The following is a 135,539-nucleotide window of genomic DNA, read 5'->3' as shown; positions in this document are numbered from 1 at the left end:
TGTATGTGCCCTCTACTATGACACTGGGCATCGGCCTTGGCAGACGACGTTGATTGCATGTTATCGTCTATGTCATGACTAGTGGCAGCAGCTTCAGCACTAGGAGGAAGTGGTTCTTGATCTTTCCCTATTTTATTTTTATCGGAGAAAGTTTCGTCCTCCATTTATGTTATATTGATATATACGTGCGGCTAAGGCGCACACAAACACAGAAAATAATTTTTTATTTTTGTTGGAGACTAGTGCACTTTGTGGGTTACACCACCCTTTAAGAAATGAGCCAGCCGGCCCTTTACTTATGGGACACAGGCGCACGCTTGGCGCTGCTCCTTTGTTGATGCACGTGCAGCTACAGCCCACACAATTCACAAACACAGAAAATATTTTTTTATTTTGTTTGGAGTGCCCTTTGGGGGTCACAGCACCCTTTAACAGACAAGCCAGCCGGCCCTTTATTTATGGGACACAGGCGCACGCTTGGCGCTGCTTCTTTGTTGATGCACGTGCAGCTACAGTGCACACAATTCACAAACACAGAAATTTTTTTTTAATTTTGTTTGGAGTGCCCTTTGGGGGTTACAGCACCCTTTAGCGGTCAATCCAGCCGGCCCTTTATTTATGGGACACAAGCGCACGCTTGGCACTACTTTGTTGATGCATGTGCGGCTACTGCGCACACAATTCACAAACACAAAAAAATATATATTTTTATTTTGTTTGGAGTGCCCTTTGGGGGTTACAGCACCCTTTAACGGACAAGCCAGCCGGCCTTTTACTTACGGGACACAGGCGCACGCTTGGCGCTGCTCCTTTGTTGATGCACGTGCAGCCACAGTGCACACAATTCACAAACACAGAAAAAATATATATTTTTTTTGCACTTGGGGGGAGCACCCCTGATGGACAGAGCACCCCCTGGACAACGCTACAGCACCCCTTTAGGACTGGGACACTGCACAGGACTTTGGAGTGGACACAGCCCCTATGGACAACTGACTGCACAACACAGTCCAGCCAGCCCCTATGGACTTTAAAGCAGTGGACACAGCCCCTATGGACAACAGCAGCACAGCGCAGCACAGCACAGCACAACACTACACTGCACTGCACTACACTACACAGCCCAGCCAGCCCTAACTCCCACCCTCCCTCTTCACTGTCCACAGCCGAGTGAGAAAATGGCGCTGACGCGGGTACCTTATATAGGATCCAAAACCCGCGAGACCCAGAAGGCGGGATGATGACGTTTTGCCTCGATTTCAGATCCGAGTCAGGCGGGAAAAGTCGAGCCTTACTCGGATCGGCCTTGGATCGGGGGGGCTCAGGGGGGTTCGGATTTCAGAAATCCGAACCCGCTCACCCCTAGTATATTTACTGGCAGAGTTTGGCTAACATGCTGTGTACACAGCAGATGTGCTTATAGGGGGTTGAGTCCACACAGCAGATTGGCTTAACCAGGGAGTTGGTTTGTTAACTAAATAGAAACAGGTAGTGAATGACACAGGGTTAATTAGTAGATACATTTTGCAATAAAATTTTGCAATAAATAGAGGTTTCAACATAATCATGGCCAAGATTATGGACCTACCCAGTGGCAAACGCAGGATTTTGAAAGGGGGGTTTCTAATACTTGGGTACAAAACCAACGGCAAAAAATCTCACCAGATACAGGCAGCATTAGTTCTCGGGTACTCAATAATCCAAGCTTGTTAATCCATTACTGTGACGAAATATGTAATAATTGCATCTGAAACGTTGCACAGTAATGGATTAACAAGCTTGGATTATTGGGTACCTGAGTACTAGTGCTGCCTGTATCTGATTGTGTGTTCAAGACTGTGCGGTCTGCTTAGTTTTTAGGATCTGCACCCCGGCTGTTGAACTTTTGTATTTGGAGTGCTGGTCTACTTGTCTATATTTATGTGGAGCTTTTCAGCTCCTCCAAGAAATAAAAAGGCGGCACTGCAACATACACAGGGATATATACACGCATACAGACACACACTTACACAGACACACACACACACACTAATAAAGCCTACACACCGACACACTGACAAAGCCTACACACACATTGACACAGACACACACACTGCACTGGCAAAGCCCATACACACTGACAAAGCCTATATACACACACACTGACAAAGCCTATATACACACACGCTAACAGACACACAAACTGCAGTGACAAAGCCTATACACACAGACACACACACTCACTGACAAAGCCTACACACACACTGACAAAGCCTACACACACATTGACACAGACACACACACTGCACTGGAAAAGCCCATACACACACACACACACACACACTGACAAAGCCTATATACACACACACTGACAGACACACAAACTGCAGTGACAAAGTCTATACACACAGACACACACACACTCACTGGCAAAACCTAGACACACACTGACAAAGACACACACACTTCACTTAATTGTCTATATGCACAGACTGACACACACACTGATAAAGCCTAGACACACACTGACAAACCCTATACACACACACAGACTGACAAACCCTAGACACACACACACATACACACTGACACAGACACACACACTGCCAATGCTAGACACACATACACAGACAAAGCCTATACACACACAGACTGACAAATCCTAGACACACTGATGCACACACACTGACAAAGCCTATACACACAGACTGACAAACCCTAGACACACATACACACTGACAAAGCAGACACATACTCACTGAAATACACACTGACACAAGCGCTGGCATGGCTAATTACAGATCACCTCTCCACCCCCACCGGCTCCCCCCACATGTAATACATTAAACCTACCTGTGGTGCGGGTCTGGGAGAGAACGCCTGTCACTGACTCACCCAGCAGGCTCCAGTCTCTCAGCCTTCCACAATGCCAGGGCACCATGGGAACTGCCCGGGAGGAGCCACGCTACAGCTGCAGCTCCCCCTACAGCCAGCTCAGCCAGAATCAGTAAAAAAATAAATAAATAAATTTAAGTTGCGCTGCGATGGAGTGGCGTGCAGGGGGGGTTTCTAGATGCTCGGAAACCCCCCCTGCGTGCACGTATGCTACCCACCACTTCACGGTAACCTCTTAGGGTAGGTCCCTAACATACTAAGTTTCAAATCCAGAGTGCAGGGCACCCCCAAACCAGCCTAGCTGAGCCACCCCAGGGCATCACTCTACCGCAATGACGATGGTCTTTTCGTCCTTCCCGAGGCACATCGATGGTATTCCGATTTATCAATTGAGGCCTCAAAAACAATCAGTTTTGAATTGCAAAAATGCTTGTAAGGTGTTTAGCAAATAGCCTTTTTTTAGTAGCAAAAAAACGTACGCAGGTGAACTACTCAGCTGCTAATTTCTGGGTTAGACAATCAATTAGCTTACAAATGTATTTTAAATTTGCGTGTTTTTAAAAAAAAAAAAAAATATTTTTTTAGGGCAACAATATTATACGCATGTTTGTTTTTTTTCATCATTTTTTAGGGGCCAAGAAAACAATCGTCCTTTTGTTTTTTGCTAAGTGTTAATTAAAACTCATAAATAGTTTTTAACCCTTGGTTTTTTGATTCAAAAATAATGTTTAGATTTCCGTTGTATTGTTTGTAATTTTGTTTGCGGGATTACCTTTTAACCAGTTTTTGAATAAATTAACAATAGAATTGTGCAGATTTTCAACAGTATTTTATTTTTTGTTGTTGTTTTTTTTGATAATTTTTTTGGAAATAATAAAAACTTGATAATGTAAAAACAAATAACAAATTATTTTAGAAACACACAAACAAAATAAGTGGCATTTGAAATCCACAAACAAACAAAATTATAAAACATTTCACAAGAAAGGAGAGGGAGGTTTTGGGCATTAAGGGTAATATGGGGCAAACACAGTGAAGGATTGTGGGAAAATTACCCAGTGCTGTCATCGCCGTTTGGCCGGGGTAGGGAGGAAGCCTGAACGGGTCCGGGATGTCCTTCTGCTGGCCTGGCTAGAGGCAGATGTTGTGGCCTCTGGACTAGGCACATTTGGAGGGATGGCTGTTGTTGTGCCAGAGGTGGAGGGCCCTGATGTTCCGGCAGGAAGGGAGGACTGCTCCAATATGTGCTGGCGAACGAGCTGCTCCAGGGCATTTGCTATTCGCACGTGGGCCCCAGTATTTTCCGCCAGGGCCTTAGCAATGGTCACGTTGGACGCAGAACTTTGCTCCAGGGCATCTGCCACCCGTAGCAGACTAGCGTCCAGCCTCTGCAGAATCTCGATCTGCTGATTCGTTTTAATATTGAGATCAGTGAGGAGGCCCACTGCCTGCAAGGGGGAATGCCCTGGACTGTCTTCCACAGGGTCCCCAGCTGGATCTACTGCTTCCTCCCCTGCAGAGCCAGCAGAAATTCTGCGGCCAAAGCTCCCCTCTGGAGCAGACTCATCCGCCTGTGTCTCTGTGAGAAAAAAGAGAAAAGAGTAACATTATAATCTAGATATTGTCCCAAACACATTTCTGAGTTAACATTACAACATTTACCTGGGGCAACATGAGGAGCCGCAAAGTCTGGCATGTCGGTATCCATGTTTGACACGCCAAACACCTCCTCATCCAGCACACACCCCTGGGCCATCTCCTCCAAATCTGTGAGCTCCAGTGACACAGGGGTGGGACCACCACCTGTCCCCCCTGCATGCCTAGCCCTATCAGCCAGTTTTTGATGATATTTGAAGTCGCTCCATCTGTGGGATAAAAAGTTGGCATTATTCCTGCAGTATTTGGACCTGTAAACACTTTTTACTAAAATGTAGTTTTTACGTACCGGCGTTTGACCTCTCGGGTTGTACGTTCAAAATCACCCACCCTATTGACACCACTGGCTATGTCATCCCACATTTTCCATTTCTGGCTTGCACCATATTCCTTGCTGCCTGTGGCAGGTTGACATTGCACATTTGCACCAAAACCTCCATCTCCTTTCTTGTGAATTGTGGCTGCCTTTTTTTTTTGTTTAGTTGGCCTACTAGGCCCAGCAGCCTCTTCCATGGCATCCTCAACACCTTTTTTTAAAATGGGATTAAAATTTTTAATGTAAAATGTTCCCAAAATTATTGTTAAACATAATCCTTTAGCCCAAAAAAGAGAAATACTTACCTGGCGCCTCTTGGCCAGTGCTTTGCTGCTCTGTAGTCATTTTGGACTTTCAGGTCTCACTACTGCAGACCGATTTGGCTTTTCAGTGACGTTTTTATACATGTGTCAGCATTATTCGGCCGCATCATTGACTGTGCGCTCCTATTGTCCGTCCTTAATTTGAGCTGGAAAATAAAGACTATTTATGGCTTGGTGTGACTCGAGTCAATGTGGCATGTTGATTGTTGGAGGTTTTGCATTGGAGTGGATTGTTGGCTTATTGAGTAGAAGGAGGACTTTTGTTGTGCGATATTTTGGTTATTTTGTAACTTCTTTCTTTTCCGTTCGCTTTTTTTTAATTGTTTGGCTACTTTTATTTGAATTTTTTAGTAAGTATTTTAAAAAACCACCGTAAAAAATAATAGTAAATAGTTTAAAAATGTTTGTAATTTTTTTTTGTTTGTTTTACAGTTATTTTGGCATTGCCCCAGTGACGTTTTTGAACTTTGGGATATTTGTCTGTTTTTGGTAAGTGTTTTTGGTCTCATGAATTTACAAATTCGATGTGTTGTCTTAGCATATGTTTCGCTAAGTAATGTTGTTTATTTTCTGGGAACCATCATGTCTTACCACTAAATGTAGCGTACTATTTTGCGAACTAATGTTTGAGTGGTTTTAACTGTAAAAGTAGCTTACTATTTTGCGAACTAATGTGTCTTGATTTAACTGTAAAAGTAGCGTACTATTTTGCAAACTAATGTGTCTTGATTTAACTGTAAAAGTAGCGTACTATTTTGCAAACTAATGTGTCTTGATTTAACTGTAAAAGTAGCGTACTATTTTGCGAACTAATGTGTCTTGATTTAACTGTAAAATGTATGTACTATTTTGCAAACTAATGTGTCTTGATTTAACTGTAAAAGTAGCGTACTATTTTGCGAACTAATGTGTCTTGATTTAACTGTAAAAGTAGCGTACTATTTTGCAAACTAATGTGTCTTGATTTAACTGTAAAAGTAGCGTACTATTTTGCAAACTAATGTGTCTTGATTTAACTGTAAAAGTAGTGTACTATTTTGCAAACTAATGTGTCTTGATTTAACTGTAAAAGTAGCGTACTATTTTGCAAACTAATGTGTCTTGATTTAACTGTAAAAGTAGCGTACTATTTTGCAAACTAATGTTTTTAGAAATTTTCAGTGTAAAATCATGTCTTACCACTAAATGTAGCATACTTTTTTCTGAACTAATGTGTGCTCCCTTCTCTATTTTTTCACCAAAATAATTTGTTTCCAATCATATTTTATTTAATTAATCTTAAACATATTTTCTACTTTTGAAATGTAGGTTGTTCTGCACATGACAAGTCCCAGGCCTGTAAGCATCTTTGGATTTCTTAGAAAAGATAAGTATATTTTTCTTTACACATTTGTCTAAAACAATAACTACCTGGCTTACCATTTCAGGTTGATGTTGGTCGTATTATATTGGCCATGGTTCCAGAACCCGACCAACCTCAACTTCGTCGCAGGCATAGGCCTCGTAGGTGTGCAAGGCCCCAGATATATAGAACACGTGTCACCCTTTTTGGAATGCCAGATGATGAGGTGTTAAGGCGATACCGTCTGCCGCCACAAATCATCATAGACACTCTCTCATTAATAGAGAGTGATCTTGAACGGCAAATTGATAGTCCTACAGCAATACCACTTACTCAATTAATGTCGGTGTTACATTTTTGTGCCTCAGGATCCTTTCAAACCACTGTGGGAATAGTTGCGGGAATATCCCAATCCTCCTTTTCAAGGATCCTGAGGGCAGTGATGGAGGCCCTTTTTAAACACCTCCATCATTTTATTAAAATGCCATTGGATATGGGTACCCTTAATGTGGCGAAGGCGAATTTTTACCAAATAGCTGACTTCCCACATATCATAGGGGTTGTGGATGGCACTCACATACCACTTCAGCCTCCAGCAAGGCTGTAGGCTATTTTTAGGAACCGAAAGCACTTTCATTCACTGAATGTAATGGTGGTATGTGATGCCTCCCTCCAGATCCTGTCCCTGAATGCCAAATTCCCCGGCAGTGCACATGATGGAGGAGGGGTGATTTGTGAGGAAGTTGAGGGTGAGGAAAAGAGAGGGGGGGTGGAGGGGAGGGTGTGGAAAAGAGAGGGGGGGTGGAGGGGAGGGTGAAGTTGGAGGGATGGGAATGTGAGGAGAGGGAGGGGCCTCACGGTCTGCCAGGTCTGGGGTGGAGGGGGAATTTGGGGAAGAGTGGGGAGAGGATGTTTGGGTGGGAGTGGGGGATAGGGGACGAGCCCGACATGGGTGACGTTGGAGACGTCGTAGTCTGTGCTCAGCCCCTAAATGATGTCGAAAAATTTATATTATTACATAATTAATATTTTTATTCCAAAATTTACACACCAAAAAAACCCCCCCCAAAAAACAGGGCTATACGGTAAACATGTACACGCAGGTATGTCCAAAATAAAGAAACAGGGCTATACGGGAAACATGAACACGCAGGTATGTCCAAAATAAAGAAACAGGGCTATACGGGAAACATGCACATGCAGGTATGTCCAAAATAAAGAAACAGGGCTATACAGGAAACATGCACACGCAGGTATGTCCAAAATAAAGAAACAGGGCTATACAGGAAACATGAACACGCAGGTATGTCCAAAATAAAGAAACAGGGCTATACGGGAAACATGCACACGCAGGTATGTCCAAAATAAAGAAACAGGGCTATACGGGAAACATGCAAACGCAGGTATGTCCAAAATAAAGAAACAGGGCTATACGGGAAGCATGCACACACAGGTATGCTTACATTTTAAATATAATTAAAAAAACACTTTCCTCGATTTGCTGACGCAAATTGGCCAACAGGTGTGGGGATCTGCGCCCCAGATCGGACCACCTCCTCTCCAGTTGGCCGATATTCCTGCGGTAGCCAATCCTACGCAGGCGGCGCCGCACTTCCGCGTAGGCCAGCCGCTTGCGGAGGTTAGTGATGGGGTGCGGCTGGTGTGCGATTCTCCGGTCCATCACATCAGTGAGGACCAGGAGCTCACGTCTATAAAATGCTGCTGCTCTCATGATGGCAATGATTTTTTTTACACAAAACAGTTTTAATAAAGGGCCTAGAAAAATTTTGATTGGCTAATGTACTTTGTAAATTAACAAAAAGCATTCTATTGGTTATTGTATGAGTCATGTGACCTACACCCTCACAAATATGTGAGTTATGATAGGCTTGATGCAGTGACATGCGTAAGCTAATTTAAATATTAATAAAAAAGATTAAAAATCGGGTTAGAAAAAAAATGCAAAACAAGAGTAGCATTCAAACAAACTTTTAATTTTGAAAAACCATCCCCTTGGTCCAACCGTACGTATTCTGCGGAAGCAATGACACACACTAACAATAATAAAGTTTATTGACATTGAAAAAAAAAAAAGGATTGCAAACATGTGAATAACAATTAAGCTAATTAATATAGTGATTGCTATTAATCGATTCAAGTATGTTTCCTGAATGAAATAGCAGGCAATCGAAAACTGACAGGGCCACTTCCGGATTTGACTTGTGCGAGCGTTCCCTGCAACCAAAGAGGAGACGGACGGACGCTATTTCGAACGTTCGCTAGCTAGAGGAGGGGTTGGGAGACTATGGGGCGGAAGATTAGCTGTGAGCAAACATACGAGTGTGCGCTTGAAATTACATTTTTTCGCTCGTACGCCGATCGAGCGAACGGCCACTTCTGAATCAGGCCCTCGGTGACATGTCTATTTGTATGGTGTCATGAAAATTCTTTGGATGGTGAGATGGAGCTATGGTAGAGGTGTCACTAATGTTGGGCAATTCTTTTAGATCTGACCAGATGTCAAAATGTTGGGTTGATTTATCTGCATCACCACTGGGTCTTTTGGGAAAGCTGAATTTTTTCTGGCTGCTGCTGAAGAAACTGACTGAAGAGACGTCGTAGTGACATATCACTTGAGCTGCCAACTTGCTCACCAGGAGCTTTTTACATCTTTTAAGATCATGGTCAGTTGGAAAGAAAGACACAGCATCTGACTTAAACCTAGGAACAAGCACGGTTGCTAAATTTTAGTGATCCGATTTCAAGATATTGGCCACCCATGGATCCTGGTGAAGCGAATAAAGGACTTGATCTACTAGTCCGGCATACTTTGCAGATTACCCTTGTTTAATCTCCTCCTTCAATTTCTCCAGCTGATTTTCCAGAAGCCTAATTAGGGGAAACACCTTACTCAAGCTAGCAGTGTCAGCACTCACTTCACAGAGAGTACTCTCCACTGTGCTGGGCTAAGGTACATTCCCCCTCCTCTCCCAATGTCATGGCTTGTTGTATAGCTATGGATGGCTTTTTGCTGTTTCTCCATCTGCTGAAACATATAAAGGGTGGCTCCACCTTGTTACCACCACTTGCTTCAGTTGATGGCAGGGCAAATTAAACTGTTCTAGCAGGTGCTGCAATCTCCTGCATGCTGTTGCTTAATGCCGAAAATGTCCCTAAATTTTTCCAGCCACAGACAGCATCTCCTGCACACCCCTGTCATTTTAAAAAAAAACCTGCACCACTAAGTTGATCATGTGAGCAAAACAGGGGATGTGTTGAAATTCACCCAGCTGTAATGCTTTCACAATATTTGTGGTGTTATCAGAACTTATAAATCCTGAGGAGAGTCCAAGTGGGGTAAGCCATGTTTCTATGACATCTCTGATACACAGAATAGCCTGATTCTGAATGAGCTGGCGTTGTTTTTTACATACTGATTCTGCTGCTGCTGAAGGAGATTTACCCACCCAGTGGTCTGTCACAGCCATGTAATCTTTAGCTTGCCCACTACCGCTTGTCCACATATTTATGGTTAAGTGGACAGTGGGTACAATGGCATTTTGTAGGCCAATACTTAGGGTTTTTTATACATCCTGGTACAGCCCAGGAATGGCTTTTTGGGTAAAATTAAACCGAGATGGAATTTGGTACCAGGGACACAGGACCTCAATTAACTGTGTAAAACCCACTGCATTAATTGCGGATATTGGATGCAGATCTAATACTAGCATAGCCATCATGGCGTCAGTGACCCGCTGTACGACTGGGTGAGAGCTGTTATACTTTCTTACCCTTGCAAAGGATTGTTTAACAGTCAATTATTTTGTTAAACTGCTACTAGTAGTCTTCTTGGTCCACTTCTGGGATGAAGATTCACCTCCAGCAGCAGCAGTAGACCTAGTGCTTAAGGATTCTTCTGAGGAGTCCTTGAAAGGGGAGGAGTCACCTAGCAATAAAAAATTGGATGCGGGACTACCAATGATCATTACTGAGAATATTGAGGTTGAAAGTGTTGGCAGTCGAGAATGCAGGTGCTGGGATCTAGTAGAGAGAAGGGAGACAGCTGATGCTGGACTGTGTGTTGTTATTTTTTTAGCACTGTCTAATGTTATCAAATACTTGTCATGAGCTTCCTGCAGAGGACATATTCCTGGATGATTAACGTCCCTACCTCTACTTACTGTGGTCCACAACGGCTACAGATGGCTTGACAAATGTCAAGATTTTGGTAAAAATTATTTTCCACACATAAGAGGTGGATTTTTTGGCCCTATGACCAGGCATGACAATGGTCTTCTTATCACGGCCAAGAGCTGCTTCCACTGGTGCCTGACTTACACAAACAACATCCTCATCCTCAATATCCTCATTCGTGCCAGCGTCAGCTACACAAATATCCCCCTCATCCTCTTGCAATTCCACGGTGACATCCTCAGTGTCTATGTCATCAGTAATACTTATGCTGCTCATCCCCACAAATACAGGGAGGGAGCAAAAACGATGGAAGATGGCTTCTCTGAAAGGTCAGGCTCATACATAGCACTTGTGGACACACTTAAGCATACACAGTCAGATTTGTCAGATGAATGATTTGAACGATTTTTGACTACATTAAAATGAATGGAATCGTCCAAGCCTGACTGCAAACACATCAGATGTCAGATATCGTTATCTGACCATCAGGAACGTGCATCGTTCAAATCATTCATCTGACAGATCTGACAGATGTCAGATTTTCCTTCAGATATGAACGACTGAACGATTTTTTAAATCGTTATCGTTCAGATCTGAAGAAAAATCTGACCGTGTGTATGCACCATTAGACTCTCCTCAGGAATTTGTGACATTTGTGTTTCTGATTGCACAATTTGATATACTGCCTTAGCGGTTTCCATTTTTTTTTATACTTCTTCTGAAATTTGAGTTAAAAAGTCTTTCATTGTCATAAGAGGTAGAAAATACCTCACTGACAGTTGCAGAACAACCACTCAGAAATAAAGGCCAAGGCCTGAGCCTTTCCTTGCCACTGCGTGTGGTGAATGGTATATTATCAATTTTCTGTTTTTCTGCACTAACCTTTATAGGTGTTTTTGTCTTTACCCCTTTACTCCAGATAGTTGACGTATATGGAGGGCACTTAGGGGTCTATTCATCATCACTTAATTTCTACAAAAGCAAGTGCAAAATTAACATTCTCACTTGCTGTTGTAGAAATTAAGTGTCCAGGTCATTCATCGAAAATGTAATGCAGGAGATATCACATTATATCTCCTGCTTACCTTTCACTTCCGATGTGGTCCGCTGTCCCCATACACTAGTATGGGGACAGAATTCATCAAACTCCAAAAATACAATATTGTCTGAGCTTTACTGCGGGAGCATTCACCATCTTCAGATGGTGTTTGCCCCCGCATGCAGCACGCACCCATCTCCTTCCATATGGGAAGGAGTCCCGGGTTGCGAAGAGGGATCCTCTCGGATCCCTCCGCCCCTGTCCTGCTCCTTCTGCCAGACGTCGGGGCTTTGTGCGCATGCGTGAACTCAGTTTCACTGCTCCGAAAGGAGCTGTGAAGCCGCTTAATGGAGACAGATGATTTTCGGATCAGCTGTCTCTGCACTGGAGCAATGACGAATGCTCCAGCGCTCTCGGCAAGTTAGTATGTTAATTATCGGGGTCCAATAATTAACATAATGAATAGACCCCGTAGGGTCTCAGCAATGTTACTAAAACACAGGCAATGCCAGTACTGTAATGGCCAACATTTCAGAGATAGAAACTCTTTTATTAAGACATGAATACATAGAACTGACAAAACTTATAAATAATACCTGAGTGAGCACCTCTGGACAGGGCTGGATTTAGACCCTATGGGGCCCTAGGCAAAATACCAGTTTGGGGCCCTCCTCCTTGAAATAATCCATAGCACTATACCTTGGCATGTGTGCAGTGCAATCACGGTGCATACGCAGTCTACCGATAATCGCTCTGCCCATAATTATCACAAAGGGAAACAGAGAGTCCAGATTGGGAAGTTAAAAGTCCAAGGAGTCTGGATTGTGGGTCAGGGGTCTCAAGTCGTTTTGCTGAGCAATGAACGCTCAGCTTCCTCAGGAATCTGGACCCTCAGTTTCCCTTTGCGATTTTCACTGCAGCATTGGATTATTCCTTGTGGATTGCGCTTCAGCCCTCTTCTTGGATTTGCTGGATGCCAAAGGACTTCCGTAAAAGCTACCAAGTTTTTATTGCTGCTAAATACTTTCTATTTTGGGACATATATTGGAGTTCTCTCCTCTAACAATTACTATAGGAGCGGATTCAAGTGGAGTCTACCATCTATTTTATTGATTTGTCTACATTAGTATGTATTTTTTAGTATAAAAACTACTTTTGCATGAAATTGCAGATTGCAAATTTTAGATAATTTAATAAAACTTCTGTAGATTAATTTTAAAACCGTCCATCATTTTTAATACTTTTTTTCTAGCACTGGGGATACACTTTTTGCTTTAGCTTTTATAATGGTGGGCTGCTAATTCACATGCAGGTGGACTGGGGGGATAACAGGGGAGTGGAGGATTTTACTCGGGGGGGGGGAGCCCTGCAGCCCTTAGGTAAAATCCACCGCTGGTAACCAGGGGCACTAAGTGGGGGGAGCGGATACTGATTACCCGGGCCCGGCTATGTCAGGGGGCCCGGACCACAGCACACCAATAACCGCATGCTTTTTTTTTTCAACCTTTTTATTTAAAAAAGGGTCATCTTTATTAAAACCTGTGCCGGCGGCGGTAGTTCGGGTGGGGGGATGTCTTGGCCACCGGATGGTACAGTATGTAACTCCCAGCAGCTGCGGAGCTATTGCCATGGTTCCCGAGCCTGTTGGAGAGTGAAAGCCTCGCGAGATGATGACGTCATCATCTCGCGAGGCTCTCACTCTTTACCAGGACAGTCTGGGAGAGACCACGCAAAAAGGAAGGCTGGGCTGGGTGATCCTGGGCTCTGTGTGTGACTGAGGGAAGAGCCTAGGAGCACGCAGATGAGTGTGACAGTGCTGCGGTTTGTATCATTTTAATTTATATATATACTGTATAATAACTGCATCCATCCTTGTGTATTATATACATGGGTCATATTTATCTACATATATATTGATAGTTATATCTAAATTTTGTATGTGTGTCTTATATATATATGATATGTGAATGCACGCCCCCAAGTGTGATGAATTGGGGCATGTCACAAGGACGCTTGTATAGACTCCCTGCTCGCAACCTCAGCGCCCTGCCTGCGAGATCTTGCCCTGTCTCCCAATCCAATAGACAGTGGAAATGTCATGTACTATGTATGGCCGGGGGGGGCCCCAGGAACTTGTTGTACCGGGGCCCAGAATTTCTCTTGGCAGCCCTGCTGGTAACCTCCAAGTAATGTACACTTTCATAGCTACATTCATATGTGAATTTGATAGGGGATTCCTGGCCATTGATCAGAAATCAGTTGTATGAAGTCTTCTTTTGTCCACAACAGAAAAATGTAATCTATGTACCCCACTATATGTTGTGCCACTGCAGGGTTAGAGAAGAAAAAATCCCTTTCTACTGAAAACATATAGATGTTTGCAAAACTGGGTGCCATGCATGAGTCCATTGCACAACCTGAGCACTGTATATAAACTTTGCCATCAAACAGAAAGTAATTTCATGTTAGAGTGAGTCGCAACAAAATGAATGAAAAAAAAAAAAGTGACACCAGGACCTTTGTAGTTGGAACTTTCCATTACAAATATGCGCTCTGCCTTAATCCCTTGCTACTGTGGGATACTTGTATACAAGCTAGCAACATCAATAGTGCACATTAAATATTTTGATTAATTGTTTAATGAATCTAGTTCCCGGTTCTATAGCGGCCTATAAAAAGTCTCTACTCACCAAGACAGTGATCCCTGTTCATTGGAGATCTCTTTCCCCACCTACCATTCACGAATGGTTTGATAGATTAGATCTCTATATGGCCATGGAGGAACTCATATTGGGGATGGAGAGAAATGAAGAGTTTCGTGCTGTCCATGGTTAGATTTTAAGTTCTCTGCGACCTTTGCCACGATGAACAAATAATTATGGTAATTATGAGACACCCTCACTCATATTGTTCTAAATATATTTCACTATTCGGATAGTTATTTTGGTTTTTATTTTTCACTAAGCTGTTTGTTGCCAGTATTTCTACTTTATGGGGCAATTGGTGCTATATTCCCCCCCCCCACCCCCGCTCTTTCCTCTCCCTTCTTTCCTTCCTTTGTGTTGTCTAATGCTTTGATTTTCATATTCTGTTCAGTTATTTCTCATTGTACTGCTATATTCATATATCTTTGTATGTATATGACATTCTTTTATTGTATGGTTTCTGGTGATCTGTACTGTGCTCCCTTTATGAGGGTATCTACTCCGTTCACCGGATTACTTATTCTGTGTTCATATTTTGTACCAAATAAATATATATTGGAAAAAAATATATATATTTTGATGAAAGTGGTTATGGGGCCTATTCATCAACACTAAAATAATGGTTTTAAAGGACATTTTCTTTAATTACCGTTATTTTAGTATTCATGAACACACTTAACCAGGAGATATCAGTAATATTTCCTGTGTTAAGTACGCCAGTGTTAATTTCCACACTCCTCATACATTAGTATGGGGATGTAGAAATTAGGCTATTCATCAAATTCCGAATATTATGTATTTTCGGAATTTAATGGTGTTACTATACGCCACTCTCAGGTAGCGTATAGCGGGTTACACTTACCTGCTGTTAGCTGGGCAGGTCCTCCGCCGGCTCTCTCCATTACTCTGGTCGCTTCTCAAACTCCGGCTGCTGCTCTGACTGACACTGTTCTCCCGGCAGAACACAGTAAAGTGTAGAAAAAAAACCAAACATTTATTTATTTTCTAAACTTTACATGGTCTGCCGGGAGAACACAGTGTCAGAGCAGCAGTCGGAGGCGGCTGCAGCGGACAGGTAGGTGGTGTAATGGCCAGGCAGTGGAGGATGGAGGGGACACAATTACCGCAGCTGTAGGCAGTGCTGCGCATGCGCTGTTTTTACGGATGTAGGGAAAAATATCTATTTTCCGAAAATCTGTCATCGCAAAAATGACAGCTTTTCGGAATGGATGCTTATGAAGAGGAGGAATGATGAATTCCTCCGGTAATTAGGTAGAACTCCATGCGAGTTCTAAACCTAATTACCTCCATCAAGTATTTAGCAATGATGAATAGGCCCCTACGTCTTTTAGAAAAGTGGTTTCCGTTTGGATGGCTGCAGAAAATAATCCGAAACAGCGAAACCACACCCATTGGATACAATGAGTTACACCTCCTCTTACCTTCTGATAGTCGGCAACATTTTCAACTAGTTTTCAGGGACAATTTGCTGTCAGAATGGTGCATCTAAACTCAGTACTAAAATACAGCCTCTGAGGTCCATGAAGTGTTATAATGCCAATCAGGGCATGTTACCTGTGTTGGATCCAGAGTCAGCTTCATGCATTCAAGCTACGTTTATATATATAGTACTCTGCAAAAGTTTTAGGCAGGTGTGGAAAAAATGCTGCAAAGTAAGAATGCTATTTAAAATAGAAGTGTTAATGACATTGGCTGTATGTTTGGGGTCGTTGTCCTGCTGCAGAATAAATTTGGAGACAATCAGACGCCTCCCTGATGGTATTGTATGATGGATAAGTACCTGTCTGTATTTTTCAACATTGAGGACACCATTAATCCTGACCAAGGGCCTGATTCAGAGCCGGACGCAATTAGCGCTCGCTCGTCCTGAAAATAGGGGTGGCTATTCAAATGAACCGTTCGCTGTTTGCGGTCTGTTCACGGCTCTAGGTCTGAACGAGCGAACAAAACTTGCGGTCGTTTTTTGGGAAACTACGCTCCCTGGTCGCTCGCATCCTACGTCATGACCGCTATTTATTAGATTAATCGAGTACATCGACCAGGGTATGAACTGCTCGCTATTCTTGTGGTTGGTTTTTGCTACCACAATTTTGCGAGCAGTTCTGGCTTAAAAAAAACCCAGTGACGTGGTCAATGACGCTGCTGTATTAATTATGCACACCCATAAAACGCTCGTTTTGACCTTTAAGCACGCCTGCGTTCTGATCTCCACTCCCCGTTTTCAAGCACCTTCCCCTGTTACCACCCACATACGCCTCATCCTGTCACTCAAATTAGCAGGCATTCGCTATTTTGCGAGCACATGAATTTCGGCCGCACTGACTGGTTCGCGCATGCGTATAACGATCCGTACGCATGCGCAGTTGGGCAAACATCGCTCGGAGCGAACGAGCTGCCGCTTACGAGTGGCTCTGAATCAGGCCCCAAATCTCCAACTCCATTTGCTGAAATGCAGCCCCAAACTTGCAAGAAACTACCACCATGCTTCACTCTCCAGCCCTCTGGCGAACAAACTGTCTTCTGTTATAGCCAAAAGAGAGCTACAAATGATCTGTATCCTTTGTATGAAGCAATATGTATACATAAGGCTGAAATAGTCACAGAATGCAAAATAGAAAAATGTTTACTGTGTCTCCTATATCTGTTTTTGATCCCTCCTGCTTTCATCTCAAAGTTTCAAAATAACAGAGTAGTTGTAGTTTGCTAACAGTATATGGTGAGATAATTCACCTGGATTCCTCTGTCATGTTCACTGGTCCTTTGAAGTCACCCGATCCACTGTGTTGCAGTGTCAGTGGGAGAGGGGAGGTGAGTGATAAATCACACTGATCAAACTTGTTATTAATGTTAAAATCAAGCTTTATTGCTGACACTTGCATAACAACTTTAGAATGGCGTGACTTTCAACAGTACTATCAGCTACAATGGGGGCGATTCAATTCAACGCAATGTTGTATAGCCCCGGGAAGGAGTTCCTTGAGCTATTTAATTGAACGCGCTGTTAAGTCCAACTACAGGATTTCTGCTCGCACCCTCCTGAGGTGCAAGCAGAAATCCGACTTAAGTTCCGGCCGTGATACTGTTTTTCAGCTTAGAGCGGCGCCAACAGCATCGCTGCCGGCACTATAGCCGGAGTATGCCAGATAAGCTTAGTCGTGGTTTTCGGAATTCTCAGATTTAAGTGGTTCTAGTCTGGCTTAACAGCGCAATTATTTGCATAGCTCTGGGAAGACATTGGCCTCATCCTTCCTGGAAAATGGGTGCAACACGCCCCTGTTTTCAGGAACTCAGGCCGCCCCCACCCCGCCCCCAAACGCTTCTGCCTGTCATTCAGGCAGAGGCTTGGGGGAACTCTATGCGGTCTCGCAGGACCCATTCTGCACATGCACAGAATGGGTGCTGCGTAAGCGCAAATTAGAAAACATCAGAGATGTGCGTTAACCATTGGGTTAGAATACATATCTGAATCAGGCCCAGTGTGTACATAGCACACAGTGCTGTCAATCATAAATCTGACAGATCAGAATCAGACTTTATTTCGCCAAGTTTAAAACATATACATGGAATTTGAATCCGGAACCACTGACCAGGCACTCATTTCAATTTACACACCAATGACAAATCACAATACATACCCAAAATAGATAAACTTAAAAAGGGAGTTATAATACAATAAAAAATACACATAGAACCACCTAAATAAGCAATTATTAATCAATGATTTAACTGCATAATTGCCTGCAGGAAAAAACTATTTGCATGTCTTGAGGTCCTAACCGGGCAAGATCTATAATGTCTACAGGACGTAAGCAATTAGAACAGATCATGGCCATGATGGGCCACATCCTCCACAATATTTTTGGACCGTTTCCCAACCTCGCTAAATAGAGGTCAAGGATCGAAGGCAGGGCCACACCAATAATCTTTTCTGCAAATCTGGCTACCTTCTGTAAACTGGCCCTATCACGTGCACTAGCTGCACCATACCACACGATAATCGATGAACACAGAATAGACTTGATTATCGTGAAGTAAAAGAGCAGCATCAGTTCTCTCGGAACATCAAACTTCCTTAATTGTCTAAGGAAATATAGCTTTTGATGAGTCCTTTTGACAATGGCACTAGTATTCTTCTCCCACTTCAAATCTCGGGAGATTGTAGTACCCAAGGATTCGAATGAGTCCACCGCCGATACAGCAACATCGGCCAGGATCAAAGGAGAAGCAATAGGAGGCTGTTTCCTAAAATCGATGATCATCTCTACTGTCTTAATAGGATTTAATTTTAGGTTATTCCTGCCACAACATTTTGCAAGCCGATCCACCTCTCTCCTATAGGCGGACTCATCCTCCCCTTAATCAGACCTATAACTGAGAGTCCCCAGAAATACAGTCATTCGTATACAAGGAAAACAACAAAGGGGAAAGGACACAGCCCCGGGGAGCCCCAATACTAGTCTTCCATGTACTTGAAGTAAACTTCCCCACTTCAACATACTGGTTCCTGCCCACTAAGAAGTCAACAATCCAACGACATATGGATGCAAAAAGCCCCAAATTAGCCTCTTTAGAGGACAGAGGCCCTCATTCAGAGGCGGTCGGAGGATGCAAGCGGTCGCTCAGAGACTGGGCGGCTGCTTGCATCCTGACCGGCCGTCTCTGTTTCGGTCGTTAGGCTGTGGGTTTACACCCACAGCTCTAATGACCGCTAGGGTGATGGTCGCGATGGTCATAGACCATCGCGACCATCGGGGCTTATGACGAGACCCTAGGGTAGGGTCTCACTTGTCGTAAGCCCCGGAGAGCTTCTGGCTCTGTCAGAGCCGGAAGCTCTCCACTGACATCACTAGTGATGTCAGTGGGGCCTCCCCCAAACGGCAGGCATTCCCATGGGAATGCCTCCATTTGGGCTGGCACCCCCCCGGCCCGCCTTCCAAACGGGGCGAGCTATCAATCAACATCGACAGCTCGCCCCCTTTGGAAAGAGACCCGCTACGACCGGCGCTGTCGGTCGTAGCGGGTCTCACGCATGCGCACGAAGGAGCCGGCTCCCTCATGCGCATGCGCACTGGACAAACATCGAGGCGGCCAGGCGGTCGTAGACCATACGGCCGCCTCTGAATAAAGCCCAGAATCTCAGGGATAATGGTGTTGAAAGCGGAACTAAAATCCACAAACAGCACCCTAACATAGGTGCCTGGTAGATCAAGATGCTGTAAGATATAATGCAGTCCCATATTCACAGCATCTTCAACTGACCTGTTCACTCTATAGGCAAACTGCATGGGGTCCTGCAGGGAACCAATCGACCTCTTCAAGTAGTTCAGCACCAGGGTTTTCATCACTACAGATGTTAAAGCAATCGGTCTATAGTCATGTAAACCCATTATGGAGGACTTCTTTGGGATCGGCACAATTTTTAAATTTTTAAAACAGGATGGAACTACACACTCCCCTAGGGACCTGTTAAAAATACCAGTAAAGACATTGGCCAGTTGGCTAGCACAGGTTTTTAAGACAGAGGGAGACACTCTGTCCAGGCCAGGAACCTTCCTGGACCTTAACCTATTAAACAATCTGGCCACCTCGTCCTCACTGACCTGCAGCCCTGGTAAACTACTCCCAGGACAAGGCGAGAGAGGGAAAAGAGGATCCGCAGAACTGAGGGACAGGTCTATACCTGAGTTCAGAGCAAGACCTGACCTTTCAAACCGACATTAAAAAACATTCAGGTCCTCGACCAAATTTTGACCTGTGACAGTGTGAGAAGACGCTGACTTACAGTTGGTAATAGCCTGCATACCCCTCCACACTGACGCAGAGTCATTGGCCGAGACTTCCCTTGTCAGCTTACCTGAAAAGCCTTTTTTCGCAGCTCTGATTTCTCTGGCTAAGTTCCTTGCCTGATTATACCATGCCCTATCAACACTTTTATATGCCTCCTTCTTGGCACGGCGAAGCTGTCGGCTAAAGACAGAAGGGGGATGGGGCTTGGATTGCACCCCCAAATTTTAAATATGAGGTGTTACCATTCTGAGACTTGTTGTACAATGCATGGGACAGAGAATGCAGGTGCACATTGAGGGCCTGATTCAGACCCGCTCGCAAGCGGGTCGATGGCCAGACAGTGAGCACGCGCGAGCCCCGGAGCGAGCGAGAAATCACTCGCTCCTGCCCTCTCATCCAAAAGGGACGGCTGTCGATGTTGATCGACAGCTCGCCCCATTTCAGAGGCGGGCAGGGGTGGGTGGCTGGCCAAATGGAGGCTTCCCGAAGGAACGCCTGCCGTTTGGGGGCGGCCCCACTGACATCACCAGTGATGTCAGTGGTGAGCTTCCGGTTCTATTTAGAGCCGGAAGCTCACTGGGGCTTGCGGGAACGAGACCCTACCACAAGGGTCTCGTCGCAAGCCCCGATGGTCGCGATGTTCTTGACCATCACCTGGCCGCTCGCATAAGCTCTGGGTGGTCACCCACAGCTATGCGAGCGGCCAGGAGGCCGAAACCAAAAAAAATGCCCTGATTCAGAGCGAGCGCTCTGAAAGAGCATCCGGCTCTGAATTAGGGCCCGAGTATTAAGAACAATGATAATCAAAATACTCCTGATAAAGTCTACAATTAACATGGAGTATAAGTGAGGTTCTTAGTATATGTTTGGCCAAAGATGTTTGCCCATCCACTCCGTCAATGTGTACCCCATAAGATGGGTCCTTAACATCCCTAATACGAACACATTATATCAATTTATCCAGGACTTACCTATAATATTGCCCATTCTAATATGTAGATAGTAATGTAGGAACCTTTGCGGATTAAAAACACCTAGGGCCAAATCTAATAGGGTGAGAGTTTAGAAAATTTGAAAGTTCTCTCACTTTTTAAACTCTGCCATTGTAATGGGAAACGGTCCAAGAACAAGACAACAGAGCAAACTCGCATGTTTTTCAGTCTCAAACAGCTCTTACAATTTAAAATCTCATTCAGATATTTTCCCATTTTGAAGATAAAACTCGACCAATGTGAGAGTTTACTGCTAAACTCTCACATTTTCTAAACTCTCACCCAATTACATTGGCCCATAATGTCTGACTGAAGGGGTGCAAACACCAAGCAGAAGATAAGTTAAAGACATCAGGAATGCTGCACGAGCAGATATTGTGCAGCAAATACAGAGTGTAGAGACATCGTCTGTCAAATTGCATGTAAAAAATGTCGCCTCAACGATCTTTAGGGAAATTTATCATTCTTATAAGAACGAGGATAGTGTAGTGTGTATACAGGAAATCGAGTGTTCTCTGGATCATTTCAGCTGTTAAAAAAATAATAATGATGGCTTGTTCCTCTGATCTGTCAGGTGTGTACCTAGCATAAGTATGCACTTTTATGCCTAACATAAATTTGCTGCAAATGCTTTTGTTTTACAGCTTCATGCTTCCAACTACACTAAAATGCCAGAAGTCACAGGACTGAAGTCTAGTATCACGTAGGACCCCCTTTAGCCCAGCAAATTGCAGCAACTTGATGTGGCATTGATTCCACAAGTGGACCTCTGGGGAGATGTTAACCCATGCCATCTGGATAGCTTCACACAGCTCCTTGATATTATAGGTGCAGGATCTTGGGTGCAAATGGACCTCTCCACCACGTCCTATAAATGCTCAATTGGGTTCATGTCAGGCAAATGTGGTGACCACACCATTCGTCAGGACTCCAGAATTCTGGACAATTTGGGGCCGATGACATGGTGCATTATCCTGCTGGAATTTTCCATCATTGTGGGGGTACATGAGGGGCTACAAATGGTTATCAAGCAATGCACAGTAGCCATTACCCGTCAATGATGTGTTCAGATGGACCAGCCAACCCAACCCATGCTACGTGAACACACCCACACCATTATGGAACAACCACCAGCCTGCCTCATGGGGTCTGTGCCACATCCAAACCCTACCATCAGCTCGATACAACCGGAATCATGACTCATCGGTCCATGCCACATGTTGCCAGTCCTCCAGGGTCCAATTAGCGTGTCTGGTGTTGGTAGTGTTAGCAGCGGCACTCTGGTTGGACTTATTCTCTCATATCCCATGGAAGCTAAAGAATGCTGCACTGACCTACTGTATATGCATCTGGTACCTCCTGATGAATGTAAATGTGATTTGAATCAGTGTCGCTTGTCTGATACCATGGACAATTCTGGCCAAATACCGTTGGTCATGATCATTAAACACCCGTGGTCGGCCACTATCCTGTCCACTGTGAGTGGTAATGCCTTGAGGTACTGTATTCCCAGTACACACGGGTGACACCGTAAATCAAGTAATGTTGAATTTGTGCATAGCTTTGGAAATGGAATGTTCCATCCGTCAGGTACCCACTATCATGCCCCTTTCAAACTCTGATAATTCATGTCTCCTTGCCATGGGCATCTTAGCCGGTGTCCAAACTGACTCACGAGATGTCAGATAACAACTGATTCAGGTCTGGGCATTTCCAAGATGTCACAGTATGGTGACACCACCTACTATTACATTTACATACTGCTGTCCTATGACTTTTGGCACTTCAGTGTATATGCAGTTGTTTATGCACGAGTCTTTTCCTGAGAATGTTGCTGGTGCAAATGTATACAAGTGTAAATGAGGACCAAGGTTTAAACACATGGTTTCTCTTTTAGGGGTCTATTCATCATCACTTAATTTCTACAAAAGCAGGTGAAAATGCACATTATCACCCTCAATTGTAGAAATTAGGTATTCGGCCATTCAAGAAGGTAAAGCAGGAGATATCTTACCTTTCTCTCACGGAATGGCCCACTGTCCCCATACACTAGTATGGGGCCAGAATTCATCAAGCTCAGAAAATACAATATTTTCGGAGCTTGACTGCAGGAGCATTTGCCAACTGCTCCCGTACTCGCTGCTCACCTGGTTCCTTCCCTATGTCCCGAGTTGCGAAGAGGGATCCTTTCGGATAGGGATGTGGTCATAATCCCGACTGCTGGGATTCCGGCATTCAAAATGCCAATGCCGAAATCTCGACACTTATCAGAATACCGGAGCGAACATCCATACCACCAGGGTTTCTTGAAGGTAAATACTGGGGTTAGGGAGAGGTTTAGAGGTCAGGTAGTAGGGGGAGGGTTAGGTTTAGGTGGTGAGGAAGGAGGGTTAGGCCTTGGGGGAAGGCTGCAGGGAGGTAGGGTTACGTTGGCTTTTAGCTGGAGGAGTCGGGATTGTAACCTGGTCGTAATGCCATTGCCGGCATCCCATACCCATCCCAAAAAATATATCTCAAAGTATAAACTATACATTTCTAAACTGAATAATGACAATTATCAGCTATTGAAAAAGGTGTGATGCTGTCCATCCAGAGATGATACGTGGGAAGTGATCAGTACAGATAGACAATAAAAAAACAAAAACAGAATAAAAAAAGACAGATGGACACTAGCAACCATAAGCTTATTGGTTGAAGATGACCTGCTAATTCACATAAGATATGCTACTATCGAAAAAGGTAGGTGGGATGCATTACAAAAGCTGCAAGAAAGATCTGATTTAAACAGTAACTTTTTTTTACTGAGGAAACGTTATCCGTTTGGCAAATGAAAGCACATGCAGGATCATATAAATTTAATGCTAGAGACAAAATTGTAACGAAGGTCAATGGTAGAAGAAATCAACTCTACTATTAAAAGTATACATTTTATTTTGTTAGACATTGTGAAAACAAGTTATTGAAGTGAAGAACAACATAGAAAAATATTCATCTATGAGAACATGGAAAGTGACACTGGAATGGCCCTTAAAGCTGCACAAATAAAGTCGCACAATAAGGAAACAAGAACATCTTTTAGATGCAAGAAACAAGGACACATGAAAGATTCTCAAATATGGAAAGCTAAGAAACAGAGAAAATTTCCAAAAGGATCCAAGTGAAAAGTAAAAACTACATTGAGAATGTAGGAGCGCTCCCAGACATGCCCGTGACACTCTAACTCATGAAACGAACCTTTATTGTGATCACTTTAGGTCACCTCCCAGACTCCTCCCTGCAATGCCCAGGGATATCAAACCACTTTTCAAGTGTTAGCGATGCCATATGCAATTGTAAACATCATAGGAAACTTGGATTCGTGCATGCGCACTGAGGGATTTCAGGACTATTCGTGCATGCGTAGTAACAAATTATCGCTCAACTGCGAAAACATTGGCACTGCATCCATCTCTGAATCAGGCGCTATATACAGAACATGCATTTGTTTTTGAACACAACCAAGACCAGACATTTTTTATTAAATATTTTTATTGAAGTAATGAGTGTTACATAAGAATATCATGTAAACAATGCGCAGAATAACTATCAATGGATACATTTCTGGAAGTTCACAAACATAAAGTATAAAAGTATCAAATCAAGAGAATACATTAATAAAGTTTATCATTATATAAAATTACACAGCAATAGGAGGGTCATTATCTACCATGCGAAGCATATACCATGTGGTATTTAAAAAATAATTATGAATTTGGGACTTAGCTGCAGAAAGAGTCGCTATATAAAACTTTCCTATACTGCAAAAAAATTTTTACTTTTGTTTCCACCCACTCCATATTAAAAAGATAAAAGAGTTTGGCTTTAAATAGGCCAGTGGAAGGAGGTTCAGGATGTATCCAGGTTTGTAATATGGCTTTTCTTGCCGCTGCGCTTACAGCCAACAATAATTTTCGACACCCTCTAGTTACTCGTAAATCTTGGGAGATGATTCCAAAAAGAGCCCATTCCGGTGTTAAAGGTAAATAGTTAGTTAGGTGTTCCAATTAGTATGTGCGAACACGAACCCAAAACTGGCGTATTATGGGACAGGTCCAAAGAGAGTGCATCAGATCTGCCTGAGGGGCACCGCATTTAAATCACATTTACGACGTGGAGAGACCAATCTGAAACAGTGCATGAGGTGAGAGGTAAGTTCTATGGAGGATATTGAGAAACATCTCTGTGTACATTATAGAGGAAAATGCTTTGCATGATCTAAAGTGGGCTTTTAGTAGATCTTCTATTTGTAAGCTCGGAATTTGGGTGGACCAAACCTAATGCTTCCTTGAAATTTGAGTGATCTGATTCTGGAGCCCTTGGTAGGCCAAGGAGATAGCCCGTCTACCTGACGGTTGTTGCTGCAGCAGTTTATCAAATTAATTATCCCAATCACCCGGAGAAAAATATCTAACTGAACTGGTAGAGTGCTGAGCTAAAATAAATGCCATTGGGTGTCCTGCTAAGAGTGGATATTTCCCAGATGCTTCCTGGAACGTGAGAGGTTGACGGCGTTCTGCATCAACAAGAAAACCAATATTGGTCACCCTGCCCATTCACCACGCAATAAAAGGATATCTGGCCTGTCCTTCCTGAATATCAAAATTTTAAAATAAAGGGAGATATAAAGTTTTGTGTGCAGTTAGATTATTTTTGTGGTAAAACACATGCCACAATTTCCTGACCAACCAGAGCAGTGGATTCTCTCAAATTTAGGGTAGAATTTCTTGGTCATGGAGATGTAGAAAGGACACCGGGTCTCCCCCCAGAAGAAATTCCCTTTCTAAAGAAGTGTTAGCATAGTTATGTTGACAGTGCAACCAGTCTTTAAGATAACTCTAATGGGCCACCTGACAATATAGCTGAACGTTGGGAAAATTAATACCTCCTTTAGGAACTGGTTATTGTAATTTTCTAAGTCCTATACATGGCCTATTACCCTGCCATATGAATCGCCTAAATATAAATTGAAGTTGTTGAATATCTTTGGGAGTTAACATAAAAGGCAATCCCTGAATCAGGTACATTAAACGTGGGAATGATGCCATTTTAATGAGATTTGATCTTCCAATATATGACAAAGGCTGCGATCTCCAACCCTCCAGCTCAACAAACAATGCAATTGCCCAACAAGCCCAATGGAAGAGATGGCCCTGCGTATAGTGGACATAACATAAAAGGTCATACAGAAGACTAGCCTTTCTTGGTATAGTAATTCCTAGATAAGTAATTAATGTCAGATTTCCAAGTTAAATTAGCATTACCTATACCGTTCCTCAAAAAGCTGCTTGAACCTAAGCGAAGTGCCTCTGATTTTGGCCAATTGACTTGAAATCCTGATATTTCTCCAAATTGTTGTAGGATCTGGGGTATCCTAGGCATTGAGTCGGAGGGTTGTGACACATATAATACAATATTGTCTGTGAATGCAGTTGATTTGATTACTTTGTTACCTATTGTGATCCCCTTAATGCTAGGGTAATTGTGAAGGATGCGTAATAAGGGATCAATTGCTAAATTGAATAAAAGTGGGGAGAGAGGGCATCCCTGACGTGTTCCACGGGACATAAGTATTGGGTTACTACTTTGTCCATTGTCCTGAAGGGTAGTAGAGGGTGAAGTGTACAAATACCAAATAATTTCAGTAAAGGAGGGATGGAAGTTCCTAGCTTGTAGAACGGAGTAGAAATGGGGCCAAAGTACTGTGTCAAATGTATTTGTGGTATTAAGACTAAGCAATATATTTTTTGACGCTAGTGAATGTGAAGAAATATTGTTGCTGCAATGGCAGAACGTATGCCTCTAACTGAATTGGTATTGCGCACAAAGCCTAATTGGTGGCTTGTTTAAATTTTAGGGAGTAAACACTGTAATTGATCTGATATTATTTTGGCAAATAAATTTTATGTCTGTGTTGAGTAGAGCGATTGGGCGCTATGAGTCTAATACCTGTGGATCCCGATTGGGTTTTGGGAGTAAAATGCTGTGCGCAGAATTAAAATAGGGAAAGGGAGTGTGATTTTGTAGAATGTCATTAAACAATTCAACTAATTTAGGAGCCACATGAGGTTGGAATATTTTATAGAATTCATTGGACAACCCATCTGGACCCGGAGATTTCTGCAGATGAAGTTGTGAGATGGCTGTGGTAACCTCTAAAAGAGTGACCGGTTCACTGAGAGATTCTGATTTTTCTGAAGAAAGGCTAGGTAAGTGCGCCTCCTGGATTAACCTATTATGCAGTTCTGCATTAAACTGTTCTAAAATGCTACGAGAATCATTTAGTAGTTGACCTGTCTGAGGTTGTTTGAGCGCAGTAATAAAGCGTTTATGGGATCTAGATTTGGACATTGTCGCTAGAAGACACCCAGTTTTGTTTACCCATCTACAATATTTATACCAGGAGAACACCAAATCCTGTTTAGCCTGGGACAACAATAAGTCATTTAGTAGCTGTTGAGCTTCAGTAAAACTGGTTTACGGACTCGTCAGATGGTGCTGGTATGTGATTGCGTAAGGCCAAAAATAAAGAAGTGTGTAATGCATGGTATTCTGCATTTGTTTTCTTCTTTAATCTCGATACATAATCAATTATGTGACCCCTCAAAACCATTTTGGATGCACCCCAGAAAATAGTGGGATTGTCAATACCAGACATTTTAAATATGTTTTTGCCATTTGGACTATTGTTCTGGACATAAGTCTCTGCTTTCACATTATCTGTTTATTGTAATATTTTAGATATATTTGTATTTTGTTGCTCCTGATTCAACAAAAGAATATGTTTAAAAAAATAGACACTCACTGACCATGCTCAAATTAGTTTAGAGAAACTTTTAAAGCTACAGAAGGCTGTCTGTCCAATTGCTGGTGCAAAGTAAAGATTAACGGTCACATAACGAGTGATAGAATCTTCACAGAACTTGACCTTCATCACAAAGAAAAAAATCTGACACATGAAAGTATTATCACCGGCTATAAGGATTAGGGCACAGTTTACTCAAGAGCTCCATAAATGGGATCAATTTGGCAATACCAGTAAAGCAGGGATGGGGAACCTCCGGCCCGCGGGCCGTATACGACCCGCAAGATCATTTTATCAGACCCGGCCAGCCATGGCTCTCTTCCCTTTCTGTTTTTTTTCGGGCAGCGCTGATCCCTGAGCACTCGGCTCAGACACTGCCCGGTTGTGCGCCAGCGCTGCAGTGTGACATCAGAAGTCACGCAGCGCCGTCCAGCCCCAGCCCGCCCGCAGACATCTTAAGCGGAGGAGGACGGAGAGGTGCAGTGCAGAGCAGTGGGACATGGAGTCAGGCAGCCCTCAGGCTGTCTGCTGAATATCTGAGGGATGGAAGGAGGAGGGAGTGAGCCCTGCTGATGCACTCCCAGGGAGCCATGGTGCTGCACCCCCATACCCAGTGAATGATGACTGTATGAGACAGTGGGTGTCTGTGCCTGCTGGAGCACCCATTGCTGTCTGGCTGCTGTAGCTATATTGGAGGAGAGGAGACTTAACTGGAGTCGTGCAATACTGGCCTGGCTGAGTCTTTTAATTTTCCTGTGGGGCTGGGCACTATATAGCAGACAAGTTGATAATTTTGTATGGCCCGCGAATGATTTTATAAACATCCAAATGGCCCTCAGCAGAAAAAAGGTTCCCCACCCCTGCAGTAAAGGATATGCTTTATATTCCTAGCTTGGAAATGGACTCTTGTCTGTAAGGCATATGGAGGTTACAGGACTCAAATTCGAAGACAAGTGTATTTACCTAGATGGAAGAAGGGTAATGTCAGAGCCGAAACAGATGAACACCTATTGCATCTCAACACTTCAAAGAAAAAGGTGAGACTTAACACACGCAGACACTATAATTGCATTAAAATTTGGCACAATCACCTGGGGCACAGTCACCTTAAAGAATACAGAAACTACAAAAGCAGGTTCTGACAAAGGCTCTTCCATCAGTTTGTCCAGCAATTATGAGTTGCAATTGATACATAAAAGCTGAAGCAATAAGAGCAACAATTACTAAAATAAATTAGAGCCTCCTAGAAAGTGATGTACTGTATGTGATTCTATAAATTCAAATCACATTAGGACAAAATAGATATATATGACCATTTAAAATCATTTACCTTACAGAGTAAAAAAATTACAGGATTTCGTTACAATGGTCCCGATTCAGTGTTGTACGCAAACCCGATGGTTTGCGTACAACACTGATTGTGAGAGACCTGTGCATGCGCAGGATTCGTACTGAGCATGTGCAGGTCTCCCTCTACGAGATCACTCGCAGTTCCCCCGAGCTGCAGCCTGATTGACAAACTGCAGGCTGTTTGTGGGAATGGGCGGGGCCAGCCTCTGTTCTAGAAAACGGAGGCATGTTGGCCCCCTTTTCTGGGAGTGCCGAGGTCAGGAGTTGCGAGGGGCATTCTGAGTAACCTCAGGGTTTGCCAATGGTATCGCAAAAGATCAGATGCATTAAAATACATAAAATAGCAACCCTTGCATAAAGTATCAAAAGAACGTTACAAATACACAAGAACAAAATGGGATAGCTGAAAGAAAGAACAGGACCCTGAATGAAAATATCAGATACGTACTAAAAGAGTCCAATTTAACAGAAACAGTAGAGCAATGACAGCTATGTACTTGCAAAACAGATTATTCACATGATTTATTTCATCACGGAGTGATTGGAGCCTTATGGGAATTGCGTCATCATGGCCCCACCCAACACTGCACAATGACACAAACAGGAGACCAAACCCTTACTATATAAGACTCCCCGAGGGAAATATAGAACAAATTCCAGAACACCGATATATAAAAAACTCAAGTTGACATACCAACAATACATGACCAAGCTGCATGAAGAAGGACAAACAAACGTTAAACGATTCATAAATACACAAGAAGAAATAGAAACTGACAAACACAGAATTGGAAATAACGGTAGATAGCCTTTTTTCAACATACAGTTTAGACGAAGAACAGAAGTACGATCATTTAGCCAGACACTCTATTGAGAAAGGGTTTCAGATACATAGTCAAGAAGAAACACTTGAAACCAGCACAATATTACCCCTAGAGACAACATCTACCAGAAACAAAAAAATGGGGAGGATCATTTTTTAGATCTAGAAGCAGGCAAACAAACCTGCGAAAGAAACACAACAATACCCAACAATAGGAAATTAAACACACTAGAAGAGAAGCTAGAGGAGGCAAAAACAAAACAAAGAAAAAACACGACGAACACCAATAAGAAACACAGGGATATTTAACCTGAGTAACACAACCCTGAGACCAAAACATAACAGCCTACTGTATAAGGGCCTTAAATTCGCCCCAACAAAATGCCTCAATAAATTCGAGACATATTTAAACCTTCATAAATTTACAAGAAAACGAACACTACAGGACTACCAACATTCGAACAAAAAAACTCCTACCTTCTATCCCCAACACATAAAGGGACCCCTAATTGAAACATTTGAAAAATTAGTAACGAAAGACATAGATTCCATAGAAAACAAAATAGCTCCGAAACATATGAATCTCTCCATAAAAGAGAAACAAGCCCTAAAAGAATTAACACAAAACAAGAATATATTGATAAAACCAGCAGACAAGGGCGGGGGAATTGTCATGCTGAATAAGACAGACTATTTACAAGAATGCAAAAAGATTGTGCATGATACAAAAACAAAAATAAATATTTGTTCTAAGACATATTACAAACTGGTTGACGTCAACAGTTATACTGTCAAATAGTGGGCACCATGAGAACTGGCTAAAGAACATTCCCTTAGGACAGTTCAAAAGAATTAGAAGGAACTGCAGTAATCTGAGTGACTACCATGCACAAGGAACAAAATTAAAACAGCAATTTATAGAAAAAGGCTATCAGGAAGACAAAGTCAATTTAGCTTTTGAACAAGTGAGAGAAGAAAGCAGAAGTGATCTTTTAACCTATAGAGAAAAAGACACTAACAGCTCTACCAAATTTAAAGCATCCTTCATTACACAATACAACAAAACCTATAAACAAATACGTAACATCTTATAGAGGCACTGGCATATATTATTAGAAGATGAAACTCTGAATGATTTATTACCAGATAACCCAGCACTAATTTTCAGAAAAGCTCCTAATCTAAAAACACTTCTGGTTCACGGTTATGTAAAATGCAAAGACAAAAGTACAACCACAATAACCAATGCAACACAAAATGCCAATTTTTATAATTGCGGTACATGCCAATATTGTAAATTATCACCAAGAACTACCAAAAAAACAAGTGTCTTCAAATCAAACAAAACACAGAGAATACAGCATTAGAGATCACATCTCGTGTAATAGTACAGGGGTAATTAATCTACTAATATGCCCATGTGGATTCCAGTATATTGGTAGAACCACCAGAAAATTAAAAACAAGAACTTCTGAGCATATCAGAAACATCCGAAAAGGCTTAGACACACAGTGTTTCAAAACACTATAAAGAGAAACACAACCAAGACCCAAGCAATTTAGAACTGATTGGGATTCAGCTAGTACCCGCACATTGGAGAGGGGGGGGGGCTATATAAAGAAAATCAATAAGGAAGAATTAAGATGGATGATAAATCTGAAAACCATATCACCATATGGTCTAAATGTAGACAACGAAGTGAAATCTGTGATTACAGGCTGACTATATCAGTCTAATATCTACCCTTGTTTATAATACACACCCTATAGAATGTGATTCATACTGCTCACGCACTAATGGAGATATCTATTCTATACTATAGGCAACAAACAATTTATATCTTTGTCATTTTAACCTAACCATTATATGAAAATAATGTTAGATCGATATAGATGGATAGATAGCAGCCATGAAATGCAGGCAGGTTGAGCTTTAACACCTTAAGCTGACCAGACATCTAAAGATTATCTGTCCAACCATTCAACTAGTTGATTGGTTGGAATGAAAATCTGGTAACGTATGGGAGTAACTGATGATCAGCAATTTGCTCCTAAATGCCAGAACACAGATGAAAATGGCCGTCAGACAAGTTTGTTAAATGTTTGATCTAAATAATTTGTTTTAACAACAGTTTTTGTCCATTTTCCTGCATTTGGGAGCAAATTGCCGATTGTCATTTGCTTTCATACCTTACCAGATTTTCATTCCAACCAATCAAATAGTTGGCTGGTTGGATGTAAGTTGGTCTAGTGTGTGGCCAGCTTTAGGTTGCTTACCATGTGAATAGCTAATGTTATAATTGGCCTTTGTGATGTCACTAAGCTATGGTTTCAAATTCTGTGCTTGAAATAGAACTGTCAGTTATAAGATTTATCTGCTGATATGACATCTAAACTAAGCTTATTTTAACCTATATGTTATATGGAAATAATAATAGATGAATAGTTAGCAGTGATAAAATGCAGGTAGGTTTAGATGTATCACCTTAATAGGCTAATCATGCGATTATTTATCATAAACAGTCTTTGTGATGTCATTAAGCTATGGCATAAAAGTCACTGCTTTGTATAGATCTGTTAGTTAACAGCTGTAGCTACTGATTTGACTTCACAGTGCATGGTAAGCTTATATTAACCTAAAAGTTATATAGAAATAATGTTAGATGGATAGTTAGAGACAAATAGACATAAGTGGTGAAATGCAGGCAAGTTCTAACTCAGGGCCTGATTCAGAGCCGGACGCACTGAAAGAGCGCTCGCTCTGAATCAGGGCGTTTTTGGTTTTTTTTGGAGCGGCCTCCCGGCTCCGTCGTGCGCATGCCCAGTGCCCAGCGCTTACGACCGGGTCTGAATCAGGCCCTAAGTTCTTATCTCCTTAGTACACTGATCATTTGATGGACTAACATCATAAACAACCTGTCATGTATGCTTTGGTATAAAGTCACTGCATGATATAGAACTGTCAGTTATCAGCTGTATATGTTGATATGACATCTCACAGTGTAAAGTAAGCCAATTTTAACCTAATTATTATATCAAAAATAATATTAGATGGATAGATAGCACTACTGAAATGTAGATGTAGACATCATAAACAGCCTTTGTGATGTCACTCAGGTTTGGCCTAAAAGTCACTACTTAATATTAAATAAAAATGTTAAATGGATAGTGATAGATGGATATATAACACTTGTGAGATATAGAGAGGTATGCAGATTGTAACTAACATCCTAAGCAGCCATTGTGATGTCTTTATGATTGCACCTTTGTGATGTCAATTAGCTTGGGTATAAAAGTCAATGATTGGTGTAGAACTGTCATTTATCAGCTGTGTCTGCTGATATGACTCTCACATTGCAAGGTAAGCTTATTTTAATATAACTATTCAATAGATATCAGAGGTGAAATGCAGCTAGGTTTAGATTTTTTTCACCTCAATAGGCTGATCATGTGACTGGCTAACATATAAATAGCCTTTGTGATGTTAATATGTCACGTTTGGAGTTTTGAGATTTGAGTCAGGACTTATGGACTGGACTAATGGGTTGTAGCGGGATAATGGTGGTTGAATCAGAGTTCTACTTATGGGCTGAGAACCATGTGGATAATGCATGGTGCCTTTAGAGAAGTCGGTAACACCTGTAATCTGCTAACAGATGCTGCAAACTGATTACCAGAGCTGGGTCACTGGAACCTACACCTTCAAAGAGGAATCTAGATCCAGTACCCAGTCTCCAGAAACTGGAGTAAACCCTGGAGCAGAGACTCATCATGAAACCCAAGAGAGGACTCACAGGGCATACCAATAGTATAGTCAGTAGAGAGACTCAGAATAGGGCAGGAGCTGTGATGGTGAGAATAAGAAATATAACTGCAGAGCAGAAAGGTAGTCTGAATTACAATGAAGTACAGTTCACTTGAACCCGCAATGAGCAGTAGGGATGTTCTTAGGTGACTTGCTTGTAGTCAGGAACACCGTAGATAGAAGACTTGGCAATTGGAACCAGTAGGAAAGTCTATATGATGTCCAGGAGACTTTAGACTACTATACAGGCTGGAGACAGGGATAACTTACAGGTTTGGACTTTACTTGAACTGGAGGCAGTAGAAGAACCAGATTGGTTCCAGAGGCTTGCAACAGAGACTTGAACCGGACTGGGACCGAAGGTAACAGCCACTTAGCTGGAGTGGGGCCGGAGGCTTGACCTGGAATGGGAATGAAGGGAACAGCAGCGTAGCCAGAGTGGAACCACAGGCTTGGATCGGGATGGGACCGGAGAGAGAGCAGCTAGCCTGAATGGAACTGCAGGCTTGAACCGGAACTGGAGAGAGCAGCAGCCAGCCAGAGTGGAACTGCAGGTTTGAAACCAGAATGGAACCAGAGAGGGCAGCAGCCAGCCAAAGTGGGACTGCAGGTTGGAATCAGAAAGGAACTGGAGAGGACAGTAGTCAGCCAGAGTGAAACTGCAGGCTTGAACTGGAATGAGACTGGGAAGAGAGCAGCAGCTAGCCTGAGTGGAACTGCAGGCTTGAACCAGTATGGGACCAGAGAGCACAGCAGCCGCTGGTATGGAACTGCAGTCTTGAACCAGAATGGAACTGGAAAGGAAAGCAGTCAGCCAGAGTGGAACTGCAGGCTTGAACTAGAAAGGAACTGGAGAGAGCAGCAGCTTGCCTGAGTGGAACTGCAAGCTTGAACCAGTATGGGACTGGAGAGAGCAGACACCAGCCGGAGTGGAGCTGTGGCTTTGAACCAGAAAGGAACCGGAGAGAGCAGCCAGCCGGAGTGGAACTGAAGGCTCGAACTGTAATGGGACTGGAGAGAGCAGCAGCTGAGCCAGAGTGGGACTGCAGGCTTGAACTGGAGAGGACATGGACTGGTGCACAGGCTGGAAGCAGGATACACCACATTGCTGCAGAGTGGATTGAGCACACTCAGAGGCAGCAGCTTGCAGGAATCCAACAGTCAACAGCACAGGATCAGGCAATGTATTAGAGGTAGTACTTACGGGGAGATAAAGAACCACATTGTTCTGACAATGTGCTAGTGGCAGGTACAGGCTTAAATAGGGCGCTCTTGTCAGGGATAGGAGGAGCCGGTCATGTGAACGCAGGAGACAGGCAGAGACTGGATACTAGTGCTAACCTGATCAGAGCCACCATGGCTGCATCTATGACACTTAGGAAACCCTAAACCCACACCTGTTACCCATCTTTACCTCTGCCTCTGTAACTACCTAATTTCCTTCACCACTCTCATTTTGGTTGGGGATAGATCATCTTCATCAAATGTACCCTGACGTCATCATTTACTGTCCATGGAGATATCTATTGGGAACAGTAACTGTGGCGAGCGAAGTGAGCCACCAAGCCCAAAGTGTGGCAAGCGCAGTGAGCCCATGAGGGTACAAGTTTCTACTGTTGGTGACCAGATACTACATTTGGGAGAACAGTGCTTTAAGGGCATGGAGCAACACTTCCGTCCTCACTCGACGTCACGTCCAGGTACATTAACTGAAGGGGATCTATACACAACCCTCTGATTTTCTGCCTATAGTGCTTTCTCCTCCCTTTACACCAGCCTCTGTATTTTACCTCTTCACTCTTTACCTACATTCCCTATCCAGCCCCTCTTTACCTTGCAACTTCCCCTCTCATACCGCTCAACCCTATTCTTTACCTCAGTCATTCCCTTTGCCTGCCTAATTCCATTTTCTCACCATCTTCACCAGCATCAGTAATTTTAGCTTCACCCTATGTACTTGCCTCATTCTCTTCAATCTTCCCCCCTCCATCATCCATGTTACCCCCTGCCTAATGGCTACCCCCTCCAACTTTACCCCATCCTCTTTCCTCCTGCTGTCTGTTATCGTACACAACCTTCTCCTGTGCACAAACACACACACACTTACTTCAGCCCCATAAAGGCTATATTACCCCAGTGTGCACTCCCGAACCCTCAGCTCACAGGCGCGCACGCTCCGCCCACTCACCATCTGTACCAAGCGGGACCGGGGAGAGGTGAGACTCAGCAAGGGATTACAGAGCGGTCAGGGCAGCAGGAAGCGGAGGGTAAGATGTCGGGTGGGACTCTGAGAAGCATGTCAGGCAGCGGCTTTGTCTGGGCTGTCAGTGAGAGGAGGGGCCTCCCTCCAGCTCTCTACTAACCACTGAGACTGCTGTATGGATCGGGGAGGGTCTTCTGCCTGTATCTGCTGTCACACGCACGCTAATGCCACACATGATGACCCCCTAGCTCAGCTCACCCCTATCGGTCTCTCGGCGCCGGTTATACGCTCCATCCTTTAATACGAATAAAAAAAAAAAAAAACTTGATTGTAATGCCAGTGGTGGATTCAGACGGGCCCCCTAGGAGCCCCAGGCGGCCACCTGTACCGCCTTGTGGATAATCCAACTCTGATTTACCATGTCAACATTCATGTCAACTTGAGAATGTCGATATCATCTTAATGTTGACAGTGACAACATATTCGACTTTCAGAATATAGACACTGATGAAATGTCAACATGGTGAGATTGTCAGTAATGTTGTATAGCAACAAGTCTATCCCCAACACTAACCCCTACACCTAATTCTAACCCTAATGTCAACATTTTCATATTCTGTTCATGTCAACATTATCCAGGGTGACATTTTATCCATGTCTTATCATAACGGTCTGTTGACTTAATTACTTAATACCATAAGCCGCTGCTTGCTCACTGCCTATGTTAAGTAGGACGAGGCCAGCACGATAGTGAGCAGGAATTGGAAGACCCCCCCCTGCCAACACCAGACCGGATTGCATGATCTTCATACTCCAGGTACATAGAGCCTGATTCAGAGTTGTACGATGATGCTCCTGCAGCTGCGGATATGCAAAGATATGCTAATGCAACATCGGCCAGGACTTGTACTAAGAAGCCCACCTGAGCCATAGCAGCATCAGATGCAGATCAGGCAAACATCGACTCCTTGAGTGAGTCTATGGTCACTCATAATGGTCACTGTAACTGAGACGCCGAAGCCATGTTTTCTGCATATGGGATCGCAGATATAGGATGTGACATGCCCCCAAAAAGGTTGAGACATGTCTGTGTTTTTATCCAATACTCCCCATTGCCTCCCCCAAATGCACCCTGACTGTCCATCACAATGTGAATAAAGACTTGCAGCGTGCGACTATGGTAATGTACCTTGATGCATGCGCAGTGCGACTCAAATGCATACAAAGTAGCAAGAGCCTCTCATACCCTAGTAGCGAGTACACACTGTATGATATATTGTTTGTGCAGCTGACGAACAATATATCGTTCAGTGCATTGGTTCCTGTGTATACACGATATATCTGTAAACAACATTGGGCCTGATTCAGACCCACTCGCGAGCGGCTGTCCGCTCGCAAGTGGGTCGATGGTCTGCACTGAGCATGCGCACGACGGAGGGAGCTCCGTCGTGCGCATGCGCCAGACACGACGAGCGAAGGACTTTCCTTCGCTCGTTGTGTCCGATCAAAGGGGGCGTGCTGTCAATGTTGATTGACAGCACGCCCCCTTTGGTGGGCGTGCCGGGGGCGTGCCTCCCTGATGGGGGCGTTCCCACGGGAACGCCTCCCGTCAGAAGCCGGCCCACTGACATCACTAGTGATGTCAGTGGGAGTGATTTTGGCTCTGATTGAGACAAAATCACTCCGGAGCTTGCGGTTGAAAACCTCAACCGCAGGCTCCGGCTCGCAATTTCGATGGTCGCGATGGTCACGACCATCGCGGCCATCAAAATGCACGCTCGTATAGCCTGTGGGTGGTGACCCACAGCTATACGAGCGTCCAGGAGGACGCTCCATGAAAATGGAGCCCGGCCCTCATGCAGAGCGTGCGCTCTGCTCAGAGCGTACGGCTCTGAATGAGGGCCATTGTTCACAGATATATCGCGTCGGACATGCAGAATGGCAGATGCCATTTATCTTACAGATATATATATATTGTGCTTATCTGCATTGTGTACGGGTGACCAACCGACTGACCGCTGGAACCTCCGTCAATGAAATAACAACTGGGCGGGCAAATATAAATACCCGCTCGGTTGTGATGTCTGCCCAGACATATCGAGAATGTATATGCTTACCAAATTAGTTGCTCAGTCGTATGGCTGATGGGTTGGTCAGGTGTGTACCCCACATAATTCACAATTCCAGATTTTAGAAGATGCCATGAATATGATAAACATCATTTTTATATAAGTAGAAATTAACTTTTGTCGTTGCTTGCTTAAAATAATTTGGTAGCTGTAAACTGGGAAAAACAATAAAAATAGACATAAAGAAGCGGTAAGAAGGAAAAAAGAAAAAACGGTACTGACCATATTATGAACTAGGGGTACTGGGGCATAATGGGGATAATTTTGAATTTGGAACTTGCTCCCATCTCAGAACAGACCCAATTTGAACTGGGGGTATATTGTGAACATGCAGGAGACTTCTCGTCTAAAGGTGCATACACACGTAACGATTTTGTAACCAACGATTATCTGTCAGATTTTCCCTTCAAAAGTGAATAATTTTTTGAAGTATAATGAACGATTTTTACAACGATGACCGAAAAATGTTCCTTCCCTTAATGAAAATCGTTATGTTGGACAGTCTGAAATGAACTACAAACTACAAACGAGAGCGCGCTTGAACGATTTTCGTTCATTGTTATAATTCCGAAACTGAACGATTGTTTGAACAATTGAATGATAACGACGTCGTTATAGTTAAATCGTTCAAAGAATCGTTACGTGTGTACGCACCTTTAGATGCTAAAACTTGTAGTTAGTTATGGATCAGTATGCGACACAAATAAATCCCTATTTTATAAAATTGTAAAGCAAAATAATAAACTACATGATGGTAAGGAGAATAAATGTAAAAAAAAACAAAAAAAAAAACACCACAAACACATCCACAACATAAACCAATTCATCGCAACAAAACACCTGCTAGACCGACCTGGACAATAGGGGGCAAGGTTGAAAAAAAATGGGCACAACTCCAAAAATGAGAAATTTGATCTGGTCACAATGGGGTGAATAACCTGCAGTAATGCAGAAGTTAGTTTGTCCTTATAGGGAAAAGTAATATAACAAAATAAAACATAAGTATTCCCTAAGATAGGAGGTGTGGCATCATGAAGTTGTTTCGGGATGGTGATTTCTTATGAGTCCAGCCAGGTAGCATAACCTGTGTGTAGAATGTAGTGACTCCTGGCTGGAATGAGGGAGGAGACCTGGTGACTGCAGGGCACAGCGAGGTGTACGGGGAGGAGCTGCTGCCGGGATGGGATGAAGGAGTTGAGTGAGCAGCACTGGCACAGGGAGAAGTAACTGCACCTGCCGTACCTTCTGCGTTACCCTTCCCCTCACCATGGGCTGGCGGCCGGGGACAGGGAGCGTCTTATATGGGAACCTACCTGTAATCATGTCTTCTATCAGGACCTGGACAGGCCAGGGAGCGGTGCTTCTCACCCGCATCTTGTGCTGATACTGTACCTGGAAAACTTGGGAGACAAGTAACGTTTTGGACAGAAGACGTGTGTGACATCCTCCTGCCCTGTCCCCTATACCGGCGCTTACTATAGTCACCTTCATAGGAAAACTTTCCACAACTACAGCGTCACTGTCACGACAGAGGCACATACTGACAGCTGTCCGCACAGGGTGGCTGCTGATCTCTATACCGGACTCTTGCTATAGCCTATAGGGGAGCACGGACACTCCTGTCAGCATCCATGTCCCATTGGCCTTGGCGGTAGGAGACCTCACAAGGACCGGCGGTGCTCTCAGACTGAGCTGTGCGGAGAGCTCCCAAGTGATCCCCGGGCACGCACGCTCCCTTCTCCGGCTGTGATGGGATCTGCACATGATCTCTCCCAGCTGCGGAGCCTGTTTGCCGCCTGCGATGTGAATGGCTCCGGGCTGGTGGAGCTGGAGGACTTCGCCGCCGTGTGCAGGGATCTGGGCGTGCAGCCCCGGCTGGTCCGGCCGCTGTTCCGCAGGCTCGATGTGGATCAAGACGGTATCATCGACTTCGTGGACTTCTCTGCCCGGTTCGAGGAGGTATCCGAAACCCTGAACCTGTCCGCTTTCCGTCCGCCGGAGCCGCCTGCTGGCTTTAAGGAGGTGGAGGGTAGGCTGGGGGGAGAGTCCGAGCACCTGACCAGGTACAAAGCATCCTACCCCCCTCCCCTGTACCCGGTAACACGGGGCCACACACTTCCCACCTGCTGTTAATGGGGACCTCCTGCTCCCTGAATGCATGCAGCCCTCCAGTGATCCTTTTCCATAAGTGCCCCTGGTGTGGCAGTATGCTAGCTTCCACCCTACACAATTTGGTATTTAGAATAAAATATTCCGTTATTACAAAGGCCACTGGTGTGTGTGTGTGTGTTTGTGTACTTGTGTACAGAGGCCATGGTTACCAGTTTTCTCTTTATTTTTCCCTATATTTCAATACTTTTACACTGCTTTGTATTAATCAGTAAAGCTCTGTGGAAATTTGTGGTGCTTCATAAATGAAAGATAATAATATAATACTGACCAACAGCACACCAAGGAGGAGATTCAATTAAGTGTGTAGTTCTGTCTGCGGATTTAGGGGTCTATTTACTAAGCCTTGGATGGAGCTAAAGTGAACAGAGATAAAGTAACTAAGCTCCTAACTGCCATGTCAAATGTTGTGTTTGAAAAATGACAGTTATGAGCTGGCTGGCTGGTACTTTATCTCCATCCAAGGCTTAGCATATAGACCCCATAGCATGTTACAACTATAGGAAAATCATTCTCGTATCTGCTTGTACCTCTATGGCAGTGATTCCCAACCTCGGTCCTCAAGGCACACTAACAGTCCTGGATTTAGTGATATCCATGATTGTGCACAGATGGTTAAATCAAAATAACTGAGGCACTAATTAAGTCACTTGTGCTCAAGTATGGCTATCCCTAAAACCTGGACTGTTAGTGTGCCTTGAGGACCGTGGTTGGGAACCCCTGCTCTATGGTGTGCGAACTAATACAAGAGACTTTCCTGACGGGTACCTCTCATTGTATTTGTGCGCTCCTGACCTTGCTGCTAATTGAATCTCCCCCTAAAATGTCTATTTCTGTATGTTACATGCAGTTCTCACCACCTATTCTTAAGCTGGCCACACACTAGACCAACTTTCATCCAACCAGCCAACTAGTTGATTGATTGGAATGAAAATCTGGTAATGTATGAGCAAATGACAAGCAGCAATTTGCTCCCAAACGCTGGAAAATGGACAAAAACTGTTGTTTGAACAAATAGTTTACATCAAACATTTAACAAACTTGTCTGACGACCATTTTCATCTGTTTTCTGGCATTTAGGAGCAAATTGCTGATCATCATTCACTCCCATGCGTTACCAGATTGTCATTCCAACCAATCAACAAGTTGGATGTAAGTTGGTATACTGTGTGGCCAGCTTTTCTCTGTAGTCTCGAAGTTAAATTTTTTTTATATATATATATATATATATATATATATATATATATATATATTGATAATACATAGCTTGAATGCAAGAAGCTAACTCCTGTCCTAAATACAGGTAAGATGACCTGATGGGCATCATAACACTTCATGGACCACAGAGACTTATGGTAGTGCTGAGCTTAGATGTACCATCCTGACAGCAAATTGTCCCTGAAAACTAGTTTAAAATGTTGCCGACTATAAGAAGGGAAGAAGAGGTGCAAGTAATAGTATTCAATATGGGTGTGGTATAGAAGATCGACAGTGTCTACTGTAGATAGACACTCAATAGATTGATAACAGATGGTCGACACACATATGGTCCACAGATACAAAAGATTGACAGGTGCAAATGGTCCACACACACATATGGTCGACACAAAAATGGTTGACACTTTTTGTTTTTTCTATAATTTAAGCCTGATCTTCACCCTAACTCTCCCCCTGGTGTCTAACTCTCACCAAAGTGCCTAAACCTAACTCTAGCCTAACCCCACCCCTAGTGCCTAACTCTAACCCTCCGGTAAATCCCTAACCCTAACCTTAAAAATGTTGAAAAAACAGGAAAAACTATGTCGACCTTTTGTCCCTGTCGACACTTTGTCTCTGTCGATATATTGCCTGTCGACATATTGAGAATCTATCTAGACACTGTCAATCTTTAATCTGCATACCATTCAATATGAGCATTAGTTTATACTACAGTGTTTTCTCAGAAGTCTGTACATTGTATTTTAATGGCCACACACATGGAAGCAGTCAATAGGAAAAATAACTAGGCATCATCGATCTTTATAGCAATAAAGATGTGCTTGGCACAAGTGGATGCTCATCGCAGACCAAACAGAAGAAATGTGAATATTGGTTTATTTTCCTTTTCTTTGGTACTGTCTGTGCATACAATATTACCGCCACAGCAGCATAGATGTGGTCCTGTTTATTCTCAGAAAAGTAGAGTTTGAGACTCTTGGGTGGGTCTCCCGACCCCCTCCCAAGTTTTGCAATGGTATCGACGACTGGGTTTAAGGAGAGATTTTGCAAAGTATAGATGTTGCCCATAGCAACCAATGAGCAAGATGGCAGCAAGAATTTGGTTACTATGGGAAACATCTCCATTTGTCTTCTCTAGAAGGCTTGATAAATCTCCCCCTGCTTCTACTAATTTTATATAGAAGAAAAGACAAAGCTAGAATTTGGAGTGAGGGTGGGACATAATGATGTAGTATTCAGCAGCCAAATCTAGAAGCCAGCAGGAGCTACTAAGGAGATAGGGAACTTGTTCATCTACTGACACGAACAGTACTAAAAAGTTAGGCATCAGCTGTAAATAGGGCATACATACTAGACAATTGTTTTGCACGATTTTGGCGATTTCGAGGTATCGGAATGGCAAATCTCGCAGTGTGTACTAACGATAGCGATGCGCGTTCCCGCTGGTTGATGGTCTCATTCTCTTTCTCTTCTAGCAATCTCATTAACAAACCTATGTCTCTAACAAACTATATGTCGTTGGCACAGTGTTTTTGCACAATATCATTTGTCCGGGAGCTCCAGGGAGTTCAAGGGAAATCGATGACATTGAATCATTTGCAGGTCATCTAGTGTGTTAGGGGCCTTAAGTTTTCAGCAATGTTGGCTACGTGACACTTGCATGGCCCTTGGCTGGAAGAATACCTTTAAAAGGCATTTTTATGCAAGGGTTTTATCATCCAATTTATGGGCCCATGCAATCATCATCTCCTACTTTATGCATTGGAAACAATAAACATTTCAGCTGCACATATTCAATGAAATACCTGCTGTCATAGGGATTTCTGTATTTACTGACCATGGGATTGAAGTTAAAGCTTCACTATGACAAGAAATGTGACCTCCTCCTAAAAATGCTATACCATAGGTTTTGGTTGTAAGAATTTTGTATAGATGTCACAGGGATTGCCCTGGTCACCCTGTCAAGAATCTGTTTGTATATGTAGATGAGGTAGGTCAATATTTACTATCAGGCATTGTCTGCTGATGTACTCACAGGAAAAATATCTTGTGCTTAATTATATGTTGGAAATTCATTGCAGCTTCAAATGCTCACTGAAACTGGTCTCTTCATCTCAGTTTATCACACCTTCTCCTAAATCTCCAATCTCTCATCCCCTGTTCATTGTCCAATTATAAACCCCCTTCTCTTAGCATGTAAGCTCTCACAGGCAGGTCCCTTCTTCCTCATCATCATCCTTAGCACTACCCTTGCCTCCAGTGCTCCTTGTCTCTTCTCTCCTAGGGGTTTATTTACTAGGTAGCTTGTAAAACCCAACACTTTTGTTTTGTGTTTATGCCCGATATTTAAAAGGGCAGTGCTTTTTATATCAAGACATGGTTAGTAAAAGTACAGTACTGCCCTTTTTAAATATCGGGCATAAACGCAAATAGAAGTGTCGGGTTTTATAAACCCCCTAGTCCCCTTCAGCAACTCTGATTCTGTGTACTCAGGTTGGGTATGGGATGCCGGAGGGTTAGTAACCCTCCCTCCCCACTGCCTAAACCTAACCCTAACCCCAGTACTACCGTCAGGATGCCGGAGCTCGGGATCCCGGTGGTCAGAATCCAGACGCCGGCATCCCGCCAGGGTTAGTAACCCTCCCTCCCCACTCCCTAAACCTAACCTTTCCCCCCCCCCCCCTAGTGCCTAAACCTAACCCTAACCCCAGTACTACTGTCAGGATGCCGGCGCTGGGATTCTGACAGGTCTCAGGATTCCCGCACCGGCATCCCGACTGTTTGTATACTTTGTTTGGTACAGTCTTCTTGAGTTCTGACTTGTGTTCCCCTCCCTGTGACTTGCTGCTACTTACTTATCATGATACAATGAGTTACCTAAACCTTGCTCCCAGTCCTCATTCTACCTAGTGTGTCGGTTACTTGCTCTGAGTTGTTCCTACAAAATGTCAATTTACACTTGATGTACCTTTTGATATGTCACGCTTCAATGTTACTTGTATATTCCCTATATGGGGCCTTAAAAAATGTAAATTGATGATGTTGATAATAATAGTATGCAGTCATTGTTGGGCTACCCATTGCTTTACATGTGTATTGCCAAAACTGACGTATAAACCTTTGTATGACAATGTAAGTCCTACTTTCAACAGGATCTTAAACACCTATTCCCCCTTTTCCCCCATTTTCCCAATTGTATCAACCTGGGCTTTATCTTATGTTGATATTGTTATTTTAATATCCATTACAAGAAGGTAGACAAAATAGGAGCAAATTAAATATAGCCTGGGTGAAATGGGTCATATTGGGAGGTATGCTAAGATTATTATAGTGTTTGTTGGCCATCACAAGCTTCACATAATAACTAGGTCCTGCCAGCACCTCAGTCTGCAGCGTGTTCCTGTTTTATCAGCTTTGGGATGTCCCAGTCTACAGTATGTGTAAGCTTCATAATTGCTGTCTGACTTAGTTCACGTCTGCACCTTGAAGTATACACTAATGTATTTTGTAAAGATGCTTACTGTAATTGCCACCCGGTTCAGTTTCTTGGGGAGTTTACAAGTCGCTCTTGGGCTAATTCTTTATGTAATCCACACCTTATCTGTTCTAAGAATGTCAGATGGGGAACATTCCATTACATTCTTGTCACTGTATGTTTTATATAGTTCCTGTCACTGTATGTTTTATTCTGTGCTATCTGGGTGGCCTTGTCTTACAGTAGCCACTGCTTTGCTAGTTCAACAGGTGACTAGTAAGTTGTCACTATTGTAAGTAACCTGTTATGACATTGTATAAAGTGTAAAACTTTGTACATATTTTTTGTGTAGCTTATTAACTATGAAGTGTCCATCAGTGACTTGTTTGTCTGATGATGTATTTCTCGTTTCTGTAATAATAAAATCATTCTCAAAGTTGATTTATAAGGCGTCACAAGTTCTGTACCGAACAGGCAAGGAAACAATTAAGCAGAATAAAATAAAACAAATAAAACAAAGGACATGAATGCACAAGTCATGTGAGATAAAGTTGCGCATCAAGACTGTACGTGTGTATATTCACAGAGCAAATATAACTATATAATTCAGAGTGTATATCAGTACTTTTCTTCTATAAAAAAAAAAAAGGTGCTGGTCATCAGCCAAATTTATAAGTTGTTACAAGGATTATAGAAGCTCTGGGTAAGTGTGAAGATATTTCTCCATTTCTGAAATGATTTCTTCCTGTTTCTGGAACTAGTTAAAGAATTAAAAATGAGTCCAAAAGATTGGTGCTGGTACTGTGTACTCCTGAGAACCACCAGGTAGTGATAATACAGCTGGCTATTAAACAAAGGATGAACAGTGTGATAATGGGGGGAGGGGGAGCAGACGTGAGATATAAGGCTCAGAGGCCCTGCTACTGAGTTCTTATCAACTAGTAGTAATATGGACATTTCATGGACATCCCATCTGGACTGGATGTAACATTAGCGACACTAGGACTGTGACATAGGCTGGGAGGATGCTGATTTGTACTTAGCACATATGTCAAGTTTGTTATTGTTATATGACAAAGAAAATGAACTAAAGGAATGAGGAAAAACTTTAACTGAGAAATGTTTTAACTTGCAGTTCAGAGGTTTACCTGGTGACCATTATATTCCAACTATGGGATAGTGTGTGTAGAATAGTGCCGTTATATACTATTCTGTGGCAGAAGTGACAAGGCTACAGAATTCTATAAGTAAAGATAGTTATGGTCAATGTTATTGGCACTCTTGTACAATGGTCAACATTATTGGCACTCTTGTACAATGGTCAACATTATTGGCACTCTTGTACAATATCTTCTGGGGGAAAAAAACGGAATGTAGAGAAACAACTGTGCTGTGCCAAACATGAGGGTCTATAGCCCAAAGCTAAGGATAAAACCATTTGAAAAAAAGAGTAGGAGGAAGAACAATAAAAATTGATATTGCTTTTATATTCTATTCGAGTTTTATCTGCTACAACCTATTAGGAAATGTTTTATTACATTTTTCATAGGGGATATTTTATTCCCCTTGTAGTTATTCAATTGGTCCTTGCTCTTCGTCCACTTGCCCAAAATGTACTAGACCAGATGCTTCCCTCTATCATTGTTTTTGGGATTGAATCTCTATTAAAGCTTTTTGGCTTCAAGTTAAGCAATTTACTTTTTTCGGAACTAGTACATTTTTGTACCGTTGACCCCAGAATGGGCCAACTTTTTCATTCTCGCAACCACTCTACAATTACCCCAGGTTGTCGTAGACTGCTTTTGGTTCTCTCTGCCGTGGCTAGAAAGTGTATATTACAGCAATGGATACATTCTTCCCCTCCCTCTATACAAATGTTTAAGGAAAAGCTTTTTCAAGTGTTCAGGATGGACTGGGTAGAGACGTCCTTGCATAAAGAATAATGACTAGAGAAATATTTCTCTATGTGGGAATCTTTTATTGATACTTTAATAATCTCAATTAAACAACAAATTCATAATTGTTTTTGTTCTATGATATGATAAGCAACTAGAGTGTTTCTTTCCGAACCTCCTATTCAGTTTAGCTAAATCAATGGCTCATGTTGTTGTAGATGGTATTGGGCTACAGGCGATTTCGCTTTCCATTTCTTCTTTTGGTCTTTCCCTCCTTCTCATCAATAATTAAGTGAAATGTATTTATGTGTTACCTGATTTGTATAACTTTTCTTATGTGGGGATATATTCCCAATTATTGATTTGTTATATGATGTCTGCAATGTGACTATTGTTACCCCCTGCTTTTTTGTCACTATTTTGTATGTTTATACAATCTATTGTATTCATTACAGTGAAGATTCAAATAAAATCATTTTGAAAAAAAAAGAAATTGAGATTGCCATGAGATAATTAAAAAAAAAAAAAAAGAGTTAACGTATACCCCTTTTCCACTGGCGAAAATACCCGGGTTTTTGCCGTGTCAACCCGGGTAGGGGCTCAATGGAAAAGGGTCCTAGGAAAAAATCTCGGTATTTCTTCCCAGGTCTCGAGCAGGGTTTTACGCGGGTAAAACACTGGTCAGGCTCAGTGGAAATAGGTAACCCAGGTCTTCCGACACAGGACCCATTTCCAGCACTGTTAATGTGTGTCATTGTCACTAGGGAGGGAGTGATTACAGCCTCCCCGTATGGCCCGGACCCTTCCAGTTTTTACCTCATCCCCGCTTCATACGGGGAGGCTGTAATTTCTCCCTCTCCGGTGACAGCAGTTACAGACAGCCTCCCGAATGACCCCTCCCCGGGAAGTACCCACTGCCCTGGTCGTCGGACCGCTACGGTCTGGTGTTCAGGGGAGAGATGGAGTTTCCGGTGCTTGGTGATGACAACTATCGACTCCTACCTATCTGTACACTATAAAAATGTCGCTATGTAGCGTTATGAGTCGCACAAGAAATAATTGCTTTCAGACTTTGATTGTGGTTCCAAAGCACAAAAAGATATCATTCACCAAAAAGCAGATGGTTACACGCTGTAATCTAAATACAATTAGTGCAAACAAATTATACAGACACAAGGTACAGTCGTTACATACGCACGTGCTCTGGATCCAGATCCCGGCATCAAAGATGAAACCTCCGTCAACAGCAAAGAAAGAATGACTGGCATCTAGTTTCAGAGAGCCTGCATATATACCCTTACAGAGATAGGCAATACAATAGAACAGGTTGGCATGATTCGATTACTGCTTCTTCCTGGTTCTTCTGTTGCAGTACAGTTCATAGGTCAGTTCGTATGGTCACAGTCCAGCCTCCAACAGCTCTTTGTGTCCATGTTTCCGCTGCATAACAAATCTAAACTGGCTGCATTACATAGTACATTTTAATGCCTAACTCTCTATGATCCATAATTTGCAGACACATGTTGCAATTTCTTCACCGATGGAACCGAAAATCTGCAAAGACACAGTAGTTTAGAATGAAACCAAACACGGTCAGCTTATCATGCACTAAACCTTAGCTATCAAATAACATGTATTTCACAACATTACTGATAATGAATAAAACCTTAAATATTAACCTAAATGCTAGGGAACCTTTTTATGTAAGTGTGCAGTGTGTAAGTATTGGGGTATTAAGAAAAGACGCTAGTTAGTGTTGTGCGTCTACGTGTTTGTGAAGTACACCGTGGTACGTGTTGTGCAGGGTTGATCATATTATATGTTTATATCAATGTATGCATTTATATATTGGAGACTTTTATCATTGTTCTATTGCGTGGGAATCGCACGACACTAAATAATAGCATCGCCGTATGTACTTATGTGTGAGATTCGCTAATATGGTCCTGGGCGTCCATTCGCAAAATGGCGTCTTGCGTACATTCGCAAAATGGCGTTGTGCAGATTTAAATTTTAACAGATTCAGTCTCAGCCAATTATCCGGCTTCGACACATCATCGTCAAGGGCCAGCACTGCACCCGGGTGCAGTGTGAATGGCGTCTACCTGAGATATTCCCAGGTCAGCACCGCAGTGAGAATAGGGTAAATCTCGGGTTTGACCCGGCTTGGAACCATGGGCCTGATTAGGACCCGGTCGCTAAGAAGCATTTGCTCGTAGCTGGCGATGGATCGCAATGTGCGCATGGTATCGCAGTACACGTGCGCGAACTAGTCCAAGCAATCGGGTAGTGTACGCTCGCCGACCATAGACAGCCCAGCTGAATGAGTGATAGGAGAAGCGGTTTGTGGGTGGTAACAGGGGCAGGTCACTAGAAACGGGGGAGTCGAGGTGCGAATGCAGGCGTGCCTGAGCGTCTTAACGCCGTTTCAGAGACGTGCATAATTAACAGGCAGCGTCATTGTGCACGTCACCTGGTTGAATTTGACACTGAATTGCTCGCGGTAGGGTATAGTCAACCTCAAGCGCTGCGAATGCATCCGATGGTGCCCAATTTACTGATGGCTGCATACACTTCCTGGAGATGACGTGCGCAAGTGGGCGTCTTAAGACAGGCTGGTGGGCGTCTGCATTACACAAAGCGATCGCACGCTAAGACAAAGTGGGCGTGCTTCTGCCTTGCCATCACTTAGCCAAATTTGCATACGCTGGGAACGAGCGTATGCATCTAGCGAGTGGGTCTGAATCGAGCCCCATGTTCCAAATCCCGTCTCAGACCCGTGATTTTTGGTGGAAAAGGGGTATTCGACTCAAGTGTGATAAATTAGAAATGACCTATGATAAATTGTCAGTGCTCACATAACTTGAAATAACCAATGAATGATCGCTTTAATGTTTAAAAAAGCCACTTTTATTCCCTGTTACTTTACTTGGGTACACACTAGTAGATATATTGTTCGATCGAATGATATATCTGTAGTGCATCACCGGTTATGTACACCCAATATGTCTGTGAACGACATAGTTCAGAGACTTATCAGGTCGGCCTTGCAGCACATTAGTTACAAGCCCATTGCTGGCAGCGTTAGGCAGAGGATGCTGCGGGGGAGGGAGACAACATCTGTGCCATATTTGTAAGTATCAGTGTGATAAACTAAGAGAATGCCAGCTCATGACTTAACCTGTTTAGTTGCGAGAATGGGCATTCTACTACTAAAGTGTTGGCCGCGAGGCTGTAAGTGCCACACTAAGCTGGCAAACAGCCACGCAGCCGGCACTTTTGTCGGATTTCTCCTTGCACCACTAGGAGGGTGCGAGAAGAAATCCTTTAGTCGGGCCAAACATCGCGTTGAATTGAATAGCTCCGGGAGCTCCTTCCTGAGGCTATTCATCATCACTTTGAATTGAATTGTGGCACTTGTTAGCAGGGAGAAAAGTAAACTTCTCTATCAATCCATGACATCTGGCCCAGCATTTGTCTTCTATTGTCTTCTATTTTTATTTTAATATTTATTATGACTTCTGTTCTGTGTTCAATGAGAGAGGACCACAGAAATTCTAGTAAAAACTTTCTGAGATTTTTAGTTGCCTGCAAGTTTTTCTGACCTGACTTTTTCACATTTAAGAGCTCAGTTAGGGTATTATAGACGGGATGTAGTTATGATTCGGCCGCCGGTCTCAATCCCGATACTGTAATCCCGGCAAAGCGTCGAAATACCGATGCCTATGTTAATCCCGACGCCGGACCAATCATCCTCTGCCGGGGGTGAGTATTCACTTAGCCGGGGATGGGAGGGTTAGGTTTAGGGACCCCCGGGGGGACTCGGGGTTAGGCACCCCCCCCCCGGGAAAGGTTAGGGTTAGGCTAGGGGAAGGGGGGGGTTAGGTTTAGGCACTAGGAGGGGAGGTTAGGCACCCGCCGCCGGGAGGGTCAGGTCTAGGGTGTGGGGAGGGGGGGGTTAGGTTTAGGCACTAACAGGGGGTGGTTAGGGTTAGACACTTAGGGGGAGGTTTGGGTTTGGGTGGAGAGGGCTAGGGTTAGTAGACTTATCTGTGCTGTCATTGATACTGATTCCATTATAGACTTATATGACCAGTACATAATATAGTTGACAAGTGGTCATACAACATGTCCTTCATAATTACGATAAGGAGTTTTTACTACTTTTCAAGTGGCATAATACTACTGAATATTACCTGTGTCCACTTTAGCCCCATCCAGTATTGTACAAGAAATACAACTATAATTTGTATCAATTAACTATAAATACATACTTTTTTCAGTATACGTACTATATTTTACTGTTTTAAGGCTTAAACACTGCTTTAAATCAATCTCCGTACATTGGGCCTCATTCAGACCCACTCGCAAGCGGCTGTCCGCTCGCAAGTGGGTCGATGGTGTGCACTGCGCATGCACACGACGGAGGGAGCTCCGTCGTACTCATGCACCAGACGCGACGAGCGAAGGACTTTCCTTCGCTCGTTGTGTCTGATCAAAGGGGGCGTGCTGTCGATGTTGATTGACAGCACGCCCCCTTTGGTGGGTGTGCCGGGGACGTGCCTCCCAGACGGAGGCGTTCCCAAGGGAACGCCTACCGTCAGAAGCCGGCCCCACTGACATCATCACTAGTGATGTCAGTGGGAGTGATTTTGGCTCTGATAGAGCCAAAATCACTCCAGGGCTTGTGGTCGAAAACCCCGACCACAGGCTTCTGGTCGCACTGGCGATGGTCGCGATGGTCAAGACCATCGCGACCATCATCCTGCACGCTCGTATGAGCTGTGGGTGGTGACCCACAGCTATACGAGCGTCCAGGAGGACGCTCCATTTTTATGGAGGACGGCCCTCATTCAGAGCGAGCGCTCTGCTCAGAGCGTCCGGCTCTGAATGAGGGCCATTATACTTACAACGTTCCATGTTATATGAAGAAGTGTTAACTTGGTAAATATATTTGGTTACCTACTACAAAAGTTTAACATTACTACCAGTGACAAGTCTGTAACCTGTGCATCAGTGCCCTCCAGCTACAGTACACAAGATATGTTCTGGAGGTGTCTCGTTGTCACTGGATAGCAAATGTTTTGCTCTCACCTGTTGCTGTGTTGCCAAATATATTTTTCTGTTTCATGTTTTACCTGTAAAACTTGCCCAGGTGGCTGAGTCACTTTCATTGCAGTTCTATTAACAGTCTACAAATCAATGATATCAGTACAATAGAATACAAGTTAAATATGTGCCACATTAATATGAGATGAATAGAAAACAGCCAAGTATAAACATTTCTGAAGGTGGGTACGCAGGTGGTTTAACCCATGGTTAGCTGCAGAGGAAAGTGTGTTTGGGAAAGGCAGGTGAATAAGCCTTGTGTTTTACTGCAGGATTCTGTAAAGCTGGCCGCACACACAACCAAACAGGCCAGAAACTGCACCCAAAATGATTGTTTGAATTTGAATCATTAAATACATATGTTTGGCCTGATGACTGACATTAAAGATCTATGGTGCTTGGCACACTTGTATGTCCATAGGAGACATGATGCGTAAACACACAAAGTACTAATTATATTAAAATTACAATACAAGGCAGCTTTAAAATAACAATTTCATTAAATCTAGAATGTCCTGCTGAATTAAATACTACGAACTATAAAATATTTGACTTCATACAATACTGGCTAATGCAAAACGAATGTCATTAACCCCATTTCTGACGTTGTCCATGAGATATTTATGTGCGGATGATAACGCTTACTATGACTGAGCCTTAGGTGATGGAGCTTGTTTGGCTAAATGCTTACAAGGCTGAGTCATTGGTCACTGAGTCACTGCTGTAATTCTCCACCTAGACTGCAAACATTCAGAGATGTCAGTAGAGGTATTTCTGACTGTTGGAGCTGTGTAAAACTTAACTTAGAAGTTACACCTGTTTAAAGAAGATAAAAGCAATGTACCATCGCCCACATTCTTCACAATCCCAGTCACAACCTGCTGACAGTCATTTCTCTGTATGCTGTTGATACAGCTCATAATCCTGGTTAATTAGCTCTCCATTAGGGAAAGACGTAACGTGCTATTGTTGGCAATCGACACTTAATGCAAATAGAGTAACTTCAGTAGAGGTTTTGTTTTCCAGGCAAGACATGTATGCACAATCTTTTTTTTTTTTGCAGTTGTATATACATGCCTATTGCTGCATTTATGTACACTGTAGCACCCAGAACAGCCTGAATTCTTCACGGCATGGTCAACTAGATGCTAGAAATATTTCTTAGAATACCTGGTCCATGTTGACATGATGGCATCACGTAGTTGCTGCACATGCTGCAAATCTTCTTGTCCATCATATATTAAATGTGCTCTACTGAACTGAGAGCTATTGAGTGTGTCAGCCATTGATGTACACAGAAGCCATTGTCGTGTACATGGAAGCAGCTTGTGATGAAGTGTGCTTTGTGGTGCGTTATCCTCCTGGAAGTAGCCATTAGAAAATAGGTAGATTACTTCCGGTGGGCGGACCTTGCAGATGGCCGCATTTTAGAGAGCTCTCGCTCCCTTTATATACTGGCGCGGATATAACACCCACAGCGCCGGGAGCAGTGACGCGCGGACATCGGCGCGAACACTGGAGATAGCGGTGGGTAAGCGGAGACTATTCCCGGCTCCCCACCATCACAATAACCCCGGAGTTTAGGTGCAGTACATAGCACCACTAATCGCGGCCGCCATTTTGGATCCGGCCGGATCGCGCAGCTGCCTCCCCTGTCACCTCTTCCCCCTCAAGTGTAATATCGGAGGGGTCACCTACCTTCCTGCCTCTCTGGCTTCACTGGCCCCCTGTAATACAGGTGATAAATAAGTGCTGTGTGGGCAGTGCAGTGTATTAGCCCACAGCCGCCATCTTGGGATTGGCAGGGCTCTGTAGCTGCTGTTCCTGTAATACAATTCTATACAGAGACATATCTGAGAGTTTTTCTGAATCTCCAAAGGCACTATATCTATATCAGCTCCCCCTGCTGGTCAGGATTATTTAGTTTTTGTTTTGTTTTTTGGCATATTAAATCTAATCAATTTTCCTAGCAAAGTCCATTATCTGAGATTATTATATGGATAAACACGTGACCAAAATACAGAAGGGTGGTAAGGGAGATCCAGGTGTTAGAAACAGAGAGACCAGAACCACAGCATCTACCACCTCTAGTCCTCCTACTTCCCCGGCTGGGGATATCATGGATGGCGTGTCTGATCCTTCCAAATTCAGTGCTGCGTCTGTGGCCAAAGCACAGGAAATCTCGGATCTTCTCTCACCATTGCTTGATAAAAAGTTGGCTGGTCTGAAAGAGGCGATAGATTCGGCTGTAACGCAGCTTCGGGAGCATAGTGTGCGGTTTGATGAAGCAGAACAACGCATTTCAAATCTTGAAGATGATCTTACTACGGCCAAATCGGTAATTGAAACGCAGGAAGCTTCCATTGTCACCATGCAGGAAAAGCTGGAAGATTTGGAGAATCGCAACCGCCGCAATAATCTACGTCTGATTGGCTTACCGGAATCTGTCAAACAGCGGGAACTTATGGACTTAGTTTCCACCTGGCTTCCTCAGGAGTTGGGTTGCAGCTCTACATCAGGTCCTATACTGATCGAACGTGCACACAGAATTGGTCCGGATCGTCAAGCAGATCGCCGCAGACCTAGACCTGTCATCTTCAGGTTCCTTAATTATATGAATAAAGTCAGACTGATGGACTCTTATCGTAAATCTCAAAATTTATCCTATAAAGGGGACAGGTTGCTTCTCTTTCAAGATTTTTCTTATCAAGTGGCAATGAAACGAAGAGAATTTTCACCGATATGCAAGTCACTTTTTGATGCTGGAATCAGATTTGCCCTCCTCTACCCAGCTAAGCTTAGAGTACAACATGATGGCAAACAGTATTTCTTTGATTCGCTGTCCCCGGCAAAAACATTTGTTACTTCTCTTTCGGAATCTAACGTACTCTCATCTGTCGATGAACATTGAGTTAATGCTTAAATCGCAAGTATTATATTACTCACATATGCCTCATTATGTCATTAATATTTGTTAATGAGAAATTGATTCTCATCTGTTTTTGCATATTATGTGTATTTCTTACTATTTTTCTGGAAAACTGTTTCCTCTAAATTGTTCTTTTTTTATTATTTGTTTTTGAATTTTTTTTTTTTTTTACTTTCTCATATTTGGAATATAGTTACTGGTTATTATTGGCCACAATGGCCTTATGTTTGGGTTCAAAGAAAAACATAAAATGGTAGAACTGTATCATTTTGGTGTATATATGTTTGGTTAAATGTAGTGATAATGGGATTGAGAGACCGCGTGTTTATAATAACAATGGCGTCCCTACTCGCTGGGACATGGGATGCTATGTTTAACGAATTTCAACAAATTAGTATTTTCAAGAAACAAGGTATTGGTTGATAACTTGAATTCCTTGTGTACACCTGTTAATTATAAGGATCGTATAAAATTCCTCACTTGGAATGTAGAGGGTCTTAACACACCGCTCAAACGGCGGAAGGTATTACAACACCTACAGAGGCTCAAACCAGATGTGGCTGTGCTTCAGGAAACGCACTGGAGGGAGGGGGATCCAAATACGTTAAGGAGCAATTGGTTGAATTAATACATAGCAGCTTCATATACCTCCAAACGAAGAGGTGTGGTTCTTCTTCTACGCAAGTCCCTTAACTACACTATACTTGATAAATTGTGTGACCCTGAGGGTAGATTTCTATTTGTTAAAATACAATTGGAAGGGGTTTTGTATACTATTGTCACCATATATGCACCAACTGGTCCTAACAGTGTTTTTTTTTTTTACAGATTTATATGTTCAAATACAGGATTGGGCCGAAGGGACCATTATTTTAGGGGGGGATTTCAATACTACTCTCAACCCACTATTAGACCAGGCGATGGGGGAAGGGGCACTATACCTAAGGCTTTAGATTTTCTTATATCTTCTCTTCAACTCTCTGATCCCTGGAGGTATTAACACCCCGTGGAGCGTGATTATACGTTTTACTCACACCCACATCACACATCCTCCAGGATTGATTATTGGCTTCTTCCCACAAATCTCCTTCCTAAAGTTTATGATGCTAAAGTAGAAAATATAGCTATTTCTGACCATGCCCCAACATGGTTCTCCTTATCCCTTCCTACACCAAAACCTTCCTCCTTTAATTGGAGATTTCCCTCCTATTTATATAATTGTCCTGATTTCAAGCTATATTTGGAACAACAATACGGGAACTATGTCAACGATAATAATCAACATATTGAAGATATCAATTTATTTTGGGCAGCATCCAAGCCAGTTTTGCGTGGCTCGATCATATCTTATGTTGCCGGAAAACGTAAGAAACTCTCCCAAAAATTTCAAGCTATTAGTACAGCTCTTTCTACATCTTATACAAATTTATTAAGGTTTAATACCCCAGAAACTCATCAGATTTATATTGATACTAAAAATTTATATGACACACTATGTACAGAAAAAGCCCAATGTTCTTTAGATTACCAGAAACATTGTTATTTTAAGTGGGGAAATAGGGCAGGGAAACTGTTGGCCAATGTGGTTAGAAATCGGCGTCCTCAGGTTAACATTTCAAAAATTGTCTCGGAATCTCATGTTCTTACCTCCACTTCTGATATAACAAATTCCTTTTTGGAATACTTTAGAAATATATACACTGCACCACCAGATAACCAAATTTTAGGTATGGAATTTTAAAGTCAGCAGGTTCCCCTATATTAACTGAGGAGGAACAGGAGATACTGACTGATTTAATTTCTGAGCAAGAAATCTTGGCGGCTATTGGACATTCAGCAATTGGTAAAGCCCTGGGCCCTGATGGGCTTAGTGCAGAATATTATAAATTATTATCTCCATCTCTTACTCCTCATTTATTAAAATTGTTTAATTCTATTCTCTCTGGCACAGCGGCTCCATTTTCTTTTAATGAAGCCCGTATAATAATGTTACCGAAGCTGGGCAAAGATCCAACATTAGTACAGTCTTACCGTCCCATATCTTTATTAAATCAGGGTTTAAAGTTATTATCCTCCATTATGGCACAAAGATTACAGATGCTTTTACCCAAGTTACTCCATACATCACAATCTGGCTTTGTAAAGAATAGATCTTCAGTACATAACATTCGTCAGGTAATAGCAGCCATAACGCAATCGCTACAAAACTCAGAGGATACGTCTCTTTTGGTCAGTTGTGATGCTGATAAAGCATTTGACCGTGTGTCCTGGACACATTTGTTATGCGTCTTACATTTTCAAAATTTTGGTCCAAGTTTTATACGATTTTTTCATTCACTCTATAATACCCCCACAGCATTTCTCACCATTAATGGTTTAAATACGGAGAACTTTCAATTATATCGCGGTACAAGACAAGGGTGCCCTTTATCTCCCCTACTTTTTAATTTAGCGTTGGATCCCCTTATCCGACATTTTTATTTGCAGACCGAATGGAAAGGGATTCGAATTGGAAGTCAAATATTAAAAGTGTCAGCATACGCTGATGACTTGCTTTCCCAGGTTTTATGCAACTTCTACATGATTTTGAAATTATGTCAAGATTTGTGATAAATAAGTCTAAGACAGAAGCTTTAGCCTTACACGATGGTGCCCAGGCTGCCTGGAATGGTTCTTTTCCTTTCAGATGGGCGAATACCTCTTTGACTTATTTAGGTTTACATATACCTGTCAATCCCTGACCTCTACATGGCTAATTTTCCTGCTGTAATATCCTGTATTATTGCTGACTTTCAGGCCTGGAAACATTTGCCACTGTCTTACATAGGTAGATGCCACTTGATAAAAATTATCTCTTTTCCTAGGTTGCTATACCCAATACAAATGTTACCCTTACTTTTAAAAGATTCAGATCTAAAGTTATTGAATAAAGCTATGAGCAAGTTTATTTGGGCGGATAAGAAACCAAGAATATCTTTATTCAAATTAAGTCAATCCACACAATTGGGAGGTATTAACCTTCCCTGTATAAAGAGCTATAACCTAGCTGCAAACTATCGTTATGCAGTTGATTGGTTACAGAATTCTGAAGAGTTTGCTAATACTGGCTTGGAACAAGCCTTTTGTCCTGACATTACACTCTCTAGCCTATTACATATGAGACCCACAGATTTTCCACTCTCGGTTACTAATAATTTGTTGTTAACCACTATGTGCACAGCCTGGCGTCTATCTAGACGCAAGATGGGTATATCAACATATAACACTATTTTTTTACCCATATATCATAATACAAGGTCTCAAGGATTCTCTGCTTTACATCATACTTTAGTGCGTTTTTGGGGTTCAGGGGGTCCGAGAACGGTTTATCAAGTTTTGGATGGACAGACACTTAAAATTCTTACATATGAAAAATTACAAGAAATATTTCCTCAGATAACTATTCCTTTATTTACATATTACCAACTTAGAAGTTATGTGACTAACATTCACTCCAAACTAACAGATTCTGACAAGACACATACATTAGATAGAGTGTTGAGTAGTTGCTCAGGAAGAAGTTGCTCTACCTCATATTTGTATTCTCAAATTAAACGATCTATAGATTTGGAAAAATGACAGTCTGGTATTGTTAAATGGAAGATTGATTTTCCTGACATTCCACTTAATGATGTTCTTTAAGCTTTTATTCGTCTAAATAAAATACTTATTTCCGCTTCTTACACAGAAATGCATTATAAACTGCTACATCGTGCTTACTACACACCCAAGTTGCGTTTTTTGATGGGGGCCTCCAATGATTCTAAATGTTTCAAATGTCAAGCTTTAGAAGCAGATCTTTATCACTGTATGTGGAATTGTCCTAAAGTTAAAAAATTTTGGCTTATAATTCAAACTTATATTAGAGATGTTTTAGGTATAACTATTAATATCTCTCCCGAATGGGCCCTATGGGACATATACCTTGATCAAAATTTACCTAAACCACCACTGGGTCAACGAATTTTGTTAGTTAAAATTGCAGCAGAAGGAAAGAAGACAATCCTGTCTCAGTGGATATCCACAGATACCTTGACATTACCTTTGTTAATGCCTCGTATTTCCTATTTGTTCCATATGGACTGGCTTGAAATGTCAATTAACAAGGAAAAAAAGGTCAAAAAGTTTTTCGAGACATGGTTACCATATGTTTGTGCGTTACCTTCTGAGACAAAAGATAATTTACGCCAAGCGGTGAGGTTAACTACTTGGTGCAACCTAGAAGTTGTTTCAACAGGAGGCTCACCCTTCTAAAGTAGTAATTTGGCTGACCCATAATGTTTATTGGGGATACGTGCGGTTCTCTCAATCCGTTTGTTTCTGACAACTTGTATATATATATATATATATATATATATATGTTTCATGGTAAATATAAAATTTAACTGTTTATACATTTGACTGTGATACATTCTTTATTATGTAAGTTTTATTAATGTATACAGTTTACCAATAAAATATTTTGGAAGAAAATAGGTAGATTGTTGTTCACAACATTACTCGGGTAAGCTGTGGCATGAATGCTCAGTTGGTATTAAGAGGCCTAGTGACCTAAAAACATTTTCCACACAATTACACCACCACCATAAGCCTGAACTTTTGACCAAGGCATGATGGAACCATGGATTCATGATGTTTATGTCAAACTGTACCATTCTGCATGTCACAGCAGAAATCCAGATTCATTAGACCAGATGACTTTTACTAAATCTGGAACTGACCTGTTGTGGTGAGCCTGTGCAGACCCGGATGCTAAGATGCGTTCGCTCGTAGCTGCCGATGGTTCGCATTGTGCGCATGCTTAAGCATCGCAGTGCGCGAGCCAGTCACTGTAATCGGGAATCGTGCGCTCGTAGCACAAAGACTGAGCGCTACCTTGAGTGACACACACAGTACCGTTTGTGGGCGGTTACAAGGGAAGGTGCTTGTGAACGGGGGAGTGATGGTGCGAACGCAGGCATGTCTGGGTGTCAAAACGGTGTTTAAAGGGCGTGCATCATTAGCATGGAGGAGTCATTGTACACGTCACCTGGTTGTATTTCAGTCAGCACTGACCGCAGTGCTTGCGGCGGGGTAAGGGCTACCTCAAGTGCTGCGAGCAGCTCCGATGGCTCTCGATGTTACCGATTAATCATACACTTCCTGGAGATTACGTGTGTTAAGAAAGGAAAGTGGGCGTCTTTATACACCTGCATTCGCTCACTGCTGTCGCTCTCTAAGACATAGAGGAAGTCCTTACGCCACACAGTGCGATCGCGGAATTTGCATAACTGGCCCCTTGTGGCCGCGAGTGATCGCGCCTTAGCGGCCGGGTCTGAATCGGGTCCTCTGTAGCCTGAGTTTCCTGTTCTTAGCTGACAGACGTGGCACCATGTGTGATGATCTGCTGCTCTGACCCATCCACTTGAAGGTTTGATGTGCTGTGTGTTCAGCAATGCTCTCCTGCATACCACTGTGGTAACGCATGGTTATTGGAGTTACTGTCACCATACTAGCCGCTTGAACCAGTCACAATATTCTCCTCTGATCTCTGACATTCAGAATGCGGTTTCATCCACACAACTGATGCACTGGTTGTTTTTTTATTTTGTGTACAATTCTCTGTACACTCTAGAGACAGTTGTGCATGGAAATCAGCAGGTTCTGAAATACTCAAACCACCCCGTGTGGCACCAATGATCACTCCACGGTCAGTCACTGAGGTCACACTCCTTCCCCATTCTGGTATGCGTTCCGAATAATATTTGTACCTCTTGATCATTTTATGTCTGGAGTTGCTGCCACATGAGTAACTGATTTAGGTCTTTGCATTAATGAGCAGGTGAACCAAATAAAATGGCCACTGAGTGTATGTCCGTGTATCTTGCATGTTTTTGCTGTGTGCGTGCCCTTGCCCTGGAACAGAGCTTGCACAAGCGCAGGTTATGCAGAGACGTGTGCATTTCAGTCGCATCTCCACTTGTGACTGGCTAGTTTTATATTCCAATATGTCTGCCTTCTACAAGGGCTGATTCTGCATCAACTTCTATCAAATATATATAATATATACTGTATAATCCGAGGAAGTTTATTGTTTCATATTTGGTGCTGTCTAATATCCCTACTATATAAATATATATGGATTATTTGGGTTGTAATTTTTGTGCTTCCTTTTATCGCAATAGATCTTGTATTTTAATAAAGGAAACTGTCCTGGTAACTAAATAGAATTCTAGTCCTATCTGGGAAAAGGAAATATAGTGTAATCAACTATGGGCTCCATTTATCAACGAGTTCTAACTGTTTTTAGACTTCTTACATATGTTTATCCTATTTCTGGTATTTATCATTATAGCGCTAGTTTTCTGCTGCCTTCTAGCGGCGCTATTTTATTTTCTTACCCCCTTAAATAATGTATTGCATACTGTATTTATCAAACAGCGGTATTTGGAACTTACAGCTTGTTAGCTTAAATGTTTTCTCCGTGGTGCAGCTGATGATATCCTGGTATGGTCCCAGCTGCATGACCCAGCATCTGGATCTTTACACAGAATGCACTTACTAACCAAAGACAAAGCGCAGGGGTTAGACCATCCGTCCATCAATATGGCGCCGCAGGTCTGAGGCCCAGTGTCCCCTCTGATACACAGCGCATGTGCCGGAACACAAGGCATTCTGTACATGCACCAGATAAAGACCGCACACTAGCTGGGTTCATTCGTCAGCACTGACAAACACCGCGGCTAGCACCATTTACATGAACGCTCACCAGCGAGCAGTTAATAAATACCAGCAGCAAATAAAAAATAAAAAAAACTACAGTAAAGTGAGAGGCTCTGAATTCTTTTATAGGTTTATAAGGATATATTTGCATATCCCAGAACAATGCAATATAGCTCCAGATGTAAAAAGCACATTTGTATATAGCTGTGAAATTTACCAATCCACATGTTTTGTATTGCAGGGAAACCAGAGAACAACTTTGGAATTTATATCAGGAAATCCAGGGGGTCTCTGTGCCCGGGCTACTTGAACAATATGAGAAACTGATTGAGAACATGTCCTATGACTTTCGTGCTCAGCGACTTAACATTGAAAAGTTGGAATCCGTCCTGAAAAGGTTTGTGCTGGGAAATGTGTACAGATCAGGTTATCACACTGGGGCTGAGATCAAGAGCTGAGGATTTTCCTCTTCTCCTTCCCGCTGAGTAACCATGGCAATGAGTTAGCATGTGGGGGGCACCTGATGTTAGGTGACGTGTCTGCAGTTAGGGGCATTATGCAGCGCGGCATGAAAGCAGGACATGAGGGCAGACTTCTCACTTATCCTATTAATCGCTCTTTCAATTGCTCAGCCCCACCACGAATTTGTAAGTACTTTCAGCCTTGCTTTAGCATTTTCTTTTTTGACATGACATTTGCATTCGCTTTAGTGCATGGGTTAGTGGTAACACTTTATAGAAAATGTGAGCTCTTTTGGACCAGGAAAGCACATTTTCTGTGATGGCTCCATTTGCCGGCATGTTGTGCTAAATCTTTGTAGGTGAACTAGAGAAAGCAAAGTGGCTAGCCGTCCTTTCATCCGTGAAGTAATTATGGGGGAAACAGGAGGAGATGTATTATGATACCGTTAATGCTTTCAAACTGTTGAAATCCATTCCTATTTTGTGGCTGCATCTACCTGGACTTCGGTTTATTTCAGTGATAAAAAAAATGAAGATGTTTCCAGTTTGTACATGTGTGATCATAGATCCTCCTGGAAATAATGCTTATCTTTGTCTTGTAAAATGCTCACCACCCCTCCTTTATTATGCTTGTATAGTTTGTTACTATAAAGAGCTTCTCTGATGCTAAGATCACTTCCTGTCCATGGTTTCTAGCACTAGTAAGTCCTATTTCATATATCCTCCAGGACAGAGGAGACGACAGCTTTGCAGATGGCAGAGTTGGAAGAAGACTTGCAGCATCATTTGACCAAAGTGGAAGGGCAAATACGTAATGAGGTGAGAGAACACCCACAGGACGTCATTGTGCTATAGGCTGCTTGTATTATTTGTTTTATCTTTCGTTCTCGTGTGACTGGTTAGACAATGTCACATGATATGTTTAGAGAGCAAGTAATCCCATTATTATCTATCTATCTATCTATCTATCTATCTATCTATCTATCTATCTATCTATCTATCTCTTCCTGACCTGAATAATGTACCCGAGTAACAGACTTAGGAACATTTTGAATGTATTTGCTAATTGTTCCATACCTTTTGTTTTGTTAAAATCTGAAAATGCTTTTGTCAGGTTAGTAGCTTCTTGCATTGAAAAAAAAAATTGTATCACTATATTTAATTTATCAATAAAAATTTTGGTTTATTCTTGAATCATTAATACATTTTTTGGAAATAAGAATCTGTATGTTCACAAGCCGGTGTCTATGTGGCTTTTTATTGTTGCTTTGATTTTGTACAACACTTTCTATACCCTCCTATGTAAAGTAGGCATAGGAACGTACATTATTCCCACCGTTTCTGAATGGTATCTCCTCATCCTTATTTCATTGCAAGCAGTGCCACACAAAGGATTAATTATTCATGTTTAAATTGTGCAAAAGAAAATTCTGCTCCATTATCTCCCCTAGTTGACTTGTTCACCAGCCCCTTGGACTCCCACTCTTTGTTTGGCATTGCTGCTAGACCCGTTACATTTTCTGGCCCCTGACTCAAATTCTGTGTACTGGAGATGATGGGGATCATTCAAGTGGTTGCAAAAGATAGCTGTGAAATGAACTTGGCACCAGTTTGGATGACAGCACCCAATCAATCAAGTGCTGTCATCAAATCGCACTCCCCCCTCTACAACCATTGCAATTCTTCTGAGCTCTTTCAGTCCTGCAGATCCTGATGGAAAGTGGATACACTATTTGGAGGATGTAAAGTGTAGGTGGAATTGACAAGGGAAGGAGGTAATGATTAAGAGGCAGGATAGTGTCAAACCTTCTAAAGAGTGGAGATGTTGCCCGTAGCAACCGGCTAGCATCTAGCTAGTATATATCAATAACATTCTATAAAATGTCAGCTAAAAGCTGACTGGTTGCTATGACAATTTCTACACTTCTCCACTCTTTATAAGTTTGATACATGTTCCCCTATATAAGGATGTATATTCAAAAGGATTTCTCCCCTCAAAATGGATTACATTAGTAGATGAAGTGGATAGAGCACATCTGATAATTCTTCCATTATAAAAAATAACTTTACAGAGAGACAAACTAGGATACAACTAACTTATTCATTCATTTATTGCTTCCGTTGTCTATTAAAAACATAAACTAATACAATATTAATTAAAGGGATTGTTATTGTTTCTTTACAATGCTAAATTTGCACCTACCCATTGGAATGTTAATAAAATAAGTACTTTGAAATTAAATAGCACAAGGTACATGATCTGCATTTTAAGTTTGGCTTAGTTCCTGATATTTGTCTGTGGGTGCTGCAATTCTAATTGTTCATACATTTGTAACATCCTGATTACTCACAGCAGTAAGGTAAAATAAATCCCTAAAGCAAAATGGGCAGTGGAGTTTTACCTTTTAAAGTTCTGAAACCAATGTGCACATACATTTGTATCAAACTTATCTTCTGAATGTCAATGTTTTGTCACAGGATCAGCAGAGACTTGAAGCTGCTGTTCAAGAGTTGCAAAGAAAACATGAGATTGAGATATCGGACATGCAGGCCAGGATTGACAGGATAGCAAAGGTTGGAATACTCTTTTATTCTTTTTTTATTTTTATCTTTTTGCTTGCTAGCGCCTTTTCAGTTTCCTTTATCCATAACTTGAATTGTCTTTTAGTTGGGTTGTAGATTACACTGTCTCTTTCTTACTATTTTAAGACAGTGATCACACATTCTCACATCGGGGGGGCTGACGCACAGTTGGATGCAGTTTACACCAAAAACACTGAAGTAAATTGTACCCATTAATAATAAGCATTTTGCACAATATGCAAAGTTGCAGGTACGCTAAGATGTCTGATAACGTGCATATTATTTAATATGTGTTTAACATACATTGCACTAAAAGTGTATGAAATGCTAGCCTAACAGAGTATAACTTTAATCTATTACAGTGGGGATTTCCATGGGAAAAGCCATGCCACTTCTTTCCCATTCACATTGGGGCTCTGTGAGGGGAAAGTCTTCATTCATTTACTTTTTAACAGTCAGTGCAATGTCCGTGCTGATGGTGATGATCATCAGCGCAGATCGTGCACCAGGAGTGAAGCAATCACAACAGATATGTGCCTGCTGTCATCCCTACATACAGACTGAGACATTCTCCATGTTATCCAGTGCAGAAGTGCATTTTGTGCTTCTGTTTTGGACTTGCCCCCTGATGACTTAGTGCATATTCCTGCTCTGTTTTAATTTTCCTGCAGCAAGGTTGTCCTTCAAGATGTGAACTGTGCACCACAAACGTGAAAACTTTAGTTGATCCATTATTGGGAGAATGAAATGTCTACCAAATGCCTAATTAGCCAACTTTATATTTGGCCTAGTGGAGTGTTAACCATACAATCAATCACACATTGCTGACGGTGTCCCAGCTACAGCCCTGTTGTAATGTACACAAATATATTGTTACCAGACTTTGTTGCAAGGTAAAGGGAAGTAACTTGGAAAATGAGAAAGAAAAAGGCAAGGCTGTATTACCCAGAATACTCGCCGTGCTGTAAATTGTATAATTATGTGGCTGGACCTGTTTTTTCACTTGTCTGAGTGAATAAAAATTCTTGTCGATGTGTTCATCTCTACAAACCTTACCCTGGATTTGAAGACTCTTAAGCTGCTTTAAAGTCCATGTTAATGTTATTGCAGAAATATTATGAGTAGCCAGATACAATTTGCCATGTGATCACACAATGCATTATTGGTGCAGCTACATGACATTTTCACCTTCCCTTAATATACATGCTGTCATAACTGTCATAACACTTAACGGTGATCATCCTTCAGCTCTTTTGTAATGCTTACAGTATGTTTAAATATTGTGCTAAAAGTTATTTATGAAATACATAAATCTGCTTTGGTAAAGCACTTTGATCTTATTTCTATAGAAATATTTTTTTCCCTTTAATCTTGGTGCCTTGGTGAGGAATGTTTATCACTTTCCTATTAGTAATAATATATTGTTGGGAAAGGTTTGATTAGAGTCTGCTATAAAACTCAGGTCTAGGACCAACGGGCCTGGATTTGACAATAAACTGCTGATTCTATATACATATTAATACAGTGGTCTTTGGAAAAAATTTAATTTAGGTATATGACAGTGGTCGCCAACCTTAATTTGGGTGTGAGCTACTCGAGACAAATTAAACCTCCTGAAGAGCTACTAAAATTGTAGACAAAAAAAATCTGGCTAATAAACCGAACAACTGAAGGTAATTTAATGAAAAGGAAAAAAAATGTTTAGTAGAAAACAACAATGCATTTAATTATCACAGTGATATTGTTGCAATTTGTAAACAAAGTTTAAGAACAGGCACATTTCACTTTTAATTACCGGCTAAGTGCAGTAGAGGAGCAAAAGATATAGGCAGGGCTGCTGTGTGATTTTCAGGCAGGGCTGGGCAGGAGTCACTTGGTCCGCTGTAGTGTAGATGCCGTGGGTGGAACCGCAGGGAAGTATATCAGGTGATCGTAGCAGCTATGATAGTCACTTGACTCTTTTGTGGCTCCACCCACGACATCGATGCCACAGGGGACTGTGCATCAGAGGTCACTTCCACCTAGTTGGCTCCTAGCTGACTCTGCAGTACTGCCGCTAGGCGAGCTACCAGAATTAAGACTGCGAGCTACCAGTAGCTGGCGAGCTACAGGTTGGAAACCACTGGTATATGAAATACTTATTTACACCCCCGAAAACCTTTTGTCAGACTGCAATCAGTACATTTTATATTTGTCCGATAAAAACCCTCCGACTGTACTTTATTTACCCACATTTTCTGAAATGCTATCATGGTCCCGGCATGATTCCTGTGATGTAGCTGCTAGATCTAAAGCAGCAATTTGTTTGAAGGCAATAACAATTTGGATTTGCCCTTAAATGAACTGCTGCTTTACATTTAGCAGCTGTATTGCTGGAATCTCACTGGAACCAGCAAATTGGATCCTATTACAATTGGGACTATGGGGAAAATGTGATAGCCTGCAACTTGCAGGCATCGGCGAGCTCCCAGCGAATCTGCCCCATGATTTAAACTGGCTTTCAATTAAATGGCAAAAAAAGGTTAGTTTTGACTTTTAAATGATTGCTGTCCTAAAGCATCAGATAGACTCGCCGGGAACTCACCGATACCTGCAGGTCGCAGGCTGTTATATTTATATTCTATTGATTTTGAAATAAATTGATTTGAAAAAATATGTTTTGCTCAGCATATTAAACATAATTGTTTACACTTTGTATTTTGTATCCTCTTAAATACCTGCCTCTGTGTTTTATTTCTCCCGAAGCACCAAGATGAGCGCAAGGCCCAAGAGTCCAGAGAAGAAAGTACTAAACTGAAAAACCAAATATTGGACCTTTCTCAGGTAACTGAACAGATACTTGAAGTGATCTGTGTGTAAGACATGCAAGTAGGGGTGGAGCATGGGGAACTTGTGCTTCAGGTGCCGGCTCCAGTGGGTGTGCCAACCGCGGTTCCTAACATGTTTTAAATAGACAGCCAGAATCATTTCCTGACACACCAATGATGTGGGCGCTGTCTGGAGTGCCCCGGTTTTGTTTACATGTGCTTGTTCCAGGTACTGCGGCTCCACTCTACGCCTCTGCATGCAAGTGCTATCCCAGAATATGATTTTAGGGATGAGCACCACTAACAATATCACCAATTGTAAATGTGGGTAAATAGTTTATATAGTATAAGCAGGTTGTACTATGATCTGTGTTACAAAACTCGGGGGCCCGTTAATCCTTTAGTGCCCCATCGAACAACATATCGGTTATAGAAGCAATTGAACAAAAATATGTTGCCAAGCGATACTTGGCCTGGAGCAGTGAGAGTTAGCATACCACGTCACTAGGCTAGTGATTCTTACTGCTGCCAGGATTATAGACACTGATAACTATGCTATCCTTGGCGTTAATACTCTTCATATAGTGGGTAAGAATGAGCACTATATCTGGTTAAACCCCTGGCTTTCTGATAATTACTATTCTATACTGAGGGGCATATTTGATTGTCTAGAAGCCACTATAATACATTTAGGTTCAATAGGATTTCAAGAGTGTTCAGTTTATCTAGAGTTATTTGGCACTCAAGGAATCCATGAGTAGCAAATTAGGATTTCATTTTCAAGACACCACTAATGAAATACCAACGTCTGCTTTTCATTTCCTTGTGTGATTTATGCAGGATATATGTGTGTGTGCGAAGTTTTAACTGTTTCTGTTTCTAACACTTTCTCTTGATGGGTGTCTCATCAGATGTGAATCCTTTAATCATTTACATTTGTTTGTATGCCAAAGATCGGCATTGATTTTTAGCCTCAAACTCTGTCAATTCATCACAGGCAAATTCTATTATTCTGGTTTTTACCCTGTTCCACACGTGTTCAACATATATGTATCTTATGGCATTATGAGTGGCTCTTTCTGTATCAAGTCCTGTGTATTCACAGCAGGGCCAGATTAACAATGGGGCGGATGGAGCTACAGCTCCAGGCCTCCACATAAAAATAGTCCCATTGTCATGACAACATGATGTTGACTGGCCATCAGCTCTCCACACGGTCAGCCATAAATCATAAGTAGTAAAATTGTATTTCTATTTATCTCACAAAATTAAGTATTTTTTTTCTTTTACATATTAGGTAGACATTTGGGCTGAGAGTATAGGGGTGTACACGTCCACATGGCACTGGCCACACCCACACAGCACTGGTCACCTCCTCTGCTTCTCATAAAAGGCCCTTGGTCATTTTCAGCTCCAGGCTCATGTGGCCATCAATCCGGCCCAGATTCACAGTGTGTGATTAGTCGGGGTACAATCCTGACAGTGGCGTGTCATTCATGTTTACCAGCTGTCAGGACAGAGTGGAGCTAATTGAATGCAGCTGTTTGTATAATAGTAGTAATAAGTTAAATGTACTGTCCGACACAGGCTCCCTTTGTTTAATCTGTGCATATCTCAGTACTGTGTATTATTTACTTTGTGTTTCACGCACTGAACGTGTGAAAGGATCTGTCTAAAGCTACTTACAAAGCATACATTTCTGTAAATACCAGCTACTTTTCAAGACCTGTTTAACTTCATTACATAGTTTGGATTTGAGCCAGGGTGTTAAATATGACACATTTAGAAGGAACCAGCAAATAAAAACAAAGAGTCCCATTTTTTTCCTACTAAAATATTGGGGGAGATATATTATCAGCTGATATGTGCCGAACATGCTAAATCCAGTGCTATTTGATACTAATATCCTTCAACATGATGTATTAAAGCAGGTACCATAGAGCAAATCACTACATGTACTGATTTTACCATAGCCATGCAGTCGTATGGCGATGATATTACGACAGCACTTATTTAATAACCAATAAGCTCACTTATTCGGCTTATCATTTTTTCACATAGCAACAGGATTACCTACCGTTATGTGTACTGAGTCCAGTTGTGGCGTCCATCTGCGCGTAAGACCTCAGGGTTTTTGTGAGATCTCTCGCATGCACATTGGGGCTGTACATTAGTCATAGCTTAGAGCAAGGGTGGCCATTTTGATACATATAACATTATTTGCGGGCCCGCTGCAGGCCAAGCCCCCTCCGTGTGATGTCACACAGGGTCGGGGCCACAATCGCCAGTGTTTACAGCAATGCCTGGAACATCCTGAGGATGCTGCAGGAGCCTGTAAGGGCAGATGTGTGATCGTCTGAAGGGTCCTAAGGACACTCCAGGCGGCAACACTGCATAGATTCTGGCCGCAGGGTGCCATTATAGGCACCCTGCTATCCAGATGAGGCTAGCAGAAAAAATCCCCGGAGGGCCAGACCAAATGACTCCGGGGGCCTTATATGGCCGCTGGGCCTGAGGTTCCCCATCCCTGGCTTTAAGCATAAGCACTAGGCTGATGTGCTCTTTTATTTGCTGAGATCACCGGAGGGAGAGTTTTCTCTCCCCTCATTCTGGAGGCTGATATGTTAATACATTTGGCGTCATTGCTTCCTGCTTTGCCTTGATGATAAGAGGTGAAGCAGGAGCAGCGATAGTGATACGTTATGTGCCCTAGTAATTCATCTCCCTCCTCATTCCAACAAGTAAGGGTATGTTCACGCAAATGTGGTTCTTGCATACCTGTAGAAACACATATATACAGCTGTGAGCAGGCGCAAACAATACGTCTCCTATGTGTAAGTACAAACTGATGATGATGACGAAGAATTGGCCTAAACCAGGAAAGTGTTCTGAGAATAGAGAGCCATCATGAGATGTGAGAATACACCCCTCTTCTTCTTTTTTTTTTAAGTAGTTTATGAGCATTTTGCAACAAACTGTGCATCAGCCACTATGGGCCGGATTCAGTTAGCCGCGGTAATTTACCACATTAGAAGAAGGGTGGTAGCCTCAAGCTTTTATGCCCAAGCCTATTCAATTTCAACTCTTTTTCCTCGCGCAATAACAAGTTCACGCCACCCGTGATAAGGGAATTTACCGCAGATTTCTGTTCCAGATTCCCTCAGGCTCGAACAGAAGTCCGCGTTAATTGAATAGCCCCGGTCAATCAATTAGTTCGTGGTTAATTAATTACTGTGGCTAATTGAATCCAGCCTTGAGACTTTTTGCAGAGTTACCTAGGTTCTTGCATCAAGCATTGTTGCACAGTTGTATAAGTTTGATATAATATTTGCTGTAAATGCTACACTTTAACACCGCTTCACATTACAGTTTAAAAATTTTCATGTCTATTGTTTTTTATTGTTTTTGGAAACCTAGTAGCAATTGTGTTTTATTGTCCTTATTTAGAAAGTATTATGGATTCTGAGAGCACTTTTTGTATCTATTTTATTGGATTGTTTGTTTTGAAGGAAAATGAACACTTGAAACAAAACGTACTAGAGACACAAACCAGTATTTCACTACTACAGACTGAACTGGACAAGTTGAAGAATGACTATTCTGATCAGCTGATGCACCATTCAAGGTAAGGTAGCAAAGGGGAATTTCCTAAACTATTCATTGTTTGTTTGCTCCTGACTGGGCTGGACAGAGATCATTAATCACAAACACTTGGAGTTACAATGAGCAAATATTCAGTAATCATTAATAGCCAATTAGATTTGATCAATTTATTGACAGACATGTATGATTACATTTTCACGGTGTTCTCCGTGTAATACAGAGAAAAGGAGATGCTGAAAGCCATGGTCGATGAAAGCAGAGTCTACAGTAGCCAAATCCAGATACTTAAGTAAGTAGAACACATTCTTAATATTGAGATTTGTTTTTCTTTCAATGGTTCTTATGTTCTTTTTTTTTTTTGTAATTCAAATTAGGAAAGAAGTATATGATATAAAATATTGTGAGTTAAATGTGTGTTTTTGTTTTGTTACAAGTGAAGCAGACATGACCATACAGAAACCTTTTATTCTTTTTGTGGCTTGTTTGCGTCGAAATGCCGACTGCCGGGTTCCCGATTGTCTAATCCTGGCAGGGGTCTATGATAGGCGTCAAAATTCTGACGCCTATCATTATCCCTACGCTGGGAGCCCGACGCCCAGCATACGGAACGAAGGTAAGCGGTCCGCGGGGGGGGAGGGTTATGTTAGGGGCTCCCGGGGGGGACTTAGGGTTAGGGTTAGGCTAGGGGAAGTGGGGTTAGGTTTAGGCACCCCCCGGGGGGAGGTTAGGGTTAGGCACCCCCTCGGGAGGGTTAGGTTTAGGCTGCGGGGAAGGATGAGTTAGGGTTAGGCACTTGGGGGGGAGGTTAGGTTAGGCACCCCTAAGGAAGCCTTGGGGTTATGGGGGGGAGGAGAGGGTTAGTAATAGTAAAAAAACGTACCTGTCGGGATCTTCTGTTGCCGGTCTTCCAGCGTCGGGATTTGAACCGCCGGACATTTCATACCGATTTCATACATATTTCATACCGATCCCATCTCATTGCACTCTTCAGAGATAAAGGGAGGGCAAGATTTATGGGGCAGATAATCCCAGGGACCAAACTTTGAAGGGCTAATGTAGGTTCATTTATAAAAGCGCAAAATACTGTTAATATATGTCAGCCAGTTGTCTGTCTGTCTGTCTGTCTGTGGATGGTGGTCTTCTATCACAATTCACATAGAAAATGGAATTGCCTTTTGGGCATAGTGGTAGCAACAGTGTAGATACAATATAGTAATCCATACATTGATTGTTAGTCTTTCAGTGCCACAGTGACACCAAAACTGTATGGTTTATGGTCATGTCTAGACTAGGTGGGAACATAATTCCTCCTCAGTATGACACTCAGAGCATAGATAGGACATTCTAATGGTTCCAGTGATCAGTGAAATACACCTGGATGTTGTGCTCTCTGGGTCTGAAGTTCTTTTGCATTTAGTTTAATTACATTAGCATCTGAATTCAGCACCTATCACTTCCACAATCTGAAGTTATTGTTACTATTATAAATATATACTTTATGGATGGATTGCTAAAGCTGGGTACACACTGGAGTTATGTGTACCCAGACGATATGGCGGCCGACATATCGTATCCGCAGTATACATCAGAACGATGTAACAAAGGATCCTTCTATCTGTCCTCCATTACCTTGCACAGCAACGCATGCGATATCGTCCGGTTGGCCGTTCAGCACAAAAGATATCGTAACGACCACGGAAACGCGCAGATTGGCCGTACACACTGAACGATCCGGCTAATATGTAGTTCCGATTCGGCCAGAAACTGCATATCTGACTGATATTGCTCCAGTGTGTACCCAGCTTAAAAGAAATCAATGTGTAAAGTTGTTAATTCAATTGCATCATTGTCTGCACTTAGGGCCTGATTCAGACCTGCTTGCAAGCGCTTGAGCGCTTGCGAGCGGGTTGATGCTGTGCTCTGCGCACGCACAGCGGCCGCACTGCACGTGCACAAGCCCCGGAGCGAGAGAGAATTTCTCTCGCTCCGTGGCTCACTACAAAAGGGGTGGCTGTCGATGTTGATCGACAGCTCGTCCCGTTTTGTAGGCGTGGCGGGGGGTGGCTTCACAAACTGAGGCGTTCCCGTGCGAACGCCTGCCGTTTGTGGGCAGCCCCACTGACATCACCAGTGATGTCAGTGGGAGAGCTTCCGGATCTATTAGAGCCAGAAGCTCTCTGGGGCTTGCGGCCACGAGACCCTACCACAAGGGTCTCGTCGCAAGCCCTGATGGGGCGCTCGCAATAGCTGTGGGTGGTCGCACAAAAAAAAAAAAAAAACGCCCTGATTCAGAGCGAGCGCTCTTTCAGAGCGTCCGTCTCTGACTCACGCCCTTAGTCTTTACAGGGATCATTTAGTCATTCACATCAGTTCCTTCACCAGTGAAGCTTACAATCTATATTCTCTATCACATCGATGCACATACTCACTAGCGGGCTTCATTTTTGTCAGAACCCAATTAAACTGGCAGTATGTTTTCAGAGTGTGGGAGGAAACCCAGGAAAACATGGTGAGATCATAAAAACTATATATACCCTAAAACTATATTCAGCACATATATTTCCTAGTGTTAGACACCATTAACCAAAGAAAACAATTGAGGCTACAGTCCCATTTATAACTTTCAGTGCAGTAGCTTAAATGAAGTGGGAATTCTGGAACACAGACCATTATATGTTAGGGTGAGCCATATTGAAATAAATGCTGTCCTATGTTTTAAAAGTATATGGCATATGGCCTCAAAACCCCAATAAAACGGAAGAAAATTGTAACACATTTACATAGGCTACGTCCAAATATTGCTTTCTTACAAGAGACCCATTGGGTACAAGGGAGATGACTCGGCACTCAGAGCTAGATGGATAGGTGACTGTATATCGGCCTCATTTACATCTAAATCTCGAAGGGTGGCTATACTACTGAATCTCCGATATTCAATTTTGGACTCCCTTTCGGATCCTGAAGGAAGATTTTTATTATTAGATCTAGAAATTGAAGGACACAAGTACACTATTATTAATTTATATGCACCTAATATATCCCCAGGTCGATTTTTATCTAAATTGACACAAATTTTAGCCCATCGCACATTATATACTTTAATTATGGCAGGCGATTATAATGTAGTGGATGACCCGACTATAGATAGATAGATCCCCTCCTACTACAAGGTCTCCTAATCCATCCTGGTATTATATTCAGACTATTTCCTAATAGCAAATTCTTTGATGAGGCAGGTACTCGCAGTAGACATTAAATAAATTATAATTTCAGATCATGCCCCTGTGACTCTGGAATTATGGTGCCCCTTTTCTTCCCCAACTGACCACTTTTGGCGCTTTCTAGACTACCTCTCCAAATTAGAGGATTTCAAACACTTCGTAACCAGATGCTGGGCAAATTACCTGGATGATAATCTGGAACATTGGGAGGACCCAGTCCTCTTTTGGGGGGCGACGAAGGCGGTCATGAGGGGTCATGTCATTCAGTATGTTTCAAAGCTTAAAAAGGATTCTAATAAACAATATAAGATGCTCCAATCATCAGTAGCTGAGGCCTTTCACCAATACAGTTCCCATCAATCTGATGAAACTCTGAGTCTGTACTTACAAAATAAAAAACTTTTGGAATCTTTTTTGACGTCACAAGCTCAATCTAAACTTGATCGCACCATACAAACCTTTTACAAATGGGGTAATAAATCAGGGTGATTGTTGTCAGTGATGTCAAAACCATGGCAAAAACATTCTTTTATAACAGCAATAAAAGACCCTGTTACGAAATACGACTTATTCCCAAACAAAGGACATTTTATCTAAATTCCAAGACTTTTATACTCTATTGTATCAATCCTTTGCGATAGACAATAATTTACAGGAACACCTACTTTCTGAAGCGAATCTTCCCTCTTTAACACAGGAACAGGGTAATCTTTTATCATCTAAGATCATTGCTATGGAGATACAAACTGTAATTTCAGGGTTAAAACCAAATAAGTCTCCTGGACCTGACTGGTTTACTGGGACGTACTTTAAATTACTGCAACCTGACTTGACACCTACATTAGTGGAATTATATAATAAAATGTTGGAGGATCATCCTGTATTCCCTTCTTTTACAGAGGCTTATACTACGCTTATACCTAAGCCAGGTAAAGACCCACTATTAGTAGATTCCTATCGCCCTATCTCGCTCTTAAATTCTGATTTCAAAATTTTATCTAAAATTATAGCTAACCGACTACAGTCTATATTACCAGACCTATTAACACCTCATCAGATGGGTTTTCTGCGTGGCAGACATTCAGTGAGTGCAATACGAATGGCCATAGTTGCGGTAATTGCGCAATATCAAAATAATAATCCTGAGGGGGATGCTTTTAAAATTAGACACACATAAGGCGTTTGACACTGTGTCGTGGTCACATCTCTTCTCAGTTCTAGAAAGACTTAATTTTGGTTCTACTTTCACCCATTTAATTCAATATTTCTACTCATAACCAATGTCAACACTTTTGGTAAATGGGATTCGTGGTGACCCTTTGCGGATGTATAGAGGTACACGACAGGGATGCCCGATGTCCCCCCTCCTGTTCAATTTGTCTATCGACCCGCTATTTCGCCTTCCGCAATCATGGCCTGCATTTAAAGGAATCATGATAGGCAGGGCAGAAGTTAAACTATCCGCTTTTTGCGGACGATGTGCTATTATATATTTCTAATCCCAGGGATACACTGCAGTTGATTTTGAACAAGCTGGCGGATTTTGGAGCCATTTCTGGTTACATGGTAAATTTGTCTGGATGCGTGGATTTAAATAAAGACCAACGGATTTAGACTCCACTTTTAAGCCATCATCTACCTGTTACATGGGCCAAATCCTCTATTGAATATCTGGGAGTTCAACATCCAAAAAAGGCCATCTGAGATGTACAGTCTCAACATATCCAAAGCTATTATACAAATTTCCAGTGAATTGGGGGGGATGGGGTAATCTCTTGCTATCTTATATGGGTCGAGCAAGCTTGATTAAAATGGTGACATTTCCCAGGCTATTATATTTATTCCAATCACTCCCAATACTATTGTCTCAACGAGATGTACAATATTTGAATTCCTTATTTCGTAAATTTATCTGGGGTGCAAAGAGACCAAGGATTAGTTTTATTAAGCTGCAACAAGCCAAACATAATGGGGGGATTAACTTTCCAAATGTATTGCTTTATAGTCATGCAGCCATACTACGATACTTGAAGGATTGGCTACATGGACAAGATATGTACGCTAATACTTCTCTTGAAAAACATTTTTTATCAGATTGGAGTTTAATAGGATTTTTACACCAACATGATGCTGAAGTTCCGCTGCAACTCCAGGATAATCCATTACTTTGGTCCACACGTAAAGTATGGCACATTCTGCAGCATAAACTGAATGCAAACTCATACAAATCTATTTTTTCTTCTTTCTTGGGGAACCCTGAATTCCAACATGGACTGGCGTCCTTCCCTTTTACGAGATTATATGAACAGGGTCTGACGACAATTAATGCCTTATTGGACAAACAAGCCAAAAGACCTCTATCTCATTCTCAAACGATAGAGAAATTCCCTTTTGTTCCGCTTTTACCCACTTGCTTATATGCAAGCAAAGTATATTATTTCAACCACCAAGTGGTTTTCCGATGTTGATTGGGATAACCCATTAGATGAGCTACTTCTCTCCCCCCCCCCCCCCCCCAGTATCTAAACATGCTTTATCCACCTATTACTCTTTTTTGAGAACACAAATAGATCATGCCCAAATACGTACTGGCATGAGTAAATGGACAGTTGATATTCCCTCTCTCTCCTGTTAAACTTAAATACAATGTTAGCCACTTCTAGAAAAATCCTTCCTGCCGCACAATTCCAAGAGATGTTTTTGAATCTATTTCATAGGGCATACTTTTCTCCCCATAGGCAATTTAGGGCAGGAATGGTGGCATCGCCCTCATGTCCTCGTTGCCAATCTCCACTAGCTGACACATATCACTATTTTTGGAAATGCCCACTTCTTAGAATATTTTGGTTATAGGTGCGTAGATATGCACTGGATAATTTGGTGACTTATTTGCCTTTTACCAATGAATGGGCGCTATTTGGGATATTGCCGGATGGTCAGAGGGTCACAAAAGGCTGTAAAAAATGATTACTGATAACTAGTGTGGTAGCACTTATAGCTGTTTTGCAAGCCTGGATAAGTATTTCCCCTCCTACTCCAAGGTTATTTCAGGAAGAACTTTTTCATGTGTTTAACATGGAATGGATAGAAACCACACTGGAGAAAGAAACTAGAGTCTCAACATTTTTTGACACATGGGAAAGCTGTATCTCAACCTTGCCTATTGGTATTAGGAAACATATCCATGCATCATTTAAAAACACAGACTGGTGTATATACTCTGTGAAATATTAAAATGACCCTCCAATCATTTTGGAATCCTAAAGCCAGATTATAGTGGAGAATATTAATGTAGTTTTACATACAATATGTGTTTGTGACTATATCAATATCAGAATAAAGGGAAATATCCATGTCCATTTATTTTTTTCTAAGATTGTAGTGAAGGTTTTATTGGAAGCATTGTTTCAAGGTGATTGATTTGATTATTTATATTCAATTTATTGTTATGAATATATGTTATTGTTGTGATGATTTAAGATTATTTTGATTCTGTTTCCAGTTATCGATTTGATATGTAACAAATATTGTTTTTATTTTTTTATATTGTTTATCTGAATATTGTATACAGAGTTTCAATAAAAAGAACATTTAAAAAAAAAAAGTATATAGCATTGTGGTGTCGAGACAGATTAGGAAAGCCTCGTATACATTAAGAATATTCATCTGGTCCCCCGTTGAATACCACACTAATAGATGTCTGAACTGAATACAACGTCGCTGTTATATTAGATTGCAATAGATACTATTGATTAGGTTTAAAAATAGGGGAGACTTAGAGCTGTTTTTTTTACTTTATATATGTATTTATTTAGGTTTTTTCCCTGCCTAATATTGAACAAAAAAATTTAATTCAGTTACTTAACAAAAAAAACACGTCCCCTAATATAACATATATTTGAGTAGCCTAAAGTAATAGTTTTTCTTGCCAGAGCCCATGATGCAAGATTATAATTGGTTTATTCCACTGTTGGGATAAATTATGTTCTGTAATATTTGGAAAAGTGACATGTCATTGAGCAGAGTTGCTCCTAGTTTGAATTTGTCCCTGTAAGACCACAAGACTTAGTGTTTGCTTTGTGTTTTATACTTGCAGTGAGGCCAACAAGTCTTTGTATGATAGTAATGACAGCATGCGATCCGCTCTTACAAACATTGAAAATGACAGGAAACGGGTGAGTAATAGTTAATGACAATCGAACAGACAATAGCAGATTGCGTATGTGATAATTTATTATAATGTTCTTTAGTTTATTAAAACAAAAAGTATACTGTTACTTTTCTTATCTCATATGCACAGTCTTCCAACGGGTTTTCATTAAAGTAGTTTTAACCAGCTTGCGCAGCGGGTTTATTGAAGTGGAGATGTTGCCCATAGCAACCAATCAGATTCTAGCTATTATCTTCTGGAAGGTGCTAGATAAATAAGTAGAATCTGATTGGTTGCTATGGGCAACACCTCCCCCTTCTATAAACCTGCACTGTAGTAAATATACCCCTGGGGCAGTGTTTCCTATAAAAATGAGTGCACAGCATGCGCTCAGCTTTTGTGCTCTCCAAAGAAAAGGGCATGTCATTGTCAGCACTGCATGAACAGCAGTCTTCTCATCAGGATGAAAACACCTAAAATATCAGTGTCACTCCCTTTCTTCACCTACTGATCAGTGTGCACTCGCCCTTAGATAGGAAAGGTCTCCGTAATGAAAAGACCCACCTGGTCTAACTATGACTAAAATCCCTCAAATGAATCTAATAATCACGACCACTACAATTCAAGAAAGGCTAAAATAATTATAAAATGTTACTATTAGCGGGCTGACCGCCAGTTTTCTGATAAATAATTATGTTCTTCTCTGTAACCTCCTTATTTTTTATTTTTTTTTGCTCCATCGGCCCAGACCATTTCTATGCAACAAAATATGCCATAATCTCCTTCTGGAACATCAAATAGATTTAGGGCAATATCCAATTACACGCGATAACTTACTCTTGGTGAACATTTTGCTACTTGGGGGCTTTTTTTGAGAAATGTTCTCGTCTTTTGTCTATGTGCAACATTCGCCCGAAAACTGTCCGTGGTGTACCTGCGAGGTTAGGGAAATCTGTACCCCATAAAAAGACTAACTAACATGGGAAATTACGTTGTTTGTGGATCTAATAAAAGTATTTGGGGTTCTTAAATTGTGTCAAATGGCTGAAATATGCATTTTTGTGTAATAGTGAAAAAATTATAGAAATTATTTTTTTATTGGCAAAATAAATGCTGCAGGTAAATTAGGGGGTACAGTAAAATGGGTGCAAGTATATTGTGTGTCATAAAAGTGCACTTTTAAAAAATATGTTAAAAATACACCTGGTGCAGCCACCTGCAATGTTTAAACACATGTCCCATCCATAGAGCCCCCCAAAATACCAGACCCATTTATTTAAAATCCATTTTCCAACCCTTTTAAAATTTTCACCCCAAAAATGACATGTCATTATTGGCCAAATTAAGCTTTTTAAAAAATAATTTTTTGCCTAATTTGTCATTGGGGTGGGTGTCCAAAGGATTCTGAACCAAGTCACCACATTTTTAGTCAAAAATAGGGGTTTTGCACAACTTTACACCTGCTCTGAGATGGTTCAAACTTTTCACGGTTATTAGCCTATGGAGAATTCACATGTGCGAAAAGTTCGGCAATAGGATTGCACCGTACGCATTTTGTGCGAAACCTTTTCACAAAAACGTGGCTTTTTGTATCTAATTGGATTGTTTTCTGTGCCGAAGAGCAAAGAACAACAGTACAAGAGACTTTTTTTTAGACGCACTCTTATTTGTATTATGTATGTATTTAAAATATAACTTTTAATGAATTTAAATTCAAATATTCTAACAAGTCCTAGTGATTGCTGACCTGTGTTTATTTAAACAAAATTATCCTGTAACTCTTAATACAAATATTCAGTATATTGAATACTAAAAAAAGTATCTGATGCATAGGATATAAATGACTATGACTACCTGTGTGCTCCCTTCATCAAAATTGGAAAAATCCTTAAGGTGAATCCTCCTAAGCACTGTACTATTTTATATCAGAATTGATATTTATTTATTTATTTTGAAGCCATACGTAAAAACAAGGTTGGGCAAAGGTTGCTACACATCTCATTGGATCAAATTATGATGAACGTTTGGGGTTAAGGAAAGGTACAAAAAACCTACTGTAGAAGGAAATGTATTGTCCTCCATTGTGGTAATATTTGATCTCTCTCATTTCAGCATTCTTCTCCTAATCATCCAAAGGAAGCACCTGTGATTACCTACAGCAGGTAGGATGTCAATGAAAAAAACAACAACTAAGGACTTACTTTACAAATGGAGATAGTGTTAAAATAATTGGACTCCTTGCTAAACAAAAAGAATCGAGATTTGAAACTGAAACTAATCACTAAGCTCACATAAACAGGCTTTCTGGAAATTTTTGCCCTCCAAAACTGTAGATTTACTATCCAGCGTTTTGAGGGTGTAAATGAAATCACCTGTGATATTTGTCGAGGTGCGCTGTTTTCTAAATACCTAAATTGCATGCGATTTAGTCCAAGCCACATGTGTCTTAGGAGAACCTGCCATTACTAATATTTAAAAAACAAAGCCTTCCTCTCTTTCTACAATGAGCCATTCTACTGAGCATCTTTCCAGGTGCCCTAAGTGTACCCTGTGGTCCAATGCAAAGTAGCATTGAGTCCGTTCTCGTACACCAGACCAGGTGGGTGCCATGGAAGTGAACAGTCTCTCCGTTTCTTTTTAAAAAGCAAGTGTCCCTGTAGCTTTATAATTAACTTTGTCTCCTCTCATGAATACTTATTAACTGTATGTTTTATGATCATAGTGCCCCCATATAATTAATAACTAACAGAGTGAGTGTGTGTGTATGTGTGTGTGTGTATATATATATATATATATATATATATTTATATATATTAGGGGTGAGCGGGTTCGGATTTCTGAAATCCGAACCCCCCCGATCCGAGGCAGATCCTAGTCAGGCTCGACTTTTCCCGCCTGACTCTGATCTGAAATCGAGGCAAAACGTCATCATCCCGCCTTCCGGATCTCGCGGGTTTTGGATCCTATATAAGGTACCCGCGTCGGCGCCATTTTCTCACTCGGCTGTGGACAGTGAAGAGGGAGGGTGGGAGTTAGGGCTGGCTGGGCTGTGTAGTGTAGTGTAGTGCAGAGTTGTGCTGTGCTGTGCTGTGCTGCGCTGTGCTGCTGTTGTCCATAGGGGCTGTGTCCACTACTTCAAAGTCCATAGGGGCTGGCTGTGTTGTGCTGTGCTGCTGTTGTTAATAGGGGCTGTGTCCACTACTTCAAAGTCCATAGGGGCTGGCTGGACTGTGTTGTGCAGTCAGTTCTCCATAGGGGCTGTGTCCACTCCAAAGTCCTGTTCAGTGTCCCAGTCCTAAAGGGGTGCTGTAGTGTTGTCCAGGGGGTGCTCTGTCCATCAGGGGTGCTCCCCCCAAGTGCTAAAAAAATAATATATTTTCTGTGTTTGTGAATTGTGTGCGCAGTAGCCGCACGTGCATCAACAAAGGGGCAGCGCCAAGCGTGCGCCTGTGTCCCATAAGTAAAGAGCCGGTTGGCTCATTTCTTAAAGGCTGGTGTAACCCACAAAGTACACTACTCTCCAGCAAAAATAAAAAAATATTTTCTGTGTTTAGCCGCACGTATATATCAAATCGATATAACATAAATGGAGGACCAAACTTTCTCCGATAAAAATAAAATAGAGAAAGATCAAGAACCACTTCCTCCTAGTGCTGAAGCTGCTGCCACTAGTCATGACATAGACGATAACATGCCATCAACGTCGTTTGCCAAGGCCGATGCCCAATGTCATAATAGAGGGCACATACAATCCCAAATGACAAAGTTCAGGAAAATGACCTTGAAAAAAACATTTAAATCAGCTGAAGAGAAACGTAAACTTGCCAATATGCCATTTACGACACGGAGAGGCAAGGAACGGCTAAGGTCGATCCCTAGTATGTTCATGACTAGTGGTTCAGCTTCACATGACGATGGAAGCCCTCCTCCCACTAAAAAAATCAAAAGAGTTAAGCTGGCAAAAGCACAGCGAAGAACTGTGCTTTCTAAGAAGATATCACAAATCCCCAAGGAGAGTCCAAGTGTGGTGGTGGTTGCGATGCCTGACCTTCCCAGCACTGGACGGGAAGAGGTGGCTCTTTCCACCATTTGCACGCCCCCTGCAAGTGCTGAAAGGAGCACCCACAGTCCACTTGCTGATATGCAAATTGAAGATGTCACTGTTGAAGTACAACAGGATGAGGATACTTGTGTAGCTGGCGCTGAGGAGGAAGTTGGCGAGGAGGATTCTGATGGTGATGTGGTTTGTTTAAATCAGGCTCCGGGGGAGACAGTTGTTGTCCGTGGGATGAAAAAGCCCATCACGGTCATGCCTGGGCAGAAGACCAAACATTCCACCTCTTTGGTCTGGCAATATTTCTATCCAAATCCGGACAACAACTGTCTTGCCATATGTACCTTATGTAAAGGTGGAATAAGTAGGGGTAGGGACGTTAACCACCTAGGAACATCCTCCCTTATACGGCACCTGCAGCGCGTTCATAATAAGTTACTGTCAAGTTCAGAAACTTTGGCTAAGACCGTAAGCAGTCCAGGGACACCTAAATCCCGTTGTCCTGTTGTATCCAAGCGCCTGCAAACCACACCGTCAACTCCCTCCTCGTCAATTTCCTCCTTAGTCAGGATCGGAAGTAGTCCTGCAGGCCATGTCACTGGCATGACTGACTCTCCTATCCCGGATTCCTCCGGAGGATCCTGCATTGCTACGCCTCCTGCTGCCGCTGCTGCTGTTGCTGCTGCTGGGAGTCGTTCATCATCCCAGAGAGGAAGTAGGAGCACCACTACTTTTACTAAACAATTGACCCTCCAACAGTCCTTAGCGAGGAGGATGAAGTACGACAGCAGTCATCCTGAAGCAAAACGTATAACTGAGGCCTTGACTGCTATGTTGGTGTTAGACGTGCGTCCGTTATCCGCCATTAGTGCAGTGGGATTTAGACAATTGATGGAGGTAGTGTGTCCCCGGTTCCAAATCCCGTCTAGATTCCACTTCACTAGGCAGGCGATACCGAGACTGTACAGAAACGTCAGAAAAAGTTTCCTCAGTGTCCTGAAAAATGCCGTTGTACACAATGTCCACTTAACCACGGACATGTGGACAAGTGGAACAGGGCAGACTAAGGACTATATGACTGTGACAGCCCACTGGGTAGATGTATCACCTTACGCAGCAACAGCAGCAGCGTCACCAGTCGCAGCATCTCAGAAACGCCAGCTCGTTCCAAGGCAGGCTACGCTGTGTATCACCGGTTTCAGTAAGAGGCACACCGCCGACAACCTCTTAGAGAAACTGAGGGAAATCATCGCCCAGTGGCTTACCCCACTTAGACTCTCCTGCCCCGCCATCACCTGAAGCAAGAGGTTGTGACGCTGTGGAACTCAACCCTCTATATGCTTCAGAGGATGGAGGAGCAGCAAAAGGCCATTCAAGCCTATACATCCACCTATGACAAAGGCAAAGGAGGGGTTATGCACCTGAGTCAAGCGCAGTGGAGAATGATTTCCGTGTTGTGCAAGGTTCTCCAGCCCTTCGAACTTGCCACACGTGAAGTCAGTTCAGACACTGCCAGCTTGAGTCAGGTCATTCCCCTCATCAGGCTTTTGCAGAAGCAGCTGGAGAAAGTGAAGGAGGAGCTAAGACGGAGCGATTCCGCTCGGCATGTGGGACTTGTGGATGAAGCCCTTCATTCGCTTTGCCAGAATTCCAGGGTGGTCAATCTGTTGAAATCAGACCACTACATTTTGGCCACCGTGCTCGATCCTAGGTTTAAAGCCTATGTGGTGTCTCTCTTTCCGGCCGACACAAGCCTGCAGAGGTGCAAAGACCTGCTGGTGAACACACTGTCAGCTGAAGCAGAACGTGACACGTCAACAGCTCCTTCTTCATTTTCTCCCGCAACTGGGGCTGCCAGGAAAAAACTTAGGTATCCTAAGCAACCGGCTGGCGGTGATGCAGGGCAGGCAGGACCAAGTTTGGACATCTGGTCCGGACTGAAGGACCTGGCAACAATTTCTGACATGTCTACTGTCACTGCATATGATACTGTCACCATTGACAGAATGGTGGAGGATTACATCGGTGACAGCATCCAAGTAGGCATGTCAGACAGTCCATACCTGTACTGGCAGGAAAAAAAGGCAATTTGGAGGCCCCTGTACAAACTGGCTCTATTTTACCTGAGTTGCCCCCCCTCCAGTGTGTACTCCGAAAGAGTGTTTAGTGCAGCCGGGAACCTTGTCAGCGAAAGGCGTAGGAGGTTGCTTCCACAGAATGTGGAGAAGATGATGTTCATCAAAATGAATTATCAGCTCTTCCAGGGAGACCAGCCTCCAGAACGTACAAAGGGACCTGTGGTGGTGGATTCAAGTGGGGACGAGTTAATACTTTGTGAGGATGAGGATGTACACACTGAAGAGGGTGAGGAATCGGTGGATGAGGAGGATGAGGATGACATCTTGCCTCCGTAGAGCCAGTTTGTGCAGGGACAGATTAATTGCCAGCTTGTTTTGTGGGGGCCCAAACGAACCAATCTTTTCAGCCACAGTTGTGTGGCAGACCCTGGCGCTGAAATGATTGGTTTGTTAAAGTGTGCATGTCCTGTTTATACAACATAAGGGTGGGTGGGAGGGCCCAAGGACAATTCCATCTTGCACCTCTTTTTTTTCTTTGCATTATGTACAGTTTGGGGCCTAGTTTTTCAAACTGCCATCCTGTCTGCCACTGCAGTATCACGCCTAGATGGGTCACGTGTTTGTGCCGCCCACTCGTGTCGCTTAGCATAATCATCCAGCTACCTCGGTGCAACCTTTTGGACATAAAAACACTATTGTGAGGTGTGAGGTGTTCAGAATAGACTGGAAATGAGTGGAAATTAAGGTTATTGAGGTTAATAATAGCATAGGAGCAGAAAAACCTACAAATTCTGTGATTTTAGCTGTTTTTATGCTTTTTTTCAAAAAAATACAGATCCAAAACACAAAACCCAGAACCCAAAACACGGAAGGGTGGTTTTGGCAAAACCAATCCAGATCCAAAACACGAAGAAAGATCCAGATCCAAAACACAAAACACGAAAAGTGGCCGGTGCACACCCCTAATATATATATATATATATATATATATATATATATATATATATATAGTAAATAATAGTATCTAATTTGTATTCTGATATAAATATGTTGTTCACAATATATTTTTTCTAGTATTATTGCCCCGTGATATTTTCTGTACAGTAGTGTAGCAATGGTTATAATTCTTGTTTGGGGTGAATAAAAAAATCAAAGATAAGCGACATTGACTGCTCCTGAGGAGCTGCCATCGCAAAATTAGTTCATGTCTGGTAAGCCCGCCTACTTAATAAAAGGCCACCCAATCCAGAGCAGCCTCTTATCTCCTCGTACCCTTAGAAACATTTCTGAAGGGTGACATCTTTTTTCCAAAACTCCCCAGCACAATGTCTGTGTAAATGTAGCTTTATTATTAAAAGATTTGCAGACTTTGTTGCATCATAAAAAAAAATGTGGTGGGCTCAATCTCAAACAGTAATCTCCACCACACAAGTAGATGGGTTAGACACCTTTCTAGTATATGCTTATGTTTATTTTGTAAATGTCTGTTGTCTAAAATAAAAATTATGCCAAAAGTGACCCTCCTACTCTGACCTTCTCCACAGCTATGCCACAGAGGATGACCCATATCACAAGTTTTCTGATGTAGCCAAGTGGGCCAATAAATGCAATGAAAGTGGTGTGTCCCTGCCTCGCAGCATTGGATACAGTGACGTGGATAGCTCCGCCAGTGAGTTTGGAAGTGAGCACAGCCACAGCTCCAACGAGCCCTGGGAAGGAAGTGCATCTTATGTGCATTCTGAAGCAGAGGTAAATGGTTTATTTTCACTAAATCTCTGGGTTTGGCAGCTGCCCAAAGGTGGACAGTCCACAACTGGTGCAGATGCCTATAACTTTTAAGCAGGGCCGGATGTACCATTACGCAACCTAGCCTCCCGCCTAGGGCCCGTCGGGCCCCAAGGGTCCCGTGGTCCGGCCCCCTGAAATCCATCCCTGAAGATATCCTGCTGTGCTGTGTTGCACTGCTGCTGCTGTCACCGGCCGGGAGAGGACACACACACAGGCAGGATAGCAGCAGTAGCGTGGTCGGGACCCTGTTTCTACTATGCGGGGGAGGAAGAAGTGGAGTTTCAGTCTTCCAGCTGGGAGCCCGGGAAACCTATCACCACTGCAGCACAGCTTCACTTCCTGCTCTGTCCACTCCTCACCTCCAATAATCTCCACACCTGTGATGCATGCATTGTGAGCTGCTGCAGTCACAGTGAGTGAAGCCAGCCTCCTCTGCTAAGCTCCCCCCCCCGAGCCTGCGCTGCTGTAACCAGCCCCCGCAGTCACATAAGTGCCGCCAGCCTCCCCCTCCATTGCAGTTATCCCCCGCAGCAGCCAGCCTCCATTAAAGCAAACCCCCCACAGTGTAGCCTGCCCTCCCTCCCTGCAGCATATGCTGATCGAGCTTAAACCCTGCGCTGCTGTAGCCATTGCTTGCAGTCACAGTAAATGCTGCCAGGCCCCTCTGACCCCCCCCCCCCCCCCCCCGCAGTGGGCATTGCAGTCAGTCTCCCCCGTGATGTAGGAACCACGGGAGACTTACACTCGCCCGACTCATTCCACTTCCCAAGTGGAATAATGCTAGACACTGGTTTCAGGGGCAGCAAAATGACCCAGCTAAGACAGAGAAGGCACTCTCGGTAAGTTTAACTAAAAAAAAATTCTTATAGTGCTAAATAATAAAATAACACAGCTCTCTCTAAATAAGTTTGTCCCTTTTTCCTCCTGCATTCCTCTGTTTGTCCCCCTTTCCTCCTGCATTCCCCTGTTTGTCCCCCTTTCCTCCTGCATTCCCCTGTTTGTCCCCCTTTCCTCCTGCATTCCTCTGTTTGTCCCCCTTTCCTCCTGCATTCCTCTGTTTGTCCTCCTTTCCTCCTGCATTCCTCTGCTTGTCCCCTTTCCTCCTGCATTCCTCTGTTTGTCCTCCTTTCCTTCTGCAATCCTCTGTTTGTCCTCCTTTCCTCCTGCATTCCTGTTTGTCCTCCTTTCCTCCTGCATTCCTCTGTTTGTCCTCCTTTCCTCCTGCATTCCTCTGTTTGTCCTCCTTTCCTCCTGCATTCCTCTGTTTGTCCCTCTTTCCTCCTGCATTCCTCTGTTTGTCCCTCTTTCCTCCTGCATTCCTCTGTTTGTCCCCCTTTCCTCCTGCATTCCTCTGTTTGTCCCGCTTTCCTCCTGCATTCCTCTGTTTGTCCCCCTTTCCTCCTGCATTCCTCTGTTTGTCCCCCTTTCCTCCTGCATTCCTCTGTTTGTCCTCCTTTCCTCCTGCATTCCTGTTTGTCCTCCTTTCCTCCTGCATTCCTCTGTTTGTCCTCCTTTCCTCCTGCATTCCTCTGTTTGTCCTCCTTTCCTCCTGCATTTCTCTGTTTGTCCTCCTTTCCTCCTGCATTTCTCTGTTTGTCCCCCTTTCCTCCCTTCCACCTCTGTTCAACCCCCTTTCCTCCCGTCTCATCCATTTTTTTTTTTTCCCCGTTTCCTGCTGTCCACCTCTGTTCGGACCCCATTCCTCCCATCTTACCTATTCCCCTGTATAGATAAATACAGTATATGCACACACACACAGGATTGTCTGATGGAGGGGGCCTAAAACGTTATCTTGCCTAGGACCCCATGAAGTCTAAATCCGGCTCTGCTTTTAAGGAGAGGAGGATTTTTCTTTTTCATGTGATGCCAATCAAGCTTCTCTAATAGCTGCCATACATAGCTGTTTCTCCATTACATAAGTGCGTGTTGACTTCACTTTACCAGACACTGGAGGCTAGATCAGAAGTTGATGGAAGAACCAAATGGACTCCATCTCGACCTGTAAGCCGCAGCGGTTCCTCTGCTTCTTCAAAAAGACGGCTTCCTGCATTTACACCAAAAGTGAGTAGAAAGCATTTGGTGCTTCTGTGATATGTATTCTGGAAGGATATTTAGCTTAATTTCCTCTCTATTTTCAGTCTAACTGTATATGGTGTAGCAGGTGTGTAATGGAATATTCTATATATGCTGTAGCAGGTGTGTAATGTAATATTCTATACATGCTGTAGCGGGAATGTAATGGAATATTCTACATAAGCTGTGGCAGGTGTGTAATGGAATATTCTATATTCTATACATGCTGTAGTAGGTATGTAATGGAATATTCTAGACATGCTGTAGCAGGAATGTAATGGAATATTCTATATATGCTGTAGCAGTTGTGTAATGGAATATTCTATAAATGCTGTAGCAAGTGTGTAATACATGCTGTGGTGGGAATGTAATGGAATATTCTACATATGCTGTAGCAGGTGTGTAATGGAATATTCTATATATGCTGTAGCAGGTGTGTAATGTAATATTCTATATATGCTGTAGCAGGTGTGTAATGTAATAGTCTATATATGCTGTAACAGGTGTGTAATGTAATATTCTATATATGCTGTAGCAGGTGTGTAATGTAATATTCTATATATGCTGTAGCAGGTGTGTAATGTAATATTCTATATATGCTGCAGCAGGTGTGTACTGGAATATTCTATACATGCTGTGGTAGGAATGTAATGGAATAGCTGTGTAGTGGCCATTCAAAGGTATACAAATTATTCATAAGGATACTACAGAGCACCATAATCCAATGTAATCTAATCACTGCATTCTTACCCTATATTAATATGTATTCAATTTATTTAGCAAAATATGTTCACTGCAAATGAATGTTGATTTACAGCAGGCCCTTGTTTATTGTGTAAATGTACATTTGCTTGTGTTCTATGCAGAAAGAAGGTTTGGTTTTAGAAGAAGGACCTCAGCCCCCCAGTCCAATTTACAGGCTTGTGCTGGCTGGTGATGCTGGATCCGGAAAGTCCAGTTTCCTTCTAAGACTGTGTTTGAATGAATTCAGAGGCGACATCCCCACTACATTAGGTTGAGTGAAAATGCAGTGTTTACACATTATATTCATTGACTTGGATTGAGGGGAAGCAGTTAGTCGACTCTGTTTTAAAGCAATGTTGTTTTTGCCTTATTCTTTGCGTAACTGTCCAAGAAAACATGTCAGTCTGTATGGAGTAGCTTATGTATTTTTCCTTAAACATTCATTATTAGGAGTGGTGTCTCTCATGGTGTGATGGCTCCGTCATACATACCATCCAATAGAAGCATTGCCTGATCCCAGGGTTACATGGGCCTGGAGCTGAAAATGATGAAGGACCTATTGTGAGCAGTATCTTGCTGAGGGAGGAGTTGTGGCCAGCATCATGGAAGAAATGTGTAGCACTTACCTCCAAGCTCTCTCCCTTAAATGATGCATGCACCACCAATTGGTTCACAAAGTTTAAGTAAACTGTTGATGACTAAGTAGGCCAGTCCCGTATTGTATACAGTCATGTCATATATTTAATTGCCCTCAAGTGTGTTTCCTTCTAAAGATATGGTTTGTTTGAGTAAGAGCCATACTGCGCTATTCTCACCCAGTTTGAGACCTTTACCCTGGATGTTCTGTTTGCTTTTCCCTTGCAGGTCACCTCTGTGAGAGCAGTTTGTTTCTGCTCACCCTCCTGTATGTTCAGATATGTTTTACTACATAGCGCCTAAGCTCCCCAGTTGCTATAAACATGTCAGTAAAGAATCTTTCTCTTTACTTTTAGGAGTTGACTTTCATATGAAGAAACTATTAGTGGACGGAGACTATACAACACTGCAGATCTGGGACACAGCTGGACAAGAAAGGTCAGTGCAAACATTGAAATGATTTGCCTATCTGCGTTGATAAGGATACTGTACTCGATATAAAAATAGCGACGCCTATATTTAACCTAATCCATAAAGTACTTGCTAAACTTCTTATTTAAAGAACTGTATGTAAAACATTTATTTCTATGCAGAGAAGAGTTTTTTGGTACTTGACTTGCCAGTTTAGCTTTCCACAATGTTTTACATTTACATTTTAAAAATCCATGAATTGAAAAGGCTGACTTACAGACGTGGACAAATGTGTTGGTACTCTTACAGCTCATAGAAACAATGCTTCTTTCCTCCTGAAAAGTAATCAAAGTAAAGGCTGTTGTCAAGGCATTCTGGAGCGAAACCTACTGCACAGTGACAGAAATCTGTCCCAGTCGCAGGTCATAGGTCCTCCAACAGGATAATGATTCTAACACACAGCTAAAAGCACCCAATAATGTACTGATGTGGCCACATAAATCTAGCCTCTGCGTGTTAAACAGCTCTTCTAGTCACTCCATGCCATGACGTTACTAGCGCCGAGCATCTTTTCATGCGACTTTTTACCTTCAAATGCGTCTTATTCACACAGCAGTGCGAATTGAATGCACAAGCAGCTTCTGCTGATTAAAATTATATGTGGCATGCCTATGTTCTGTGTGTAACTGCGAGTGTATCTGCATGCGAAACGCTACGCGGCAGTGTCACAGCCGTTGACACTGTAATGTAGCATTTTTTTAATTTATTTATTACCAGTTATTTATATAGCGCACACATATTCCGCAGCGCTTTACAGAGAATATTTGGCCATTCACATCAGTCCCTGCCCCAGTGGAGCTTACGTGGGTTTCCTCCGGGTACTCCGGTTTCCTCCCATACTCCAAAAATATACTGGAAGGTTAATGGGCTCCCCACAAAATTGCCCCTAGTGTGTATGTGTGTGAGCATGTGGTAGGGTAGGGAATATAGATTGTAATCTCCACTGGGGCAAGGACTGATGTGAATGGTAAAATATTCTCTGTAAAGCGCTGCGGAATATGTGTGCGCTGTATAAATAACTGATAATAATATAACAACTGGTAAGGCAAAATAATAGATTGATGCAGATCAGTCTGGCCAAGCTTCGGCCCCCTGTGAAAATGCACCATAATGAGCAATCCTGTTCCAGCATGCCCGAAAACCGACAGGGAAGTACATAAAATATAACAGCAACAAGTCCAGGAACCACGGCAGACCCCACAGGGCCAAACATCTGAACTTAGCTAATGTAGATAGAACCACAGTCATATGGAAGAAGAAATAAATGAACAGATTTTCCTCACATGGAGTGTGAACTGCAGGATCACAAAATGGAGATTCAGACATCTCCGTCTCCTCCCTGGGTTGCCAAGGGATATAGCAGGAAGCAAGAATATTCATTTGTAAATCCCCAACTTTGCTGATAAGTCTCTGAGCAGAGGCATTGATAGCTTGCAGGATCTGTTGTAGAGGCCTCCATGTTTGTTTTGTACAGGTGTGATGATAGCAGAAATCAGCAAGGAATGGGTATAGGAGTTGTGTAATAGAGGCTGGTGTGGGGCCCAAACAAGAATTATACGACCAAGGATTACAGTGTTGGCAATCTTGCAAAGAAACTCCCCTCCACATGTACCCAGGACTCAGCAACCTTAGTGAAGCAGGGCAGGGACTTTAAACAGCCTCCTCACCTAAAATGGCCGCAGGACAGACTAACAGCTTGGTACGTCAGTAAGGAGCCAGAGCATCCACCCGCAGCCACGACCTTCGGACCACACACATCAAGCACCAGACAGTGAGGACTGCCGCGGACCAGATTGCTCAGGAGTGCCGGGAACAGCGCAAAGGGAGACACTGCTGGGACCTCTGCTAGGCCAGGATACTGTCTTCAGCGTCGAAGCGGTAAGTATAATTAGCAGGCACGCAGGGGGACAAAACTACCACCGGAGGTGCAGTGATATGTAATGCACCTGTGGTTCAAGTTTCAGCCCAATACCACCAGGGGAACTGGATAAAACACTGATATTTAGCAGGAGCTCATGCAACCAGCTGCCTGCTCCGTCCAGAGCCAAGCCACACCTTTCTAAAAGTGCTTTTAAACAAAATAAAATGTATAATATATTTTTCATGTGTAACAAAACCAAGCCCTGCATCTTTGCATTCCTCCCACACCCAGATCAGATGTGCTGATTAGAAAAATGTAAAAGTATATTCATTCTTAGTTATGCTAAGAATGTCAGCTCATAGAGCAAGTGGTTAGGGAAAAAGATGTATTAGTAGGTCTCTCTCTCTCATTACATGTAGAATTGTTATTAATAAAGCCTGATGTTTATATTTTGTACCATATTTAGGTTCCGCAGTATAGCAAAGTCTTACTTCCGAAAAGCTCATGGGGTGCTGCTGATGTATGATGTCACATCAGAAATCAGTTTCCTCAATGTACGCCAGTGGATTGACGAGATCAAGGTATGTTGCAGTGTTCTGTTTTTTTCTGTAAATCAGAGGTGGGGAACCTTTTTTTTCGTCCGAGAACCATTTTAATATACATAACATTATTCGCGGGCTCTGAGCAAGCCATGCCCCCTCTATGTGATGTCACATGGGGGCGGAACCACAATCGCCGGTGATTACAGCACTGCCTGGAGCATCCTCGGGATGCTCCGGGGAGCTATAAGGGCAGCAGAACGACCCTCTGAAGCATCCTAAGGACGCTCCAGGCGGCACTGCTGCATAGATTCTGACTGCAGAGTGCCAATCTAGGCACGCTGCTAGCCAGATGAGGCTAGTAGAAAAAAGCTCAGAGGGCCACACCAAATGATTCCGGGGGCCTTATACAGCCCCTGGGCCTGAGTTTCCCCATCCCTGGTGTAAATGGAAAATAATATGACTAAAGCTATTTCATATCACCAGACCAATTTGTGTAGACAAGGGTATGTGGGTGTTGCCCATAACCACTGGCCACGTTTCCACTAATTTTCGAAACTGTTCTAGTGAAATAACAGAATCTGTTTTTCCCTACACAGTAACCAGTAAAACCATAAATGTCCCTAAATGTCTGTTACCTCAGAAATAGATTGTTGTGCATTGCACTGAAGGGATAGACCAGATTGTAGCAATAGCAGGGATGATTAGTTAAGCAATAAAAGGAGTTTGTGATGGGAGCAATGTGATTATTTAAGCAAGAACAGGCAGGGAGTGGGCCAGATATAAAGTACCTGAGCCTCTCTGGGGCGGCCCTACCATGCTGGGGAGTCATAACCACGGCCAACAAGATGCTGCAGCCACACAATATGACAACAACCTTATCCAACTTATTTCTTTGTCTACTCAAGTGAGTACTGCTTGTATGGGGGGCTTCTCTTTGACAGCATCACTTGGTAAAGAAAGAAGTAGGGAAATGCATTTAGTTATGGATGTGACACTTATTTTCACAATGTTGGTGTTATCCCACCTATTTAAATTTATTTTGCAACCTTTAAAGTTTATATTGATACCTAATGGCATTTCTCTGGTTTTCAGTGTTGGCTAAAATGGAAGTTGGATACGTTGTTACATGATCTTTTACTTAAATAGTGTTCAAAATGCCTGCCTGGGTTCTTCCTCATACATACAGGGACGAGAGCTGAACTGGGCCCAGGTACTGGGAGGGGGCTCGTGAACAAACTGGGAGGTGTAATCCTTACCCAACCCTCTCTTCTTGGAGCCCCTGCGTACATAGCACATCACCTCATCTCACATATAGGAGGTAGAGCCCATGCTATATGACAGAAATAGAAGTGCTCTCCATGCACACCTCCACAGCAAAGTATGTGGTGGAAAAGCTAGGAACAAAGGGCCTGATTCAGAGCCGGACGCTATTTGCGCTCGCTCGTTCAGAAAAAGGAGCTGGCTATTTAAATTGAGCGCTTGCTCTTTGCGGTCTGTTGACGCCTCTATGTCTGAGCGAGCAAACGAAACATGCGCTCGCTATTTTGTAAAGATGCCCCCTGGCCGCTCGCATCCTACGTCATCTCCGCTATTTATTAGATTAATCGAGTACATCGAAAGGCGTCTGAACTGCTCGCAGTGCTTGTGGTTGGATTTTCCTACCGCAATCATGCGAGCAGTTCAGGCTAAGAAACAACCAAGTGACGTGGTCGATGACGCTGCTTTGTTAATTATGCACACCCTTAAAACGCCCGTTTTGACCGTTTGGCACGCCTGCGTTCGGATCTCCACTCCCCGTTTTCAAGCACTTTCCCTTGTTACCACCCACAAACGCCTCATCCTGTCACTCAAATTAGTAGGCACTCGCTATTTTGCGAGCGCTCGATTTCCGACCGCAATGACTGGTTGGCGCATGCGCATTACAACCCATACGCATGCGCAGTTGTGCGAACATCGCTCGGAGCGAACGAGCGGCCACTTACGAGCGGCTCTGAATCAGGCCCAAAGTCCACTGGTAAATGTATGTATTGCTATGGGCTTGCTCATCAACACGTGTCTGTATTAGAGGTGTAAAAACATTATAAAGAAATACTCCAAAATACTTTATCTTCATGCGATTGTGTTGTCTCCCATCAGTATGTGGCCTCTCCTTGTACTGCTTGGAAAATAAAAGTGAAATACTGTATTTAGGACTTGTGGGTGCAGGTGACTGTTATTTGCTTATAAATTTTGTAGAAAATGTATGTAATTACTGCAGTTGTATTAGCTGCCCCTGCACCCATACATTATACTTACCTATCCGGCATCGGTACAGCAGAAATGACTGGGAAAATGATGCAGCTGCCATTTTCCTGAAGATCTGAGCATACACGGTAGAGAAATCACTGAGAACACGACACAGACACCATGTTCCCGAAAACCTGCGCATGCAGAGTAGAGAAATCACTGAGAACACGACACAGGCACCATGTTGCCGAAAACCTGCGCATGCAGAGTAGAGAAATCACTGAGAACACGACACAGGCACCATGTTCCCGAAAACCTGCGCATGCAGAGTAGAGAAATCACTGAGAACACGACACAGGCACCATGTTGCCGAAAACTTGCGCATGCAGAGTAGAGAAATCACTGAGAACACGACACAGGCACCATTTTCCCGAAAACCTGCGCATGCAGAGTAGAGAAATCACTGAGAACACGACACAGGCACCATGTTCTCGAAATTTTGCGCATGCGCAGTAGAATCTAGCACAAGTGTATTTTTAAATTTATTTTTTTCCTTTATTGAAGCAAAATAGTTATATGCAAATATTACAAATGTTGACATAATATTGGTTTGGACAGTGAAATAAGTCTGGTATTTATACAGAACAGTCAACGTCTGATAACAAATTCAATAGCTAGTTCGTGGATATCTGTACCAATACATCGTTGTAATATATCAATAAAACATTGTAAATAAATATATAGATAATATTAACATCATCTTATTATATAGGTGTAAATATAAGCATAAGCACAAGCACAAGCCCGGGTTCTGAACACTTCTCCTCCCCCCTCCCCCCCTCTTAGTTCTCAGCGAGGTGATTATGCACTTCAAAGTGAAATTGGAGGATCACCTGCACAAATGCGTGTTTCGTACCAAAGTGTATTTCTAAAACACTTCTCTAATTGTACTTTCAATGGTTGGGATAGGGTTTCAATATAACTTTCCCAAGTAGAAAAGAAAAGTTCGGTGAACCTCTCTTTCTGTAACATAGCCTCCATCCATTCCATACGGAAGATATGGTAAAGTTTCTCTTGAAACAACGTTAACGTGGGTGCTGTAGTTTGCAACCATAATTGCAATATACATTTCTTAGCCACCGCTGAGATAATAATCAATAGTTTTTTAACCCCTTTTGGTACTTTCGTTTCCTTAGGTGTAATTCCGAATATTGCCCATTCAGGCGTTAATGGAAGGCAGTTCACCAAATGCCTGTTCACAAAATTCCCCACCATAACCCAAAAGCCCCGTATAATTGGGCACTTCCATAAGCAATGCATCAATTCTGCATCTTGCGCTCCACATCGGAGACACCGCGAACTTTCCAATAGTCCCATTAAATGTCTACGGTGAGGAGTAAGGTAAGTTCTGTGCAATATATTTAGGAAGAGTTCTACGTAAGAGGCTGCTGGTACTAATTTGATCGAATGCTCAAATGAGCTTAGTATATCTTCTATTGTTAAGGATGGGAAATATTCTGTCCACTGTGCCAATCCTGTGTGTTGGGTATTGTAATCTAGAGAGTTATGTAGGAACGAGTAGTGCCATGATATAGCTTTCTTTGGAAGGTTTTCCGTATTGAGTAAATTATCTAAGTCATTAGTAAAGTCGTTCGGGGCTAATTTTCTACAGAGTTGAGCTATGTAGTGTTGTATTTGAATATATGATAGCGGCGATAAACTGACTATTGGGTATTTATCTCTTATTTGTGTCAGTGTTAAAGGTTTTCTTAGGGTGTTATCCGTGAAATGTCGAATGGAAGTGATTCCACTTCTATGCCATAAGGTAAAGGGATGTCCAGCCTCACCGTGTTGGAAGTTAGGGTTGTGTATGAATGGGAGATGTAAGGAAAAATAAGGGCTTAGTGCGTGTTTATGCCGTAGAATGTGCCATAGTTTTCTGGTGGTCATCAGAAGAGGGTTTATCCGGATCGATTCTGGAACTTCTTCATCGTGTAGGTGTATAAAGGCTATAATATTAATTTTATCCAGGAAGGCTGCTTCTAATTTCGTGTTGGCATATTGATTTTTGTTATGAATCCAATCCCTTAGGTAACGAAGGTGTGCAGCATGGCTATATAAAGTAACGTTTGGCAACTTAATACCCCCATTTGATTTATGTTGTTGGAGTCGCAGCATGCCGATTCTGGCCCTGCCCCCCTTCCATATAAATGTTCTCATCAATTTTTCAACTTCTAAAGTGTCCCTTTTGGTCAATAGAATAGGAAGCGATTGGAGTGGATAGAGGAGTCTAGGAAATAATATCATTTTTATTAAGTTGGCACGACCTAAATAAGAGATCTTAAGATGTTTCCATCTTTCGATATCTCTTTTAAAACTAAGTAAGATGTGTTTCATATTAACTGCGTATAGATTTTGTATATATTTAGGCAATTGGATCCCCAGATAGGAGATGTACTTGGTTGTCCATTCAATTGGAATTTCTTTAAACCAAAATGGTCTAGCACAATTCTTCTTTAGATAAAGTGCCTTTGATTTTTCAAAGTTGACCTCAAAACCAGATATTGATCCAATTTCCGATATTCGTCCTATCAGTGAATTTAATATTCTCCGAGGCTCAGAGATAAACAAAAGGACATCATCTGCGAATGCCGACATTTTGACTGTCTCTGTGCCGATAGTGATTCCCTTGAATTGTGGCCAATCTTGAAGTATCCTTAGCATTGGGTCTAGTGCTAAATTAAAAAGCATAGGAGAAAGTGGGCAGCCCTGTCTGGTACCTCTAGTCATAGTTATTCCTTCTCCTATGTTTCCATTGATAAGTAGTGATGTTGTTGGTTGAGTGTAGAACGATTTTATAAGCGATTGGAATGTGGAACCAAAGCCTCGTCTGTCGAGAATTGCATGTAGATAAGGCCATGAGACCATATCAAAAGCCTTTGTGGCATCCAGGCTCAAAAGCATAGATGAGGTCTCAGGTCGTAAGTTAGCTGCCATTTCCGCTGCGATTGCCGTTCGTATGCCTTTCACGGATTGCCTTCCTTTAGTGAAACCTAATTGGTGTGGGGTAAGTAAAGTCGCACAAAATGTTTGGAGACGGTCCGCCAAAATTTTTGCTAATATTTTGTAATCGATGTTTAGTAGAGTAATTGGGCGGTATGAGGACACTAATGTCAGATCCTTATTGGGCTTTGGGATTAAGGAGGTGTAAGCTTGATTAAAATTTGGGTAACACGGGATATCATCTCTAACTTTTTTATAAAGAGCACATAAAGTAGGTATTATTTCATGTTTCAGAATTTTATAATATTCAACTGAATATCCATCAGGGCCTGGGGATTTGTTTAAATGCATAGAGGATATCGTAAATGATATTTCAGTTTCGGTAATCTCACTTTCTAATTGCTCGCGTTGTAATGGTATAAGGCAAGGTAGTGCCGCTTCGTCCAATATTTTTGTCAATAGGGCAGGGTCATGTGTATGCGCCGTATATAAGTTTTGGAAATATTCCTGGAATTGTCTGGTTATTTCTGTATTTTTAGTAAGTAATGTCTGTGTGGAGATGTCTCTAATAGCAGTGATATGATGGCGTTTCTTAAAATTTTTTGTCATATTTGCCAGTAGTGTGCCGGTCCTATTGCCCCATTTAAAATATCTCTGTTTCGTGTGGTCCATTTTTATCTGTGCCTGTGTTAGCACAAAACTATCTAGGAGTTGTTTCGCCTCAAGATATTTTAATTGTGTTTCCGGTGTGAGTTGAGAAATATAATCTGTCAGTGTCCTATTTAGATTTTGTTGTAATCCTGCATATTGTGCTTTGTTTTCTTTGTTTCTTTTTGCTGTGTAAGATAAAATGTGTCCACGCATTACTGCTTTGGACGTTTCCCAGAATAGAATAGGGTTATCCCAGTGATCCAAGTTATTATCCATAAAATCAGTCCAATTTGCCTCCAAATATTTGCGAAATGATTCGGAATTGTATAAATACGACGGGAAGCGCCAAAGAAAGGGGTGAAAGTTATTTGATTTTGTAGCTAGAGTTATTGATATTGGTGCGTGATCAGATATTGCGATGTCCCCTATGGACGTAGTTATTATGTCTGAGAGGAGAGTTGTGGATATTAGAATGTAGTCTATTCTTGAAAAAGACCCATGAACTGCTGAGTAGAAAGTATATGATCTATCCGTACTATTATGAAGTCTCCAAACATCCATAACTGAATTATCATTTATAAGTTGAGGAATATGTGTCCATTGAATGGCTAAGGGGTTCGTTGTAGTTGATGATTTTATCTATTTTTGGGTTAGCGACAGTGTTCAAGTCCCCTCCCAATATCAAGTTAAAGTTAACTCTACTGTGCAGGAGTTGCGTTATAGATTGGAAAAAGGCCTGTTGGTGATTATTAGGTGCATATAAATTCAATAGTGTATATTTAGTGTCATAAATTTGGACATCCATCAAGATATAACGACCCTCTGGGTCTAGAGTAGAAGACAAAATAGTATATGGTAGGTGTCTAGCAAATATGATAGCTACACCTCTGGTTTTTGTATGATATGAGGCTGATATACAATCGTTGATCCATCGATCTTTTAATATAGCTTCATCACCCCGTTTCCAATGGGTCTCTTGAAGGAAGATTATATCAGGTTTTAGTTTCTTTAAGGATAAAAGTATCTTTTTACGTTTAAGAGGTGTGTTGAGACCCCCTATATTCCAGGAGGTGATCTTGAATTTTTGTGATGGGGTTGAGAGTCAGGGAGTGCTGCATTTATTGTGGGGGTAGTCATCCGACTTTTAAACTATAAGATAAGCCTAACAAATATGATATAAAATTGACCAATTCCCCCCTATCCCAGCATTCAGGGAAAACTAGTTGTAAATACAGTACCGAACCCGGGCTTGGTTCATACAACAATCCGATCATGTTATAGTAATACAAATATAAAGTATGCTTCAATCATTTTTCAAATCTTTTCCATTCCAACATCTTATTGTACCGAGTTTGAGTGGTTTTCTCAAACGTCGGTAAAAATATACCTTCAAAAAACAATCTAAACAGAGATAACAAATAATATATCGTAATTAAACTTATGAGACATTGTGTTTCATTCCTATTACCGTGGTCTATAGAATTCCGTGTTTTTGTAAAATACATGAGCCATATTTTAATGAAGAAATCTCAATTCCCTAAAAAATCCTCAAGTGTTATTAGAGAAATCTGTGCGAGTGTGACTAAGTGAGTTTCTGGGGGAGAAATTCGGGAAAAAATGTGTACGTGCTTTCTCAGGGCTGTCAAAAAATAATGTTTGGCCATTGTCAGTTACCTTCAGTTTTGCCGGATATAAAAGCGCAAACCTCTTATTATGTTCCACCAAGAACTTACATACTGAGGAGAATTCTTTGCGTTTTTGTGCGACCACTACTGAGAAATCCTGAAAGATAAGGATACGTTGATCCTCAATCACCAGATCTCTCCGTCTTTTGAATGTTGAGAGGATTTTTTCCTTGACTCTGTAATCTAAGAATTTCGCTATCACAGGTCTCGGCCTACTTTCCGGACCCTCTCTCTCTGGGCCGAGTCTGTGTGCTCTCTCTATTTGTGGTACCCCTATATCCTCTTGGATATCAAGATTTGTGATTAGCGTTTTCCCCAGATATTCGAATAATGCAGATCCCTTGACCTGTTCTGGTATGCCTATAAACCTCAGATTGTTACGTCTATGCCGATTTTCTAAGTCATCGACCTTTTCTAGTAACAACTTGTGTGATGTTATATAAGAATCATGCGAATTTTGTAAAATATGTAGTTGGTCTTCCACATCACTCGTCCTTTGTTCTACAGTATCTAATCTATTAGCGTGTTCCAATATTTTAGATAAGACCGTATCCAGAGAAGTTTGAATTTTGTCTAGCCTTTGATCAATTTTGGGGGCAAACTGATCAAGTCTTTCTTCCATTTTTGGAAGAAAATCAATAAATTTCTCCTCCATTAGTGGTTTTATTGTTTCAAATTTTTCGTCTATTTTTGGCATGATAGCTTTTAACAAAGCAGTTGCTATGTCTGGATTTGAAATTGTAGATTCATCTTTCCTCATATCAGATTGATCAATGGGGGGGGGCTGTGTGGGAGAGGGAGGCGAAGTCCCTCCTTTAGCAGGAGTTTTAGTTGGTTTACCCATCATACGGGAAGAAGTTCTTTGTGGTAAAAGGGGTATGGATTTAGAAAAATACCTTTCCATATACCAATAACACCTATAGAAACCTTGGAAAAATTCAAATGGCTGATACTATTATAATCTTCCCAGTATTAAAGTGCATGTGAATCGTGATATGACCAGTAGATGGCAATATCTGTGTAACAAATACAATTTTCTGCTGCTGACAGTAAAATGTTTGTCAGAAGAAATAGTGAAATGAAATGGAATGCAGAAAATTTGTGGTCTGTTATAAATGATGTTTGTAGGCTATACAGCAGACACTTCCAATACAATATGCAACAGTGATAGATGGTGGAAATCAAATATACTCACAAAACCACTTTTAGCTACCATAAACCAATTAGAGAGTTCACTTATTCTAGTCCAGTAGATCAAGTGATAGAGGTAGAAGCACGGTTCAGGTCCAGGGTCACTGTGTGAATGGCAAAGGAAACCAGTCTGCTTCGCCTGGTAGCTGTGTATATGTTCAACAGAACAAGATACCGCTGATGTCAAGAGGTGGCTGTTATAGGAACGCAGGGGATCTCTTCCATTTGTACTCCTTACACAGAGATGCTGGGAAAGTTGTCTCCTAAAAGCGCTGCAGTTACAATGGGTATCAGTAGTCCAAGGTTCAGAGCAATGACAAGGAGTCAGCAGAGATTATAGCGGTATCAGGGATCTCAGGTATACGGAAACCAGGAACCATCTAGGTATGTGAGGACACCCAAGACTCCAGTCAAAAGGCAGGGAGGAACAACGTCGGGATGCACCGGGTTTCAAAGGGGTAAACAGTGCTAAGGATTGTGTGCTGCTTCACCACCCTGCGCTCCCTCCACTTGTGTCTTCCGTCGTTGGCCACTGTGGGCACGGGATCTGCGCCACGTCGCCCCCAAGTCTACTCACCGCCGTCAACGAGGGGTTAAATCTGCCGGAGTTCGTCCCTCCAAGGACAGCAATAGCTGCGTGGGGTGCGCCACTCGCCGACTCTCAGGAACAGGTAAGCGACACCCGGGGAGGAGGAAGTATCAAGGCAGGAGCAGCCGGGGTATTTTGAGTCAGACGATAGATGTGCGGGAAGTTCAGACAGGGGGAAACAGTGCCGGACACACCAGGTCTCCAGGAAAAATACGGAGCTAAAGGGCGCTCTGACCTGTCGCGCAATCTCACGCGCTTTCTATGTAAAGATTCAGCAGCTGTTTGTTTAGGGTCCAGGAGCCGCTCCACGCCACCTCCAGTTTACCCCGCCGTCACCCTCAATGACGAGGAAAAGCAGCCGGAGTCGTCTCTGCAGGTTCACCAGTAGTCGCGTGGGATACAATAGCCGCCACTATACAGGTAAGCAGCGTCCAGGGAGGGGGTGATGTTAGATCCTCAACCCTGCAAAAAGAAGCCGGGTTCTCCTGATTCTCCAGGTGCGCTCCACCACACAGGGGACTCAGTGATAGCGGATCAGCAGAGGGTTGAAAGCTGTGCTCCCATGTAAGATGGCGTCCAGGAATTTTTCGCGCCAATAGTCACGCTCCGTGACTCGACTCCGGGAATTAAAATAAACTCCCTTCCGACCATAAAGTGCGGCCAAGTTTGTCTATATAGACTCCCCTGGTTAGGGGGTGTACTCCTGGCCTATGGATTGCCGTTAGTATAGGCTTTTTAGTAGGTATCAGGGAAACCAGCTATGGAGCTGAAATAAAATGCGGCCAACTCTGTTGCTCCGCCCACCGGAAGTCCACAAGTGTATTTTTATTAGTTTTATAATATAAACATACACACACACAGTCAGCTATAAAGCACCTAAATTATCTAAACAATAAAACTAAATAGCAAACACTGTATACTGATAAGTGAAATCCAAAGAATCCAAATTCAGGAGATTAAAACATTTAAAAAAAAATAATAATAATAAAGCACTGTCAAGAGTGGTTTCACCAAGCAGCTGCTGAGGAGATAGTAAGTCTCCTATATGGTAATCAGATAGGATAAAAAGAAAGCAGCGCTTCAATAAAAATTAAACCATTTAATAAAACTAATATTAAATGCATCAAACAGATCATAGAATAGATCATAAAAACATAATCACATAAACTGAAAGCTGGATATTAAAAACCTTTTGAGTCAGATGAAAAACACCAATTTCAATTTCAGACATGCATGTCAAAAGCTCGAGCTCCTAATAATAAAAACCCTTTTATATGGCACAATTGAATGAAGATCAATAATGGAAAAATGGCAATTGCAAAGAATGGATATTACCAGTTTCAATATTCTCCGATAGAAATGAAAGTCTCTAGGTCTAATGACTGGCAATGACCCATATGCTGGAGCAGTGGCGTAACTAGGGCAGGGCGAGCGCGGTATGTGCCCTGGGTGCCGTGGGACCGGAGGCGCAGGGGGGGCGCCGCCGGCCACGCTACCGGCCCGCCCTAGTTAGCCAGTGTAGCACCGACCGCAGTGTGTGCGGTCAGCGCTACACATTTACACAGGACCGGCACTAGGCTTCCAGCGCCGGTCCTGTGCTGCACAGCTGAGCCCCTTCCATCCCCCTGAGCGCTTGCCCAATAGCGCCAGGAGGAGGGTGGCAGGCGGGCTCAGACTGTGCTAACACACACATCGCCGCCAGCACGGCAGCGATGTGTGTTTTATTCAGCAGCCAATGAGAGTTAGACAGACTCTCATTGGCTGCTGCTGCACACACATCCTCCGCCAGCGCTGGCGGAGATGTGTGTGAATAAGCAGCCAATGAGAGTCAGATAGACTCTCATTGACTGCTGCGCACCCACTGCAAGAGCCGGGCTTCCGTCCGGCTCCTGCAGTGGGTAATGGGAGAGACGTCATGAGGTTATGATGTCTCTCCCATAATGCATAGCGCGCCAGCCCGGGAGGACTGACGTTCGGCGGGAGCGGTGTCCGGAGCAGGAGCGTGGATTCAGGTAAGTGTATTTTTTTTTTTTGTAACTTGTGTGTCTGCACTACGGGGGGGGGAGGGGGCTACTACTACTGGGGACACTATCACTCGGGGGGGGGGGCTACTACTACTGGGGACACTATCACTTGGGGGGGCTACTACTGGGGGGGACACTATCACTCGGGGGGGGGCTACTACTACTGGGGAAACTATCGCTTGGGGGGGCAAGTACTACTGGGGACATTATCACTTGGGGGGGCTACTACTACTGGGGACACTATCACTTGGGGGGGCTACTACTACTGGGGACACTATCACTTGGGGGGGCTACTACTACTGGGGACACTATCACTTGGGGGCTACTACTGGGGACACTATTACTGGGGGGCTACTACTACTGGGGACACTATTACTGGGGGGGGCTGCTACTACTGGGGACACTATTACTGGGAGGGGCTGTTGCTACTGGGGACACTATTACTGGGAGGGGCTGCTACTACTGAGGACACTATTACTGGGAGGGGCTGCTACTACTGGGGACACTATTACTGGGGGGAGCTACTACTACTGGGGACACTATTACTGGGGGGCTACTACTACTGGGGACACTATTACTGGGGGGCTACTACTACTGGGGACACTATTACTGGGTGGGAGCTACTACTGGGGGCACCATTACTGGGGGGGGAGCTACTACTGGGGGCACTGCATCAGGAGGGGGAACGTCTACTGGGGGGGCTACTACTGGTGGCACTATCTAAGGGGCTTACTACTAGGGGACCACTACTGGGGGCACTAAATAGGGAGGACCACTACAGGGGGCACTGGATAGGGGGGGGATCACTGCTGGGGGCCTGCATAAGGGGAACCACTACTGGAGGCACTGAATAAGGGGAACTAATGAGGGGCTGCATAAGGGGGACCACTACTGGAGGTACTGTATAAGGGGCACTACTATATGGGCCTGCATAAGAGGGACCACAACTGGGGACATTGCATACTGGGGGTACTGTATAAGGGGCACTACTGGGGTTAAGGTGCATATGGAAAGTAATGTGATGATAAAGGGGTGTGTCATGTTGACATGCCCCATTTTTAGGTGACCACGCCCATTTTTTCGCTGTACGCGCCTTCGGCGCACGCATATAGGGGGGGGGGCTCCATTTTCCATATATGTCCAATTGTCATGTACCTAGGACTCATAGTTGACTCCATAGGTTCTTTATCTATATGCTATCCTTAGTGTCCATTGACAACCTTTTAGATTGTCAATTAGGGACATTTACATACATTCTGATATGCCATCTATTGTTATTTATGTGTTTCCCTATACATATATTTATGTGCAGTTAGTTTGGGTTCATCTGGCACACTCATTATATGCCATTACTATTAGTATATGGTTACTAGACTAGTATGGACTTAGATTCATCCCGTTACGAGATGGTGTGTGTATCCCTGGTTACCTTACAAGAGTGAAGTGGTAAACGCCCTGTGACACGCGGCGCAACTCAGACGCCGCGTTCCAAGGCGGTCCCATGTGACTCACGTCCGGATCACGTGACCCTTTGTTGGTCCGTGACGGTTACCATGGAGACAGACCAGGAGTAATTGGAAGCATTAGAGAAAGGTCTTGTTATACGAAGCTACAGTATCAATTCTTTTGGATTTAATTGTGGTGTAAGTAACTCTTCTAGATGGTTTATTATTGATCTTATTTGGTAAATACCGGGGAACAAACAGGTTAAATGTGAGCAGATGAAACCTAATACTGATAGAATCTCCTAATTTAAACACACGTCTCATTTTAGTAATCTATTTATCTTTAATCTTCTTTAATGTCTTTTGCTAAGGTTGTAGGTTTGCCTCCCTATGACTATTAATATATAATATGCTTTTTTAATTATTACTGATTTTTTGAAATTTAGATTATTTTGAAATGTGTTTTTGTATGAACTATATAAATTTAATTGATTAACTGAATGCAGCTGGGTATATTTTTTGTGGATGATTGAACACTATTTAAGGGCTCTGCTTAGACATATACAGTCACCTTGAGAAAGCTGCCAATACCCTTATTTGGCACATACGTTTATTGGAGTCCTGTGGAATTATTATCGGTGGCAGGGACTGAACTACATGTGACATCAGTCACTGGTCCTGGTCTGGACAGCTATATATCTACCTGGGATTTACCCACAATTACCTCCCCCCTTCATTGGGGATGACGGCAGAATTGGTGTAGGAGATCCACACGTCTCTGCGGGATACCAGCTTTTCTTCACGGATCCAAAGAAGTCTCCAGCATATGGGTCATTGCTCATTTCTATCGGAGAATATTGAAACTGGTAATATCCATTCTTTGCAATTGCCATTTTTCCATTATTGATCTTCATTCAATTGTGCCATATAAAAGGGTTTTTATCATTAGGAGCTTGAGCTTTTGACATGCATGTCTGAAATTGAAATTGGTGTTTTTCATCGCACTCAAAAGGTTTTTAATATCCAGCTTTCAGTTTATGTGATTATGTTTTTATGATCTATTCTATGATCTGTTTGATGCATTTGATATTAATTAGTTTTATTAAATGGTTTCATTTTTATTGAAGCGCTGCTTTCTTTTTATCCTATTTAAAAAAAGAAGTAAACCTATAACTGTCCGTGGTGAGTGTCCTATAGCAAGTTCATATACTCGTCATCACTGATTTTAAAATGAAAGATGGCAAAGTTATACAATACAGAATACCTTTTAGCATGGGAGCTTTGCAGGCTCAATTAGCAAAGGCAGTATTTCAATATGATTCGTACACACTTAGAGGTACGAAAGGAATCACTATGTTTATGCTCACATTGCTGAAGCATAAAAGTACGATTCAGTTCAGACTACCAACGCAGTTGAGCAAATGGATTTATCAGAGATCTCTGGCTGCAAATTTTTGTTACCTCCTAAAGGTGATCTGATCTTCTGATGCCAATATTTGCAGAAACAACACCAGCGACATATAAAAAGAAGGGAAGCCGACGGACGGAATCCTGACCGTCTGCTTCCCGACTGTCTAATCCTGGCAAGGGGTTAAATGACGGGCGTCGAAATCCTAACGCCTGTCATTTTACCTACGCCGGGAGCCCGACACCCGGCTTACCTATCGAAGGTAAGCCGGGCGGGGGGGGAGGGTTAGATTTAGGGTCCCCGGGGGGGACTGAGGGTTAGGCACCCCCCGGGAGTTTAGGGTTAGGCTAGAGGAACGGAGGGTAAGGGTTAGGCACCTCTGGGGGGAGGTTAGGGTTAGGCACCACCCTGGGGGACTTAGGTTTAGGGGGCGGGGAAGGGGAGGTTAGGTTTAGGCACCCCTAAGGGAGGGTTAGGGGGTAGAATTAGGTTAGAGATTATTTACCTTAGACGATCGGGATTTCCACTGCTGCCGGGATGCCGCTGTCAGGATGTGAACTGTCGGCCATGCGGCTGGCGGTCAATCATACTGAATCCAAAAAGAATTACTCATATCTTACACTCAAGGAGCAATTTGGAGATATTTATAATACTTGGTAGAGGGGAGACCAAAATCTTTTTTGAAGTTGAGCAAATGGAGTCAGGGGCATTGACAGAAACTAGCATCACTAGGTGATTAAGGTGCCCACTAAAACAAGGTATCTACCATTTTTGTCAGTCACTTTGTGGGAAAAAGTAAGAGTAGGGGAGGCATGATATAAAATATCCACGCCAGTTCTTTTAAATGGGCCGTTAGCCGCATAGCAAGCAGTTTATCTATGGTCTTTAAAAATAGGGGCACCAGTAGCTGAGAAGGGCATTTCCTGGAGGGCTACGACATCAGCCTTATGGGCGTGAAAGGTTTTCAGTTCTAACTTCCATTTATGTGGGGGAGATAAGCCCTTTAACAATAAGAGAGAAATTTAACCATCATCAACAGTCAATGAACACAGAAAAACAGAAAAATTAGCATTTGCAAGTTGGAATAAAAAAGGTAGTCTCCATAAGGGCAGGCTGTGGGAACAAACAGGAAAGGGGGAATAAGAACAGCAGGAGGATGTAGAACACAAACCAGCCCATTATATCGGGCAGTAGTATTTGTCTACATTTCACTATTCTGACGGGGTTGAGAGAAGTCTTATGTATGATATTAATATTATGATATTAACTTAGATGTAATTTTTTTATATCATCAGCGGTAATATTGTGCTGTTGATCAGTTACTACTATTCTCTTGTTACAGAATTCATGTGATAAATCTATACCACTGATGCTGATCGGCAATAAAACAGACTTGAGGACAGATGGTAATGCCGGAATTCCAACTGCAATAGGGGAGAAGCTGGCCATGGTAAGCAGAGATGACATTGTCTTATAATGTACTTGTAGACCGGTCTGTGTGCAGAGTTTCATGTATGGTTCTTCTATGTACAGGCCTACAGCTCCCTCTTCTGTGAGACCAGTGCAAAGGATGGTACTAATGTAGTGGAAGCTGTTCTTCATCTTGCTAGGTAATTTCTCTGAAGAATTCTACTACTCTAATCTTTTATATAAATACAAATCCAGTTTTATACAATTTTTTACAAATATAAAATGTACTTGGGGCTTGGCTGCGTGTAGTTAAAGGGAATTATCTATGGTTGAATTAAGATGTTAGTTATATTAGTGTCATGAATAACTACTTTCAGGAGCAAAGTATGGACATATTTATTTGGCTATACTTTTTTTCATCAAATTGAGAAATGGTAATGTGTAAGGTTTGTCTTACCAGAGTATTCTGGTCTTCACCTCCCATTCTGTTCTTGGATGGATTACAGATGCTCACAAAGTAATACTGGAAATGAGGGGTTCCACTATTGCTCCAACAGGTCATGTTTTGTGGATTTCTTTACTCGTGTTTGAGTGAGTTAAAACTGGAGGGTTGAGGTTAAGAACCACTGTGCTATTGAAGTCAGGATAACAAACGTGCAGGGCCATAGGCAAGGTGGTGCCAGTGCCAGAGACAATGTCGCATGGCTCCCCATCGCTGGTGGCTTCCGGCTTTCTGCTCTCTCCAGTAATGTGACTCTATCAGTGCGGAGGAGTCAGAGAGAAGGAAGAACAGTGGCTGAGTGGAACCAAGTCTCTTACGCTGCCACACATCTGAAGATTATTATCTTTCCAATCACGCAACTAGTTAGACGGTTTTAACAAAATAAAAACAGACAAATTAGTTACATTCGTTTTTGTCTGTTTTCCACCCTTTGGGAGCAAAAAGCTGATTGTCATTTGCTGCCTTACATTACCAGACTTTTGTTCCAACCAGCCAACTAGTTGGATGGCTGGAAAGACTATCTTTAGGTGTAACGCCAGCTTAAGTATGAAGGTGCTGAAGGGAACCTTGGGAGGTAGGTAGCGGAGAGAACCTGGGGAGAGGGGGTGTCTAGGGCGCAAGAATGTACAGGCACAGCTCTGTAGCAAGCTTAATTATTGTGATTATTTCTTGACACAAAATTTATATATATATATATATATATATATATATATATATATATATATATATATATATAATAAATTAAATAATATAATTATTATTATTTTTTTTATACCGTTCAGGGAAGTAAAGAAATCTGTGGATCTGGTGAAAGAAGACACAGGAGAAGTGACAAATCTCAGTATTCCAGACAAAAAGTCGTCTTGCTGCAAGATCTAGCAGAACTTGGTTTACATGCGGAATTGTATTACCAAACAATATGAAGGATAAAAGTGATTGGTCCAGTTGACAAAAACTGATAACTCTGCTGGTTTTCACTATTTTATACCCCAATTTGGGATGGAAAATACATTGAACAAAAGTCAGCATTTCTCTTCTAAGAACAGAATGCTGAATGAACTCACATGAGAACATGTCCCCCTAAGACTTTTAATTCCTCTTTCTATGTCTGTTGGAAATATGTATGTTCTTGTTTTCTAATTTGGACAAATGGTTCTTCACTGCCTCTAATTTAACAAGACTGGATTGTTGATACTTATCTAATCTACTTGATATTTTAAACTTTTGGTAACTTCTCAGCAGTAGTGAAAAATAAAACAAGACTGGGTGGTTACCAAAAATGATGTACCACAGTTTTAGGATGTTTGTTTTGTCAGGGTTAATGTGTCACTTAGACACAAGGCAGAACATTAATAAGGGAATGTTCCTCTATGAGGCTTTTATATGTTTATTTTCTTACTGAAGTATTTCTGGTGCACTAGGTGGTCAGAGCTCACAATACCTTAAATGTCTCCTGACTAATGTACACAAACCATTGGTACTGCAGTGCCTTTTGACTATGAACATTTTAAAACAATTGTAAAGGTGCGTACACACGGGACGATTTTCCCCCCGAACGAAGATCGTCCTGTGCGTCCCCGGCAGGGGTGTGCTCGGTGCTGTTAACAACACTGAGCACAACACTGAACAAAATCAATAACTATTTTGTTCAGTCCCGGGCTCCCTCCCTCATCCCTGAACATGTTCAACCTGACATTATCTTCAGGTTGGACAGGAGGATGAGGCGATGAACGGGAGCGCGCATTGGTAGTTGCCGTTCATCGTTTTGGCCCTGAAACTAAACGATTTTTTTGAACGACTGAACGATAACAACGTCGTTATCGTTCAGTTGTCCAAAAAATCGACCCGTGTGTACGCACCTTAAGGGTTATGTACAATTTTTCTTAACGCTGAATAAAGTTTTTATTTAAGTTATCCCCATATTTATAGCATACACGTGAATTACTATGTTGATGTTCTAAAAACGTTTGCTATGCGCTAGTTTAACAAGAATTAAATATATGAATATATATTCATATATTTAATCTTCAATATATTAGTGTATCGGGATTGTAGCCTGACGTGAGAGCGGTTCCCCTTCTCCTGAGCTCTGTGCGGTGCAAATGCATACAGCAGTATTTTTCATGAAGCTCTAACAGTGCATGTTTTCCATACTCTGTGCTGGCGGATAGGTGTATTCATTACTGTCTGACATTTTTTAATAGGTCTCTCAAAAGAAATATTATCCTCCACCAATCTGTTATTCAATCTCTTAAATTAATTTGTGTTATTTCATATTCAATTCCTTATTTAGTAGGGTGTTATCACAAGCTCCAATATATGTGTAGCAAAAGAGGAAAAAGAGACAAGTGAGCAGTAAATAGTGGTGCACTAGAGAAATAAATTTGTATTACAGTATATTTTGAATCAAAATATATAATATTTACTAATATATGCACTTAAAATATATACAGTATAATGGGATGTAGTTGGGATACCTACAGCCGGGATGCTGGCTCTCAAAATCCCGGTGCTGGAATTCCCACTTCAGGCCAGAAGACCAGTGCCGGAATCCCGACCGTAGTGCAGATGCCGATGCCGGATTCCCAACAAGCGGCATCCTGACTGTAAGTATAGCGGGGTCGGTTAGGTGTTAGCCGCTGTGTATGCCCCTAGTGAAATATAGAGATGAACTTCAACGTGCACACTAACAGTAATTAGCCAGTACCAGCTGTCTCACAACACACAGAGTTTGCAGACAGCCTCAGAAGGATGGGGGGAGAAGGGAGCTGCCTGTCAGTGTCACTGAGCAGCGCTGTGGGAGTCCAAGTCCCTGCACCACTGCTAAGAAATCCAGAACCTGGTACAAATCGTTACAGTGCTGTTTGCCAGTACAGACTGTAAAAAAAAAACCAGTACTGTACTGGCTAGAATGGTACAGTTGGAAGCTATGATGTCGGTGGCGGTGGCTGCGCGCACCCGAACAAAACAACAATTGAATTGCTTTTTCAGGCGCCATCTAGTGGTCGCCAGCGCACAGCACACTTGAATTACCCCATAGAGATGAGGAGCAGTATTAACCTTTTGTACATGATAAATATATATATATATATATATATATATATATATATATATATATAGCTTCATCATCATATTAGTTGATTCTGTTTTTTCCTGCAGCGCTTCTGTTGTTTTCCGTCAAAAAATTTCCTATCAGTTTGACACTGTTACTGCTGCAATTATTACTATTTAATGTGGGGCAATATACACTAATACAACTCTGCACTTATTATCAGTGCTAGCGCTGTCAGTTCACAAGAGTCTATCACTGAATCTAAGTACTGTATTTAGTAGCTAATTACAACAGTTAATATATACTATACTCATTGGTTAGTCATACGCTACACAGCGTGCTGCATTTATTAACAGTGCTGGCGGTGTTAATTTGCAAGAGTCTGTCACTTCATTTTAATTTTATGCATTGCAGCTAATATCAACAGTTATACAGATTAATTCATCATGTGCTGAACAGTGTTACTTCTCTAGAAAATACTTAAATATGCTAAATGTCTGTTGTAACAGCAGTGCCACAATATTCATTTCAGTGTTAGAGTAGATAGTGTTACTAAGCTGAACAGAGCACAGTATGCAGCTGCAGCATTGCACTTTTGGGATGTAGTTTATATATTATATATATTTTTCCAGGCATCCTGAAAACACTTTTTTTTTTTTACGTTTGTACAAAAACAAAAAATTGAAAATTCTTTCAAAAAATATTTTCCCTAATTTTGGGTTCCCTGAAAAATATAATACGAGGGTGGTTCAATAAATAAGGTAACAAGACCTCTCATTGTGTAAATGTATTCAACTTGTACATAAACGTATAATAAGCAGTATAGCCTTGGTACAGATTATTTTTTCACATAGTCCCCATACTTGTCTAAGCATTTTTGTTCCAAGGGTACACCAAGGCATCTTTACCGGTATAGAAGAAATCAGTGTCAAGTGTCTGAAACCAGGACATGACGGCTTGTTGAACTTCACCGTTGGTTGCGAATCGTCGTCCACCAGGTGCCAAGTCAGGGCTGTAGAGAGGATGGATGGTCCAGTACCAATGGTAGCGCCATAACAACTCACATGTGCAGTTGGCTGAGTGTGTCCTGGCGTTATTATGCTGTTTTTCGACGAGTTGCCCTCTGCAACCGACTCAGGACGCCATGACCTTCTTTACTGATGGAGTTGTTTCAAATTTCTTTGAAGGAGGGAACAATGCGTATTTCCATGTCATGGATGCTTGCTTCATCTCCGGTGTCGCATAATGCACCCACATGTCATCGCCTATAAACAATATCCTGCAGGAACTGCACTCCCTCATGGTATTGTGTCAAGTGCATTAGGTACAATCTCATCCTATTTGTTTTGTGAACTTCTGTGAGTTGCTTCAGTACCCAGCGTGAACACTTTTTCATGTACACCAGTTAACTCATGAATGATGTTGTGCACCATACCCACTGAGATGTTCAGTTCATCAGCAATATCACTAACTCAACTGCATCTGTCCTGAATCAGACCTTTTAATGCGGCACAAATTGTCATCTGTGGTCGATGTGCTTGGCCGGCCGGAACGCTTCTCATCTTAACGTGTCTCCAGTCGTTAAAGGCAGTGCACCAAACCCAAACCTGTTTTTGGGACATGATGTTATCACCGTACACCTCGACAAGGTGGCAATGAATTTCAGCTGCTGATGTGTCCTTTAGATGCAGAAATCTGATGACACTATGCACCTCGATGCTTGACCATGTTTCCGCCAGCCACTCCATCTTACAACTGATGTTGGGACAGTATGACTGATATGAGGCGCGGTCTAACGGACGTGATGGGAAGCAGTGGTCTACCTGCTCTGGCCTTTTGGGAAATTATAATTAAATAAAGAATATTACACACGTGAGAGGCCTTGTCACCTTACTTATTGAACTACCCTCGTATATTATATATTTCACATTAACATTTAGGTGGGACCTGGAGGGCCAGATACCAACAGCAAAGCTTTTCAGTCCCAAGATGCTTCGATCCTTTCCCCTATACCCCGCCCACAGCCTGAGGTTACTTCAGTTTTGTTGTGTCCGACAGGAGCTGGACCACTATTATAACGGGGCTGCATTAAGCAACCCACGCTTTTATTCTATGATTTCATTTATTTACATTTTTTTTACTATAATGGGCGAGCAGCACCTGACTGTCCTCCGGATGTCTGTGCTGCCACCCTATCACTCCTCCGAGGCACCGTGACTCCATGCCTGTGCAAGGTACTCCCGGGGGGACTGCGAGGGGGACTAGATAGCAGGCCCCAGACTGCAGCCCAGAAATCAGGGGACAGGTAAGGCAGAACCCTGTCCTCGTTGCGTGGTCTTGCCTCCAGTCTCTGGAGACAGACCGGAGGTGCTGATGTGGACACTGGTGTGCCCACGACTCCACTAAACCACCGGGGCATATAACATACTGGTGCAGGGCATATGTAAGGAGGCCAGGGTACCTGGTGGTTAATGCCAGCAAGAGAAGGCGCTCTCCCTGCAGCCCCTCCCCCAGTCCAGGGCATTCCACTGCGGTCTTGGTGTTCCCTGAGCTGCTGCTCCCTCACCCTCCGCCCCCGAGAGATGTGCTGCAGCCATTTTCTGCAATCAGGTCTCCAGGAACACTGGGTCCAGTCTCTGTATACCTTTCCCACGAGCCAGGTCATACAGCGCTATATTATCTACCAGCCACTGTCTGTGTAGTTGATTTTAGTGCCTATTGTAAACGTGTAATGTTATTCTGCGTATGTATGTGATTTGTGCTAGCGCTAATCTCTACTTTCTATACTGTACATCTTATATCTTTCCATTTATTCTACTATACACTGACATACGGAATCGGTATGATTTAATCCTGACAACGGAAGCCCCTCCCCCTTCCTCTCAAGTGCCTAAACCTAACCCCCCATCCACGCAGCCGAGCCCTAAGTCTCCCGGGGGGAGTGCCTAACCCTAACCTCCCCTTCCCCTAGCCTAAACCTAACCTCCCGGGGGGTGCCGAAACCTAAATCCTCCCCCCCCGGGAGCCCCTAACCTAACCCCCCCTACCGCGCGGCTGTCCGCCCCCGTTGCCCGGCTTACCTTCGATCGGTAAGCCGGGTGTCGGGCTCCCGGCATAGGTGTAATGACAGGCACCAGGATTTCGCTGCCTGTCATTTGTACCTTGCCGGGATTAGACAGACGGGAAGTCGGCGGTCGGGATTTCGTCCGTCGGCTTCCCAACTGCTTCCCTGACATACTTAGGTATAAGGGGGTTCATTGTACCTCACATATTCCAGATACTTGTGAGTGCTATTATATACTTTATAACGCAGTTGCATGCTACACTGTGCCATATTATCCAGGGTGTTCACTGCACTGTAACATACTGTGTATTTTGTTATTCTTGTGGATATGGCTGGCAGATGAAAAAATAACAAGCAGCCTGATGCTGCTCCTCATACTCTGGCTTAGCCACAGAGGACCTCATTCAGGATGGTCTCTATATTAATTGTTACACAGTCCCAGGCCCATCAGACCTGGTGTCTCTCCCTCAGGACCCACCCTGGCTGCCTTTTCACAAATGCTGGCAAAACTTGCGGACAAAGTAGCAGACCCCGTGGTAGCTCCCCCTATGGGATGGCCACAGCAGGTACTCCCCAAATCCTTTGCCTCCCACATGGGTAAAAGTACTGTCTACCTCAGTACAGAGTTTGGCTAATACCTCTCAGCAAATGCTTCAAAAAGAAAAGCCTTTACCTACCAGGTCTACTAAGCATACTATGATATCTTCCCAATCCACACAGTTATCTGATTCTGAGATCTCATCTGGGGAGGCAGAAGACGCAAATCTCTCTCACTCTGACTCCATCTCAGGACAAGAGGAGCCACCCTCTAAACTAAATATACCTGCTCTTGTGAGAGCTGTTAAAACTATTCTACAAATAGAAGAGGATGAAGCCACTCCTAAGAAAACAACACGCACCTTTTAAGCGACAAAATGTTGTTTTACCAGCGTTTCCTCACTCTGACCAGCTATCTGATCACATGAGTGAAGCTTGGAATATACCCGGTAAAAGGTTTCAAAATCCAAAAGGGTTCAGTTCCTTTTAAACCTCTTCCAGCTACTAATTGCATTAAATGGGAAGTTCCCCCAGCAGTGGATTCTCATGTAACACGTCTGGTTAAAAATGCCACCCATTCATACTGCAACCTCCTTGAAGTAGACTACAGATAGACGTATAGTAGCTTGTCATAAATATATATACTCTCTTACAGGAGCTATTACTCATCCTGCTAGGGCTACGTCCTGGGTGGCAAAAGTCATTGAGAGTTGGGCAGAGGCCCTAGAAGAGACTTTTCCCCCTGATGCTTAAAGGGAACCGCTGTCCTACATATCTCACATTAGAGATGCAGCCTTCTACTTGGGTGATGCAACTATGGATACAGCTCTCCTGGCCTCCAGGATATCTGACACTTCGGTAGTGGTCCGCCGTATTCTTTGGCTACGTTCCTGGAAAGCAGATTCAGAATCAAAACAGGCTCTAGAGTCTCTGCCTTATGCAGGAGACATCCTATTCGGCCCAGAATTGGATAAAATTGTAACTACTTTGACAGCTAACAAGACAGCATTCCTGCCCTCTGCATATAATACAAAGCCTCGGACGTAATTTTTCGGTCCTTTAGCCCTCAAGGAAAAGCCAAGCGTAAGGGTGGGAGGCCGACTTCTTCAATTCGCCCAGGTTTGGCATCAAGCCACATCAGATGCCTGGGTAAGGGAAGTGGTCTCCCACGGATACGCCCTCTCATTCCTGAGGCGATCCCCCCCAGCAGTTCTTTTGCACAGGACCTCCATCGGACCCAACCAAGGCCTGGTGCTCCAAAATACCATTCAGTCCTTACTGGATTCAGGAGTAATAATTCGGGTCTCCTCCTCACAATGGGGCAAGGGCTATTATTCTACCCTTTTCTTAGATCAGAAGCCCAATGTGTCTCATCGGCCAAGCCTCAACCTCAAATCTCTGAACAAGTTTATCAGGGTGCCCAGGTTTTGTATGGAAACCCTCCGTTCTATTATCCTAGCTATGGAGCCTGGGGATTATCTGGTATCTCTAGACATTCAGGACGCTTACCTTCATGTACCTATAGCGCCTTCTCATCAACAATATCTCCGGTTTGCTATACTAAAGCAACATTACCAATTTCAGGCTCTGCCGTTCGGCCTTTCAACAGCCCCCGGGTCTTTATCAAGATCATGGCAGTTATGGCAGCCTCTCTTCGCTGTCAAGGGATCAGACTGCTCCCATACTTGGACAATCTCTTGACTCTTGATCTCTTACAGCTCCCCAGAGACTCTTCACCGCCATCTATAGGTAACCATCTCCTTATTCAAATGCACAGTTGGCTGATCAACCGGAAAAAATCTTCTCTAACACCATCACAAAGGATGGTACATTTGGGAGCCCTCCTGGACTCTCGAGTTCAGAGAATCTTCCTAACAGAAGACAAGATTTCAGCAATCCAGCACAGACTATGCAGACTGCTCCACAAGCGCCATGTGTCAATTTACTCTGCAATGCAGGCCTTGGGATCAATGATGTCCACCCTCGACATAGTGTTCACCCAGTTTCACTCCAGGCCCCTACAACACCTGATCCTCTCCAGGTGGAACGGGCTACCCCATCTGCTCGAATCCCAGACGATGAGCCTCCCCCAGAGGTTCGCCTGTCCCTAACCTGGTGGCTACAGACTTCCCATTTGAACAAGGATTGTCCCTTTTGGATCCCGTACTGGGCTCTCCTCACCATGGACGCAAGCCTACGAGTGTGGGGCACAGTAACTGGCCAGCACTCCTTCTAGGGCTGATGGTCCCCAGTCGAGGCAGTGTTACCAATCAATATCCTGGTACTTCGAACCATCTACAGAGCTCAGAATATTCTGAAAAACAGTCCAGTGCAAAATTCAGTCCGATAACGCCACGGCGGTGGCCTACCTCAATCACTAAGGGGGCACTCGAAGTCAGTCAGCAATGACAGAAGTGTCCCTCATTCTCACATGGGCCAATAACAATCTCCCAGCCATCTCTGCAGTGTTCATCCTGGGGATTCTCAATTGAGAAGCTAATTTTTTTCAGCCGTCACAACGTGCATGCAGGGAGCTTTCATGTCACTCTCCTTTTTAATATTTCATAGGCACAGGGCTGTTCTTCGTACATGCCCAGGTTTCCTTCCCAAGGTGGTTTCTCGCTTCCGCCTGAATGAGGAAATTGTGGTTCCGGCATTTAATTCACCAGACCTCTTCGCAGGTGAGACCTCGTTGGACATGGTCCATGCTCTGAAGATCTACGTGGACCGCACTACTTCCATCAGGAAATCGAACTCCCTCTTTGTCCTATATGGATTTCACAAGAAGGGATGGCCAGCTAACAAACAGACTCTGGCCAGATGGATTTGCATGACTAGCTCACAGGCTTACACGCAGACTGGCCTTTCTATGCCGGTGTCTATCTGCTCATTCTACTCGCTCTGTAGGTCCCTCATGGGCAGCCCGGCATGGTGACTCAGGTGAACAGCTATGCAAGGCAGCCATCTGGTGTTCTGTCCACACCTTTCTCAGATTTTATGGCTTTGATACATTTGCCTCTCAGGATGCTTCCTTCAAGAGCGTAGCGTTCTATCAGCTTAGGAGTGTTCCCACCCTTAAACAACTGTTTTGGGAGATCCCCAATGTCTCCCTGTGGAGCCCTATGGACCCTGAAGAAGAAATGGAGAGTTATGGTAAAACTTACCTTTGTTAACTCTCTTTCTTCGAAGTCCATAGGGTCCACAGGGCACCGCGCCCTGACGCTCCGAACTTCTATTGGTTTCTTCTCCTGGTCACTTGTTTCCTTCTCTGTGTGAGAATGTGATTCCTTAGTGTACCAGTCTTCCTTCTATCCGATCCTGCTCCTGCCTTGGGCTCGTTAACAAAACTGAAGTGCCCTCAGGCTGTGGGCGGGGTATAGGGGGGAAGGACCGGAGTACCATGGGATTGAAAAGCTTTGTTATTGGTGTCCAGTCCTCCACGTCCAACCTACACCCCAATGTCTCCCTATGGACTTCGAAGAAAGAGAGTATTTTAAATGCAAATATAAAGATTATCAAGGAGATGCACTAAGCCAAGTACCAACCCATGTGCTCCTGTCAGTTTACAGGTTGTTTGAAAAATGACAGGAGCTGATTAGTTGGCACTTTATCACTCTCCAAGGCTTAGTACACCCCCCCTCTATATATTTTAAGTAAAGATATACTTTAATACATTTTAAGAGGTGCTAATTACGCAGGCCTGCAAAATTTCACTGAAAATTTTCTGCAATTCTCTGGCTGATTGCAGAGGTATTTGGTGTGCTGATTTCATAAAATGGATGTGAAGACATGGGAAAATATCCTATTCACCTGTATTATGCCTGCCGACATTTAGCTCCCTCCTTCCGGGAGGTAGCTGTCGGGCTTACAGGGCTGGGGACGTGACGCGGCCAAAGGGGGCGGGGCCCGGCACATGACACGGCATTGGGGGCGGAGTATGGGGGCGTGACAGCACGATCACGTCATCGTGGCTCCACCCCCTCTTCACAATGCCGTGATTAATGGCATTCTGCAGCCGGGGGAGGAGCCACGATGACACGATTCAGCGCGAATCGTGTCACCGGCCCCCCTGCTGCCGGGGTTTGTACTTAAAAGCGCGGGGGGGTGCGGGCACGTCGCCGGGGGCCGGGAGGATTGCCTGCCTTCCCGGGAGGTCGGGAGCGGCACCCGATTTTCGGGAGGCTCCCGACCAAATTGGGAGGGTAGGCAAGTATGACCTGTATTCTAGTGAAATGTTTAGTTACTAAGAGTTAAAAACTATTTTTAAAAAAATTATATACTGAAGAATCATTTTTACAATGCTACTTGCATCTTCAAGTTCTTATACTATTTTTTTTAATTTCCCTTCAAAGCTTTGGTATTTGTTTACTCTATATACTGCTTGTACATCTTCTCTGTGCAGCATCCAACAATAGTCTCCCATCATGCTGATGTTCCCACTCCTTTATGCCTTGGTGAGATCTTTCTCCACTGTTCTCACTTAAGGTGGCCACACACATGGCGTTCTGCACATGATCAGCCGATGTGTACGATTTCCCTTGAAACTCTCCCCGGCAGTTCTGCACACGATCTCCACACAGTTTTGTGTCCAATCTTCATACGATCTCTCCTGCATCCAGACTTTCACAGTGCATCGCCTCCTAGATTGTCAGATCTGCCCTACTGCACGGCATATCTGAAGATGCGATGTGCGACCAGTGGGGATGCGCATCGCATCGTGAGTGGGGACTCATGATTTACTCAGGATTTGGCCATATTTTACACAATCTGTCGTTCCAGTGTGTCGGAATCGGCCAGATCGGGTAAAATATCGCTATGTGTGTGGCCAGCATAACTGTTCCAAGGTTTCAACCTAATGCTTTGTATTTTTCTAGCATGTTTTCCACTACTTGCTTGTAGTTGGGATCTTTGAAATTCCCTAAGAACTTCTTTACAACTTACTTAAAACATCCAACTCTCTGCTTCTAAACTTTTCTTTTTTTTTTTCAAACTCATTATCTGTTGCACACAAAGCATATGGGTACTTTATGTATCCTCCTTGTCCAAGAAGCATGGCCAGTACCTTAAGATCACCACATGTCATCCATCAAACAACCATTACTCAACAGCGACAATTTTGATCATCCCCGTGAACATCGTCAAGGCAGAATCAAATTAGTCAACCTAAGGACCCATTTTGTTTGATACTCATAGGGTATGGATTTCTACTAATAAACAGTTTGTTTTGTATTCCAACACTGTGCTCACTTGTGCTCTTCACCCCTCATCTCATCTACATATTTATAACCTATTATGTAATGTTTCAAAATGTCTGTCCTTGACATTCAGTCAGGGACAGACGATTCCTCCTCCCTCTCATCGTTCTGCCCATTTCTTGGAGTGCACTCTACAGCAAGGAGGTCACATCCTGATGGTAAGTGTTAGGGGGAGGGTTGGGTTAGGTACTAGAATTATTCTGAGGATATGTTAATAGTATATACACATTATTTGTTGATGGCCATGGGTTATAGGTTCACCCCGAGCTCTTCCATCTTATACATGTGCCAGTTTGAGAAGTAGTTTGATGTGAATCTAATGCTATAGGTCTGATATATAGAAGCTTTTTTTATTATTTGGGCTGGGAGTGCCTTTTTGGCATAAATAGTAACATTTTTGAACACCGTAAATAGAATTTAAAATCAGTAGTTTCCAGATATAACCCTCTCAGCGGAGGGCATTAAGATAAATGTATCTAATTTTTTAATAAACCAGTTAATGCATCTAATCGTTTGCTTAGTGCCCATCATAGATCACAGGTTAAAAATTTCCACTAAGTCAACTAGGCGAGCTGAAACATAACTGTACAAAGGAGAGTACATTTAAGATACATGGTATCAAGATGTTCGAAAATTTTTAGACCAACAGTCTTCTGACGAATTGTTGCAAGATGCCTCCATATCGATTAAAGAATTAGATAGGCAGTCCATATAAGATGATAAAAAGAAAAGTCCTAAGCAACAGTCGGGATGGATATAGGTGGTCTTGTATATTTTTTTTTTAGAAATTGTTTTAACCGGTAAATATTCCAGTGTTTAAAAAGATAAGTAATTAGATTAGTAATTTGGAAAGCATGTTGGCCCCAATTTCTCTACAAATGTAGATATGAACACAGAAAGAGATAATTGGTCACCAGAGAGACCAGAAGGCTGTTTCCAGTGTAACAGACTGGTTGTTTGGAATTGGGAATAAAATTAAAGAAGTAATTTCTTCAGTGGATGGGACTAAAATAAGGCATTTCTGCATGTTATCCTTTATTATTAAATGCAATGCCCTTCTGGCCTGCACTACTTCGGAAGAATAACTCGATCCTTGAAGATGTGATTCAGAGAACATAAGGGCAATTCAGAAGGCCTCAAACTGATAAAAGTCAGAAGATAAAAGCAGGAGGAGATAAATGTCAGATTATGACAAAAGGAGGCTCTCTCGGGTCTTTTGACCCAGATCTTGGACTTCAGTGGGTTTGACTAGGACAATTGCATTCTTCACAAGCTGGCACAATTCTGTCTAAACAAGGTAAGAAAAGTGAGGAAACAGTACAGCTGACGATTTATTTTATTCACAACTATTGATATAGCACCCGAATATTCTGTTGGGTTTTATGGGAATAAAACAAGACTGGGTAATAGCAGACACAGGTAAGAAGGCCCTGCTTGTAAATTTACAATCTATAGGGAAATATTGTTAAGTAGGTTAAGTGCTACCTTTTGCAAATTGGTCCAGCCAGATTGCAAAAGTTCTTGGTGTGCTTTATGATCCAGTCACATAGCAATGTTGGCCTGGAGTCAGTTGTGTGAGTGTATAAAAGAACATTAGTAAAGTTATGTGTGGACTGTGTACAAGGGAGTAAATTGGGTAGATTATGTTGTGGAGGTTATGTGGGTGGTTGTGGCATTTTATAAGCTTCCCTAAATATGTGAATTTTCAGGGAAGGTTTGGAGGCTAGAAGGAAGTCTTATGAGATGGAGGGCATTCCAGAAAAAGTCTTGCAACTGTGAATGGGAGCTGGTAATGTGTGTAGATGAGAGACGCAGAGCTTTGAGATAATCTAATGGTGCATACACACGATCAGATTTTTCCTTCAGATATGAATGATAACGATTTAAAAATCGTTCAGTCGTTCATATCTGAAGGAAAATCGTTCATATCTGACATGCCTGAACGATGGACGATCCACGATGCGCGTTCCCGTTTGTCAGATAACGATATCTGACATCTGATGGGTTTGCAGTCAGACTTGGACGATTCCATTCATTTTAATGCAGTCAAAAATCGTTCAAATCGTTCAAAACTTTGGTAAAATCGTTCAAATCGTTTAATCGTTCATCTGACAAGTCTGACAAATCTGACCGTGTGTACGCTCCATTAGAGCTAGACAAAAAATAAGTACCAAAAGTCAGGCGCTCTCTATATACCACAGATAAAATATAGTGTCACCGCTTATATAAAATAAAACAATAATCACCCTTAAGATGATCTGAAATATGGAGTAATGGTTTTAATGCCGATTTGTATTCATCTGTACAGCCATTCAGAATACAGGAATACTTCTTTTTCAGAAATCCTGCTAATAGACAAACCTTCCAGAAGGAGGAAGTGACAGTCTGGTCCCTGCGACCTGCCCACTTGCCTGAGTCTCCGCTCCTTTCCCAGTCTATGCTGTTGTATCCTGGAGATCTGCAGGGACCACACTGTCACTTCCTCCTTCTGGAAGGTTAGGTAATGGTGCATACACACTGTCAGATTTTTCTTCAGATCTGAACGATGATTTCAAAATTCGTTCAATCGTTCATATCTGAAGGAAAATCTGGCATATCTGACATGTTTGAACGATGAACGTTCCCGATGGTCAGATAACGATATCTTGACATCTGATGTGTTTGAAGTCAGATTTGGACAATTCCATTCATTTTAATGCAATCAAAAATCGTTCGTAATTCAAATCGTTCATCTGACACTGTGTATGCACCTTAATATTAACTCTGTTTTTAGCACATTGAGATGGCTAAATGACATCCAAGAAATGGCAGTCAGTAATGCCGGCCAATACAGATGGTGAGAGATCTGAAGAGAATAGGTACATTTTGGTATCATCCACACAGAGGATACGGATTTGTTTTCCAAGAGAGGTGGCATAAATAGCAAAAAGCAAAGAATTTAGGACTGAGCCTTGTGGTACTCCAACTGATAGATGAAGTGGAGACCAGTGAAAGAGCGATGTGATAAGGAGGATGAGAACCTGGATAGGGCAGCATTTGTATGAGAAGAGTGCCCAACAGTGTCAAATGCAGCAGAGAGATCCAGGACAATTAGAAGTGAATAATGGCATTTACTGTTGATATATCTGTCATCGAATCATTAACCACTTTAGTAATTGCAGTCTCTGTGTAGTGTTCGGACCACACTAAAAGTGGGTCAAATAAGTTGTGAGATTAGAGAGTTGCCCACTCACTTTCTTGAAAGTAGTTTGGAAGGGCATGGAAGCTGAGGTGAGATATTGGGACCTATTCATCATCGAATGCCTATGGCATCCAATGATTTAATATTGAACTCACAGTGGGATAGATTACACCGTAGCGATTCATCATTGCTCCGGTGAGGGGACAGCAGCTCCGAAAAGCAGCTATAGATGTAGCTGCGTTACTTACCTCCTCCCCGTCGGCCCGGCTACGCATGCGTGATCTGAGGTCACACATATGCACAGCCACCGGGGAGTCCATGAGACGGTGGCAGAGGAATCCTATCGGATCCCTCTTCGCATCCCCGAAACACCTTCCCATAGGAAGAAGCGTGGATACGAGAACAAGCACCGTCTCAAGCCCAGACTCATTCTTTTTCTGCAGTGTAGTGATTATTGCCTGCCGATTACACTCATCATCGGGCAATATCTTCTTCGGGTGCAAATAGCTTGAAAGAGGAGTTCTTGCTTTCAAAAGGAGTGTCCCTATCCTTATACCTTCCATAGTTGGAGAGGCAAAGGGACTCAAGATTCCCTTCCCAGTGTTTGCATTAATTTTTATTTATTTGCAAACGAAAACAAACCCCCACCAACAATGACATCACTTCCCGATTGCCACTGCTGAACTCCAGCACTCCATATCGGTTGTCAGGATAGGATGTAGTTATGAGACCGGCGGCCGCAATGCCACCGGTTTCAACACCAACAAGTGACTAACGATAGGTGTCGACATACCAACGCCTATCTTAAACCCGACGCCGGAACACCAGCCCGAACGAGGTCAGTCCGGGCACCCTTAGAATTAAGTGGGGGGGTAGGGGGGTTTTAGGAAGTGTAGTGGGGTTAGAGTTAGGCTTTGGGGGTTAGGCACTCCTGGGGGGGGGGGGGGAGGGTTAGGGTGCAGTAAGGGTGGAGTTTGTTTTAGGCACCACTAAGGGAGAGGCGGGAGGCGGGGGAGCTAAGGTACTTACCTGTCCTGTCCAAGCATCAGGGTGTGAACCGGACGGTTTTCATATCCATTCTGTCAGTACCCGTAGAGCGTAGGTAAATCACTAATTTTCTTCAGCCCACATAGATGTGGAGACCATGGGGCTCGTCCTCTGCCATTTAAGGATTTACTCGGAGGAAAAGTCCCTCTAGTCATCCGCAATTAAGTATTTAGCGCAGTCTAGCAGCCAGAAATGCCAACATTTGGGGCTTAGAAAACACATCCCAAGATGTTCATTTTGATTCAGACCAATTACTAGAATACATAGATAATTTTTTTACTGACCATGGAATGAATGTTGGTACTCGACAGTGGTTGCACTCTCAGAGAACCTGAGGTATTGTATGTGCAAAGTCAGAAGATATTCAGTTTCCAGATTTTACAGAGATTTGTGCACAGAACAAAACCTATACAGTGAGCAGGAGTTCTGTTGGTGAAAAACTGAGTGAAGCCCATAACTGTTCACCCACAAACTGTGTCTACCCTCTAGATTTTAAGCTCCAAGCAATTGTAGCATTGCAATTATTTATGTAAAGTTATATTCTTTGTACAGTATGAACCATTTTTTACTTACAAGGAGTTCAATTAGGGGGAATTCAATCAGGTGCAAGTTTGGTGTTATTTGCATTGTGAGTTACATTTGCAATTCAATTTCAAACACATTTATTTTTCAGAGTACAGTCACTTGTTTTTCTTCACCCCCCCGTGCAAGTGAAAAGGTATGGAAGAACTTATTTAAATAATGCACCCCAAATTTATTGAAAGATTGTTTCAACAAAGAACAATTGTTTTTATGTTTTTAAAGTCACCTCACATCACCCAAAAGCATCATTATCTACTTTTTAGCATTTTCCCTTTCCCATTCCTTAGAAATGACAAAATTCTGCAGCTTTTTAAAATTAATTTTTTCAGAAAGATACCAGAACAGAGAGAATAGCTAAGGTTAGGCTGAGCACAGGGCTCAACTGGTATGTGAGCATATAGGATCAAAAGGACAGGTAGTCAGATGCTTCAGCAGAGAGGATAGATTGGAAGTACTGTATGTGTTTGTTTGGGGGGGTTTGGAATAGCAGCTTTTTACTGTTTTTTTCCGCACAAAAAAAATGCACACGTGAGCAATTTGACACCTTTTAAAAGCATGCAGTACCTTCCTTATAAAGGCATCTAACAGTCTTCTATAAGATTCTGCTAGCAAAAGTTTTTTTTGGGGGGTCCTGGAAGGTCTCCCTGCTTTTTCATGGTATTTTCCCTGTTCGCTTTTTGGACAACTTGCTGCGAGTAGTGTGAATTGGTTTTTCTAACTGAACTGTGCGCATCTCAGGTGCGCGCAAGAAGGCAAAGAATACGGATTATAAGGCGAAGAGCAAGAGTATATCACCTTTTGGCAAACCCGCACCTAATTGAATTCCTCCATTAAGGACACCAATTCTCTCATATTGACAGCCCAGTTATTTGTGGCATCCTTAAGCAACTGTTCCACAGGTGACTTCTAAACATGGTCTCCTGCATAGCAACCCTAATCTATCCATGTTTTTTTACAAGACAAGCAAGCATCTCGTGTCTCCATGTTCAAATACCATATTTTGTCCTCTTAGATGCAGGATGTACTAAGCTTTTGAAAGTGATAAACTTTAAGCCGCTCCGGTCATGTTACAGGCTGTTTTTGAAAAATTACAATTAGGAGCTGATTGCCTGGTAGTTGATCACTCTCCAGAGCTTAGTACATCTGCCCCAAAGTCTTACAGTGCTCCACAAGAACATGTAGCACGATCAGTTCACTAAAAATAAAATTTAGATATATGGATCACAAAAGAATAAAAAAAAGATGGTTCTTTTCAGACCATATTATTGCACGCAACCCACCCTCCTTTCACGGTCTCTTGGGAGTCAAATCCCAACCCACAAGTTTACACATTTTCCAGTAGCAAGAGAGTTGCGTGCAGTATTATTTCCAGCATAAGCCCTAATGTGACTGACATCCAGTATGTGTCATTTACTGTTATGTGCAGTAAAAGCTTTGACCGCAGCACTTTATAGGCTGGAAGTCTGTAGTGGTGGGAACATTTAAGTAGAGGAGGAGGTTCATTAATAGCAAAACAGACATCAAGCCAATCGCCTCCACCTGGCCTCAGAGGCTATTTACAGCAATTCATTAAAAGGATAAAAATAAAAAAATTATATGAGTGGGAAGTGAGAATCTTTTCAATAAACCTTTCTAGTCAAGCAGCAAGTCTACATGCTTGTTTTAATTCTAACAGAAGGCAGCTTTAGTTACCCGTTAAATGTACATTCACATATTAGCCAATGTAGTAGATCAAGAACTGAGGTCTACATACCATATATTTACATATTTGTACTACATTGAACAGCTCTGTATAAAAAGAAAAAAAATGGAAGTCTTCACGGAAAAAAAGTCATTTTATTAAATATTTGACTGGGTCCAACGTGAATACAAAATGACAGGTTACTTCAATCACGGTGAAGTGGTTGTTCAGTTTTGAACTTTATTAGAACACGTATTTCAGAAAGCTGACTCAACCAACGCGAGGTCAGCATGCAGAGAAAGCGGCAAGTTAAAAACAAGGGCCTGAACTTTGTGCAGGGTTAAGATAAAGTGGTATATTTAGAATATGTACATGAGGCAGGAACAAACAAACTATGCTACTTGTCTATGATTAAAGGAAAAGGCTGGAAACAATGCACAGCGAAAATACTTAGCATTGGGGGAGGGGGCAAACAAAGCCATTTAGCCAAATGTTTTTGTTCAGGGACTGGGCAATGTATCAATGTCATCCTCCTCCATCCATAGTTACACTGCGATCCACAGATTCTATTTAGGATCATCTTTTTTCACCATTGCCTTTTTCTGCTTCTCCTGCATTATTTGAGCATCTCTAGATGGAAAAGGAGAAAAAAAACAAAAAACGTTAACAATGTATAGCACGGGAAAGGGTACAACAGTGATAGTTACATCTCAACCAAGGCCATTCCAATAGATCTGTGCATTCACAATTACGACATGCAACTTGAGCTTTAAAAAAAAATAAAACTTGCGTGGAAAATGTGTGCCAAGATCATGCAACTATATTATCCATTAAAATGAAGCCATACATACTACAGCCATGGCCAAAAGTTTTGAGAATGACACAAGTATTGGTTTTCACAAAGTTTGCAGCTTCAGTGTTTATAGACCTTTGTCAAAACTAGATTATTGGCTGAGACAAGATCGGTTTAAAATTGAATCGCAGCGACGCCATTTTGCGAATTGGCCGCTTAAGCTCCATTTTAGATAAACTCACACTTTAGTACATGTGGCGATACTACTATTAGCATCATGCAAATGCATCTGTGACCATCGCCATAGGTTAAGGCGATTCACCAAAAGCCCATTTCATTACTTTACGTATTATAAAGGATATAGATTTCAGAAATGGCTTTACAGTATGCCAAAATTGCATTAGAGCAAGTGGCCAGGTGACAACTGGCTTGTGTAGATAAGCTTCCTGGATAGTGTTTGCCCTCACTACAGGTGGTCTGGCTTGAATACACACCTTACATTAGCAAGCTTCCTGCAATGACATGATTTCAAAGATTAGAGTGTCATCTTAGGTCTGTCTCTTGTAGCTGGGCTATTTGCATTTCACACAAGAGACTGGAAGAATAAAGAGTTTTTCTTTTGAAGCCTGGGACAGGTGGGGGGGACTGCTCACAGAGTGGGCATGTGGAACTATCTGGCTCAGCATGTCACACTGCTAAAATGTTCACTCAGTGAGAGTTAACTGCACCCTTCCTCATACACACATTAATACGTCTTTATACCAAACCCCGAATACTCACACATTACATATTCACACATAAGGTTTAATAAGCTTTAAAGTATATGATTTAAGTTGGTTCAGTTAGTTTAAATGCTGTGAAATAAAGGTATTTGATAACCAAGGTTCTATACATGTTAAGACAGCAGTGTTTGGGGTCGTACTGATGCATACTCTTTCAACAGAATTCCGGTACTATCGGTGTGGAGATCGCATCATGCATTCCCAACTTATGGATCGCAGAGTCTACAAGCAACAAAATGTATATTTCATGAACAACTGTTAGGATGTTGCAGGGGGCGGGAAGGGAAAGATCCCCAGCTGTTAGAGGCAGGGAGAGTCTATTGGAACCAGCCTGTTAAATGCCCTGTAACAGATGCTTCTCCCCTGGGAACCAATGACATCAGCAACAAACTTCTCTATTGTCCGGTCTATTCTGTGGGGGTATAAATATGTGTGCTCAAATGCTGGGATTTTAGTCTTCTTGCTGAATGACGACGGGGTTTCTTGCTGATGCCTATCACCGGGTCCGGAAGCGTGGGCGTATGTATACTGTACTTGGGTCTGTACAATTCCTTTGCGTCTAATTGTGTCTGGATCAATAGCGTGTAACTGACTGTACTTTTACTTGAATAATACTTGTGCTTTGGAACCACAGATTCCAGGTCTAAGTCTTTATTTACTGTATGACTGCGTACGCAAATTAGCGTCATCCTTAGAAGGTATAGGCAGGATATTAGAAGATACAGGCAGGGGTATATTAAAGGTTCATTTTAATATTAACACCTTTTTGTCAGATGTTACTATGTTGTACTGAAGTAAAATTACAAGCATTTCATAAGTGTGAAAGGCTTTTATTGACAACTACATTACGTTTATGCAATACGGCAATATTTGCAGTGTTGACCCTTCTTTTTCAAGACCTCCTGCAATTCGCCCTGGCATGCTGTCAATCAACGTCTGGGCCACATACTGACTGATGGCCGCCCATTCCTGCCTAATCAATGCTTGGAGTTTGGCAGAATGTGTGGGTTTTTGTTTGTCCACCCGCCTCTTGAGTATTGACCACAAGTTCTCAATGGGATTAAGGTCTGGGGAGTTTCCAGCACAATTAGTACCATCATTTATACACCAGCTAGTTAATACAATATTCATCTATTCATACGTTTTTTTATTTTTACTGTTGAATATATGTTTTTACTATTGATTATATGTCCTATTGATTTATATATCTATTGTCTTATTTTTTCATTATTTAAATTTTATTATTAAATTCATATTACCGAATTCTAAATTGCTTACCAGCGCGGTGTGTGTCTATAACTATTTTTATCTCTGGGGAGTTTCCTGGCCATGGACCTAAAATTTCCCCGAGCCACTTCGTTTTCACTATTGCCTTATGGCAAGGCGCACCATCATGCTGGAAAAGGCATTGTTCATCAACAAACTGTTCTTAGATGGTTGGGAGAAGTTGCTCTTGCAGGATGTTTTGGACCATTCTTTATTCATAGCTGTGTTCTTAGCCAAGGGAGTGGGCTGGGCGCACTCGCAATTTTGCCTGAGAAGCAACCCCACACATGAATGGTCTCAGGATGCTTTACTGTTGGCATGACACAGGACTGATGGTAGCGCTCACTTTTCCTTCTCCGGACAAGCGTTTTTCCAGATGCCCCAAACAATCTGAAAGGGGATTCATCAGAGAAAATAACTTTACCCCAGTCCTCAGCAGTCCAATCCCTGTACCTTTTGCAGAATATCTGTCCCTGATATTTTTCCTGTAGAGAAGTGGCTTCTTTGCTCCCCTTCTTGACACCAGGCCATCCTCCAAAAGTCTTCGTCCTGTGCCATGCCAACAGTAAAGCATCCTCAGACCATTCAAGTGTGGTGTTGCTTCTCAGCCAAGGGAGAGAGATCACTCACAATTCTGCCTAAGAACACACCCATACGGTGGGCGTGACTGACTCGCACTTCCGGTTTTTCGTTCCCGAAAGTGGAGGGCACATTGCGGGTGGCCCTGCCAGCATCCGGTCCCTCGCTTACACTGGGTGCATTTAAGGAAATAAATGTTGTACATTCTGGTTGTGTATCCTTGAAAAAGGGTAATAAAGACCTGAAACGTTTGAGTATAAAGATGGCTATCTGATTATTACTTGCTTGCCCTGCGATAAGTCGTGCCCTGCAAGTGCCGTTCGTTGTTGGAACACACACACTAATAAATATATATATATATATATATAAATAAACACACACACACACACACACACACAAACAGAATTCAGACTCAAGCTCCATTTGTGCTAGTATAAAACAGAACTTAGTGTTCACTCTACGGACTTATAAGGGGGCACTTCTGTGCACACCCGGAAAGGAGTTTGTTGAAAAAGGGGCGCTTCTTAAAGACACACTCTTAGGGGCATGCCTGGCACTAATGGTGGGTACACACTACACGATATGCTCTCTGAGCGATATCGTGTAGTGTTGTCCCCGGCAGGCTGTGCCCAATGTCGTTCATGACATTGAGCACAGCCGCTGAACGATATCATTAACGATATCGTTCAGCGCCGGGCTCTCTCCCCCATTCCCTGACATGCAGCAACCTGACGAGATCGTCAGGTTGGCCTGCATGTCAGCCCGATGAACGATGATGACGAACGACCCGCGGGAAAGCGCGTCGTGGTCATCGTTCATCTTTTTGGGGTTAAAAATGGACGATAAAGTGGACGACTGAACGATAACGATATCGTTCAGTCGTCCACTTTATCGCCCAGTGTGTACGCACCATTAGACATGCCAGGCCGCCCCCAAGTTCTTCTGTCTCTGTGAGGGGATGCAGCCGGCATCTATTGACCAGCAGTGATCGCTCCACCGCTATTGTTCCCACCCACAGGACACTGCGGCCTGCCGGTGGGGGCGGCACCTGGCAAGCTTTTTTTAGTAAGGCGCTGCCATCAGGGCAGGGCGCATTTTGCCCTTTTGAAATCGGGCAAAGCGTGGCGGCACACTAAAACAGCCTAGTGGGAACACCAAGAAGGTTTACAAGCCACTCTATTGTTAGTACTACATACCAAGATTGCATAGGTTTATCCCAGGCATCTCAGATACGTAGATGCTGGAAACACTGCCTACGGGTGGGTTTCTTACTCTACATATGGTCACACTGCCCAAAGCTGTGAGATCACAGAGATTAAAAAAAAAAAAAAAAAAAAAAAGAAGGAATACAGCGAGGAATTCCCCTCTGCCTCTGGTTTTCCTCATCATACTCAGGGTTCCAAACACTACTCAACATCTAAACAAACTGAGAAAGTTATAATTGCAGCTAGCACCTGCCAGCTAGCAGCAGATTGGAAGTGGCCCAACACACCTGCAAGGAAAACAGCTTCCAACAGAATTTGGGCCACCTACTTAATTGAGTTAATGACTAGCCTATATGCAACACTTCAAAGATCTTTACAAAAATCTGGGCATCATGATTCAACATTCATCTCAGATTCTCAAAATTATTGATCAGGACTTTCCAGACCGGTCAAAATGGGCACTCCAATTAATTAGTGGGAATTTAGCTTTTGGGCTAAGTACTATTCAATTACTTCCCGTGACTAAACCAGAGGCTACACTTATCTTAAATTTTGCTCACACCCTCCTGAGGTGTGAGCAGAAGTCAGAGTTACGCAGGGCATTGGGGCTAGTCGCTACCTGACAGTTTCATTGCGGATGGAACGTAGTCTGGGCGTTGCCGCTTAACGCCAGGCATTATCATGGGAAAAAGTGTCCATCACGGGAATCAATTGAATAAATCTCAGGCACTTAAACAGGGTGGGGGGGGGACTAAATTCCTGCAAAAGAATTGAATCACCCCCACAATGCTCAAATCCAACCAGCATATCACAGCTGTTGAATAACTTACTTTTTAATTTTGTTTCTTCACTTGCTGATCATACACTAAATAGTATTAAAAAGAAAGATTTTTTTTTGCTATATGCACATATGCTGAAAACAAGATGCTAGAAACAGAATGCTAGGTATTTAGCAAAACCTGCAAGACGACACATGCATCTAAGGTAAGATTAAAAGGAAGAAGAAAGTTTCTTCCAATTACTGATGGCTACAAGTTTATCCTTTACTCATTATTTCCCGCATTGACTATTGCAATAGTCTCCTTATTGGTCTTCCCAAAAACAGGCTCTCCCCCCTACAATCCATTTTGAATGCAGCTGCGAGGTTGATCTTTCTCACCAAACGTTCAGTGTCTGCTGATCCACTCTGTCAGTCCCTCCACTGGCTGCCGGTCTTCTACCGTATTCAATTTAAAATACTTACACTCACACATAAAGCTATTAACCAAACCACACCAACATACATCTCTTCACTGATCTTAAAAGATCTTCCAACCTGACATCTCCGCTCTGCACAAGATCTGAAGCTCTCATACCTGCGCATTATTTGTTCCCATGCACGGTTACAGGACTTTTTTCGGGCTGCACCCACCCTGTGGAATGCCCTCCCACGCACAATAAGACTTTTCACTAGTTTCCAAACATTCAAGCGTTCTCTGGAAACTCACCTCTTCAGACAAGCTTATCAGATTCCAGGACCGCCCACCTAACCTTTTATAGCTTCCCTATCTAACGCTCTTCTCACGGTAAACACCTATCACATCTTCTCTTTCTTCAATTTAACATCCTCCAAACCCTAGGCCAACTTTCCAGTGTGATTGGATTATACAGTCCACCAAAAACATCTACAATCGGGCTTGACCGATTTGCAATATGTAGTACCTATCCTTGTGTATCAACACCTATTTCCCTATAGATTGTAAGCAGGGCCCTCTTACCCTTATGTATGTCTTTTACGTATGTATGTCTTTTACGTATCTATGTATGTACAGTGCCTTTGCATTTTTCATGTTTTGTTGCCTGAAAACCTGGAATTAAAATGGATTGTTTGAAGGTGTGCATCATTTCATTCACAGAACATGCCTACAATTTTGAAGTTGTTTTTTTTTTTTTTTTATGTTGTGAATCCAACAACATTTAGGACAACATAACAGAAAACTTCAGCGTGCATAACTATTCACCCCCCTAAAGTCAGTACTTTGTCGAGCCACCTTTTTCGGCAATTACAGATGCAAGTTGCTTTGGATAAGTCTCTATGAGCTTGCCCCTGGGATTTTTGCCCATTCCTCAAGGCAAAACTGCTCCAGCTCCTTCATGTTGGATGGTTTCCGCTTGTGAACAGCATTCTTCAAGTCTGACCACAGATTCTCAATTGGATTGAGATCTGGGCTTTGACTAGGCCATTCCAACACATTTAAATGTTTCCCCTTAAACCACTGGAGTGTTGCTTTAGCAGTATGCTTCGGGTCATTGTCCTGCTGGAAGATGAATCTCCGTCCAATCTCAAATCACAGGCAGACTGAAACAGGGTTTTGCTCAAGAATATCCCTGTATTTAGCACCATCCACCTTTCCCTCGACTCAAAACAGTTTTCCAGTCCCTGCTGCTGAAAATCATCCCCACAGCATGATGCTGCCACCACCATGTTTCACTGAGGGGATGGTGTTCTTGGGGTGATGGGATGTGTTGGGTTTGCTCCAGACACAGCGTTTTCCTTGGTGGGCAAAAAGTTCAATTTTAATCTCATCTGACCAGAGCACCTTCCTCCATACATTTGGGGAGTCGCCCACATGCCTTTTAGCAAACTCAAATTGTGTCTTCTTATTTTTATCACCAAGTAATAGTTTTTTTCTGGCGACTCTTCCATAAAGCCCATCTCTATGGAGTGTATGGCTTATTATGGTCACATGCACAGATACACCAGTCTCTGCTGTGGAACTCTGCAGCTCCTTCAGGGTTACATTTGGTCTCTGTGTTGCCTCTGTGATTAATGCCCTCCTTGCTGGTCTGAGAGTTTTGGTGGGCGGCCCTCTCTTGGCAGGTTTGTTGTGGTACCATGTTCTTTCCATTTGATGATGATGGATTTGATGGTGCTCCAGGGGATCATCAAAGATTTGGATATTTTTTTATAAAAAAAATAAATACAACTTTGTCCCTGACTTGTTTAGAGAGCTCCTTGGACTTCATGGTGTGATGCCTCTTGCTTAGTGGTGTTGCAGCCTCTGGGGCCTTTCAGGTGTGTTTATACTGACAGATCATGTGACACTTAGATTTCACACAGGTGGACTTCATTTCACTAATTATGTGACTTCTGAAGATAATTGGTTGCACCAGAACTCTTGAGGGGCTTCATAGCAGAGGGGATGATTGCATATGCACATGCCAATTTTCAGAATTTTATTTATAAAGATTCTTATATATATATATATTTTTTCTCATTTCACTTCATCAAATTAGACTATTTTGTGCAGATCCATTATGGAATTCTTCCCTTCAGGAATATACAGCGGGGTACATAGAATGGGAAGCTTTGCGACAATGGTCTGACTTCGTCC

The 135,539-nt window shown here is 42.6% G+C and overlaps 2 protein-coding genes across 2 annotated transcripts in view; one reads left to right on the top strand and one right to left on the bottom strand.

Annotated features, from left to right (window-relative positions):
* Window positions 1–39,536: 39,536 nt before the first annotated feature.
* Window positions 39,537–111,072, top strand: LOC148523668 (ras and EF-hand domain-containing protein-like). Its single transcript, XM_088472894.1, has 17 exons — window positions 39,537–40,462; window positions 62,177–62,332; window positions 63,125–63,215; window positions 64,875–64,970; window positions 67,725–67,802; window positions 71,296–71,411; window positions 71,610–71,678; window positions 78,707–78,785; window positions 80,873–80,922; window positions 86,437–86,641; window positions 88,625–88,741; window positions 89,620–89,767; window positions 90,490–90,571; window positions 92,932–93,046; window positions 108,572–108,679; window positions 108,763–108,839; window positions 109,924–111,072. The coding sequence occupies exons 1-17, from the start codon at window positions 40,149–40,151 to the stop codon at window positions 110,018–110,020; spliced, it is 1,998 nt and encodes a 665-aa protein (XP_088329020.1). The 5' UTR covers window positions 39,537–40,148; the 3' UTR covers window positions 110,021–111,072.
* A 16,603-nt stretch (window positions 111,073–127,675) lies between these two features.
* The window catches only part of SERF2 (small EDRK-rich factor 2), an 11,304-nt gene continuing 3,440 nt past the window's right edge, over window positions 127,676–135,539 (bottom strand). The window contains exon 3 of the mRNA XM_088472893.1: window positions 127,676–128,170. Coding sequence (XP_088329019.1) covers window positions 128,107–128,170 — 64 coding nt within the window. The 3' untranslated portion in view covers window positions 127,676–128,106. The remainder of the gene's footprint in view (window positions 128,171–135,539) is intronic.

This window comes from Taudactylus pleione, unplaced genomic scaffold (assembly GCF_031769625.1).
Source record: "Taudactylus pleione unplaced genomic scaffold, aTauple2 ptg000129l, whole genome shotgun sequence".
Classification (NCBI taxonomy): domain Eukaryota; kingdom Metazoa; phylum Chordata; class Amphibia; order Anura; family Myobatrachidae; genus Taudactylus; species Taudactylus pleione.
This window is presented reverse-complemented; position numbering and strand designations above follow the sequence as displayed.

Coding starts and splice junctions, on each gene's coding strand:
- LOC148523668 (XM_088472894.1), top strand. CDS start 40,149: ATGGGATCTGCACATGATCTCTCCCAGCTGCGGAGCCTGTTTGCCGCC. Junction 67,803..71,295: donor AAATATTGGACCTTTCTCAG/GTAACTGAACAG, acceptor TTTGTTTTGAAG/GAAAATGAACACTTGAAACA. Junction 90,572..92,931: donor GACACAGCTGGACAAGAAAG/GTCAGTGCAAAC, acceptor TACCATATTTAG/GTTCCGCAGTATAGCAAAGT.